This window comes from Meriones unguiculatus, chromosome 10 (assembly GCF_030254825.1).
Source record: "Meriones unguiculatus strain TT.TT164.6M chromosome 10, Bangor_MerUng_6.1, whole genome shotgun sequence".
Lineage (NCBI taxonomy): Eukaryota > Metazoa > Chordata > Mammalia > Rodentia > Muridae > Meriones > Meriones unguiculatus.
Window position 1 is genome coordinate 26,722,042 of NC_083358.1, and position 144,179 is coordinate 26,866,220.

Consider the following 144,179-nt stretch of genomic DNA (forward strand, 5'->3'; position numbering starts at 1 on the left):
AAGATATAAGAAACATACAGAATACCAAATAGATTAGACAAGAAAAAAATATTTTCATCACATAATAATTAAGACACTAAACATACAGAGCAAACAAAAAAAAAAAAAACAAAGAATATTAAAAGCTGCAAGAGAAATGGGCCAATTAACATATAAAGTCAAATCTATTAGAATTGCATCTGACTTCTGAATAAAGACTCTAAAAACCAGAACCACCTGCACAGATATCCTGCAGACTCTAAAAGACCAGAGATGGCAATGTACATTATTATATCCACCAAAATTTCAATCACCATAGAGAAAACAAGAAAGTCTATAAGAGTCAAATTTTCAAAATATCTATCCATAAATCCAAGCCTATTGAAGACACTAGAAAACAAACTCCAAACAGAAGAAGATACCTATACTCATGAACACACAAGAAATAATATCTCACAAGCAAAACCAAAAATAGGGATACACAAATACCCACACACAGAACCACAACCACCAAAATCAACAATAACAATAAACAACAATTAACAAACATTCTCATGAATATCTGTTAATATCAATGGACTCAACTGCCCGATAAGATGACACAGAATAACAGAATGGAGCAATGAAAAAAACAGTCCTCCTCATACAAGAAACATACATCAATATCAAAGATAGATATTACCTCAGAATAAATCTTTTTTTTTTCTAAAATGAAACTAATGAACAAATCAGCATAACCATTCTAATATCTAACAAAAGAAACTTCAAACTAAAATTAATCAAAAGAGACAGGGATACAGATTGTAGTAGGTTTATCCTATATTATATGTCTATATGAGTGCGTATATACAGTGTGTGTCTTTCTGATTCTGGGATACCTCACTCAGGATGATCCTTTCCAGTTCCCACCATTTACCTGCAAAGTCCATGATTTCCTTGTTTTTCATTGCTGAGAAATATTCCATTGTGTAGACGTACCACAATTTCTGCATCCATTCTTCAGTTGAGGGGCATCTGGGTTGTTTCCAGCTTCTGGCTATTACAAATAAAGCTGCTACAAACATGGTTGAGCAAATGACCTTATCTGTACACCTAAAGAAACTAATCTAGAGGGAGGTCTCTGGCTAAAATGCTCAATCCCCACTCCGAAAGGCAAAGAGGATGGATATCAGAAGAAGAAGAAAACAGGAAACAAGTTAGGAACCTCTCACAGAGGGACTCTGAAAGGCTCTACCTTGCAGACTGTCAAAGCAGATGTTGAGACTTATGGCCAAACTTTGGGCACAATGTAGGTAATCTTATGAAAGAAGTGGGAAATAGTAAGATCTGGAGAGGACATAAGTTCCACAACGAGAGAAACAGAACCAAAAAATTTGAACACAGTTGTCTTTCCTGAGACTCATACTCCAACCAAGTACCATGCATGGAGATAACCTAGAAACCCAGCACATATGTAGCCCATGGCAGTTGAGTGTCCAAGTGGATTCCATAGTATTGGGAACAGGGACTGCTTCTGACATGAACTGATTGGCCTGTTCTTTGATCACCTCCCCCTGAGGTGGGAGCAGTCTTACAGAGGAAGACAATGAATCTACTCCTGGTGAGACCTAACAGACTAAGATCAGAAGGAAGAAAAAGAAACCCTCCCCTACCAGTGGACTTGGGAAGGGGCATGCATGGAGAAGCGGGAGGAAGGGAGGGATTGGGAGAGGAGGAGGGAGGGAACTAGAGGGGGTACACAAAGTAAATAAAGTGTAATTAAAAATAAAGTAAATTAAATTTAAAAAAAAAGGGACAGGGAAAGCCACTTTATACTCATCAAAAGAAAGTTCACCAAGATAACTCTCAATGACCCCAAAACCAGGGCACTTTTGTTTATAATATAATAGAAATGGTTCTCACAGGTCCATAAAGAGTGGTACTATTAGTAGGTGTGGAGTAAATGTGGCTTTATTGGAAGAGTTGTGTCACTAGGAAGGGGAAGGTCTGAGTTCTAAGATGCTCAAGACAAGCCAAAGGCACAGTTCCTTCCAGATCCCTATAGATCCAGATGTAGAACTCTCTGCTCCTTCTCTAGCACCATGTCATCCTGTACACCATGATTTGGACTGTACCTTTGAACTATAAGCCAGCTTCAATTAAATGTTTTTTACAAGAGTTGTAATATCATGGTAATAGTGTCTCTTCCCAATAATAAAACCCTAAGACATATCACTAAAGCTTAAATCACACATTGACCTTCACACATTGATAGTGGTTGGCTTCTGTACCCCACTCTCACTATTGTACAGGCCATCAGCAAAAAAATTAACAGAGAAATAGTAGAGCTAAGAGATGTTATAAACCAAATGGACCTAACAGATATCCACAGAATATTTTACCCAAACACAAAAGAATATACCTTTACCTCAGAAACCTCATGGAAGTTTCTCCAAATTTTAGGACATAGTCTAACTCAAAGCAAGTCTCAGCAGAAACAAAAACATTGAAATAACCTCTTAAATCCTATCTGAATACCACAGAATAAAGCTGGATTTCAACAACAGAAACAACTGAAAGCTTACAAATTCATGTAAATTGAACAACTCTCTATTGAACGACAACTGGGTCAAGACAGACACAAAGAAAGAATTCAAATATTTCCTAGAATTTAATTTAAATGATTACACAGCATACCCAAATTTAATGAAACACAAAGACAGTGGTGCTAAGAAGAAAGTATAAAGCACTACATGCCTCCATTGGAAAAAAAATAATTGAAGAGATTCCTACCAACAGCTTAACAGCACACTTGGAAATTATGTATTAAAAATATAAAGAAAAAGCAAGCATACCTTAGAGGAACAGACAGCAGAAAATAATCAAACTGAGGGCTGAAATCAATAAAATAGGAACAAAAACAACAACACAAAGAATCAGTGAAAGAAAAGATTTAGTTCTTTGAGGAAATATACAGATAAACCTTGATCCAAAGTAAGAAAAAACATAATAGAGTGAACATGTCCTTATTAACAGAATCAGAAACCAACAAGGGACATAGCAACAGACAATAACATCTAAAGAATCACTTGGTAATCCTTTAGAAACACGTACTCAACAAAATTTAAGAAATCTAAAAAGAGTTCTTCCTCTTGATTAGTTTCTTTTTTTTTCTTTATTAATTACACTTTACTCACTTTGTATCCCCCCTTTGGTTCCCTCTCTCCTCCTGTCCCAATCCCTCCCTTCCTCCATCTTCTGCATGCATGCCCCTCCCCAAGTCCACTGATAGGGGAGGACTTCTTTTCCTTCCTTCTGATCCTAGTCAATTGGGTCTCATCAAGAGTGGCTGCCTTGTCCTCTTCTGTGGCCTGGTAATGCTGCTTCCCCCTCAGGGGGAGGTAATTAAAGAGCAGGCCAATCAGTTCATGTCAGAAACAGTCCCTGTTCCTATCACAATGGAACCCACTTGGATACTGAACTGCCATGGGCTACACCTGTGCAGGGGTCTTAGGTTATCTCCATGCATAGTCCTTGGTTGGAATAGCAGTCTCAGGAAAGACCCCTGTGCTCAAATTTTTTGGTTCTGTTGCTCTCCTTGTGGAGTTCCTGTCCTCTCCAGATCTTACTGTTTCCCACTTCTTTCCTAAGATTCCCTGAATTCTGCCCAAAGGTTGCCCATACGTTTCAGCATCTACATTGATAGTCTGCAGGGCAGAGCTTTGCTCAGTCCCCATTCAGAAAGGCAAAGAGGATGGACATCAGAAGAAGGAGAAAACAGGGAACAAGTTAGGAGCCTGTCACAGAGGGCCTCTGAAAGGCTCTTCCCTGCAGACTATCAAAGCAGATGCTGAGACTTATGGCTAACCTTTGGGAAGAGTAAAAGCAATCTTATGAAAGAAGTGGGAAATAGTAAGATCTAGAGAGGATGGGAACTCCACAAGGAGAGCAACAAAACCAAAAAATCTGAGCACAGGGGTTTTTTCCTGAGACTGATACTACAATCAACTACCATGGATGGAGATAACCCAGAACCCTGGCACAGATGAAGCCAATGGCAGTTCAGTGTCCAAGTGGGTTCCATAGTAATGGGAATAGGGACTGTCTCTGACATAAGCTGATTGGCTTGCTCTTTGATCACCTCCCCCTGAGGGGCAGTAGCCTTACCAGGCCACAGAAGAGGACAAGGCAGCCACTCTTGATGAGACCTAATAGACTAGGATCAGAAGGAAGGAAAAGAAGACCTCACCCAGCAGTGGGCTTGGGGAGGCTTATGCATGGAGAAAGGGGAAGAAGGAAGGGATTGGGAGGGGAGGCAGGATGGAGCAGGGGGGAGGGTACAAAGTGAATAAAGTGTAATTAATAAAATTTTTAAAAAATTGCTAAAACAAAACAAAACAAAAATACTCTGTCTTATCTGCTCTAAATATCAAGCACAGTAAGTTGCATATGAGAGTAGAAGGGTTAATGACTAAAATAGTAATTCCTGTATTCCAAACCAAATTTCTGTGACCCCTGTATTTTCTTTATCTCTATTATATAAAGATGATGTTTACACCACTTTTTGCTTTTTTAGTTCCAGGTTTATTTTATTTTTGAAATAAATATTCTAGGCTTAAAAAATCAAAAAACAAAAAATTTAAAAAGAAATAATATTTTTCTCAATAGATACCACTTACCAAAGTTACATGAAGATCAAATAAATAATATGAATGGAGCTATAACTTCTAAGAATAAAAAACAAACAAACAAGCAAACAAAAACAGCCAATAAAGCTGTCCCAACCCAAAACAGTCTAGGTCTAGGCAGTTTTAGCGCTGAATTCTGAAAGACTTGAAGATTAGAAGAGCTAATGTCAATACTCCTTATATATCCCACAAAACATAAACAGAAGAGACACTGAAATATTTGTTTTATGAGGTCTCAATTATCTGGATACCCACACCACACAGATTCAACAAAGAAAGAGAATTGCAAACCAATTTTTCCCATGAGCATGAATTCAAAAATACTCGATAAAATGCTCACAAGCTAAATCCAAGAACTCATCAAAAAGATCATGCACCATGATCAAGTAGGTTCTTCCCATAGATGCAGGGATGGTTCAGTATATGAAAATCTGTCGATGTAATCCACCATATAAACAAAGTGAAAGAAAACAAAACATGATCATTTCATTTTACACTGAAAAACCCTTTGACAAAAATCCAAAACTCCTTTTTATAAATATTTTGTAGTAATTAGAGACACAGGGTACATATATAAATATAACTGGAGCAGTTTACGACAAGCCTGTAACCAATTAAATGGAGAGAAACTCAGAACAATTCCACTAAAATGGGGAACAAAACAAGGCTGTCCACTCCCTATATATCTATTCAATGTAGTTATTTCAAATTCTCACTAGAGAAGTAAGAAAACTAAAGGAAATCAAGTGTATACAATTTGGAAAGGAAGAAGTCAAACTATCATAATATGCAGATGATAACATAGGATACATAGGTGACCCCAAAAATTCTGCTAGGGAACTCCTATAGCTGATAAACATCTAGGAGCTACTCTCTAAAAAAACCTAGTAAGCCTCTAATTCCTCCATTCTTTGGGCAGAGTGCAGGGAATCTTATGAAAGAAGTGGGAAATAATAAGACCTGGAGAAGACAGGAGCTCCACAAGGATAGCAACAGAATCAAAAAATTCTGGGCACAAGGGTCTTTTCTGAGACTGATACTTGAATCAAGGACCATGCATGGTGATAACCTTGATTCTGCACAGATGTACCCCATGACAATTCAGTGTCCAAGTGGCTTCCATAGCAATGGGAACAGGGACTGTCTCTGACAAGAACTGATTGGTCTGCTCTTTGATCAGCTCCCCCTGAGGGGGGTACAGCCTTACCAGACCATAGAGGAAGACAATGAAGCCACTCCTGATGAGACCTGATAGACTAGGATCAGAGGGAAGGAGAGGAAGATCTCTCCTATCAGTGGACTTGGGGAGGGGCATGCTTGGAGAAGGGAAAGGAGGGTCGGACTGGGAGGGGAGGAAAGAGGGATTTATGGGGGGATACAAAGTGAATATAAAGTGTAATTAATAAAAAATTTAAAAACCTTATTAAATGATTCCTAATGATATTCTGCTATATCCATAGATAGGTTCCTAAATCAATTGTCATCAGAGAGGCTTCATCTACCAATTGAGGGAAGCAGATGCAGAGACTCACAGCCGGATATTATGAAGAGGTCAGGGAGCTCCAAAGAAAGGGGAAGGAAGAATTGCAGGAACCAAAGCGGCCAAGGACACCCAGAGAACATGGTCCACAGACTCAATTAAGTAGGGCTTGTAAGTGTTCACAGAGACTGAAGGGTCTATCACAGTCTTCATGGGTCAGAGCTAAGTCCGAGGCATGTATGTTATGTTTGTGTGGCTTGGTGTTCTTTTGAAACTCCTGATGGTGGGAGTGTGGTGTCTCTGACTGTTTTGCCTGCACGTTGGGACCTTTTCCTCCTACTGGGTTGCTTTGTCCAGCCTTGGTTGAGGGTTTGTGCCTAAGCTTATTCTAAGTTGTTATTCTGTTCTGAGTTGATAACCGTGAGATGCCTGCTCCATTCTGAAGGGAAACAAGTGGGGTAGTTAATCTGGGGAAGAGGAGAGAAGGGCTGGGAGGAATGGGAGAAGGGGGAAGAAGGGGTAACTTCAGTCAGAATGTAATATAAGAAAGAATAACAATGATAATAAATTTAAAAAGTAAAGATGAAATCATAACTATTTGCCCTTTATCTGGAATGAAATCTCAGTACTAGCCATCCAAAATCTTACTGTGCTTTCGTGTTGCCTACTTCAAATAGAAAAAAGATAGATATTCCAATTGTTTATACTCCCATATTTCAGGTTTTCTGAAGTCACAAACTAATAGATAAAAAACTCAAAGCCTCAGGGATATTTATATCTCTACTTAGTGTCCTAAGAATCATTGATATACTGTCATTGAAGACATGTGTTAACAAGCTGACAAAGAATTTACAAACTTACAGACATCACAAACATTTTTATTGACCTGTGGAATAGAAACACAACTATTTCTAAAATAACGTTTTTCTGTGGATACCTTTGTATTTTATTGTATGTGATGTATATTGTGATTATGTGTGTGCAAATATTCAGATATGCATATGCAAGAGTTACAGAGGGCATTTTGTATCTTCTTCTACCAATCACTACTTCCCTTTTTCTTTGAGATGGTCTCTCACTAGACCCAAGCTGACTATTTTAGACAGTGTGTCTGGTCATTGAAGCTACCAAGATTTATTTACCTGTACATTCTTCTCAACACTGGGGTTATAGAGACATAAAGACACACCAGTTTTTACATGGATATTGGAGATCCAAACTCAGGTCCTCACACTTGCAGGACCAATGTTCTTACTTGCTGAGTCCTGTCCTCATGCTCTCCTTATTTGAGTATGGCATAAATAATATCTTACACACACATATTGTAAACCCTACGGTTAATAACTCAATATGGCTTTTTATCCAATGTCTAGTTTTATGTAATCAAGGATTGCAGTATGAATTCATTCTCCTTCAATCTGCCTTCTAAGTTTCTTATCTATGTGTTAATACAAACAGATCAACACAAGAGAAGAAGTAGGGCACCACAAAATTGGGACATACTCCAGAACGTGTCTATGCCAATGGTAGGTCAGTACTCTTTCAAGGATATTCTGTAATCCAGAAAATAAATATCTTCTCCTCTCCATAGATAATATTGAGGGAAAGAGCAAAACAATTACACCTAGGCAACAGCTTCATTATTGAGAGTCTTATGTTCCACACACACACATGCACACATAAGTGCGCATAAATATGCATGTACACATTCACATTTGTATAGATGTACAGACCCTTATTTGTGCACACATTTACAAATGCACACACACACACACACAGAGAGAAAAGGAGTTCTGTCTTTCATTGCAGTTTGGGCACCTCAGTGTCTCAGTGATTATATGTGACCATGTCTGGCTCTTTGTTCATTTCTTACCGAGACTATACAAACAATAACTCAGTGGCTTGGAACTGAATAATAAGTAGAGTGTCAATAATGCCATTATAATCTTTGACTATTAGCTTCTAAATAGTTAAGTTTGAGATCTAAAACAAATTGGATGTTTATAAGTTTAATAAAATAATGTAGTATAATTTATGTTATTTTTATCCAGTAATTTAGGGGTTCTAATCTAGTGAGTTTCCGGGAACCTAATCTACTTATGAAAATTACATCAAAGTAGTCAGCTTTTCTTGTAGACACAATAATGTTGTTTCTATCTCCGAACAACATTACCACATAAAGAACTTATAAAGTAAGCTTCTTCAAAAATGTATTACTCTTAAACCAATAACATTCTGTCTGGAGAGATTTTCTACATGCCTAAGCATATACTTTTCATCTCTTTATTATAATCCATAAGGTTTTCACAGAGAATCGAAAGGATGCTGGGAATGCTCTGGTTCTACCTCTGTCCTTGATCTCACCAGAATTTAGTTATTCTCCAGTAATCCTGTTCACCTTGTGTTCACTATTTCTGATACTTCTGCCACGATGTCCTCTGTGTTTTGTAAGTGTGCTGTTTATTTTATATATGAAAATCAAATTCTTAACATATAGCTCCTTCATAGGTTTTTACAAATATCTAAAATTAACCTAACTCTCTATCTATAAAATACAGTGTATTGTGGCAATATTCATACATAACACGATGAAAAACAAATCCCTTATTATTTAGGCTTCCTTGATATTTTAGGTACTGCCTCTCTATAGCGCCTTATGATTTTTCTTTTTTTTTTTTTTTTTTAAAGGTTCTGTCTTGAGCAGGTTTCTTTTTTTTTTTTTTTCAATGCAGTTTATTCAGGAACCTTGAACAATCATCTGACCCTGGGGAAAGCCAGCCCACAGCTTAAATAGCCTCTGGGTAGCCAGCCCCAGAATGCCACGTGGGCAATGCAGATAGGTCCACATACATGGAAGCAAGCCAGATCCTCAGCCTTAGCCAAATGTGGAGTTGTTCGTGACAGAGAGCACTCACCATCGGGAAGGTGGAAGGCGGAAACCAGCTCCATCTTTAAGGCACAGCATTCTGAAGCTCTCTACAGTTCCCCCTTTTTGTTTTAGATGCATCAGGCAAGAGTAGAGGTCTGATCTCTGATATTAGAAATAGATTGGGACTTTGTACTGATGTTCATTTAGGTGTCATCCACCCAAAGAGCATCAGACCCGTCTGATACCTTTTTCTCAGAGGCGGGACCTGGGGCATCAACCCGCATGCAACCAGACATGCTCTTCTCTGGGTCCAAAGCAGCTGACCCTGAGTGCAGTGCTTAGCCTCGCATCCTGAGCGTAACATTTAAGCTTTTTATGGTAGCCAACCATGCTGGGGGAGACTGTCCTGCTTCAATGGCTGTAAAGGCCTGAATGGTCATGGCTGCATTATGCTGTTGTGAGACTCTAATCTTGCATATATACCACAGGCAAACCAAGGAGACCAACACCAGAAAGCCTGCTAACGCTCCCATGTTCGCCCATTCCTTCAGATGATTCATGGCTGCAGCAATCCATGATGATAATCCTGTGGCTCGTCCTGCATCCACTCTGGTAGAATTTACCGTGACAATGGCCACTCTCAGCTGCTCCATCGTAGTATCAAATTCTCCAGTCCAATTACCTAAAATATAGCTAGACAATTGTTTAGAAAATTTAAGCTAATGTACATTAGAGATTTTTCTTGCATCAAACTATACTGCTTAACATGTATTTTGGATACATATTTATTCTCTACCTACTTAAGACTACATATTGGATATTGTCCATACCACATAATATTTCGTGAATCAGTACTACTTCTCTCAAACATTTATGTTATTGGCTTATATATTTGCTTTGTATCAGGCATTTTCCTTTGTTTGAATACAGAAATTAATGTACATAACTATGTAGATGTAATGGCAAGGAAGGTGGCAGACAGGGGAACATTCATCTTCCTGAATGAATGCAGTGGATTTCATTTTGAGTTGCTAAGGTATATTTATCTCAACAAAAATGCTTATAACATATGCATAATTATTCTCATTTCTATTCTTAATGGTTCAACCTTATAAAAAAAACATGTCATTTATGTTAGAATGTGAGACAAATTTTATTTTACTCACTAGAGTTGAAGAAAAAAAAAGTGAGATCAGAATTTAAAGAACCTGGAACACTTCAACATTAAAATTGGAGAAAAACCAGAAAGCCACCTCTCTAACATCATACTGCAGAGAACTCACATGCATGACATCAGCTTTGCCCTTTTAAAAATTTCTTGCTGACCTTTAGAGAAGCTGAGCTTCTGTAGCCCAGCAGTAATAAAAAGAAAGTGTTTCTAAACCTGTTACCAGTTAAGAACAAAGGGAAACTTAGCTAACATGTCCTTGGCTTGCTTAACAACTGTTAATTTTAAGCTCATGAACAGGGATGGCATTTTAAAAACTACTTATTCAAATGCATGTTTGTATTCACTTTAGATGTCTCAATCTGCTATTTAGTTGTTATAGTTTGATCAATTCACCATTTTCTTGCCTGTAATCTGAGCATAGTCTTGGAGAACCACGCAGCACAGGATCAATGCTAGGTTGGAATAGAGAAGGAAATAGAGAAGTTAACAAGCCCACACCCTGCCAGATGGTACAGCTAAAAGGGCGGCACAAGCTGGATAATCAAGGGGAAGGAGTTTGGCTGCTGCTGACACCATTTTTATCTGTTGCTCCTTTATTTAGGAATGGGATGTGAGGACTCATACTTGCAGAAGCCTTCTTTTCTTCATGCTTCTGAGGTTCTCAGGTTCAATGCACCATGGCTTATGCCTTTTTAAGCTCTTGGCTGTGTGATGTCTCTTTGAATTTCATGGAAACTTTTCATAGCACATTCCCTTTCCATGGCATGCACAATTTTCAAGAACTAACCAAAATTCTTACCTTTCAAAACAGAAATCTACTAACAACACTTAAGAGAACAATGAAAAGCCAATAATATAAACATAAGAGGTGTATTACAAGATGGCAGGGACACTGTATTCCAGAGAAGAAGAAATAAACACACAAAAAAACAAAACAAAATAAAAACAAAAAATGACAGTGTAGGTGGGAGCAAAGCACTAAAGAATTTAAATTGTTAAATTAAATGGAAGTCATCAGCACAAAAGAGTTACTAATAATTTGTCTGACTTTTTAATATGATATAAACCATCTGGTCACTGGGGTCTTTTCTGAGACTGATACTCCAATCAAGGACCATTCATGGAGATAACCTAGGACTGCTGCACAGAGGTAACCTGTGTCAGCTCAGTCTCCAAGAGGGTACCCTAGTAAGGGGAACAAAAACTGTCTCTGACATGAATTCAGTGGCTGGCTCTTTGATCAGCTCCCCCTGATGGAGGAGCAGCCTTACTCGGCCCCAGAAGAAGACAATGCAGCCAGTCCTGATGAGACCTGATAGGCTAGGGTCAGATAGAAGGGGAGGAGGACCTCCCCTATCAGTGGACTTGGAGAGGAGAATAGGAGGAGATGAGGGAGGGAGGGTGAGATTGGGAAGGGATGAGGGAAGGGGCTACAGCTAGGATACAAAGTGAATAAACTGTAACTAATATAAAAAATAAAAATTTAAATTAAAAAGAGAAGCATTTTAAAGATTTCTTATAAATTACAGCACGTTATGTTTTTTTTAATAGATTACCAGAAATTAAGCAATAATGAAAAATGTTTTTATTTATTTATTATAGAGGCTAGAAGTCAGGAAAAGGTACCAATACTGACTGATATTTACTAAGGACTGTATGCTGTTTGAACATCAGGTGGAAAGCAGAGGGGCAGGCAAGTATGTGCACAAGAGAGAACCCAGGATGTGTGTCTTTACTGTGTAATGAGCTTTCTACCAAACCCCAGGAACTGTAGCTTCAATTGTGAATCAATCTGTATGTTACAAACCCTTTGGTGTTTGAATGACCTTTCCATAGAAGTCTCCACCAGAAAGCCATCAGAAAACACAAATGTTTGTACTGTGATCAATAACAGTAGAAAAATTACACTTATTTTGTGGAAAAATAATAATTTTATGAATGGGTATCACCACAGCAGGAGGAACTGTATTAAAGGGTAACAGCAACAGAAAGGTTGAGCAAGACATTGAAATAGTCTTGAGATCTGTATGTCCATGATCCTTCCATTTCTAAGTGAACTCCACTTCTCAGCACTAGCATATTAGGGAATGAGTCCTACCATGATACATACATCATTTTCAAACTGTAACATCTTCTATTAGATGTTACTACGAGAATACAGATTTGGAGTATACTAAGAAAATAAGAGTGAGACAATTACAAATAATAAGATTGTGTTAGAGCTCATTATGTAACTTTGACAAAGGAAATGATATAACCAGCTTAAGGTTTCTTTTGACCTTCTTCTTTAGAGGTTTCCAGCGCATAAAGAGTTTTATTAAATTGAAACTTGCAATGAGGAAATATTTTATGGTGGTAATGTAAGGTGGACATCAGCGTTATCTCATGGCCGAGAAGCAAAGTCAAGACATGACGAAACTCTACTTCTAAAAGGTTCTTCAGATGAACACTTCCAAGAACCCAAAGATTTTTTTTTTTGTCGGGTCTCACTTCTTAAAAGCTCCAGTGCCATGAATATGTTTTTGCAAGTTTCCTTGTTGGATGGCAGAGCATCCTTTGGGTATATACCCAGGAGAAGTATAGCTGGGTTTTCAGGTAAAGCTATTTCCAATTTTCTGAGAAAGCACTAAGTTCATTTCCAAAGTGGTTGTACAAGTTTACACTCCCACCAGCAAAGGAGGAATGTCTCCCATTCTCTACACTCTCACCAACATGTGCTGTCATTTGAGATTTTGTTCTGATCCATTATGACTCCTGTGAGATGGAATCTCAGAGTCTTTTTGATTTGCATTTCCCTGATGACTAAAGAAGCTGAGTATTTCTTTAAGTGCTGCTAAGGCATTCGATATACCTCTTTTGAGAAATCTCTATTTAGTTCTATGCCCCATTTTTTAATTGTGTTATTTTTTCATTGTTCTTTGCTTTCTTGAGTTCATTTTATATTTTTGGATATTAGCACTTTGTCGGATGTATGATTGAAGCTCTATTAGTAATAACTAGAATTTGCAAACAGCCTAGATATCACTCAATCAAAGAATGGATAAAGGAACTCTGGTAATTTACAGAGTGGAGTACTATTCAGCTATTAAAAAACAAAACAAAACAAAACAAAAATTATGAAATTTGCAGGCAAATAGGTGGAACTAGAAAAGATCATTCTGAATGAGGTAACCCAGACCCAGAAAAACACACATGGTTTGTATTCACTTATAAGTGGATTTTAACGATATAGTACAGGATAAACATACCATGAAGCCCAGACTCAAAGATAAGTAACAAGGAGGATCCAAGGGAGGATGCATAAATCTCACTTGGAAGGAGGATAGAATAGAGAGAGGTAATGGCTGAATTGAGAGAACATGGTAAGAAATGGGATATAGAGCATTGAGGAGAGCAAGGGCGAGAGAACAGAATGCCTGTAAAGAAAAGAGAGGGTGAAAACATCTCTGTGACAACCTGGAGATCTATGTCAGGGAAGGTTCTTGGGAGGTTGTGAGGGGGAGTCAAACAGAGACTCTTAGTAGCAGAGCCTATAGAGACTGAAGAGGACACCCTCTAACTGAACTAATCTTTCAGTAAAGGCAGGGAACACTAACCCACCCACAAAAGCATCTACCTCAACTTTACCTTGCCTACGAGTTGTGCATCAATAAAGATAGATCAATTATACAAGAAATTGAGGGGATGTCCAACAGATGCCTGGCCCAACCAAAGACCTACCCTGCTGGAGAGTTCAAACCCTTATACTATGAAAAATACTCTGTTAAGTCTCAAGACTTAACCTGTCAGAGCTGATCCTCTAAAAGACTCTAACCAGTAGTGCATCAAAACAGATGCTGAGACTCACAGTCAAACATTGGTCTGGTGGATATGTAAGGAGTCTTGGGGAACAGTGAAAGGAAAGAGAAAAGGACCTGGATGTAACAGGAGCTCAACAAGAAAATCAACAGAGCCAGCTAACCAGTACCCAGAGTCGTTTTGCTGAGAATGAGGCATCTACCAAGGACCTAGGCCACCTACAAATATTTTGCAGATGGGCAGCTTAGACTTAAAGTAGGTCCTCTAGTAAGGGAAGTGGGGACTGCATTGGACATGGACCCACTGGCTAGCTTTTTGATCACTTCCCCCTGGTGGGACTGCCTTGACAGGCCACAGGGGAAAAGGACATGTGCAGTCCTGATACAACTTGATGAGCTGGGATGGATGGGAAAGGAAACACCCCTTTTCTTTTTTTTTTTTTTTCTTTTTATTTTTTTTCAATGCAGTTTATTCAGGAACCTTGAACAATCCTCGGACCCTGGGGAAAGCCAGCCCACAGCTTAAATAGCCTCTGGGTAGCCAACCCAGGCGTGCCACGGGGGCAATGCAGATAGGTCCACATACATGGAAGCAAGCCAGATCCTCAGCCTTAGCCAAATGTGGAGTTGTTCGTGGCAGAGAGCACTCACCATCGGGAAGGTGGAAGGCGGAAACCAGCTCCATCTTTAAGGCATAGCATTCCGCAGCTCTCTACAGTTCCCCCTTTTTGTTTTAGACGCATCAGGCAAGAGTAGAGGTCTGATCTCTGATATTAGAAATAAATTGGGACTTTGTACCGATGTTCATTTAGGTGTCATCCACCCAAAGAGCATCAGACCCGTCTGATACCTTTTTCTCAGAGGCGGCACCTGGGGCATCAACCCGCATGCAATCAGACATGCTCTTCTCTGGGTCCAAAGCGGCTGACCCTGAGTGCAGTGCTTAGCCTCGCATCCTGAGCGTATCATTTTAGCTTTTTATGGTATCCAACCATGCTTGGGGAGAATGTCCTGCTTCAATGGCTGTAAAGGCCTGAATGATCATGGCTGCATCACACTGTTGTGAGACTATAATCTTGCATATATACCACAGGCAAACCAAGGAGACCAACACCAGAAGGCCTGCTAACGCTTCCATGCCTGCCCATTCCTTCAGATGATTCATGGCTGTAGCAATCCATGTTGATAATCCTGTGGCTAGTCCTGCGTCCACTCCGGTAGAATTTACTGTGACAATGGCCACTCTCAGCTGCTCCATCGTAGTATTGAATTCTCCAGTCCAATTACCTAAAATATAGCTCGACAATTGTTTAGACAGATTTGCAGCATAGGAAAAATTCTCATGTTGTATGCTAGTGACACAAAGTCCAGCATACTTTCATTGACAGCCAGGTTGAGCGATTTGCCATAGGGTATCAATTTGCTCCTGCACGAGGTCAATCCTCTGATTGAACACCATCAAGCTTCCTTTTAGTTGAGCATTAATTCCTTTATGTACAACTAAGGCATGAGCTACATTGGCTAAATGATTATTCAGGGTCTGAGCAGTCTGCCCAGTATGACTCATGGCTAATGCCCTGGTGGTAGCTCCAACAGCCGCCAATGAGATGGTCGTAACAATGGTGGCTGTAGTTCCAAGATCCCTTTTCTGTCTGAAGAGAGTCATAGCGTGAGGGGCATCAATGGGCACAGGCACCCAGTGAGGCATGCGAGTAACCAGGGCATACCTAAATTTACTAGCATTCCAGCATTGGGCAAAAAAGCAAGTATCATTACCACAACTACTTGGCTCTATCTGGCTAATAATGAATAAAAATGGGGGATATAGACAAACAGGTGTGGGCTTATAGGAAATATTATGAGAAGCCTTAACCCCTCGTTGGAACATCCTGCGTCAGTTCTAGAACTAGCAGTGGTGGTGTCCGAGGTCTGAGTAGGTTCAGGAGACCATTGTCCCCAGGGGCGAGACATGAAACACCCCTTTTCTCAGGAAAAGAAGAAGAAGATGGAGGAGAAAAGAGGGATTATAGGACTGGGAGCTGAGGAGGAATGGGACTAGAACAAGGATGTAAAGTGAATGAAATAAATAAATGAGAAAAAGAAAAAAGAAAAGCTCCAGTGCCTCACAGTATTTACTGAGAAGACAAACTATTTAATATCCAGGCCTTTGGTGGATGCTAAGGATCCAAATTGTAGGAAAGCACACTAAAGCACAAACCATCATTCAAAATGAAGGGTTAAACTACAATGCATTTCTTTTGCCTTTTTTCCTTTTGAATCATGAAAACACTTTTATTATGGTTTGAGGGAAAAATAACATGAGGAGCAGACTGGAAATCACAGTAGCTGCTGAGGAAGTAAATTGAGAAGAGCCATAGAGAAGGGCAAAGCCATATACTTCATTGTGGGAGTCCACCCGTAGCTGTACTGTGGAAACTGAGGTGGGGGAGGGGAAGGTATTTTGTTTGTTTGCTTGTTTTGCTGTTTTTTAATGAGAAAAGCCAATGTTTAGGAAAGCATGCTTAGGCTTTTTGACCAATATCTGAAAAAAAAAAAAGAGAAATAAAGAGACAGGGGTTATGCTTTTATACTGAAGACCTCAGAAAAGGTTAAAAGGTCCCACAGTGCTGCCTAATGAAAACACTGCCTGGGGAGGAGCTTTTAGAGAGGACAAGCGCATTCATTATTTGTTAAAAGGATATTTAGTCATTCCATTTCTTTAGAATATTTTCAAGAGAATCGTGCTTCTTCAGGGTTCTAATCCTTTGGACAGATCAGAATGTTAAATTTTCATCCAGAGTTAAAACAGAATGTATGGTGTATTTTTTATTATATAAAAATCCCATACATGCATATAATGGTCATATCCACCCATCATTTTTTTCCCATCCAAGACTCTCTAGGAATTCCCCTTTAAGTTGGGAATCTCCTTCCCAACTTCACACCAACATATTAATTTCTTGACATATTTAAGCTCCAAGTCCATTGCTGACCATATACATAGGTGGATGTCATCCACTGAGCAACTCAGAATCTATCAGCAATCACTTTCTGGAAGAAAGGTAATTTTCCCTACCTTTGTACAAGCCAAAATATCAATATCTCTTGGTCTTTCATACAGGACTCAAGAGCCCCTCTTCCTTCCTTGATTGAACTTTGCTCAGTTTTATTGTTTGTTTGTTTTGTTGTTTGTTTGTTGTTGTTATTGTTTTGGGCAGGTATCCACAGCAGCTGTGAGCTCTTGTGTGAAATAGCTAGTAGGAAATGATTTCAGAAAGTTTCTCACCATATTCAAGGCCTTACAATCTTTCTGCTCCCTCTTCCATGGTGTTATGTAAGCCTGAATTCAGGAGATTATGCAGACGTCTAATGTACAGATGAGAATTCAGTGACATATTCTCAGGACTTTCAATAGTGATAGCCACTGCAACACGTTCCTTTCTGGCTAAGGTTAAGTGTATAACAAAGCCTTGGATATAAATACTTTACGGTAGTTGAAAAAATAATCTTAGATAAAAACAGCACCAGTAGGGTTTTCCCTAAAGCTTATGACTGACCTACTCATTGTTTTTAGTTTGTTTTCCATGTTTTCAGTACGGGACATAAATTTTCTTCTAAGGAGTACGCCTCAGTTTCAATGAATGGATTGACTGATTACTGCCACAAAGAATCTTGCCACTACTATGCCAGGGGATACCTCTTGCTTGCTATAACATAGAGACCAGTAATGAATAAGATCACTGATGTTGTTTCCTCTTAGACTTACATAGTCTCATCCAGTACTGTGAAAGCTAGGTTGTTTGGAGAAGAATTCTGCTAAATTCCAGATCAATTCATCTATTTCCTGTAACCAAAATTTAGGGTCTATTTATAAGTACTGCTTACCATCTAATTTTGGTGGGCAACTAGAGCAATGTAAATAGCACATATGATTTTACATGTCTCTGGGGCCTCCATGATCGATAACTTCTATGGGATCAACACATTCTCTGCATGACTGTCTTAGCAATCCATGTATCCTGGATTCAGCATTGATTTACTAATGTTGAGTACTTCTCTTCCAACTTCTTTTAAAAAATGTTTATAATGAGCATATAAACCAATAGGATTGTATAAGGTTTTTTCATATGGTTTAGTTCGGATAACCTTCCAACTATACTTCCTTCCTCCCTTGTCCCTGTCACCAGCCCTGACTGACATTTTAGCTCTCTGGATTCCGTTCTGATCTATTGTACCCACCTTTGTTCTATTATGAAATCTTATTATTTATTTTACTGGGATTGCAAGATAGTAGTTTCTCAACTACTATCTAACTCTACAGAGTTTTTTATGCATAGTTCACTTCAGTTACACCTTCCCTTGACCCCTCACTTCCCTAGTACCACCATTCCATTACCTTCTTGGATTCTTGTCAGAGCATTTTCACTCTATACTTTTGTTTCTTCTTTCAGTGGTGAGTTCTACTTAAAATAGATACAAGAGCAACAGTAGAAATATTTATTAAACTGTAAATTGATTAACAAGTTATTCAATGAAAAGAAAAAAAGGAATGAAGTTTGAGTGATATAAAACCATCTCTATTTGTGCATTATTAGATGCACTACTATATAAATGCTAAATTTCATTATTCAGAAGATCATTGTGATTCACTTATCACTTAGGAGCACAGACCTAATTACCAAAGGTGGAGTAAATTCAGGTCTTTTTCAGATTTCAAAAAAGCAGAGACCGAAGTACCTTTTTTAGAATGAGAAAAAGAAGAAAAACACAGGACATGACTTATTTTTAAACATTTTATTACTAAATATTTTACTCCAAAGAAGGATACTTTTATTTTTAAGTATTCATGATGCACATACTAAAAAATACAGAGACAATTCTAACTGAATGACACATATAGAATGACATCTCAGTAACACCTATTAGTGATGATACTAGATATATGTTCTAGCTGATTCACATAGACAAGGAAAAAAATACTGTTACTCAATCTTAGGAAGAAAGAAAAGGCTAAGGACATAATAGCATTAAGCAATGATCATAAAGTAGAGCTGATCTGAAATACAGTTTCTTCTAGGAGTTATCTGAATGGTTACTAACTTTTGTTTACACCAGATAAGTAAGATAAAATAGTGCTTATTCATTCTATACCTACTTCAGAAAACCATAGATACCAGCTCCATACTAGCCTAAGATGAAGCATACAAATTTTATGAGCTTTTGGTCTCTTAAATATGATATCAAGTGTCTGGTAGTATAACTTGTTAAAAAAAAGTTCAAGGGAAATAAAATGAAGAATAACAGTTGTAGAGATTTTCATTGTAGCAAAATAGATTTACTGTCCATTTGGAAAATTACAAATAATTAAAAATAATGTGAATAAAACTTACCTGAACATTAATGAGCTAATATTTTTCTAGCTGTGTGTTTGAACACTGGGTTTGTAATTTTATCCCTCAGTGCTTCTGAGTATTCATTCACATTTATTGATTGCTGGCAACAGTCACAATTAACAATGACAACAAAAATATTCTGGAATCCAAAATACTAAGTGCTTCTGGAAAAAAGGGAGACTTATAAAGGCATGTCTTTTCTCTCTTTATCATAAAAATATTCATTTTCAACATTTTTAGTAATCTGAATAGACAAATAATTCTGGGTTGGCTACCCAGAGGCTATTTAAGCTGTGGGCTGGCTTTCCCCCGGGTCCGAGGATTGTTCAATGTTCCTGAATAAACTGCATTGAAAAAAAAAAAGATGGAATCATGATGCACTTTCTCTTGACTATAAACATGTTTGATATCTAGGTTATAAAAAGTAACATACCCTTATTGTTGTTGTAACAAAAGTGTTAGACAACTAATACTGGACATGGTGTTATCCTTAGATATTAACATGCAAAGATCTGCATAGGTTGAGTATAACCTACTTTTGTAAATTCAGGATGTATATTCTAAGTGACACGATTTATCTGCCCATGCATGGATGGCTGCATGTATCAGTTCAGATGTTTGCCAAATGCTTTCCAGGTTTCTGCCCCATGTTTGACCTGGTTATATGCCCAAAGGATATAGAGATGGCAAGCACTGTCTACATCTTCTCCATAAGGTAACAGAACACAAGAGCACAGTTTCAATGCAATGTGACAGCTTGGGTAAGTAAAAAGGAGGAAGGCCCCACCTTGGGACTAGAATAAGACCTCAGTTGAGGGTGTAACACAGATTCCCTGTAAGCCAGCTTCTGCTAACCTAGTTCTTTTTAATAGTACAGGACAGAAAGAAGGCTGAAATGATCCTAAGCATCCTTGCTCAGAGTCCAACTCCACCCATGTGTTTCTGGATGCTACCATGAGAGGTGACACTAACATGAGGAACTATAGATTTACTATATAATTATTAACATGATATGAGAGAAAGGTTTGAGAGTAAAAGGTGAAAAATGGGCAATATCAAACCATGATTTTGCTCCAGTGCACCCTGTACAAATAAGCAGCTTCCATAATTGGTATCAAAACACATTTGTTATCATGATAGAACAACATATCATACTCTGCAACAAAGTTTAAGTTGTATATATATATATATTCTGAGTTATGGAAGAGGAAAATGGAATAATGAGATCATTTTTCTTTTTAGCTTTGGCAAATTTTTAATTTGAATAGGAGAATAAATAAGATGTTAATTCAAAATATGAGAACATATGAAACAGATTTTGCCTCAGCTTGTCCTCAATTTAGCATATTATATCTTCTTAAATTTAGCTTATTACCTACTGACTCTTATGTTAATTTTGTAGCAAGGATGAGAATTAGGAATATGTCACTTAAATATACTTAAGTCAAAGGAAACCTGTGTTCTTTGTTTCAACAGCTGTTCAGCTGTTAAAGAATAAAATTTTATGTAAGGAGGATTACATGCTTAGATTGCAGAAGAAAATACCACTTCAGAGGTCTGTTGTATTTTTAACTTAAACAAATCTCAACACATCTTCAAATATTTATGACATGAGGCCAGTATTTTTATTCTCCTAAGACAAAGAGAAAAGACATTGATCTTTTACAGATCTTTTCCTTACTGAGTATTTTTTTTCTTAACAATACTGTCTTTACATTGGCTTAATAGCTGAACAAATGGTGCTTTCAATCTTCTGTAATTTGGTCTAAGTATCTGTCATTTCCTAGGATTAGTGCCAGATGGACCCTGGAAACATCAGTAGGAATTCTCTTCTGTAAGAGGCAGTACAAATCCATACTTGGTCACAGGTGAAAGAAACATGATGGATGAGAGAGGCACCTGCTCAGCAAGAGTCTGTACTTTCTGGTGAGCATACACCATCAAAGTTGTCCTCTCGAATCAACTGCAACAAGACAGGGGCCAAATGCTGGTCTGTGTCACCACTTGAGTGACTTCAGCATGGCATGACTGAGGACTGAGTTTGCCCAGTGCTCTCCCAAAATAGATCCTTCACAATGGGACTCGTTATGAATACACATTTTAAAGATAAATAAAAGGTTCTAAAGGTAAAGAATTGGGATAGCCACCCTTGAAAAAGTAGGACAAATTTAATCCAAATCCCTCTGAAGTTGAACCAGTGCAGCCACTACTGAATTTAGGAGATGGAAATATTTTATAATTTTAGGGATTTACCTTTCACAAGAATTTCATGAGCAACACAAGCAGATGGTCACTGAAGCTACCTAAGTCCCTTTGGTGCACTTGCATCTGGAAGCTTCTGAGACACATTTCCCTCTTTCCAGCCATTAGACTTTTAATGTCATCACCTTCATTTTAGCATCAGTGCTTGGACTGCAGTTCAGCAATACAGACAGCCATCTCTTTCCAGTGCCTGAAGAATAAATCAAGGAATATATCATAATTGAACGTGTGAGTCTCCAGCCCATTTTGTTTCTGTAGACTGTGAGCAATAGTGAATAACATAGGTATGCAGCATCTAAATTCTATGGCATAATGTGTTTGTATACCATGGGTTATAGTAATTTTCCTGCTTGATTTTTGCCACTGTAAAAAGCCCAGCCCTAAGGTCAGTATCTATTCCAAGGATCAACTTAACAGAGAAGGCCTATCTTATTTTCCAATCAAAACTGTCCTCACCGTGTGTCTCTTTCTCATTCTGGGATATCTCACTCAGAATGATCTTTTCTTGTCCTCACCATTTGCCTCCAAATTTCACGATTTCCTTGTTTTTAATTGCTGAATAGTATTCCATTATGTAAAAGTACCGTAATTTCTGTATCCATTTCTCCGTTGATGGACACCTGGGTTTTTTCCAGGTTCTGGCTATTACAAATAAAGCTGCTACAAACATGGTTGAGCAAATGTTCTTGTTGTGTACTTGAGCGTCTTTTGGATATATGCCTAGGAGTGGTATAGCTGGATCTTGAGGAAGCACTATTCCTAATTGTCTGAGAAAGCGCCAGATTGATTTCCAAAGTGGTTGTACCAGTTTACATTCCCACCAGTAATGGAGGAGAGTTGATAAACATACTGAAATCTATACACTTAAAGAAGCTAAACAAGAAAGAAAACCTGGAGTAAGATGATCAATCCTCACTTAGAAAGACAAATAGGATGGACATATTGGATGTAGGAGAAAACAAGTAACAGGACAGGAGCCTACCACAGAGAGCCTCTGAAAGACTCTACCTAGCAGTGTACCAAAGCAGATACTAAGACTCATAACCAAACCTTTGGCAGAGAGCAGGGAATCATATGAAAGAAGGGGGAGTTAGTATGACCGGAGAGGACAGGAGCTCCACAAGGACCAAATATATCTGGGCACAGGGTCTTTTATGGGACCATGTATGGATATAACTTAGAACCCCTGCTCGGATGTAGCCCATGGTAAGCTCACTATCCAAGATGGTACCCTATTAAGGGGAACAGGGACTATTTCTGACATGAACTCAATGGCAGGCTCTTTGACTTCCCCCCTTCTGCTCCCTAAGGAAGGAGCTCCTCCTACAACGGAGGAGCAGCCTTGCTAGGCCACAGAGGAGGACTTTGCAAGCAGCCCTAAAGATACCTGATAAACCAGGGTCAGATGAAAGGGGAGGAGGTGCTCCTCTATCAGTGGACTTGGAAAGGGGCAAGTAGGAGATGAAGGAGGGAGGGTGGGATTGGGAGGGAATGTGGGAGGGGGATACAGCTTGGATACAAATTTAATAAATTGTAACTAATATTAAAAAAATAAAAAGGAAAAAAAGGAAATATTTAATTGGGGCTGGCTTTTCCTTCATTATCATCATGGTGGAAAGCATGGCAGTGTGCAGGCTGACATGATGCTGGAGAAGGAACCGTGAGTACTACATCTTGATCCAAAGGCTTCACACCTGATTGTGTGCCACACTGGGTGGCAATTGGGCATAGGAGATCCCAACTCTGGCCTCACAATGACACGCTTCCTCCAGCAAGGCCACAACTACTCAAACAAGTCCAAACCTTCTGATAGTGCCTGTCCCTATAGGCCAAGCATTCATAAAATAAGCAGGAAGACATATTAAGACAGCAGAGAGGCTACCTCAGCTTTTTATTTTAAAATTCAATAAAATCCTCAGTAGCCAGTTTTTATGGATGAGTTGCTGATTCCTTTTGCTACCTGGAAATATTTTTTTCTTTTCCTTTTCCTTCTTAACTTCCTTCCTTCCTTCCTTCCTTCCTTCCTTCCTTCCTTCCTTCCTTCCTTCCTTCCTTCCAACTTCTTTCTTTTTTCCTTCTGTTCTTTTTTTTTTTCACAATTGGTATATTGTGGACTGAAACCAGTATCTCACACATGCAAGCCATGAGCTCTACACTGAACTATACTTTCAACCCTGCTTGTACTATGTTTTGAGAAGTCTATGTTACTTAAAATGACCACAGACTTGTAAGCCTCCTGTCTCAGCTGTGCAACTTAGGTCATGTCTGAGCCACTAGGCTTGTTTACAATACATGTTTTACTTTATGAGCCCACACAACTTCATAACAATTATGAAAAAGATACCTTTGTGCTGAATGATTTACATTCTATAAAGTGACACTTACGTGAAAACCAGTCTATCTTTGTTATCATAGACATAAAATTCAGACATATAGAATTTGAGGAAATGTATAAACTAGATTTATTGATCTATCAACACAATCTCAAAATCTATAAACTTTATAAGAATTGGTTAAAACTAACCACACAAAATCTGTCCAAGAAGAAGGAAGAAAGGAAAGGGAAAAGGAAAATTTCACAGGTAGCAAAAGGAACCAGCAACTCATCCATGACAGCTGGCTACTGATGATATTATTGACTTGTAAAATAAAGCAGTAAGTAATGGCAAATAAACATTGTATGATGATTACATATATGACATCTGCTTTGGCTATGGCAATGAGATGTTAGGGCAGTCATCGGTCTGGATGTGTCAATGAATGTGTTTTCATCTGTGGTTAACAGTTAAGAGAGACTAAAATAATGGTGTTATCCTACATACTCGGGTTAGTCGTCATCAAGTACTTGGAAGTTCTTAAAAAACTGATGTATCCAAAGGAAGAAACTCTCCTACTCCAGAATCCACCATGCTTCAAGAATCAGTGTTAATTTTTCAATAAATTTCTAATTTTCCAACTTTCTTAGCCAGAAAAAAAAAAGTCATAATGATTAGAGCCAATTCCTTGAAGTTGTTTTCTCTCATATATACATCATATATAATTTTGTATGTGTGTGGGATGGGTATCTATAAGTAGATAAAATATATACTTTTGGTTTTCTTTTTTAGATTACCCTTCTAAAGGACAATTTCTCAAAAAAATTGTAGAAATGGAAAATACAAATTATTGTTTTGATGTATAACTCTATTGTGCAACATTCAGTTTATTCCACTGTGATTATTATAGCTTAAAAAATGGTGACAGTTTATGAGTGTGCATATTTATAGGCGTATGCACATGTGTGTATGTATGTTTTAATTTTAGAATGTTGCTTATTTCAAAATTATTCAAACATTCTCTCATTTCAAAAGCAACAAACAATCAAAAATAACTAAATAAAAATCCAGTTCCTTCATGATGCACTGTCAGAGGCCATCAGCAATCAATCTATTTTTCAGATAATCTGCTTAAGGATTAGAAGGATTAGTCAGTCCTTCTTATTAATCAGCCCTTCAGCTTTAAGTCACTTAAATTTAAAATGTAGTTCGGGTAAAATCAGGTCTATCGGACTAGATACAGGTTATCTTTTGTATCGTTTTTAAAAATAAGCAAGAAAAGCATTTTCAAAAATGAAGCTAGATTGTGATTTGTGTCTATAACTGTTATTACTTGTGATTGCATTTTTAAGATTTGAAATTGCTATTTGCCACAAATGTTAATATAAATTTGATCTGATTTTTAAAGGTTGATCATATTTTAACATTCTATGACTTTTTGGGTTGTGACTTATCTTGCTGCAATAAATTATTTCTAAGGAAAGGTTACTGTATTTTTTACACGTTCTCCTTTTCCTACAGTCACGATAAAAGTTTATTATTCCCTTTCCAAAGAACACACCAAGCAGTGGTTTTCCTTTCAGGAAAAGGCAATGTGGAGTCTATCACTCACAGTCCGTTCCAAATGGCCTGCTTTCAAATTCTTGATGCTAACTTGACATTTCCAAATGGAAATAAAGAGATGTTTCTGAGTTCTTCTCTGATAATATAGGATATATAATATAATGACAGTTAGTGGCCTGTACATCAAATCTCTGGCCTTCATACTGCACAGGACACAAGCTAGCACATCTGCACTCGACACACTGAAGTAGTGTCCCAAGACAAGGGCCTGGAGAAAGAAAGTATTTGTCACTTTATTATCTGTCTCTCCTGTGATAATGAAGCAGAACAAATCACAGAAGACTGTGAATGCGCTAAGGGAAGCACTGTAATTATTTTCCCTTTGGAAAGAGGTCTCTTCTGCACCAGAAATATAGATGTTGCTACTGAAAGTGTCAATCACACAGCAAAACAGACAATAACTGATTGCATAATAATCATCTTGTTAATAATTTGGGAGATTAAGCAACCTTCCTGATTAAAGCATTGACTTTGATGTATGAACTCTCAAAAAAAAATGTGCTGTTAAATAAAAGCAAGCTATGAAGCATAATGATAATATTTCCTAAGTCACAACCTTTTCCATTGTGTGGAAAAGTGAATAAATCATTCATAGTTGTTGAAGGTTGAAATGAGAGACAGTCCTAGGAGCCGAGATGTCACTACTATGTAGCTTTACTGAATGACTTTCTCCAGAAAATATGTAGAACAGAATGCCAAAGGAAGGGCAAGAAATCTCCTCTGCACAATGAGCTCCATACTCCAAAGAGAACATCCTCTTTCTTTATCAAGAACACATTCATGGGTGACAAAGACAAAAGCTGCAGGGATGCTGGGATTATTTCTCCCAACTTTCTCAGTATATTTATTTATTGGAGTTAAATCAACTCTCCACAGATGAAAGGACCAAGTTGATGCTAAACACACTAAGAAGAGTTCAGAGTGGTCTCAAAACCTAAGGGTCTGACTAGGCTAAAACAGTCAAGAGGAGAAAGTTAGTGCAGAGAAAACTTTACCAGTTCTGTTTTGCTCAGCAAACTTCATTCACCTCACTTAACTTTTCAGAAAAAAAAAAAATTACACTATCTTTATTATGTAAATAAAACTGATCAATCTTTGAGACTTGAAGTATTCTGCTTCTAATTACAAAATACATCTAAAATTCAAACCCGTGCCTATTTTAATTAACATCTCTGAAACTTCATATATGTAATGAGAACTTTCTCTTTAATTACCCATTAATCATACGATACAAATAGAAGGATGATACTCCCCCCTCCTAACAGTGGATGTGGCCATGTATCTATAATTGTATCAACAAAAAGTACAACATGCCTTGACCTGCAGCTGCGTGCAGAACAAAGCATATGATTCCTAATACTTGATTTTTGTCTTTCTCTTTTTGTGCCACAGAGAACAAGAAGGCATTCTCAAGGGATTACATCATGGCATAGCATGGATGAATTACTGTAAGTTCACCACAAACTGAGGCTAGCTGTATACATAGATGAGAAAAATAAATTTAATTGAGTTAAAACAGAGTTGCTTGATATTGTCACTACAGTAGCAACTAACCAATGCTGGTAAAATTAATACTTATATTTATTAAAAATTTGAATGTTCACAACATAGACTAGTTCATTAAATTAAATACAGAAGGAAACACATCATGCATCAGTAGTTTTTAATGCTTCTTATTAAATTCTTCTTAAATGCCTGAATTTTAAAATCTTATTTGAGGAGAAGAGGGTGTGTGGATTCATTGACTAGGGGGTAAAAAGTTTTCTCATGTGCCACGGAGCAGCTAGGAGTTGATTGTAAATGTCTATCTATCTATCTATCTATCTATCTATCTATCTATCTATCTATCCAAGTTTTAGTTTTCTTTTCTTTTTTTTCCTTTTTTTAATTTTTCATCAATTACACTTTATTCATTCTGCATCCCCCCATAATCCCAGTTTTCAGTGCCAAATCTAATACAGGTGTTTCATATCTCAGTGGACACCTTTGACAGGCCTCTCAACTGCACTTTACGGTATTGATGCTGCCCTTCTTTTGACGTCATTGATACTATTTCTCTTTACTTTTTCATCTTTCTGTACCTCCTTCATAGAATGGGCTTCCTTTGTCCATTACATAAATATTCATGGTTATAACTGTTCTCAGGTAATTTCTTTCCTACTTCAAACATCTCCAAGTAGATGATCTCATCCACTTCCATAGTTCTAATTATCATTTTAATGCTAATGATGCTCTAATTTATAGACAAGCAAGAACTCATTCTGAAATTCAAAACTTTGTGTCTATACCACAGATGTCTCAAGAATAGCAAGTCAATGCACATCTTTCATATTTAAAATGCATCGTCTTTTTTTTCCTTTTCATAAGTTGCATGGTTCTCCGTATTCCAGATAAATCTCAGTATCATTTAACTAGTCACTTAATCCAGAAACTTGAGTATCAACTCATTCTACTTCTTTATTACAACACAACCAAGAAACATAAATATGTGAATTATAAACAGACATTTCTTTCACCTGCTAGCAATCCAGATTATATTGTGTTCAAATTTCTTTTTGTTGCTGATTTCAAATGACTTTATATAGACAGTAACTAAACATTTTCCTGCCCTAATCACTCACATCTTTCACTGAGTCACATAGATTGCAGTGTGCTATCACTATTACACATTTGAAAGAAATTTTCCTGAAGTGTAAAATGTATATAATAAAGTATGTGTGCTTGAAAATACAGAGGTTATTAGGTCTTCAGAGACAGAGTCCTTGCATTAAGCATCTCAGGCTGACATAGGAAAGTACCAAGGATGGTGTTATTAGCACAGAAATTTATTTTCCCGTATGTCTGGAGGCTAGTTGTTCAAGGAAGAGATTCTGACTGGATCAATAAGGGTTCTACAGTGGTTATGTAGATCACTAAATTTTTATATCTTTGTTCTCACATATCAGGGTAAGGGGAGAGAGAGAGAGATGGATAGAAGTTGACAGATAGATCGATCGATCGATCGATAGATAGATAGATAGATAGATAGATAGATAGATAGATAGATAGATAGATAGTTTTCATGTGTTCTGTATTGCTTCTTACCTAAACACTCGTCTTATAGGATCAAGGGTCCAATCTTGTGATACTACTCAAACTTTCTGGTACTGTATTAGATACGATACTTCCAATTGCAGCCGCTTTCTTTTTAGGGAGCCAAAAACAGTGAATAGCATGAAGAATGAATTGCGTGTTTCCTGGATGTTCACGGATGCACTCTGAATCATAGAAGTAATCCAGCAACCTTCTTCTCCACAGATGTGCTGTTTATACTCACACCGCTTTTCTTCATCCACAGTTCCACAGACCTGACCTATAAGCATTTATCTTTTGGGGTTTTTTTGTTGTTTGTTTTATTGTTTTCTCTCTTTGCAGCAAGTTCCTGAAATTTATCCAATTTTCTTGTGTGACATTAGTTCTTTATTTTTAAAATGTATTTTGATATATTCTTGAGAATTATAAAGTGAAGAATACAGTGTCTTTTGATTAAATACATGCTCAAATTTCCACTTTAGCTTTTACCAGTTCTCTCATATGACATGTCTCCTTTGCAACTAAGTTCTTTCATGTTGCTGTCTGGGTTTTCTGGTATTTCTTTTTTTGTTGTTTTGTTTTAATTTAATGAGTCCAATTAATATTTCAGTACTTGCAAATGTGGAGAACTGTGCAAGGAAAGATGAGCAGCCTACCAAGGGCCACGTTTAAGGCAGAGAATTGTAGGTATTCAGAGAATAAGACAATCTTGTCCTCTTTTATTTCTTGCTGAGTTGTGTTTTGAAAAATGATATATTATTATTTGTTTATTCAGGCACCTTTTGCAAGAGGTTTGGGCTGTGTATAATTATACACACAGCATCTATAAACACATATATGCGAGCCTTCGATTATGCATTTGTTTTGGTTTACTTAGGAAACACATCTGGGAATGAAATTATATGTTTGCTTATTGTCTGGTTGTTTTAATATTTTATTACTAAGAATCAGTTGAAAGTCTAAGGTATTTTCAGAACTCCCTTCCTTTTAAAGATTCCTTTAAGATTCCTGAAAAGCTTATCAAGATACAGTTTTGGGCTTTCTTTGCCAGGAAACTCTACCTTCCATTTATGCATGGCCTTTGTTTGACATGGCCATTATTATGCCTTAACCAGTAAGATAATTTGAGATAAAATTATAAGGAAAATTCCCCACTACAGGAGAATTGGTGTTTCAAGCCCTCTGCCCATATTGTTTTAAAGCATGAGTTGATGTCTGATAATTCTCTCTGTTTTTACCTGAGTTGGTGATTGGTGTCTGATAGTTATGGATGATCTTTGTCCTCATATGAACAAGCTAACCCTCATCTTTTGCGACACCCTATATAGACTTTGGAAATTTTCTGTAATGCTAGACTCTCTTAGCCAATAGAGACTCCTATGGAATCTCACAGTATCAACACACCAAATGTCTAAAAAGGCGTTTTCTCCTTATGCAAAGCAACTTGTGGAGTCCCACATGGTTGGTAAAACAAGCACTGACACATATATGCACACATGTAGCTTATATTTATATACATATATGTATATATATATATATATATATTATATATGTATATATATATAACTTCTGAGGCTACATACATGAAGCATACCTATTTGTATATACATATATACATATATATGTATATACATATATTTATTATTTTTTCTGCCATACTATCTTTTTTTAATTTTTTTTTATTTTCTACCATATAATCTTACCACATTCATCTGTTGTGTTTTCCTTGCTACTGTAGCAGATCGCTCTCTAGGGGGCAGGACAGGACAATCTCCACTGTTGTCTTTGTCCTCTGATTGTCACCTAACTTCTGTATTGAGCATCTCATTTTCTGATACTTAATATATCATGTGCCAGATGGAATCAGTGTCTCAAACATCTCAGGTGGGATAGAACTCTTTACATACACACACGCACACACACACACACACACACACACACACACACACGAGTTGATTCTTTTCACCACATATCTTTTCATTTCTTTTCCTATTCCTTCTGGAATTACCTCCTAAATAAAAAACAGAAACATGATTTTGGCTCCTGGAGAAAACAAACAAACAAAAAACAAAAACAAAACAAAGCAAAAAACCTTACAAATAAAAATGAAAATCTGAAATTCACACAGATTATAATAGATTAAGATTTTACAATATATGTATTTTAAACACACAGTGGGATCTTTTTTTAATTTATTTTTTATTATTAGTTACATTTTATTAACTCTGTATCCAGGTTGTATCCCTCTCCCTCATTCCCTCCCAATCCCTCCCTCCCTCATCTCATCTCCTCCCTGCCCCTTTCCAAGTCTACTGATTGGGGGGGACCTCCTCCCCTTTCATCTGACCCTGTTTTATCAGGTATCTTCAGGCTCCAAAGTCCTCCACTGTGGCCTAGCAGGAATGCTCCTCCCTTGGGGGGTGGGGAGGTCAAAGAGCCTGCCATTGAGTTCCTGTCTGAAATAGTCCCTCTTCCCCTTACTAGGGAAAACCAATTGGTTACTGTGTTACCACAGGCTACATCCAAGCAGAGGTTCTCGGTTGTGTCCATACATGGTCCTTGGTTGAATATCAGTCTCAGAAAAGACCTCTATGCCCAGATATATTTGTTCCTTGTGGAGCTCCTATCCTTTCCACATCCTACTAACTTCCCCTTCTTTCATATAATTCCCTGCACTCTAGTGAAGGTTTAGTTATGAGTCTTAGTATCTGCTTTGATACACTGCTAGGAAGAGTCTTTCAGAGGCCCTCTGCAATAGGCTCCTGTCATTACTTGTTTTCTCCTACTTCCAATGCACATCCCATTTATCTTTCTAAGTGATGATTAATCATCTTACCCTGAGTTCTGAGTGAGGTATCCCAGAAGGAGAAAGATACACATAGTATATACTCACTCAGACAGTGGGATCTTTAGTCTTAAGAACAGAAATGGGAAAAAAAGAAGGTATTAACATGGATTTCTCCTGTTCACCAAACCATTCTCTTACCAAATGGGTCTTCACTTGTCAAATAATCCATGCTTTGAGTTCACTTAATTTGATTCAGTTTAGTTATATTTCCTACTAATCTATTCCTGTTAAATGAAGTGTCAAAGGACAACTTATGGGTGTTACTTTTCATTTCTCTCCTACTGTGTATTTCCTAGAGATGGAAACCAGGTCTTCATGGTTGGCAACAAGCACCTATAAGCACTGAGATACCTTACTTTTTTGAGACAAAAAAATTCACCCAAAGCAGAAAGGTTTTGCTATATAGAGAATCTGTTTCTAACTTATTTCCAACCTCTTTCTTTTTTCAATCACTTTGTAAAAATATAAATAATAATTTAGAACTATAAGATTTAGGACACTCTTACATAACCATAATAATAGAAATATATAATTGTAACTTATTCATAAAATTTGTGTATGACTGAATCAATAATACACATAACAGATAAACATTTTTTAAATCCTTGTTCCCACTGATTGTATGTGACACTTTGATGTGATAATGATGGTCTTTTTGAGACTAATGTTTTTGTTTTTTCACTTCTTCCTAATTTGTTTGGTTGCAAATGAATGCTTAGATAAAAATCAGATACTAGATTTACTGGCCTCTCTGAGAGCATAGACAACTTGAGTGTCATAGAAAAGAATCTGTTTCAAATATTTTGATGTGTAGATACAGAACCCCTTTCAGCAGTAATATGTTCACAAGGTTTTGGGATAGGCAGGGATAAAGATAGGGCAGAGAATGGAGGAATTTCCAACCAATGCCTGGTCCACTCAAAGAGGGTGCAGCCTCTGACACTGTGAACATTACTCAGCTAATCCTGCAGACAGGAATCTGTCAGAGTTGTCCTCTGAGAGGTTCTACCCAGAAATGCCTCAGAACAAATGTGTCAACTCACAGCCAAACAAAGGGCAATGCTTAGAGAGTCTGGTGGAAAAGTGGGAGGAAAAAGAAAAGGACCTGGAGATGACAGGCGCTCCACAAGAAGATTAACAGAGCCAACTAACCAAGGCCCAGAGGGGCTTGTTTAGGCTCAAGCACCAACCAAGGACCACACAAGGCAGGAACCTAGAACTCCCTACAAAATGTAGCCGACAAGGTGCATTCAGGGCAGATTAAACCAGTAGGCAGCTCAGTCTCAGTGTGTACCCTAGTAAGGGAGTCAGGGGCTATCTCTGACATGAACTCAGTGGCCAGCTTTTTTTTTATCACCGCCCCCTGGGGGGCACAGTCATGCCAGGGCACAGAGGAAGACAATGCAACCAGTCCTGATGAAACCTGATAGGCTAAGGTCAGATAGTAGGAAGGAGGTCCTTTCCAGTCAGTGGACTAGGAGAGGAGCATAGGGGAAAAGAAGGAGGGAGGTTAGACTGGGAGGAGAAGAGGGAGGTGGCTACAGCTGGGATACAAAGTGAATAAACTGTAATAAATAATAAATAAAAAGAAAAAAAGAAGTAAATAAAATAAAATAACATTGTAGCCAATGTGCAGTTTAGGCTTCATGTAGGTTCTCACCTAAGGAAAGCAAGCTGGGACTACAACTGACATGGACTTTCCTGCCAGCTTTTTGATCAGTTCCCCTTGGCAGGACTGCCTTGCTAGTCCACTGGGGAAGAAGGCATGCTCTGTCTGGATGAGACTTGAGACTTGAGGAGCTGGGGTGGACAGGAAAGGAAGCTCCCCTTTTCTGAGGAATAGGGGAAGTGGGGGAGGGAGAGAGGCACTAGGAGACCAGGTGGGGTGAGGCTACAACTGGAACATAAAATGAAAAAAAAAAAATTAAAACAAACAAACAAATAAATAAAATGTGTAGAAATTTTATTTGCTTCTACACAGAAGCAAAATAAAATAAAATAAAGAAGCTTTCATTTCAGGCCAAATATACTTCAAGAATAAATAACACTATCAATTTCTCCCAGTTGGTTTACTTCCAGTGGCCCTAGGTGACAACATGTGAAAAGTGAGCTTATCTACAAGGTACCAAATTAGTTTTTTTTTTTTTTTTTTTTTTTTACAAAAACCAGAATGTTCATTTAATTTTATTGAGTCAGGATTGTTTGTTCTTAAGAATCCATAATGTGATTCCAAAATGGCCAAAGCTTATAACCCATGGCAAAGTCAAGATGATGGCTCTCAGCTAGTAGGTGATTTTAAATTGTTAGGTCTTTTTAAATACCTCATATTTTCAATGCTTTTAGAGTATGGCTTTAAAAAAGAGAGCCTTGTTTGTTTTCCTTTCAAGGTCAAGTTGTAGGTGTTTTATGACAAACATTTTTTAAATGAAATTTTGTAATGTGTTAAATAAAGATGAGTAGATGGAGAGGTGGGGAAGAATTGGGAACAGTTAGGGAAAGAGAAACTGATCAGAATATATTGTATGAAAACTATTTTTTAAAAAGTAATTTATATATAGAAGGAATTTTTACTTGATTATGAGATATCTTCAAAAAATTATTGAATTTTGGTTTGCAAATACAAACATAGTTTTAGTTTACAATGCCTGACTAGTATTCTCCTAACTGCTTTATGTTTACAAACTCTACCTCCTCCTAATAAAGTGGCAACCTAAGTGAACAATGTAACTATTAGCACACAGAGTGAAAAACTTATTTTAATGTGAGGTCTATAGAGCCTATACAAAACATTTGATCCCAGGAAAATTTGCACAAGAGCCATCTCTATGTGTCAATTTATCTCTTTGAAGTGTAACATTATTTCATTAGAAGGCAAAAAAGGCAAAGGGAAGGTGGAAGTTGGTTCCCAAAGGAAGGGAGCATCTTGTGCTACTACCAGAACAGTATCAAACGTAAGTGGGCTTGTTTCCGAACTACCTTCTCTTCTGCATTGTGTTAATATCACCTAGGTGAATGTAATGAGTGCTTTAAAGGAACAATCTGGTAAAACAAGTTTGTTATTTACACTAAACCAGCTTTCCTCTCATCAGAGATAACACTATTGCTAGAAATCTTGCAGTTCCCTTATTGTATACGAAATAAAAAAATAAAGCAAAAATAGCATTCCCAAAGGCCTACTTTATGCCATCAGAAAACTGACTAAATCCTGGTTCCTTGGACCTACAGATAAATCTTAGTCCCACATTCTTAATTTCTTGGTTTCTCTCCCTCTACCCTACCAAGAACGATTTATATCAAGAGCAGGCACAATACACGTTTTGATTTAATACTTATGTATTCATAGTATGTTGATGTCTATAAGATCCTGCTATTTACAACTTGAATACAAAATTCAAATTTCCATTACTAATATTTCAACAGTGCATGATAATCTTACCCAGTCTTTCCTTCACTATAATCATAGTGAGCAATACTGTCTCTCATCTAAACACCCATTGTGCATTGTTTAGGAAATCATGATCCATATCTTCAGTGTATACAGGCATTGATATCTATGAAATAGTTTTCAAATTTTATAGTTTATAAAACACAATTATTTTGATATATGTCATAATGTACAGGTATGTAGGAGAAAATGTGAGTAACAGTGCTGAAGATCAGTGTGTCATAAACAAATACAAGCATGTAGGTAGTGCATATAGTCAGCTTTCTATAACTAAGCACTTGCCATTGATTACGTTGAAATATTGTTTTTGGTTGATATATTACATTATTAAAATAAATGTATTATATTATTAGTAGACAGTGAAGTCCAGTTCAGTATGTGTATGGTTGCACAAAAAACAAATATGTGTGTAAACTTACACAAATTCAAGTATTTATATGAATATTGTCATTCTACAACACTGCATAGAATACCTTCATATGTTATGTGAAATGCATAACATATATTCTCTAAAATTGTCTATCTAATAATTATGTAAAAATATTATTCAAATGTACACTTGTTCACATGCAAGATTTGGTACATAAATGTTGCAACAGCTAAGAAGAAAAGCACTGTACAAAGACTGAACACTAGGTTAGTAAAGTTGACATAAAATCGGTGATTGACAATGAGATCATACTAGAAAAGGATGAAAACAGTGATCCTTTATCTCACACACATTGTTTACTTAGTAGATACTTATTCTTTGTTCTCATGTATGCTTCTGTTCCACAGTGGAATCCTATTTTCGCATTTTCTAACTCATATCTGTTCCTTGTTTGGTGTCATCACCTAAGGATTTGGCACCACTTGGTCTTCGTCATAGACTAGTCTTCCATATGTCAATCTCATGATTATTCATGGTAATTAGATGCTTAATGAAAACGGGAAACCATTTACAAATACCCATTGTGTATTCTGGAGTAGTAGCCACTTTGCTCATATCATTTTAGGAAGTAAAGTATATGTGTAGTTCTGCATTTGATTTTGGCATGAATGTCAAGAAGGAATGTACACAGTTCTATGAAACAAATATTTTAATACCTGTACTGGATTTGGTAAGTAGCTTAACATGTTTTCCCATAAAGATATCCACATTCTAGTGTACTGAGCCTTTAGATGGCTTTCGCTTGACATGAAAAACAAACAAACAAACAAACAAAAAAAAAACCCCGACAGTTTAGGTCAGAATTAGGTCAGAATAATATTATGGATTAGGATATGGGAAGATTATGCTGAATGGAACCCTTATTTACATGGTGATTGAGAGAGTCAAATCACATGGGTTCTGACATGTGGAAAACTTTTAGCAACATGTCAAGGGATAGGGTTAAAAAAGCAAAAGAATGGTCCAACTCATGCAATGTCACTAACATGAAGAACAGCAACATAAAGGCCAGAATTTAAAGGCATTTCCCACACATTTCTATTTTACTACGTATTCACTTTGTATCTCAGTTATGTACCCCTCCCTCATCTCTTATGTGCCCTATTCTAGGTTGTTTCCAGATTCTGGCTGTTAAAGCTGCTCAGAACATAGTTGAGCAAATATTCCTGTTGTATGATTTTGCATCTTTCTGATATATTCCCAGGAGTGGTATAACTGGGTCTTGAGGTAGAGCTACTCCCAATTTTCTGAGAAAATACCAGATTAATTTCCAAAGGGGTCGTACAAGTTTACATTCCCAACAGCAATGGAATACTTTCCCCTTTCTCCACATCCTCTCCAGCATGTGTTGTCGCTTGAGTTTTTAATCTTATCATTCTGATGGATATAAGGCGAAATCTCAGAGTTATTTGATTTGCGTTTCTATGATGACAAAGGACATTGAGCATTTCCTTAATGTTTCTCTGCCATTCAATAATCTGTTGAGAATCCTCTGTTTAGCTTTGTACCCCATTTTTAAATTGGATTGTTTGGTGTGTTGGGGTTTAATTCCTTGAGTACTTTATATATTCTGTATTTTAGCCTTCTGCAGATGAAGGGCTGAAAAAGATCTTTTTCTCTTCTGTCATTTTGTTCTATTGAATGTGTCCTTTGCTTTACAGAAACTTTTCAGTTTCATGAGGTCACATTTATTGACTGTTGATCTTAGAGCCTGTGCTGCTGGTGTTCTGTTCAGGAAGTTGTCTGCTGTACTAACGAGTTCAAGGTTCTTCCCTGGTATTTTCTCTAACAGATTTAGTGTGTCTAGTTTTATGCTGAGGTCTTTAATCCACTTGGAATTTGCTTTTGTTCAGGATGATAAATATGGATCTATTTGCATTTTTCTTTTATGTAGACATCCAGTTAGATCATCACTATTTGTTGAAAATGCTGTCATTGTTTTTTCTTTTCTTTTATTATTGATTGGAATCTTTGTCAAAGATCAGGTGTCCAATGCTATGTGGGTTTATTTCTGGATCTTCCATTCGATTCCACTGATCCACCATTCTGTTTCTATGCCAGTACCATGCATTTTTTATTACTGTTGTTCGCTAGTACAGTTTGAGATCAGGGATGGAGATACTTCCAGAAGATCTTTTATTATACAGGATTATTTTAGCTATTCTGTTTTTTTTTTTCCATATGAAGTTGAGAATTGTTCTTTCAAGGTCTGTAAAGAATTGTATTGGCATTTTAATGGGAAATGTTTGAATCTGTAGATGGCTTTTGGCAGGATGGCCATTTTTACTATGTTAATGCTATAGACACATGAGCATGGGTTTTAGGAGTTTCTGGTGCAGCCATGATACCCTGTTTTTTGTTGATTGTGTTCTTATGCTGTCCTTTAGCCATCTGGTGGTTTGTTTGTTTGTTTGTTTGCTTGTTTGTTTTTGAGCCTTGGCTTTTTGTCCCTAGCTCTTGGACTGTAGACTAGGTCTGAGTGTCTCTGGAGTCTGTAGTAGTCTTCAGGGAGACAAGAGAGGTCCAGGGTGCACAAAATGGGTGATATGGATGCAACTAAAGAAGTTAGGATTATGTGCATGTGCATATGCATGTTGAAAGGCATAGTGCAAAGGCAGATGGTGGTGAGGGTGTGGTACACTCAGGTGTCTTTATTGGCTTGGTTAGGTGGCAATAGTGCATTGCCTCAAAAGGGATTGATTTGTGGCTTACCGGTCTGCCTGACACTATGCTCCTTGATACTCAGATCTGACATCCCTGTGCTTCTATTGTTGGTCTGGTCTCCACACGAGGTGAGCAGCAGACCCTTGGCTTGGATGCTGGGGTGTCCCAGAAATCTTGATGTTGTCCTCAGAGGAACAGGAGGGATCAATTGTCTGGCTGCTAGAGTGGAGGGTTCCTGGACCTGGGGCTCTGAACACACCAGAGTATATGGAAAGTGCATGGGATCCACTGTTCCTGACTCCCAGACCAGAGAGATAGCCACATGGGCTCCGATTTATGGAATGTCTCCTCTAGTCCTTGAAGCACCAAATTTGATGCTCTGGATCCAGCTGCCTGTCTACTCACCATTTCAGATTTTCTATCCCTCAGATACAGTGCACACTGGTCAATGACATCTTGGAACTTTAGAATCTTAATGTCCAGGGCAACACTGAAGATTGGGCCTAGTGAATGGGATTAGGATTAGGAGTGAAGAACTCTGAGGACATGTGCATATTAAAACATTACAGATGCTTGAGAGTATGATTAGTCGCCATGGGCTGGGGGGGGGGTTAGTACTTAGTAGTAGTTAGGAGCAAGTTTGTTTCCCAACATCCATGTCAGGATGCTCACATTCAATGCTTCTCTCCTTCAAAGGCTCATGAATTCACATGAACATACCCAGTAAAGTATGCATACACATGCATAATTTAAAATAATAAAAACAAATCATTTTTTTTACTTTTTTACCTTTTTTATTTTTTATTATTTACACTTTATTATTTATTATAAAGTGTATTTTATTAAATACACTTTATTTGTATCTCCCCATAAGCCCCTCCCTCCTCCCTTCCTGATCCTACCCTCCCTCCCCTTTCTGCATGCATGCCCCTCCCCAAGTCCACTGATAGGGGAGGTTCTCCACTCCTTTCTGATCTTAGTCTATCGGTTCTCATCAAAAGTGGCTGCTTTGTCCTCTTCCGTGGCCTGGTAAGGCTCCTCTCCCCTTAGGGGGAGGTGATCAAAGATCAGGCCAATCAGATTATGGCAGAGGCAGTCCCTCTTCCCATTCTCAATAGAGGAATATCGAATGGCAGAGAAGCACTTAAAGAAATGCTCAACCTCATTAGCCATTAGGGAAATGCAAGTCAAAACAACCCTGAGATTTCAGCTAACACCCAAGAGAATGGCCAAGATCAAAAACTCAAGTGATAACACATGCTGGAGAGGTTGTGGAGAAAGGGAAACCCTTCTCCACTGCTGGTGGGAATGTAAACTTGTACAACCACTCTGGAAATCAATCCAGTGCTTTCTCAGACAACTAGGAATAGTGCTTCCTCAAGATCTAGCCATATCACTCCTAGGCATATATACAAAAGAGGCTAAAGTACACAAAAAGGACATTTGCTCAACCATGTTTGTAGCAGCTTTATTTGTAATAGCCAGAAGCTGGAAATAACCCAGATGCCCCTCAACTGAAGAATGGATGCAGAAATTGTGGTACATCTATACAATGGAATATTACTCAGCAATGAAAAATAAGGAAATCATGAAATTTGCAGGTAAATGGTGGGACCTGGAAAGGATCATCCTGAGTGAGTTGTCCCAGAAGCAAAAAGACACACATGGTATATAATCACTCATACAGACATACAACATAGGACAAACCCACTAAAATCTGCATCTAAAGAAACTAAGCAAGAGAGAGGACCCGAACTAAAACGCTCAATCCCCATCCTGAAAGGTAAAGAGGATGAACATCAGAAGAAGAAGAAAACAGGAAACAACCTAGGAACCTGCTACAGAGGGCCTCTGAAAGCCAGAAGAAGAAAATAGTAAACAAACAAGAACCTACCACAGAGGGCCTCTGAAAGCCTCTGCCTTGCAGACTGTCAAAGCAGATGTTGGACCTGATGGCCAACTGTTGGGCAGAGTGAATGGAATTGTAGGTAAGAAGTGGGAAATAGCAAGAGCTGGAGAGGACAGGAACTCCACAAGGAGAGCAACAGAACAAGAAAATTTTAACACTGGGAACGTCCCAGAGACTCATACTCCAACCAAGGACTATTCATGGAGATAACCTAGAACCCCTGCACAGATGTAGCCCATGGCAGTTCGGTGTCCAAGTGGGTTAAAACAAATCATTTTTAAATTAGTTTTTCCCCCTCCCCTTTTTCCATACATGCGTGGAAAACAGATCTCTTCCAATATGGCTTTAAAATTTGGGATATTGCAGAGTCTAGAACCATGAGCTACTATACTACCAATAATTATAAGTAACACTATAACAGACATGCCCCAATACAGCAGTAAATAGGAAAGAAGGAATACCGGTTTTCTCTACAAACAGCCATGAAAGAGATTTTCCCATGACCCTCTAACATTAAAAGAGTTAAAGAAAAAAATAATAGAGCCTAGTTAGCACTTTGATTTTAGCCTAATGAGACTTGTATCTAACTTCTGACCTAAATAACTATGGTGTAATAAATGTATCTTGTTTTAAGCCATTAAGCCTGCAATAATTTGTTATGGCAGCAATGGAAAACTCATCTGCTAGGAATGAGATGAGGGTCACAGAAGGACACATACATCTCAGACAAAGACTTATGAGCATCTTCCTTCTCCCCATAATAGCTCTATCACACTAAACGGTGTTAGAAGGTTGTATTTTCTTTATAAGATTCTCCCTCATGGATCAAGGACAAATGTTATAGTGGTAGATATCATAATTTCTGTAGCTTACATAGAAATACTGTTACAGAGTAACAATATAATAGCATAGCATCTGATTTTACAGGAGGTAACTGTAAGAAACATTGTTTTAAAAAGCATGTCTCTCACTCTGTGTGTGTATGTGGGGGGGGGTGTTCTCTTTAAAATTACAGTTAGTTGAATCATTTGTCTGTGAGCCAGCAATGGTGACACATGACCTATAATCCCAGCACTTGGGAAGCTGAGGCACTGAATTTTCAAGGTCAGGTAAATTCTGAGAGATGCAAAAAACTCATAGCATCAATACATGAAATTGTCAAATAATATAAAAAATTAAATATTAAGTAAAGATGCTTTGGAGCATTAAGGTTGCTATGTCAGACATATTAAGCCCTTACTGACAAATGTCATATTGATATTTATTGATAGAACACACAGAATCAGTCAAATAAATATGACCACGTAACAGTCATTTTGTATTTTAGTTTTTTTCTACACACTTTTCCCGTTTCCAGAAACAAAGAGCATTGCTTTGCGTCTCAGCATCTGCTTTGGCCAGTGTGCAGGGAATCTTATGAAAGAAGGGAGAGATAGAAAGACCTGAAAGGGTCTGGAGCTCCATAAGGAGAACAACAAAAAACAACAAAACTAAAAAATCTGGGCCTAGGGTTCTGTAGACTAATACACCAACCGAGGACCATTCATGGAGATAACCTAGAGCCCCTGCACAGAGGTAGCCCGTGGTAGCTCAGTCTCCAAGTGGGTTCCCTAGTAAGGAAAACAGGGGCTGTCTCTCACATGAACTCAGCAGCTGGCTCCTTGATCACCTCCCCCTGTAGGGGGAGCAGCCTTACTAGGCCACAGAGGAAGACTCTGTAAGACAGTCCTGATGAGACCTGATAAGCTAGGGTCAGAAGGAAGGAGAGGAGATCCTCCACTGTCAGTGGACTGGGAAAGGGGCATAGGGAGAGATGAGGGAGGGCCTGAAGGTGGGATTGGGAGGGAATGAAGGTGCTACAGTTGGGATGCAAAGTGAATAAATTGTAATAAATAAATATATACATATATTTAAAAAGAGCATCACTTTTTATAAATTATTTTTATTTATTATAGTTTATTCACTTTGTATCCCTCTGTACGTCCCTCCTCCCCTCCGAAACCCACTCTCTCTCTTCCCCACCCATGTCACTCTCGCAGTCCACTGTAAAGGGAGGTCCTCCTCCCCTTCCCTCTTATCCTTGTCTATCAGGTCTCATTAGGAGTGGTTGCATTGTAGGAATCTTATGAAAGAAGTAGGATAGAGTAAGACTGGAGAGGACAGGAGCTCCACAAGGACAGCAACAGATCCAAAAGGTCTGGGCACAGGGGTCTTTTCTGAGACTGACACTCCAGCCAAGAACCACTCATGGATATGGCCTGGAACCCCTGCATGGAGGTAGGCTATGGAAGTTCAGTGTCCAAGTGGCCTCCATAGTAATGGGGACAAGGACTGTCTCTGACATGAACTGAATGGCCTGCTCTTTGATCACCTCCCACTGAGGGGGAAGCAATTTTACCAGGCCATAGAAGAGCATAACTTTTAAAGCAACAAAGTTAAACCAGATGCAATCTGGTAAGTTAATCTACTTCCATAAGCTTTCTGTATATTAGAGGTTTAGTTCTGTTTTAAATGTCTTTGTTTTGCTATTCCTCTGTTAGTATAAGCAATCTTTTCCATTCTTTTAATGTTGCCGGTTTTCATATAATTCTAGTGCAAACATTGCAACAAAATAATATTATATAATATAAAATTATTGTGTTCTTAATGTGAAGCAATACCTAATGTGCTATTGAAAATTCATTTCATAAACTGTTTGTCCTGTGAGTCCTTGCATTCTGTCCATCACCATATGCACATTCTTATTTGACTTCCACAATAAATCAACACAGAGGATATTGCAGATCACTTTGGTTTCAGTGGTAACTCTCTGTAGTAGTATCAATTTTCCCATATGCTGTACTTGAATGGATTCAGAAATTTCTTATAAGGACCAAGGAAATGTAGGTGAAAATAAGTAAGGCCAATAACATAGCACCATTGAGTTGCTGGAAGCTTACTTCTCATTTACCAATTCTAAACTCTGCATACCTGCTATGTAATACATACATGATTACACATACATGTAGATACCATATCTAGGTAGATTGTTTTGTATCTGTGGTCTCATTGAGGGCTTAAATTCAATGTTGCAACTGACATCAGGAATTAAGAATGAGGAACTCCAAAGGGCATTAGGGGGTTGTCAGACTAATGGTACATTATCAAAAGATCATAATCTGAGTTCTGACTTCTCAGAGCACATCAAAGAATTCTTGGATGGAAGGACCACTTACCCTTTAGGCTTTTGTACACTTTTGGTCAAAGATTTGACCATGGAGTGTTAATTGATGCTTACTCTTCCAATGCAGAACTATGTGTAAGAACAGGCACTCTTACAAGTCCTGTACAATGGCTTCATCACTATGGCAGAAAAAGAGAGGAATGTGCTTCAGGATGGCAAGCTGCTCTAAATGCCTACCTGAAAAGCAGGTAACAGCTTCAGTAACTGACATGAAAGATGAAATGGGTTCCATGGCAGACTCGTATGGGGTTCTGTGTACCTATTCTGTGTATACAGAGGTTCTATTTACATGAGTCTGCCATGGAACCCATTTGATTCTTCAGCCCCAGCTCACCTACATCACAAATACTTAGTTCATAATATTTAACAAATAGCTCTAATTTAGGCATTGCTTTCCTCTTTAAAGTCACAAGCTAGGACTTCATCATTTGCATTGATCTCAATATTCTTATTTTCTAAGCCTCCATAGAACATCCTACTAAGGTCTGGGCACTCAGCAGCTTCTCCAGCCCAATATTCCAAATTCCCTCCACAGTTCTTCATAAAACATCATATCAAACTTGTCACAGTAATACCCTATAAACCTCGTACCAATATCTGTCTTGGTTAGAGGTTCTATTGTTGTGATAAAACACCACGATCAAAATCGTCTTGGGAAGGATAGGGATTATTTCATTTGGCATTTCTAAGTAACAGTTCATCACTGTGAGAATCTGGGCAGGGACTCAAGTGGAATAGTGCCATGGAGGCAGGAGTGAAGCAGAGGTCATGGTGGAGGGTCATTTACTGGCTTGTTCTTATGCCATACTTGGTTTCCTTTCTTATATACCCTTGGACCATCTTCCCAGAGGTTGCACTACACATGTCGCACATCAAGCACTAATTAGGGAAGTGATTCATGGGCATCCTACAGGCCAATCTTATGGAGTTATTTTAACAATCGTGGACCCCTCTTCTCGGATCACTCATGTTGACAAAAATTAAAAACCAAAAAAGCAGGCATAGCGATCATATAAACTGTACTTACTGACTCACAGAGATCTTTTCCTTCTTAACCAGTTAACTTGAACATAGTCACTGTGGTCACCAGTAAAGATCGTTGTATCTACAGGATCTTCCTACAACTCCTGCAGTTAAGACTCTATTTACGCACACGCAGCAGAGTGACAGTACGTCAGAAAGTGGTTCATGTCACAGGTTATCTGCAGAGAGAATCTATGTGAAGTAAATTTTGTGCAAGAATTTAAAGACCCATACAACAGGAAGTGATTTCTGAGTTTTGCCAAGCTATAGTGTTTTATTCTGTTTCAGCCTGGTGCGTGCTCTTACAGCATCTAATTACAACTACAAAACTTTCTAGCTCTTGAAAACAGCTGATTTCATGATACAGAATTTACTTTGAGAATTTTCCAAACAGACATCTTGTGCAAGTAATTTATTTTGACTCTTAAGCCCATAGTATTTCCCCTACTCAAAGCTACTGCTTAATGGACTTACTTCTGCAAGAGATAGGTAACTACATGATTCACTCCAAATGGGCTTGCATTTACTGGAAAGGCTTTTTTCCAGGAATACATCACTAAAGAATGGGGAGACCTTGTCAAGTTGTTCAATAGAGTCAGCTTAGTGGGGCAGGCTCAGCTCCTCTTAAGGCGGATTTTGCTTCCACTTCGTGGAGTGAGAATTCACAATTGCAACATTCACTTACAAAGGATCAATAAGCTCCATTCTAAAAACTCGTCTATCATCAGCAGGTAGGGGAATCTCCCTGCAGTTTCCGACTTTCTTGGCTGCTGTTAGGCAGCGCCTACTGCTTCAGGGAATAGTGTAAGCCCCTGTCGGAAGTGAGTGGAATTCAGCATGAAGTCATTCTCCTCGCAAGAGCACTTCTTTGGAAACTTATCTCCAAAGTCACTCAAGGTTTACTGAGCTCCTCATAGGATGCTGCTGATATCATACCTGGCAGAGAGATACAGACTTGTGAATTGGAGGAAGGAACTGCTGTCATCTTAATTTATTTAGCTCAGTAAAATATTTCAGTAAAAACTTCTGGGCAGGGCAGTTTTATCATAACTGCTTCACTTTTTAGTTACTCAAGAAATGTTTTGGTTACTGTCTGGTGGTAATTTTAACTGACTCTTTTCTGGGTTTAGGTCATACATCTAGGATTAAAATTAATAAAATAAAGAGAGTGCCTGCTGTATTTGCAAGGATATAATATTCCAGATGATTGAAATATGTAAAAGTAAATATAAAACACATTATGTTTTCATATTAGAATCATTTCATTACTTTATGTATCACTTACTATAGAGACACTTTTACCCCAAGCCAATAGTAAGAAAGAGGAGGTGATGTTCACAGTGCAGTTTAATTTTTTTAATTAATTCTTTATTTTTATATTAATTACAGTTTATTTTCTTTGTATCCCAGCTGTAGCCCCTTACCCCTCATTCCCACCAAATTCCACCCTCCCTCTCTCATCTCCCCCTTGCCCCTCTCTAAATCCACTGATAGGGGAGGTCTTCCTCCTCTTCCATCTGAACATTGCTTATCAGGGCTCATTAGGACTGGCTGCAATATCCTCCTTTGTGTCCTAGCTAGGCTGCTTCTACCACAGGGGTTGGGGAGGTCAAAGAGCCAGCCACTGAGTTCATGTCAGAAATAGTCCCTGTTCCCCTTACTAGGGTACCCACTTGAGTTTAAATTTTAAGATCAAAAGATGCTTAAAACCCTTTCTCATTACCTGTTTCTTCAGAATTACTCAGTTGACTTCTTTATTTGTTTATTTTTTATTAGTTACATTTTATTAACTCTGTATCCCAGCTGTATCCCTCTACCTCATTCCCTCACAAACCCTCTCTCTCTCCCTTCCTCCGTCCCTCCCTCCATCATCTCCTCCCTGCCCCTTTCCAAGTCTACTGATTGGGGATAACCTCCTCCCCTTTCATCTGACCCTGTTTTATCAGATATCTTCAGGACTGGCTGCAAAGTCCTCTTCTGTGGCCTAGCAGGACTGCTCCTCCCTTGTGGGGTGGGGAAGTCAAAGAGCCTGCCATTAAGTTCCTGTCAGAAGTAGTCCCTGTTCTCCTTACTATGGGAAACCAATTGGTTACTGAGCTACCACAGGCTTCATCCAAGCAGAGGTTCTAAGTTATATCCATACATGGTCCTTGGTGGAGTATCAGTCTCAGAAAAGACCCCTGTGCCCAGATATATTTGTTCCTTGTGGAGGTCCTATCCTTTCCACATCATACACAACTCCCCTTTCTTTCATATAATTCCCTGCACTCTGCCGAAAGTTTGGTTATGAGTCTTAGTATCTGCTTTGATGCACTGCTAGGTAGAGTCTTTCAGAGGCCCTCTGTGGTAGACTCCTGTCCTGTTACTTGTTTTCTCCCATGTCCAATGCACCTCCCATTTGTCTTTCTAAGTGAGGATTGATCATTTTACCCTGGGTGCTCTTTCTTCTTTATCTTCTTTAGGTGTATACATTTCATTATGTTTATCATATCTTATAGGACTATATGAGTGAATATATACCATGTGTGTCTTTCTCCTCGGTTGACTTCTAGTTTTCCCCTTTACCACTAATATTGGTGTTCAATGACACTTCTGTACCTATTATTGTCTTAGCCCCAATGTCTGGAATATAAGCTCAATGTATGGATACTTTCATTTATGGTTTCAATCTTCATGCTGCTTTAAGCAGTTTTGGAAGTATGAGTTCCAGGGCTGATACCCACACTCCTAGAGGATAAACAATAGTACACACTGACTTTTCCTGTGAAATTCATTCTAAGGACTCTCCAGCCCTATCCTAATGTATTTGGATACAAGCTAATGTATTTCAGCGAATCAGCCCTAAGCTAACCCATTAAATATAGTGATCACCATGAGAAAAGACACCCACTAGAACCAAGATGCCTATTGGCCATGGTACTGAAGGTGGAGAATGCAAGAAAGATGAAACTGTAGCCTGTGCTTAGGGATGTAGATCATTTAATTGCATGCTTGCCTAGCGTGTAGGAATCCCTAGGTTCCCATTCCCAGTACCACATAAAAGGGAAGATGGATATGGGCATGTAAAGTCCCAGCACTTAGAGGGCTAAGCAGTGGCTATAATCTAGAGTTCAGTGTCATCCTTGTGGCATAAGACGTCTGAGTCTAGTCTAGGTCACATGACATGCTTTCAAAAAGAGGGGACCACAGAGAGAGAAGGAGAGAGAGGATAGAGGAAACAGAGAGAAGAAAAGTGGAAAGGTAAAAGGGAAAGAGAAAGAAAGGACAGAAGAAGAAAGAAATCTATAACCTGGATCCAATGAAGCATGTTGACAGACAAGTAAGAGAGCTACACAGAAATTTCACAATTAGGGGAAACTCTAATTTTAATACATTTAAAAATATATTTTCATAAAAATATGAAATGAAATCAGATTCTGAATTGTGAAATTATATGAAAATCATTTGACTAAGCAAAAATTCAGTGGATACAAACTGGATGTCATGAGAACCAACCAACATATTATTTACAAAATATGTATCAGGGGGCGTATTCATTTTAGGCTTAACAATGGTTGTTAGGCCCAGTTTGTGAGACCCCCCACCCCAAAGACCACCAAGAATTGACTCTGCTGCAAATATATGAGGGTTTATTGCATACAGGCTCGAGCCACAGGTCACAAAATCTTCCTGCAGAAGCAGGAAAGGAATGTTCCCCATGGTCTATGGGAACAAGGATTTTAAAGAGAAAAAAAAATGCAAGCAAGGAGTTACATGCCTTCTCATTACATGATTTCGTAAACAAGGAATTGACTTTTGAAATGATTGCTTTACTTTAGGCTCCAAGACCATAAGTGTTTCAGGCCTGGTTTTCTGGGCCATTTTCCTAGCAGCTGTATCTATAGTGCGCAGGAAGTTAGTTTCTTTCCTCAGATAGCTGGATGTGCCTCCACCTGGCTGGCCTTCACTCAGACCTTTACTCCAAACCCCAAACTAATACTCCAAAAAAACAATTTTCATTTCTTTAGTTTATCATGGTTAGCCAGAACCTTTGAATAAAGAGAAAAAAGAAAGAAGGTTTGATGAGAAAGAGAGAGAGAGAGAGAGAGAGTGAAACAGAATATTGAAGTGCAGAGAGGAGGAATAAGAAAAACTACACTAGATGTTAATGACTAAGTATTTTGAAAATAGGAACAAAATGTAAACCGCTCACAGTCAAATTCACTTATATAAGGAGCATTTATTGCAGTTTGTTTGACATTATGCCATGCACCTTAGGCTCAGCGGTGGACCATATAGGAACCTATGTATTTGTCTCATGATTTTTGGTTCTTTCCCCTTTTGTAGTATGATGGGATTCCAGGGTCAATTTATCTTTACAATTAATACATTTTCATTCTGCTAGGAAATTCACTCCCTGAGATACAGCTAATACAATTGAAAATTAAATGTGACTTTATTTGTGTCACCCGTTAGCCACTACACAGACATGACCTTGCCACTGTTAATCTTGATTATCAGCTGGTTGGACCTAATCAACAAAGAGGAAAGCCTCTGGGTGGATGTAAGGAGCATTTCCTAGAATGGTTAATTTTGGGTGATGTCAGAGAGAAACATTTGCACAAAACAAAGAAATCAGTATTTCTCATGGAAAAGCATCAGGGCTTCCTTACCTTCCTTCAATGCTTGTTAGTGAGTGCTTTCATTCTGTTGCTGTTTCCACTGCCTGCATCCTTCCATGACAATAGATTCCAGGTGATTAGGCTACCTATTGTAGACTGGAAATCCATAGCTCTTCAGGAACCTTTCTTGCCTTAAACACCAGATTAGGCAAACGTAGTCATCTACTTGCTTTGACCAAGCACCTACAGGTTCTCTGCTTCCCTAGCAGAGAGATATCTATTGTTGAACTAGTCACACAGCACACATTTCTGAAGCAATGTTAAAAATGCCCTTTTATAACAAATATTTTTCTCTTTGTTATGTTCCCTAGAAAACTCCAATTAACACAAACTTCTAGTGTGTTCTTTTTTTATGTACTTTTTACTTTAACTTTTTAATTTTTTCAATATTAATTACAGTTTATTAGCTTTGTATCCCAGCTGTAGCCCCTCCCTCATTCCTTCCCAATCTCACCCTCCCTTCCTCATCTCCTCCATGCCCCTCTCTAAGTACCCTGATAGGGCAGGTGCTCCGCCTTCAATCTGACCCTAACAATCAGGTCTCATCAGGACTGTCTGTAATGCCCAACTCTGTGGCCTAGCAAGGCTGCTCCGCCCTCTGGAGGGGATGTTCAAAGAACCAGCCAGTGAGTTCATGTCAGAGAACAGTCCCTGTTCCCCTTACTAGGGTCCCACTTGGATACTGAGCTGCCATGGGCTACTTCTGAGCAGGGGTTCTAGGTTATATACATGCATGGTCCTTGGTTGGAGAATCAGTCTCAGAAAAGACCCCTGTGCCCAAATATAATTGGTCCTTGTGGAGCTCCTGTCCTTTTCAGGTCTTACTTCCCCTTCTTTTATATGATTCCCTGTACTCTGCTGAAAGTTTGGTTATGAGTCTCAGCATCTGCTTTGATACACTGCTAGGTAGAGTCTTTCAGAGGCCCTCTATAGTAGGCTCCTGTCCTGTTACTTGTTTTCTCCTACTTCCAATGTCCATCCCATTTGTCTTTCTAAGTGAGGATTGATCATTTTACCCCAGGTCCTCTTTCTTCTTTAGCTTCTTTAGTTCTAGTGTGTTCTCTAGTGAAATAGCACACTGTTAATTGGTATAGTATTTCCACCCTTAACCACAACATAAACACAACTGGCTATTTCCAGTTGTCTCTCTTATCACAAACCTGCCAATTTCACCCTTCAGTGCCTCAATTTCTACTTTGAAGATTGCTGTCTTGTGTAATAGAAGAAAAAGAAGGAATAAGAAAAATATTACCCAACTATTTTGGTCAACCAGAAATTGTTAGCTAAGTTTCTGATATCAGTCAAGGAATATGATGCAAAAGAACTTATTGAAATATGCATAACATAGCTAAAGAAACAAAGTTTGATAACTTAAAAGAGATTTATCTGATATGAAGGACAAATCCAAGTTATCAGGGAACCAAAGTAATCTGTCACTGAGAAATCAGGTAATCCTAGAGAGGGGCAAGGAAAAGGCAAAAATCTAAATGGGTAGAATGTGAAAAAAAAATAAAGAAGATAGCTATTTGAGGTAGAAGTCAGTGTCAGGTAGGAGAAAGACCAAATTAAGTAAATAACCAGCCATGTTCAAAATATTTGTATGTGGCAGTTGTTTATGTGATTTTAGTTTATTTCCACCTACTCCATATTTTTGTTCTGGATAGGGCATAAAACAGACAGAAAGAGGCATGCTTATCATATTACTCCTTTTTTACCACTAGAATGAAATAACTCAGCCAGGTCAGTTTTTAATGAAAATCAGATTAATGTTGTTTAAGAAGAGTCCTAGAAGTCCAAGATCCAGTGAACACTATGCATGATGGTCTCATTGTCTGGCTACCACTTAGCAAGCTAGAGACAAAGAGTTCAAGTGTGTATGTATTCATGTGGTCTTTCAGTCTGTACCCATGAAGCAGCCATTAGTGGGATCTTTTGGAATGATGGTATGTCATTCTAATGAACTTAGAAAGTACTCCTAGTACCTCCGAATGAGAATTAAACCAGCACAGACAGAAAGCTTTGAACTGCTGCACTGAAAACTACCTAGTGCAAAGAGATAACATGGATAAAAGATATATATGTTACCTTTGTGAATAGCCTATCTGCAATCATTTTGATGAATCAGTTTGTAATTATAGGATAAAATTTTTCCTTATATTTTTTTAGCTTTGATTAGTAATTTGAGTTTTATCTGAATGCAACCCTAAGAAGACCATATCTAGTAGGAATTTTAGAAATAAAAATTCATTTTTTCCACTCATCTCTCAACTGTGTCAATTTCCTTTTTTTATTTTTATTTTTTTTTTTGTTTTTTGAGTCAGTTTCTGTGCATAGCCTTGGCTCTCCTGGACTTGCTTTGTAGACCAGGATGGCCTCTAACCCACAGCAACCTTCCTGCCTCTGCATCCCTGAGTGCTGGGATTAAAGACATGTGCCACCAGCCTGGCTTCTGTCTATTTTTTTTTCTCTTCATACTTTCCATTCTCTTCTGCCTTCATTTCCATTTTCTTCCCCCTCTTCTGCTTTTTCTTACTCTCTGTATCTGTCAATCTTAGTTTTTCTTAGTCTCTCAGCTTTTTAAAATTTGTTTTTACCCAAAATGTCACAACAGTAAGTCAAATAGGGTATACGACATAATTTATAAAATGATTATTTTTATGTTACATTTGAATATTAATAATTCAATACATTCGTGATGAACACAAAACTTCATTTAACTCACTTTCTTTAGTGGAAAACGTATTTGTCAGTAGGATTATACAAACAAAACACTTAAGTGAATTTGAGAACTAATCTGTATTTGTCTGCCTATGAGATCATCATAATACCGTTGACTGTCATTGTTGTTATTATATTTTTACTTTATATTTTCATGCAGTAGACAGACAAATGTAAAGTCCGCATCTGTGTGACACACTGGAAGTTGTATTTCTGAGACTCACGTTTCAATGCTATTATAAATTTGAATGCATGAATAGCACATGTATTATACTGAATTTAAAAATTTTATCTTTTGGGAAGTCATTTTTGGTGATTAAAATATATGAATATATAAATAGATATAAAAGTATATATCTATAAATAGATATGAATATATTGTTATATCTATCTATATTCATGCATAAATTTATATCTATAAAAACATTGATACATAAATAGAATGATAGATAGATGATAGATTTCCTTTTAAATCATCAGTGAAATAACTGTTGGTCAAGAAAATAGGATACGAACAAAAATTATATCGTAATAGGAAGCCAATATTTATTTTTTTCACCTTTAACTTGTTTGAGTAGTATTTTGTAACACCAAATGCTAAGAATTCTCACCTTATAGATGTATCATTTTATGAAAAAAAACTGTAGAACCCTTGGATAGATAATTCACATTTTTTCTGTGAAATAACTATATCAACACTCTTCTCACAAGAGGATATTACTATCTTCTGTGTGATTATGAGGTAGAAATGACTGTCCAGTATTCTGTGTATGTCTACTGTGTATGTGGTTGGTTTTGAGCATATGTATAAGTATACTTCTCAAAATCCACTGTGAAGTTTTAACTTATTACACAACATATGTTGACATGAATGTATGTTATGTACTACATATAATTGGAGTAATAACTAAAGATACCATTGCCTCTTGTTTTCTTTCTGGTTAGTATTTTTCTTCGTAAAAAGAAAAAGTTTCTTAAAATCCACATTTCAAGGAAACAGTGTTTAAGGACACAGTCCCAATAATCTGAGATCGTTCATAAATAAGAAAACTAAAAGCCATGAAAATAAGCAGGGAGTGCTAAGAGTTAAGTGAGCAAACAGAGCCACATCCTGTCTGTATGATGCACACTTTCCAAGATGTCTGCTGAACAGTGTTCTTTCCAGTGTTGTAAGATGTTAGGTGCTGCTTCACCTAACTTTTGTTTGGCTTCTAGATATTCTGTGTTCTTTTGCTTCTAGAAGTGTCATGTTATTGCTGCTTTCATCTGTCCACACTGTTCTCTTTTGTATACATTTTTAATTAGATTCTTATTTTTTATATTAATTACAATTTATTTATTTCTTATCCCAGCTGTGCCACCCTTCTTCATTCCCTCCCAATCCCTCCCTTCCTTTCTTATCTCATCCCTCCCTCCTTCATCTCCCCCCTGCCCCTCTCTAAGTCCACAATAGGGGAGGTCCTCCTCCACTTCCATCTGACCCTAGCTTATCAGATCTCATCAGGACTGGCTCCAATGTCCTCCTCTATGGCCTAGCAAGGCTGATCCTCAATTGTAGGAGGGAGGAGGTCAAAAAGCCAGCCACTGAGTTCATGTCAGAGACAGTCCCTGTTCTTCTTATTAGGGATCTCACTTGGATACTGAGCTGCCATGGGCTCAGATTGGGCTGAGCTGGTTGGCTAGGAAGGTGTCCCCTTCCTCCCTCACCACTTCTTTGCCCACTTGGTCAAAGAAGAGGATGACCTTCCCTGAATAGAGAAGAGCCAGTCTTCAGTCTAGAGTATAAGAGTAGCTGCGCTCCCCTGCAAGAACCTATAAAAGGAGGTCAAGGTCCATTTGTATACATTTTTAAAATGTATTTGTATTGAAATATAAAATCATTTTATCTCATTCCATTTCCTCCCTCCAAAGCCTCTTACTGTCTCTTCCTCCATCTCTCCTATTTTCCTCATGTTTGTGTGTGTGTGTGTGTGTGTGTGTGTGTGTATGTGTTTATATTTAGTTTTGATTGTGTGTGTATGATTTCAGGGCTGACCACTTGATACTGGATAGCTAATTACTGTCACATCCCGGGAAAAGACCAATTCTTCTTTTCTCAGCAGTCGTTAGTTGCTTGTAATTCTTTGTCTAGAGATGAGGTTCCATGAGGTTCCCCCACACACACCATGTTTACATGTTTAGGGTGTTGTCCTAAGGCAGGGGTTCTCCAGGCAGCCCTATTGTTGAAGTATTTGGACACTGCTTCCTTGTCATTTTTAGAAGATGTACTCTTGCAACAGATTTCTGGTCCTCTGGCTCTGTATTGTTCTCTGAGACTTAGGTACTGGGATTGTGTTGGTGGTGTATCCATTGGGCTGAGCACACCTTCTTCCTCTTTTGTAAAGAATGTGGTACTAATGAGTAAAGGCCCTGCATATGGACGTGTAATTACACTGTGGTTCCAACTTTCTTAGTTCCAATTTTATAATCATGTTACTGAGCAAACATGTACAAACATCTATTCACCCCACATAAACAAATGACAGACTAAAGTGAGGCCACCACCAAAGTCTCATTTTGGTGAACTACGGTGTCGTATTGGGAATATTTACAAGAATATGTATGAAGGGCTACTTACAGGAGCAAAAATGACTCAAAGTCAGCTTTATCACCAAAAACCCCCTCCAACCTTAGGTACAGCTCAGAAAACACAAAAACATGGAGCACAATACTCGACCTACAGGCAGCTCAAAAGGTCAGAGCCACTTAGGCAGTTCAAATAGTCTCTGTCTTTCCAGGTAGTAAGGATTGGTATCTGTTTATACCATGCAATATAGCCTATCCAACTGTCTTTCCAGAGCACTTAGATTTATTTATGCCTAGGAACGAAGATTCTTAGTCTATCTGACCAGTTTCAGAAACCCCCAGTCTTTGAGTTGTTTAGTTCCCGGGTTTAAGGTTTTAAGGACTTTCTCTTCAACATTACCTTCCCTTAAACCAGTGGTTCTCAACCTGTGAGGAGCAAACCATTTGGCAAAATTATATCTACAAAAATATTTACATCATGATTCATAACAACAGCAAAATTACAGTCATAAAGTGACAGCAAAGTAATTTTATGGTTTAGGCTCACCAAATCATGAGGAACTGTATTCAAGGGTCATGGTATTAGGAAGGGTGAAAACCACTGACTTAGATCATCTGTTTTGTTTTGTTTTGCTTTGCTTTTAATGTCCTTTACAACATCCCTCATTTAAGCAGCTTTTCTCCAAGGTGGGAGATTTTAATCACAGAGGAAACTGCTTCATAATAACAAATGCAGTGAGGAAGTCTCCACGTACTAACTGATTTTATTTCATTATGGAACATTTGGAACAAGAAACTGAAGGTAGGGAAGATTTATTTTATGGTCACATTTTAAAGTTTGTGGCTGATGATCACCAGGCTGTGTTTTTCTGGGCCAACAATGGAAAAGGAGGAGTAGCAAATGTGCCATGTTGAGATGGTGTATTTTGCTCTTGAAGGGGCCATGGAGAAGAGCAACAGGACAGAAGTAGAGGGAAGTGTTGAGGGTATGCTCTACCCAGCCTCCACATATCTCCTTCTTTCAGCTCAGCCTAAACTCACAAGAGCCAATTGACCATAAAATTGTGTGTGTGTATATCATAGTACCTTGATTTCATGGTCTTGATTCAATTGACATTGTGAGATATTCACTTCTTATGCTGAGAAAGAAATACTGTCATAGAGGGTAAAGAGAGTGACATCAACAACTCCACACATAACCCAAGAAGATATTAGTCTATAACATACATATTATAAACTGAAGATCATTAATAAATAACAAAAACATTCTGTGAGGGAGAGAGTGATGACATTATATCACCAGAAGTGTTTAGAATAGAAGTCCTTCCCTTGAACGGGGAGTGATAGAGCATCAAGTCTTATCTTTATCACTATGTGAATATGGACCCTGAAGTCTGACAGTTTTCAAATTTCTTTACTGAAAGAAAGCTTCAAGAGGTCACCTTAAATAAATCTGCACTTTCCTGTACTAAGTAGTTAGCTTATATTGTGTGAGGTTTTTATAAATAGGCTCTCAGATAAAGTTTTGTATAAATAAAATGAGTTAAATTATTAATTCCTGGAAAAATAATGGTAAAATAGTATAGTAATTTATTGACTGGAAAATAAAGAATTGAACAGATATTGAGAATACTTTTAAATATGTGAAGCCTATAAAGCAACTAGGTACTTATAAAAACAATAGAATATATAAAAATGTAAAATAACATTTATTTATAAATTATTCATACAAGTATATGAAATGCATATATTTTCTCACTGTTTTTCATCATGTTGAAACATGTGCAGAGAGCAATCTAAAAGCAGAAAGTAAAACAGACAAATTAAAATACTTGGGAACTGCTCTGCCTACGGGGTCCACCTGGGACACAGCTAGCAACAGTGAGCCACTCTGTCCCCTGAGCTCCATTGTCAGGCTGACAGCTCTGCCTGCCTTCTCTAGGCTGCTTGCTGTGCCCAGCAAAGTTCTGCTCACCTCAGCCAGCAAAGCTGAGCAGCATCCAGTTCCCTGTGCCCCACTGCCAGTCCCATGGCTCTACTTACCTCCTCTAGGAGTCCTGGACACATCAGGAACATCTATCCAACACCAGGGACAACTAGATTAAGATTACAGTCAACAAGAGTCAGGGTAATATGGCACCATCAGATCCCAGCCATCCTACTACAGCAAGCCCTAGATATCGTAACCCAGCCAAAGCACAAGAAGATGACCTTAAGTCCATTCTTAAAAAGATGAGAAAGGCTTTTTAAGAGAAAATTAATGAATCCCTTAAAAACACAGTAAAATACAATGAAAGACATGAAGGAAATGAATAAAACTGTTGTATACCAAAACATGGAAAAAGAAACAATAAAGAAACACAGAGGAAATACTGAAGATTGAAAAACCTAGGAAAAGGAACAGGAACTACTGACATGAGCAAGAGAATAGAAGATACAATTGAATAAATTTACAAATTGGTCATATCGTAGAAAACGTGAAATCTAAAATATTACATAAAACACCCAAGAAACCTGAGACACCATGAAAAGACCAAACCTGAGTACAATAAGAATAGAAGAGTCTCAGCTCCAAGGCTCAGAAAAATATTTTCAACAAAATCAGAGAAGGAAATTTTCCCAAACTAAAGATACAAATGCCTATAAACATACAAGAAGCTTAAAGACCACAAAATAGATTGGAAAATAGATTAACCCTGACAATTAATAACCAAAACATTAACAGAACAATGAAAAAATATTAAAAGCTGTAAGGGAGAAAGGTCAAGTAACATATAAAACCAGACTTATCCCAATTATACCCGACTTCTCAGCAAAGATTCTAAAAGCCAGAAGGGACTGGGTAGATATCTTTCTATAGACTGTAAGAAACCACAAATTTCAGCCCAGACTCTATACCCGTCAAAACTTTTAATCACCATAGATGGAGAAAATAAGATATTCAAGGACAAAACCAAATTTACGCAAAATCCATCCACATATCCAGCCTTACAGAAGATACACAGACACACACACCACACACATTACCCTCCCTAAATATCTTTCTCTCTCTTACTCTCTCTCTTACTCTCTCTCTCTCTCCCACCACCACCATCAAAATAAAGAATTACCATAGGATAAACCTACTAAAATCTGTACATCTAAAGAAACTAATCAAGAGAGAGGACCCTGACTAAAACGCTCAATCCCCATCCGGAAAGGCAAAGAGGAAGGACATCAGAAGAAGAAGAAAACAGGAAACAAACTAGGAACCTGCCACAGAGTGCCTCTGAAAGGCTCTGCCCTGCAGACTATCAAAGCAGACACTGAGACTTATGGCCAACTGTTGGGCAGAGTGCATGGAATCTTAGATAAGAAGTGGGAAATACTAAGATCTGGAGAGGACAGGAACCCCACAAGGAGAGCAACAGAACCAGAAAATTTGAACACAGAGGTCTTTCCAGAGACTCATATTCCAACCAAGTACCATGCATGGAGATAACCTAGAACCTCTGCACAGATGTAGCCCATGTCAGTTTAGTGTCTAAGAGGGTTACATAGTAAGGGGAAGAGGGACTGCCTCTGACATAATCTGATTGGCCTGCTCTTTGATCACCTCCCCCTGAGGGGCGAGCACCCTCACCAGGCCACAGAAAATGACAATGTAGAAGCTCCTCTTTGCTTTTTGCTTTTAGAGTTAGTACATTTTAAACCTAACGAAGAAGATACTAGGCTTCGAAATAAAGACTTACACCTTTAATCCATGAGAATTTTAAGATATTGTAGTACTTAATCACCAGTGTTTACCAGACATCATCGGGAGCTTTATATATAGGAATATAAAAATAGAGCAGCTGGCCTAGATTTGCCTTATCAATTCATCTGTCTCTGTAATGAACAGCAGCAAGGGCCGAAGCTTTATGTGTAGAACTCTATGACTAAGAGAACTATGCCATACCTCACTGATGTGTTTAAGGGAACCTCCCTGCAGTAATCAAACAGTGGATTCCATCTTTGTCATTGCTCTAAGAATATGACATCTGAAGTCTAGGATTTTGCAAAGTCCTTTACTGGAAGCCAGATTCAAGAGATCATCTATGGCAAACCTGTGCATATCTGATATTGAACACTTGTCATTCATTATTTCTCTTTGAAACAGATACCCTGTAGTTGAAGTTTTACTTTCTTTAAAAACAGTTATGTTTTAAAATTATGGGTTTTTTGTTTGTTTGTTTGAAGGGAGGTAGAGCCTTGTTTGAACCCCTCTACCTCAAATCAAATAAAGTAGATTTTAATAAATCAAAGCCTACAGTACCCAAATAATTATTTGTATAAACAAAATGTGTTATGTATTAATCCTAAGAATAGTGATGTTTAAAATGTATCATGTAATCCTTTTTTTAGTTCTAATTAAAATTTGTATCCACATAAAGTCTATTGATCTTAAACAATAATTGATACATATGACTAATAGGAGAATAAAGTGGAGAAGTGATGAGAGATACCAAAGCTAATTACCCAGACAGTGTAACATATGATCAATAGTTAATGTATGAATTTTGTAAATCACAAAGTATTATCTTATTACAATTAACTTATATGCACAGAAAAAAATATTGCGAGCAGTTCGTCAATGAGTAAAAAAATCATCACTGTGTTGCAGTAAGGTACGTAAAGTATTTTTCATTATAAGTCATTCAGTATTATGGGTTTTGTGGTTGTATTAAAATGTATAAGCAAACTTAATGTCACAAATTTTAAGTTGTTAAAACATAATCATTTAACCAACTACCATGGGCAATTCAAATGTTAAAATTTTAATTATTTCCTGTCTCTTTTCATATGAGCTCTTGTGTTTTTGTGTTGCAAAACGTGATTTTCCAATGGCAATGTGCATTTTCTCATTAACTTATCAACTAACATATTTAGTTTTGTGTGTTCCATGTAATTTCTATTTCCATATATCCCTGTGATGGTTGGTTTCAATGCCAATTTGCCACAAATTAGAATTAGCTATGTAGAGAACTTCAAATAATTATTGTCCTGATCAATTAACTTAATCATTGTGGGAAAATTCACAGCAAATGTGGGCAGGAGCATCTGATCTTGTCCCAGATGGAAAAGGACATGGCTGAAAGAAGGTTACCCACCTTTTGTGGCTTAGCATTCCCACTTGGCTGTAAAGGTGTTTATCTTGTAGCTGCTGCTCGTCCCTTTGAGGATATCAGGACCACTTTTCTGGAGTGACATCACTAACAGAGAACAGGTTGTTCTTTAGGTACTTTCCAAGTTTTCAGTGCCAGATTGGGACTGCTAGGGCACCCAATTTCCTAGACAGAGACAGTATCAGGTTGAGCTCTCAGCCTCTCCAGTATGAGACAGTTGTTACCATTTCAGTGTAATATGATTTAATATGTGTGTATATCATTCATGCTCCCAAGTTTGCTTCTCTAAAGAACCCTGACTGCTAAAATTCCTCTGCTATATATGGTAGCATGCAAGTACATAGCCAACAGCAATGGATTTTAATAGAGCCTAACCAATGGGATAAGGAATAAGATACATGTGATGGAAGAATTTTTATTTTGATTCGTGACTCTTGATTCTCTTAACTTTTACCTGCTCTACTTTATTTGCATTTGTCTGTCGGCTCCCTAATATCACTTATTTATACAGGTTTTCTCTACCCTAAGCCATGAACTGTAAATTATTACATAAATGAGCCTCCAATCTGAAAGTTCTTAGATCTTCAGTAAATAAAACTCATGATGTTAAATGATGGAAAACAAGTGTGGGCTTTAGAAAAGACTGAATCTGAAATTTAATTCAGACCATTTTAAATTGTGTCTCTTGAGTTCCCTGAGAGCTTCCTAATTCTGTCAATGGGCAGTAAATGAGCTAGTGAGTGTAAAGCAACATAATTGCATGGCCAGGAACATCACAGCTACTCAGTAACACCAAGAAAGAATGTATCATTTTATGTTGGGTAATGCATTCTTCTCAAAAGCTAATATACATAGAGAACAACTACAGATCTAATTAAAACAATGCAGTTGCTTCAAGGGACAAAGTTGGTTCTGTGAGTCCATAATTCTAGCATAAGTGCAAATATTGTCCACATCATTATTTCTTGACCTTAGGTGAGTAGTCATTTTTGTATTAGCATACTCATGTGCCTTTCTTTATTAATGTAAAAATTTAGTAGTTTACAAATTCAGTGTTTCAATTTTTATTTTATCATTACAATAATATCTTCATTTATGCTGTGATCTTCTGATGTTATTAATTCAATTTATACATTGCTCAATTTTATTAAATGGTTTATGAAATAAGGATGTTTAGTTATTGAAACAAGATAATGTTAAGTCACTATTCAGATGAAAAAGAGAAAGCTCAGGGTATATGGATAATTTCTTCAAGCCTATAGCACCAGGAGATAGAACAATCAAGGGCCACTGGATTTGTCTGACTTTCAAATATTAGAGACGGGAGAGAAGAGTGTCTAGAGTTGCATTTCTTGGAAGCATTCAGCATCCCTTCCAGAACAGATGTGATCACTCCCATGGCATTACTTGATGAAAAGTACACTTTCATAGAGAACAATGCTCTGCTGATGCCATCTATTTAGAAGATTTGTGTCTCTTCTTCTGCTGCTCTCTTTCCCATCGTGTGTGTGTGTGTGTGTGTGTGTGTGTGTGTGTGTGTGTGTCAGTGAGGCTAACTGAGAGTATCATTCATTTTTGTTTGCTTTAATTTTTCTGTTACAAATGATCTCTGGTCCAGAATTATGGCTGGAATTGATGCCGTTATCTATGTCTGTACAGGAATAAGGGAGTCTGTTTGCAGAGTATGACATGCTCTTCCTCTTTCCATGCTCTGTCAGTGGTTTGTTTGGCTATGCCAACTGGAGCTCAGCACATAGTGTTCATAGAGTATAAATAATCTCTTTTGCAGGCATTCAGCTTATGTGCCACAGAGTACTCATGCCTTAGTGGCTAACGTGAAATGAAGGGTGGGTTGTAAGTGACTTTCTTTTCTTATAGAAAAAAAAAAAAAAACGGAAGTTCTTCAAAAATGTGGTGCTGCAACATACTTTGTGATGTCATATCACTCTAAATCAAGTTCTGTTGAAATTCCATTTGATTCTTTTCAAACACATGAAGTATGCTTTTTCCAATCTCTACTGATAGAAGCAAGCAACGTGCCTCTACACAGTAGGTTGATAACTGGACAAAGAAAGTGTAGTGAAAGTTACATGAAAAGATTAAATATGAGATGATGAGATAAAACTCCCATATTTCCAATGTCTGATCCACCTTCTCAACCACTCAGCATTTTTAGACCTCAGGGTCTTATCTAACTAATAATTAACAGAGTAGAATCAGTAATATTTTAATGTGGAACTGTGCACTGTTACAATAGATCACATTGTCAATGTTCCAAAGAAATACTACAAGACAGTGATTAAAGTACCAAAAGATCAGAAAGTAATTGACTTACTATTTGTCTCTTCTTATTTGATCGTTTGTATATGTGTGTGTATACATGTGTATGTGTGCTTGTGCGTATATGTGCTTGTGTGCATATTGTACATGTACACAGGTGTGACATCTCACACTTACATATTTGCACATGTGGGTATGTGCTACTGATCAAGGGGTCAGAAGACAGTCTGCAGGAACCACTTCACTCCTCTCAGCATGATGATCCTGGAGACTGAACCCAGGTCCTAACAGTTGGGAACATGCATCTTTACATTACCTACTGAGCCATCTCACAAGGGTTTGTTTGTGAGTATATATAATGTTAATCTCCTGGGTTTTGTTTACTCAAAGTTTTATAGAAACATTTTATCCAGTACATGTAAGAATTACAGCACTGTCAGTAACTGAGGCTGGTGTGTCCACCTCTCAAGTTACCTGCACTTTCTCTCTTTCTGTAATACAGCTTTCTTAAGACACGTTGTAAAAACTCACATGTGGTTTAGTTTGTTTTTTAATTTAATCTCTTTATTTCTTTTGGGTGGCGTAAAAATCTCTGTCTCTCTGTCTCTGTCTCTGTCTCTGTGTGTGTGTGTGTGTGTGTTTGTGTGTGTGTGTGTGTGTGCATATGTGTGTGTGTCTGTTTAGGACAAAAAATAAGAATAAAAACCAATGGTAGGCATCTGTTCTTTTAGCATGTGAGTTGTAGAGTATCAAGTAATCGGGTTCAGCAATAAGAACCTGTTAGGGCATCTTTCAGCCTGTGTTTCTCTATTCCCCATGAAAAAGAACATGATTTTCTTATGAAGGAGAAAATTGTAGAAATGTTAGTGTTGGAAGACATTTAGTCGCCCTAATGAAGTCATTGACTTCTCCTATGCATGTCTCTACATTGCAACCAATTGGTTGTCACATTTTATTTATCTTTAATAACTTTAAAATCTTTTGTACCATTGCATATCAGGGACATTCTAATAGTCAGCCCAACTGATACATGTATGCACATGCTGGCTAGCTATGGATCTTTGAGTTCTACCTAAGGTGTCATAACATGGTACCCTTTTTAAAGACTTTGAGGACAACTTTTGGCCTACAAACTCTATTCTGTATGTTCTCCCCACCTGAAAACATCTGAAGAAATTCCAAAGAGCTAGTCAGCTGTCCTCCATGCAAAGAGGCCTTCTAAGTGGACTCATACAAGCCTACTCTGCTGTGGGTGTCATTTTTAAGGTCTTGTACTCATTAAAATTACCTATTGAATCACTCTTGCTCCGTGTTGACTAGTGAGGGATTGTTCAAAAGACCTCTTCGGAAGCCATGGCCTTGTTTCTGATACTAGCATGCATCCTCAGTAAAAGAAATGCAAACCTTTAAGAAAGTCATTCTCCCATGGATATCCAGCTCCTTGCACAGTGCTGTACAACTCATAAATCCCAATAAATGCTGGCTAAATTGATGAAATTGGCAACTCACTCACTTTATTCTAATTAAATTTTTTCTTTATAGTTGGAAAGTGGCTTTTCATTGAGCACATTTCAGATAAGAAAACATTAGACAAAGAAAATGTAGCTACAAAATGAACCCAGATCTTGCTTGGTTTGATGAGGACATTTTATTATCTACAGTTTGCTAGCAATTAGATGCAAAAAAAAAATCTGAGTTTTATAAACACAAGGGGATTAAAGTAGGGCAAGCTCACCAAATACACGTGAGGCTTTACAGTTACGTAATGCTATTCTGATGAATTGCTTTGGTGATAGTTTCGTTTTTGTGTATGAAGTTTTTAGGGTATATCCTTCCCTCAGAGAAATTTAGTGGGAATGGTATTTGAGTACTTAATAAAAGATCCTGTGGACATATTAATAAATTCTCATTTATCCAGAGTGGATAACCCACTTCAATCATTTTGCCTAAAGATCTTCATGTCAGCCTAGTTCCTGAATATTGGAAGCTCAAATATGTTTAGTCACAGCTGTGTATGAAATATTATGTAATTAAATTTTACATTACATCAGGCCAACTGCATAATAAAATGTCATCTGGTTAATTTTGGTTTCCAAATGTGTTTTATAGCTAACTCCAAGAAAATACTACATGTGATTCATACCACAAATTGTTATGTAGGCATGTACCAGCATATTTATGGTATTATGAAGAATGCCAAATGACATACTAAATTCAAATATGGACATGCTAATTTCCCTTGTGTTGACAATATGAAGTTCTAAGTATTATTCTTTAATGAAAACACATCCAGCTTGCTAAAGTCATGAAATAAGCTTCTTCAAAATTTGCTTGTTTTCTTCTATTTTGCCTAATATTGAGCTCATTGGTTTCTCAAATGTCAATAGACAATGGGAAGAAATTAAAGATTTTAATACATTTATTTAAGCAATAGCCAAAGTTCATTTTTTAATTCTAGTAGGGACATTTGCAAACATTCTGGAAAAAATTCTACATACCAGAGTTTAAGTACCTTTGGTAGTCTTTAATGGCAAAGCCATTAGAAAATTGGTCCAAGAACACAAACAGCATAGGTAAAAGAACATACCGTAGTGTGAATGATATTTTAAAGAAAATATTAACACAGAAAAGGTGTAATTGTTACAGCTGATTCATCTCATAGTGAAAACCAGGTGCTTGTTCAACCATATGTGGCTCAGTGATAGAACATATACCTAACATGTTAAAGGCCCTAGTTTTCAACAACAGAAGGAAAGGAAATAAAAAAGAAAGTCGAATGCTTTTCATTTATTATTTCATTGGAATTTTAAAATGATCTGGAAGAGAATAATGGTTTAATCATGTTTTTATTAGTTTCTAGGCATTGAGTTATTTGTTTTATAATTATTTTCTAATTTTACCTTCACCAATATCATTGTGGTTGCTATTTTTACATTGTTGTGTTATTGTTTTCTTTTTTATTTATTGCTTGTTTCTGCCATTAAAAATGAATTCACAACATGATGTCACAACATTATGACATAGGTTTGTAGCTAATAGGTGTGTATAAAGATAATGTATAAATACAAATTAAATGAACAAAATCTCAAGATATCTGAATTAAATATATGTTATTTAGGTGAAAGCTATTGTCTCATTTATTTATTTAACAAACATTAACATTACTTTCTTGACTTCTCCTATGCATGTCTCTACATTGCAACAGAATATACAGAAAGCAGTAGCCCTGAGGGCAATAACAGACAATTCTGTGGGAGATTCTTGCATATTCTTTAGTTCTCCAGCGTAAAGGGAGAACAATGAGTGGGTGTGAAATATAATATTCATGTCTCTCCAGTGGCTCAAATTCGTCCAGTATGGTGGTTCAATTGTCCAAACTACTTAATTTCAGATAAATCATAACTTTTAAATCATAACACATGGGATAAAATGTCTATTATATACATTGATAAACCTAAGGTGTGGTCTATAAATTGTAAGATTTCCATATTAATGAAAACAGGGACATCTAACCTTGTCTTAAAATAGTAGTCCTAGAAAGGATACCAATAATACAATCACAAGTGACCAATGTGAATTTCAAATAACCTAAAACGATGCAACCTGAGATGCAAGCTGTAAATGTAAACACACATACACACAGAGAGAACAGGGTCAAAGACTCAGACTCACAGAACAGTTCTACTAACAGCTATATTAATGTTTTCATTTTCTATAAAACAACCAGTGTCCTTCTTTTTAAGCTTAGAACTTGATAATTTTGCAATATTCCTTTAACCATTATACTTACTCGCTACCAAGTATTGTGTGGGTTTTGATATTTTTGTTGTTTACCTAGTAAGCATTGTTAAAGCAAATAATAATAATAATAATAATAATAATAATAATAATGTTCCTAGCATAATTTTAGTCCTCATGGTTGCCAAAAGAAAAGATATACATCTGTTTTCTAAAGATAGCACATCTTAGTTTTTTGAAGTGTGTTAAGACAATTTAAAAAAGTAAACATTGAAGGTGGAAATGTTAGTGCACACCTACATTCCTATCACTGGGGAGGCTGGAGTTCAGACTTAATGCTTCAAATGCCAGGCCTCACATCAATTTAGAGGTTATTCAAATAGAACTGAAGGAATATTCCAGAGAAACATGCTTTCAGTGTTCAAGTTTGGGCTTTGAGAAACACAAATTCATCCATAAGCAAAAAGATATCTTTAATAGTCCAATTAAAGCCATTGAATTGGTATATGGTAGTCATTTACATTACATTGTTATTTTTAATGAAGTCATTACCTACTGAGCATCACCATGCAAATTGTTTGATAATCTGAAACAGTAATTGTCTTATATTTTTATTTGAACAGTTTTTTTTTTTTTAAATCAAGCAACTGTAAAAATAGGATAATTTGAAATTTTCACTAGTAGATGAGAAGGCACATGAAGTATCTCCTGACTATATGGCCTCATTTGTGATGCCCAATGAATATGGATTAACAATTAACCACAGAGACACTCCAAGCTGAGACAAATTACAGGAATAAATTTGCAAAGGACAGTGTGGTGTGCAGTCAGTATTGATCAGCTTGCAGAAAAGTACCTGGAAGATATTTTTAAATTGATATGGAGAGAGAATTCTTAAACTAATACTTTGTCCAATTATACAATGAACCATCATTAGACCTTTTGGGAAATTGCTAAGGAAGCAATTAGTTCTAGGACAGTTTCCAGAAGAGTCATATTTATTTGGAAGTTTGAAGTAAATAAAATCCATATTCACAATCTCACTGGTTAAACATTTTATTTATTGTTCAATAACCACCCTTTTCTGCATGGATTTAAATTTAATAGATGAGGATGGGGCTGTAGAGAGTGCTCAGTGGGTAAGAGCCCTGGATGCTCTTTTAGAAGATCTGGCTGCAAGTCCCAGGGCCCACATGGTCCCTCACAACTTCCTATAACTCTAGTTCCCGGGGATCTGGGGATCCGACATGCTCACACAGACGTATATGCAAGCAACATACCAATGCACATAAAATAAAAATAAGCATCAAAAATTTTTTTTAAAAATTTAGTAGATGAGAAAATTTACATGTATACCAATTTCAAAGTCAAGAATAGGAGACATTTTTTTGCTGTCGTTCTCCAATTTCCTCCTAGATTGTGGGTGTCCAGGAACTTTTCCGTATCATGTGCCAACTGGAGAAATAAATTTGGAGTGAATCAGAATGCCTGAGAGCCAAAAAGACCACTGTTTGTTGACAGAAAATGACGTGCCTTATCCTAGCTCATAAAGATAGCAAACTCACTCCTCCATTATCTTTTATATTGCGATACTCAGTTCTTCGAAGGATTATATGACATCTGCTCACATTTTTCTATGGACATTTTCACTGTGAATTAAAATGCTAATGTCTTCCAGGAGTCTACCAAATTTTGCTAGCATTATCATTATTATCCAGTAATAATGTCTTACTATTTGGATATTCCCTAGCTTACACGTGGTGACTCATAAGCTGACTAACATAAAAAGCTTGTATTATTTTTATTGGTATTATAGTAACACATTGTTTAGAATCTAATTAGAATCATATTTAAACAAATTTACTGGACCATGACACTGATGACTTTAAGTAATAATTTCAATATTTAGACATAAATTAATAATCAAATCATTTATCAAATCAAGATTTTGTATAACTCAGGAATTTTCCAGCTAAACTTTAACATAATTATCATTCCTTCTCAATATCTGTATATTTATACTTTGAATTTTAAAGTAACATTAAAATTTGTTTTCTGAATCATTGAAAGTACTCTTTCTCCATCATCAAATTTCAAACCTACAAGAATCTCCCTCTTGTCTTACACATCTTACACTGATTTCACTGTATTGCTCTATTCTTGGGTCTTTCAAAATAAACTTATTGCAATGGTTTTGTTTACCAATCTTCATCAAAGTTGTATTCTGTTTAGTAACACTACACAGATTACTTATTGTTAGTGGATTACAGATCATTGGATATACTATGCTCCAGCATTCTTTATTCTTAGGCAACTGCATTAGGAGGTCAGGAATGATCATTGTTTTACTAATTATCATGTATCAATTAATTCCAACAGTATTTAGCATATATTAAACTTTAACAAACACTTCTTGATTTAATGAGTAAGGAACCAATAAATCATTGTCTCATGTATTTAGCAAATACACTGTTCGAAAGATATCTGAGGCCTAGTATGGATCCAGTTCAAGACATGCACAATTACACGTCAGTGACAGAAGCATGAAAATGAGAATGCATCATCTATCTATCAGCTGTATTTTCTCCCTTACCCAGAGAAAGAGATAGATTATAAAATGTGTATGATTTAGGAATTATAAATTATCATTTATTACTCTTCTCTCTAGTCTTGTTTGTAAAGTGTTCAGAGTGCTCAGAAAGAAAGAAAGCACTCATTGTATTTGTTTTTTATAATTTCTTCCTATGGATGTATGTTACATATTCTGTGCTCAGACAAATTTATATTAATTATTGCTAAAATAAAGCTGCCATCCCTAAATGATGCCAAAGTTATATCATCCTCCGTTGCTGACAGTTTTTTTTTTTTTTTTTTTATTCCCTGTGTGTATCATCCTTCCAGAAAATCAGACGCGTGCAATATTTGGGTAAAACTGCTCAGTGCAATGAAAATAGCTGCAAGGGTTTTTCTGAGAATCCGTAAGGAAAAAAAAAGAACAAAACCCACATGAGAAACATGTTTTACAAATCATGAAGGGCCTTTTGGCTGAATACGGGGAGCCCTTCATTTAAACAGGAGTGAAGAAGGAAAACTGTGAGCACCATAGTGCCATGATGTCTAATGACTTGCACTATTGGTGCAAGAATACTAGATTTGAAGAAATCTCAGAAAGAATTATTTCCAAAAATGTGTCTTCTAAAATCCTGAGAATGATAAACGACTCAAGGTTTTTGCATGAAAATACAGACATGGGGCCTACATTTTATAAGTATTTACTGAATGAATGTATCCACATGACCACTTTAACCAAAGCAGTATAGTATTCGCCAACCAAACATACATTCGTCCTCTCAACTACTCTTTGTATATACTAATTTGAACATTCTATTGGAAAGCAAGTTGGAGCAATGAATTTGACACTCCACTATCTCTTATTAGTAATTCCTTATTTCATATTTGTATGTAACTTACATTTGATAATAATTCATATTATAAAATACCATGTCTTAAAAATGTGATCAATGCAAACCACTCCACCCAGGGAAACAGATAGGCTCACTGCAGATTTTCACCTCTTTCTTTGCTCCACCAGTCTGAAACCCCATTCTGGAACAGTCTGCTGCATCCATACTGGATTCCTCCCTTGGTCCCTCTCAATGGAGCACATAGATCTTCTTCTACAACCTTTCTGCACTCCAGACACCAACTCAAGCAGACATTCCATTGGAACTTGCAAGCTATGTTGGCCAAGGAAACAGATCTTCACATAAATCTTCACCTAACCCTCCTCTCCAAATCCAGTCCCCCAGGCTTATTCCAACTCTGTATCAGACCACCTGCTGCAGCCTTATTTCCTCTTTGCCCCCCCTCCCCATCTCTAGCTGATCACACAGATCTTCTCCTCTAAACTTCCTGCCTGGCATTAATCTCTCTATCCCCATCTCTAACTCCAGCAGGTATTTTAAAGGAACTATCCAAGCCTGTCAGATAAGCAAGTAAGCTAAAGATGTATGTAGGGAAGCTTCAGATCTCCACCCCCCCCCTCCACTGCTTTAGAGTTCATCCTTTAGTCCCACCTCCAGCTTTTTAGTAGACTCTCTGCTGTGGCCTCTCTTCAGTTGCTGCTACCATTCTTAGAAGACTAAGAAGATCCTGGTGAAACAGCCTGCTCTCCTCCTTCCTGTGGACCTCAGGAGCCCCACCCATCAAGCCTAGGCATGCCCATTCCTAAGTGTCAGTTCTCAACACTTAGAAATACTTTTACCTGAAGCCCCAATGAGCACACCAGTCAACACACACTCTGCTACTAACCAAAGAAGCCAACAGAGACCAAAGAATAAAATAGTCTTCCAACAAAGACAAGGCCTATAATTACAACCATCCAAAACCCAGATGACTAAATACCAGCATAAAAATCCAATCAATAACATCTAGAAAAATATGTCTCAGGAACACTTTCACTAGGCTCTGAGCGTTGCAACAGTTAAAACACAAGACAGACACATTAAATAACATACATGAGTCTGATGAATGGCCTTAAAGAGGAAACTAAGAAATCCCTTAAAGAAATAAAACAAAATACAAAAAAAAAAAGAAAAAAAACTCACAAAGGAATGAAATGAAAAAAGTAATTTAAGACCTGAAATTAGAAATAAAATCAATAAACAAAACTCAAACCAAGCAAAATTTGAAAATGAAAAATTTAGGAAGTGGAATAGGAACCTCAGAATCAAGCCCCATGGAGAGAATACAAAAGATGAAAGAGAAAATGTCAAGCATTGAAGGTACAATAGAGGAAATGAATCTGTCAATCAAGAAAAAAAATAAGATAAATCTAAAAAAAAAGAAGATAAATCTGAAAAAAAAATCTTCTTTACACAACACACCCAGAAATTTTAGAATATTATGAAAAGATAATTTAAGAATAATAGGAATAGAGGAAGAAGTTGAAACCTAGGTCATAAGCCTAGAAAGTATTTTCAATGAAATCATATGAGAATATTTTATTTACCTAACCAAGGAGATGACTATCAAGGTACAAGAAGCACAGAGAACACCAAAGAGACTAGACCAGAAAGGAAACTTCCTTGGTACAAGATAATAAAAACAGAAACAAAAAAAAAATATTGAAAGCTGTAAGGGAAAAAGACTGAGTAACATATAAAAACAGACCTATTATAATTACCTGACTTCACAATGGAAACTCTACAAGCCAGAAGAGCCTGCACAGAGACTCTACAGACTCTAGGAGACCACAGATACCTGGCCAGGTTACTATCAACTTCCAATAAAAAGATTGGGGGAAAATAAGGCATTCTATGTTAAAATCAAAATTAAGCAATATCTACCTAAAATTATAATCCTATAGAAGGTGATAAAAAGAAAATTCAACTTGAAAAGCTTCCCAAACCCATGAAACACAAGAAATAAATATTCCCAGAACAGCAAATCAAAAGAGGGGAAACACACACAAGTGCACTCTCAAAAGCGCGTGCACACCCACCCACCCACCCACCCACCCCCCCACACACACACACGCACCCACTTTCACCCCCCCCACACACACTTCACCCCCAATCATAACAGCAAATTATCAGGAATTGTCAAACACTGCTCTTTTATATCTCAACATCAATGCTGTCAGTTCTGAAATAAACAGAAACAGACTAACAGGATGGATGGGAAAACAGGATCTATATTTTTACTGCATCCAAGAATCACAACTTAACATCAGGGATAAATGTCAACTTGTGGCATAAGAATGGGAAAGGGTATTCTACATAAATGGACCCGAAAGAATACTGGTGTAGCCATTTTGATATTTGACACGATACATTTCAAACCATTCCTTATCAGTAGAGCTAGAGGGCAATAAATATTCATAAAAGGGGAAAAAACTGCCTATGAGGATGTTGCCTTTCTTAGCATCTAGGCCTGCCCTGAACAGGAGGACCTCCAACTTTGTAAAAGAAATACTACGATAGCTGAAATCACGTATTGACCCTCACATACTGATATTGAGAGATGCCAATACCCCACTCTTACAAATAGCAGGGCATTCTGAGAAGACCCAAACTGAGAATTGTAGGTGCTAACTGAAGTTGTAAGCCAAATGACGTAAAAGATATTGACAGAACATTTATCCAATCAACAACAACAACAAAATATATAACTTTTGATCAGCACCTTATAAAAAATTCTCCAAAATTGACTACATAGTTAGTCATAAAACAAGTCTCAACTGATTTAAACCACTGTACAATAAAACCAAAAATGGCATAAAGCTTGCAAACCCAGGGAAACTGAAAAACTCAATACTGAATGAAATATGGGTCAAGTCAGAATTATGGTTGAAACTAAAGACTTTCCAGAATGCAATTAAAATTTATGTACATCATGCCTAAACATAAAGGGTGCAATGAAGACAGTTCTAAGGGGCAAGTTCACAGCTTTAAGAGCATACATTTAAAAATTGAAGATATCTAATACTTGTAACTTAACTGCACACCTGAGAGCTCAAGAAAAAAAAAGATGAGTTCACACTGAAAAGGAGCAGACAACAGGAAGTAATAAAACTCAGGAACAAACTAAAATAGAAGCAACAGCAAAAACAGTACAAAAAAGTCAATTAATCAAATACTTGGTTCTTTGAAAAATCAGTAATGTTAACAAACCTTTATCCACACTACCTAAAATGGGTGGAGAGATTATCAAGATTACAAAGCTAAAAAATAAAAAGAATGATATAACAATGTATACCAAGAAAATGCAAAGAATCAAAAAGGCATAGTTTAAAAACATGTACCCCAATAAACTGGAAAATATGAAAGGAATGAATAATCATTTATAAAACTCTTTAATCCAGTCCTAATGCCCTGGAAGTGAAGGGCTTTGTTTATATCAACATATAAATTTACTTTGCAAAAAACTCTTTGACTAAGGGAACTTTACATATGGTTATGAGTGAGTGTTATGATTAAATAAAACACTAGATATATTACTGAAAAAAAAAAACAGTAACTAGATATCCCCCAAAGACAATAACAAAAAAGCTGTAAGCCATATGATTTTACTGGAGAATTCTATGAGACTTTCAAAAAAGAGCTAATGCCAATACTCCTCAAATTATTTGACAAGATAGAAACACATTGTACATTGTCCAGTTTTTTTTTTTTTTATGAGCCACCATTACCCTGATACATAAAGTACATATCAATACTTTCATCAAAGTTGCTGCATATAAAATTAACTCAAAAAAGCCAGTTGCCATCCTACATACAATTGATAAACAAACTGAGGGAAAAAAATCAGGTAAACAACACACCTTTTACACTTCAAATACTTTAAAGTATCTTGGAGTAACTCTAACCAAGCAAGTAAAGACTTGTAGTCAGTTTTCTCTGGGTATTGGCTGATAACCAAGCTTCAGTCCCTGAAACCAAAGAATTCTGGACTAAGGGGTGCAGATAGACACTAGTAGGAAATAGCAAAGATGGTTATGAACTAATGGGGATAGCTAGAAAAGGAGGATCAAGAGGACATTGAAGAGGAAATGGAAGAGAGATACCTAAAATTAAGGACCATTTGAAAGGTAATATGGTAGCCTAATATAGTAGAAGCTTCCTAAAATATATACACATAGGAAGGTGGTAAAATAATAGCACCAGGTATTTGTAGAGACAAAGCGTCACCTGACCATCTTTTCTCAAGAAATGAAACTTCCAGTAGTGACACTGTGTTACATTTTATTGAGTTGTTGGTCAAAGCGGTATGATGAAATCCAAAATCAATTTAATCTGTTGCACAAACTAAAGTTTGCTCTCCATAAACTGATGGTAAGGGCCATTGCAGGGAATTTTATGAAAAAGAGAGAGAGAGATAGATAGATAGGTAGAGAGAGAGAGAGAGAGAGAGAGAGAGAGAGAGAGAGAGAGAGAGAGAGAGAGACCTGGAGAGGAAAGGAGCTCCACCAGAAGAAGAGTAACAGAACCAACAAATCTGGACACAGGGGTCTTTTCTGAGACTGATACTCAAACCAAGGACCATCCATGGATATAACCTAGAACCCCTGCACAGATGTAGCCCACGGCAGCTCAGTGTCCAAGTGGGTTCCCTAGTAATGGGAACAGGGACTGTCTCTGACATGAACTGATTGACCTGCTCTTCATCACCTCCCCCTGGTGGGGGAACAGCCTTACCAGGCCACAGAGGAAGACAATGCAGCCATTCCTGATGAGATCTGATAAACTAGGATCAGAAGGAAGGAGAGGAAGACCTCCCCTATCAGTGGACTGGGGGAGGAATATGGGTTGGACACGGAAGAGGTTAAGGTGGGATTGGGAAGGGAGGAGCGAGGGAGGTACAGGGGGAATACAAAGTGAATAAACTGTAATTAATAAAAAAAATAATTAAATAAAAAATAAAAAATACAGGAATCTTTAAACTATGCAAAATAGAAAAAAAAGAAACAAACAAACAAAAGAAAATAGAAAAAGAATAGAATGAAGTGTTACAATATTTTCTTCCTGGGTTTTCAAAAATTGGAGACTGCCAATTACATGCATGGTATTAATGAGGGTTGTTGAATTTTTCCTTGTTTCCTTCCAATGATTTATACTATTGATGAAGTTGTATTGTTCAATTAACAGATGTCTACAGGTGCTATCATTTTGGTAGTTCTCTTTCTTTATGTGACTTCTGCCAAGGATACAGTTTTTCAGTCTTCAACCTGGACAGATTCTTTTACTCTCCCAAGATGGCCTAGCTCATATCCTTGCAGTAGGTTATGTCCTAGATAGGAGCATCTCAGAAGTTCATTGTTTCTATGGGAAGCAAACACAAAACGCTTGATTATTAATCACCCTATTTATGGGGAAAAGTTAGAGAAGTAATCCACAGGTCTTTAAATTTAGAGTCTCTGGGCTCTGTAGTGGTGAGTAGAAAATAGGTAGGTCCATAGGTTGACTTATGCATTGCCCTCAAGATCATGACTATTAAACCAAGTTCCTACATTGTGCTACTGAGTTTTTATTTTCAGTTATTGAGATCTGTCTTGAGCCAAAGACCACTGAGGATGGAATTATCACTCCATACACATTTCCGCCCCTGAGCTAACCCTTATTCTGTATATAACCTTATGTTTCTATGTTGTCTGGTCTCCCCACTCACCACACTTGCCTTACTGGCCAGGCTGTCTCCTTGGGACCTAGACACACTAACTGAGGCTCCCAGACTTGTGGTTTTCCTGTTCTTATGTCCCAAAAGTAGCTCAGTATTTTGTTTTATTTTGTCTTATTCTCTTCTGTGCTCTAATATGTGAGGTGACATGTAAATACAGAAGGGAAAAGTCAATTTGGGTGTCTTTCCCTATTTTTCTCCACTTATTTTCTTTCTTTTTTGAAACAAAGTTTGTTGTTATTGTTTTGTTTTGTTTTGTTTTTTACTGAATCTGGGTTTTGCAATTTCAGACTAGCCTATTACCCACTGGGAACTGCTAGTTTCTGTACTCTCAATGCTTAGTTTACTGGGATAATCCACAATGCTTGCTTTTCTGTAGGCTCTGTCTATCTGAATTCAGGCGTTCATGTGTACATAAAAATCAAAAAAAAGTGGGGAACAGCCTAGAACTCATTGGCACAGGAGACAACTTCCTGAACAGAACACCAACAGCACAGGCTCTAAGAGCAACAATCAATAAATGGGACCTCATGAAACTGAAAAGTTTCTGTAAAGCAAAAGATACCGTCATCAAAACAAAACAACTGCCTACAGATTGGGAAAGAATCTTCACTAATCCTTTATCTGACAGAGGACTAATATCCAGTATATACAAAGAACTAAAGAAGCTGAAAAGCAGCAATCCAAGTAATCCAATTAAAAAATGGGGAACAGAGCTAAACAGAGAATTCTCGACAGAGGAATATCAAATGGCAGAAAAACACTTAAAGAAATGCTCAATGTCATTAGCCATCAGGGAAATGCAAATCAAAACGACCCTGAGATATCACCTTACACCCATCAGAATGGCCAAGATGAAAAACTCAAGCGATAACACATGCTGGAGAGGTTGTGGAGAAAGGGGAACCCTCTTCCACTGCTGGTGGGAATGTAAACTGGTACAACCACTCTGGAAAGCTATCTGGCGCATTCTAAGACAAATAGGAATAGTGCTTCCTCCAGACCCAGCTATACCACTGCTAAGTATATACCCAAAGTTTGTTCAAGTACACAAAAAGGACACTTGCTCAACCATGTTTATAGCAGCTCTATTTGTAATAGCCAGAACCTGGAAACAACCCAGATGTCCATCAATGGTGGAATGGGTACAGAAATTGTGGTATTTTTATACAATGGAATACTACTCAGCAATCAAAAAGGAGGAAATCATGAAATTTGCAGGCAAATGGTGGGATCTAGAAAAGATCATTCTGAGTGAAATATCCCAGAAGGAGAAAGACAAACATGGGATATACTCACTTATATAGACCTATAAGATATGATAAACATAATGAAATCTATACACCTAAAAAAGATAATCAATTGAGTGGACATGGGGTAAGATGATCAATCCTCATTTAGAAAGACAGATGGGATGTGCATTGAACATATGACAGGAGTCTACTGAGCGCATCTGAAAGACTCTAACTAGCAGTGTTTTCAAAGCAAAGACTCATGACCAAACCTTTGGCAGAGTACAGGGAATCATAAGAAAGAAGGGGAGTTAGTCTGATGGGGAAAGGATAGGAGCTCCACAAGGACCAAATATATCTGGGCACAGGGTCTTTTCTGAGACTGACATTCAACCAAGGACCATGTATGGATATAACCTAGAACCTCCACTCAGATGTAGCCTGTGGTAGCTCAGTAACCAATTGGTTTCCCAAAGTGAGGGGAACAGGGACTATTTCTAACAGGAACTCAATGACTGGCTCTTTGGTCTCCCCACCCCAAAGGGAGGAGCAGTCCTGTTAGGCTACAGAGGAGGGCTTTGCAGCCAGTCCTGAAGATACCTGATAAAACAGGATCAGATGAATGGGGAGGAGGTCCCCCCTATCAGTGGACTTGGAAAGGGGCATGGTGGAGATGAGGGAGGGAGGGAGGGACTGGGAGGGAATGAGGGATCGGGACACGGCTGGGATACAGAGTTAATAAAATGTAACTGATAAAAAAAATAAAAAAAATCACCTTACCTACTAGCCATCTCCTCAAATCCAGGCATAGATTTTTCTTTCTAGAGGATACTCAGGAACTATCCTCCAAGCAGCAAAGAGTGACAAAACAGAATTTTTCTAGATGTTCCATGAAAAAAAGTTACTGTTTAAAAAAAATGTGCAACTAGATTTGAAGTTTATGAAGATTGTCAACTTATCCTGAAGATGGGAGGAGCTGTACTGCCCACTTACTTGGTTTTGGAAGCAAAGTGGACTTAGTTTCCTTTCCTCATCCTAGGAAGGTGGATAGTAGAAGCTGTGTTCTCTGTAAAGAGGTAATTCTTATCAGTATCTCAAATATCTTTTTCTTTATAAATTTCAAGCATCTCCATCCGGAAAGGCAAAGAGGATGGACATCAGAAGAAGAAGAAAACAGGAAACAACCTAGGAACCTACCACAGAGGGCCTCTGAAAGCCTCTGCCCTGCAGACTATCAAAGCAGATGCTGAGCCGGATGGGCAACTGTTGGGCAGGTGAACAGAATTTTAGGTAAGAACTGGGAAATAGTAAGAGCTGGAGAGGACAGGGTCTCCACAAGGAGAGCAACAGAACAAGAAAATTTGAACACAGGGAACTTCCCAGAGACTCATACTCCAACCAAGGACTATTCATGGAGATAACCCAGAACCCCTGCACAGATGTAGCCCAGGGCAGTTCAGAGTCCAATTGCGTTACATAGTAATGTGAAGAGGGACTGCCTCTGACATAATCTGATTGGCCTGCTCTTTGATCACCTCCCTCTGGGGGGGAGCAGCCTTACCAGGCCATAGTAGAGGACAATACAGCCACTTTTGATGTGAACTGACAGACTAAGATCAGAAAGGAGAGGAGAACCTCCCCTATTAGTGGACTTGGGGAGTGGCATGCAAGCAGAGGGAGGAGGGAGGGTGGGATTGGGAGGGGAGGAGGGAGGGGCTTATGGGGGGATGCAGAATGAATAAAGTGTAATTGATGAAAAATTTAAAAAAAAGGCAAAAAAAAAATTAAAAAAAATTGAAAAAAAAATTTTCAAGCATCTCTTCCTTTCGTTTGTGGGTTTCTGAATCTTGTCTTTTTAAAAGAGTCTATTTTTGCTTATTCTGATTCTATCATATTATCTGTAAGTTCTCTAGATATGAATAATGAATCAGAATTACTATAAAATAACGATTGAGAAATATAAGAATTCATTTTCTTGGTGTTATAGGAACAAAAAAATAATAATCAAGATAGAAAATTCAGAGTAATCACTGACTTATTTATTAGCAGCATACCAGAAAATGCAGAACATAAAAAGCTTTAAAAGTTTAAAATAATCAACAGACAGAGAAGATCAAACTGACTGTATGCCTCCTGTAATATTCAGGACATGTTACACGCTGTCTTCCTCAGCACTTAAATTCCCATACACAGTTACTGTCAACTCTTGTCATTTCTTCTACAATCAATCCCCCAAGCACCACTAAACTGATAAAGATGTTAATCTCTTTTGTACCCCGTTGGTTGATAAATTGATTGAATCAAAAGAGACAAGGCCATAAAAACAAAGCCTGGTTTTCACTCTTGGCTCCAGAAGCAAATCTAAAGATAATACAACTCACAAATATTTTGAGGGTTTTAACTGTGTCAAAACCCATCCTAGCTTACATTAAATCAAATGTGATGACATCTAATATCTGTTTAATATCATATTTTGTGATTCATGACAATATTCATATTTGCTTTCTATTTTTTTGTTGTTGTTGTTATTTCATCCTCCTATAAATTAAGACCCACCATGCAGGAAAGCCATTAAAGGCTAGGCTCACATTCTTTAAAGACAAAAATTAATACCCACCAAAAATCAAACAATTTTAAAGACTTTGAAATTTAACAGAAAAAAAAGATTTAATGCAAATAGTCATTTGTAGCAACAATATAAATCTATATTGAATTCATTCCTAGTGCATTTATTGACTAGAAATATTTTCAGTTCCATGCCAGGCAATATTCACATTTGATATTAAACTCTAAAGGTTAAGTAAAGTCCTGACAACTGTGACTTTCATACATGAAAAAAAAAGGAATAATAGTTCTAAGCTCAACACGTGCTAGCAAAGGTTGTTCAAAATATCCCATTACCCTGAGATGCAGATGTTTAAAATGAAGTAGCCTTTCTCATTTATGAAGCTATATTGACTATGTTTAAATATGTCTGATTCATTTTAACTTCTTTTATTTCCTAAAATCACACACACACAAGCATATGCATGCGAGCACGCATATTTATTTTTTTCCTGTTTCTCCCTCCAAACCCTCGCAGGTACCTTTTCTTGTTGTCTTTCCAGTTCATGGCCTCAGTTCACATTGATTACTGTTACACACGCATACACATATACACACACTTTATATATTTATAATATATTATATGATGATATATATGATATGTGATATTTGATATATATGTATATGTACTCCTAAATACATCCAAAAAAAAACATTTCAAGTCAACCTTTTCTGCCCTGGGAAAGGCAGGCTGAGGCCATGATGGAATGTGTGATGGAGAGATGAGAAAGATGGTAGAGAAGAGCTGTCCATGCGATGTGGGTAGAGACCTGTTGGCTGTGACAGGTGTGAGAGAGGCCTAAGGTCTAGAGTGGAATATGTCATTGCTGAATTGTGTTGATGGTCTGGTGTGCAGCACCGTAGAGTTTATGCAGAGTACAAGTCAGCCCCTGCACATGCTGCCCAGACACGGGGACACCCTGCATCTGCTTAGCCACAGAGGCCTGAGATGAATAATGGTTCGTTTTCTGGAAACGCCTCCATGGAGGTCATCACTTGTGGTTGCTGATGACACTGGACGCCATTTTGGTGTCTGTTGTCCATACTGTTGTCCCAGACTCTGATGAAGACTGAGATCCAAGTGGACAGATGTGGTCTGTGCTGCTGAGTGAAGCCTCAGTTATGTTCTTTACTGTCTATGGGGCCATGTTGATATGAATGGCCTATGTTGAGACCCATGCATAATGTGTGCTGCTGTTGAGGGCCATGAGTGGATCAGTTGTTCCAATACAGAGTGGAGACCATGTATTGATATCAGTGGCCAGGTTTACCACTAAAGGTGATGTGGATGTCCGTGATCTGTGCTGCCTCAAGAAACCATGTGGAAGCCGGTGAGCCAATCTCTTATGACTGTAAAGAGCAAAGAAGCTACTTTGGCAGTGATATCGAAAACTGCAGATGCACAGTTAAGAAACATGAAATGAAATGCTTGAATGACAATCCCTATCCCCTATGCCACCAAAGTAACTGCCTAAAGAGGAAGCCATCAAAGAACTATTAGAAAGTGTAGTAAAATTTTAGGTAAGAACTGGGAAATAGTAAGAGCTGGAGAGGACAGGGTCTCCACAAGGAGAGCAACAGAACAAGAAAATTTGAACACAGGGAACTTCCCAGAGACTCATACTCCAACCAAGGACTATTCACGGAGATAACCCAGAACCCCTGCACAGATGTAGCCCAGGGCAGTTCAGAGTCCAATTGGGTTACATAGTAATGGGAAGAGGGACTGCCTCTGACATAATCTGATTGGCCTGCTCTTTGATCACCTCCCCCTGCGGGGAAGCAGCCTTACCAGGCCATAGTAGAGGACAATGCAGCCACTTTTGATGTGAACTGATAGACTAAGTTCAGAAAGGAGAGGAGAACCTCCCCTATCAGTGGACTTGGGAAGTGGCATGCAAGCAGAGGGAGGAGGGAAGGTGGGATTGGGAGGGGAGGAGGGAGGGGCTTATGGGGTGATGCAGAATGAATAAAGTGTAATTGATGAAAAATTAAAAAAAAAAAAAAAAAAGAAAGTGTAGTAAGAAGCCGAAGTATAGCTCTTCACAATTGAAGGCTTCTGGTGCAGATACAGAACAAGAAGGATTCAGTTTTATTAAAGGGGCAAGTCACTGAGAGTTTCGCAAGCCCAAGTGAAGTGGAAGTTTCTGGTTTCTTTGAAGACTCAGTTGATTACTGTGATGTTTTGCTAGATGCAGTCTTATGAGAGGGCAAGCGATGTGAGCTGTCTTGTGCAAGGGGTGTGATGTTAGTTAGCTGAAAACATCCGTGGGTGGATTCTGAGAATAAGATAAATAATGACCCATGGACAGTGAGAGAACACCTTTTGGATTGACATCTCTGCACTGTTCATCATTTTTCGACACTTCACTTCCCAGAGAAGTGTTCCAGAGAACTTCCCCAGGCAATCCAAATGAATGTTGTGGCTTTCGTTGAATTGTCCAGATTTTCTGAACTGTGGTGATTCCTGTAGCTTTTTGGTGTTGGCATTTAGATTGGACTACTGGTATCTGGACAACAAAGAGTGGGCTCACTCCAAGGAACTACATCTAAAACGGTTTATAACCTATTTTGTAATAATCTTTCTCCCCTATCTCTGGCCAGTGGATTGAAAAGGAGGTAGAAGCATTTCAGAACCCTAAATAAGTAGGTTTATTGAAAAATTGGGCTTGCTATTTTGTTTTGTTTTGTTTTGTTTTGTTTTGTTTGAGGGAGGATTACAGGGGACATGAAAGGACTGAGAAGTGTGTGTTATCAGGGTGCACGATATGAAATCAATAAAAATGTTATATTGAAAGAACTTTCAAATGAATGAGTGAAAGGGAAAATTAGTGAATGAAATGAAAATAAAGAATGGAGAATCAAAGCTGTGTAAATACAGCCATTATCCATAATTTTTATTTCTACATCATTTTCACTCAAGGGTTTTAATATTTTTTCCCCGGAAAAATCTTTATTCTCTAAATAGATTTGAATTCTGTGCTATGATTTCACTTTTTACATGCTTTAAAAAATCAACTTTATAAGATGCTTCTTGAAATTCTATTCAAGCAAGTGGGAGTCTCTTAATATACACAATGTTGTAAAAGTTACTGATTCTCTAAAGTGACTAATAATGTGCATTAAGGTCAGCTTTTAAAATGTATATTAACCCTAATGCTAACCAAAGCACCATCATCCATGCTAAACCTAACCAAGCTTAGTACCCAAAATGCCATCATCCTAAATCATCTAGTTTTCATTATTTTATAATATCTAGTTGATTAAAAAAAATACAAGTTCTCCAGACTCACTTGAAGTTTCTGCTAAGTAACTCAAGAGGAACAAATTAAACTGTTGGACATGATCACAATCTGCTCAGAGTTGATTATGCAAAACTGGTGCCGTATGGCGTTGCTCACGTCTTCAGGCAAAGTGCTTTGCTTTGGTAATCAGACTCAAAAGGTGCTGAGACTCCAGAAAGGGAACTCAAAGTTCCCTTTCTGAAAGTTGCTTTTAAGTTCAGCTCAAATTCTGTCAAGATGGGGCAGAGACTTTTTGGAGCATACAAAATGTGAAAAGACAGTCAACAGTCTTCAATAAATACTCATGTTACAAAGCTGTCATTGAAATGGCTGACAAGCATTTGACAATTACTTTTTCTGCAGATGGTCAGGAATAATATACATACAATATATTATCTATTTTAAGATGTTTATAGCTATGGTTTATTTATCACTGTGGGTAAATTATTGTGGATATCTAAAAATGGCAAAGTGGACAAAACTTTATATATTGAATATTTTTGCAAAATCATATAAATAAAGATCAGTGTGAAAAATAAATTATTTTTAATAATTTTTATTATTTTAAGTTTTATGGTCTTGTTTGGAAGATGTCTGAGTTATACCATGCTTGTTAATGGGATTGACTGTTAAGATATTTTAGAGTTGAAAAACTTATCCTGTCTTTTGAAAATATTGGCTGGAGTATTTATTTAAAATAATGTGTTAACAAATACAGTCTGTGGACTATATATAGTTTTAATCAGAGGTTTTGCACGGTCTATGATAGCAATACTTTGTTCCGTGAATATGTTTCTAAGCAAGGACAAGAAACTATTAACTGTGATGATCAGAAACTGGTACTATGACATATCACTGACAGCTGAAATATATTTCAAACAAAAATATTCCATTTAAACTCATCAAAACAGAAATAATAATTTTATTCATCACTAAAGAAGATGAAGTCTTTTAAATACAACTTCTCTCCAAATATAGAGTCGTGAGTTATCAATATTTACTAGCGATATATTTTTTTAGTTAAGCAGCAATTATTCTTAAACCAGCTGTATACCCAAATCACCACACATACACAGGTTCCAAGACCTCTCCTGCGGATTATCTCTCCTCCCTTCTCTTCCTCTCCTGAAACAGGATGTCACATCCTATCCTTTCCATTGCAGAGCATTGGGGCTGGTTGCTTAACTGACAATATAGGGAACAAATAGTGGCATGTTTACACAAACTTGAGACAGGTGATGCTTAGAAAAAGCATCACAATGCAATGTCCTGATTGAAACCAGATAGTGGGGTAGAGAAATCAGCTTTTGAATGGACAAGGGTAAGTTGTATACATTCCAAAAGAACATTATACCAAAATATTAGGAAAGGAAGGAAGGTGAGTCAGGCACTGGGGGACTGACAGGAAGATTTAGAAGCAGAGTACATGCAGGCCTAACTTACGTGGCCTCTTCATGCTTGTCAGTTCTTGTAGTGCTATGAGTTTACTGTCAGTACCAGTGGTAGTGATAGAACACTGTATTTGCATCACCACAGGAGCACTCAAAAGTATTCTAGCTCAGCCTCACTGACACTGTCTCAGCAGAAGATTTAGAATGCCTCTTGATGATCAAAGGATTGAAGATAAGATGTTTGCTTTCTAAAGGCAAGGGTAAGAAAGGGTCAAATATAACTTCCAGCTGGTCCCAGTGAATGAATAAGAAAGTGTAGTTTTCCATTAATGTTGGAGCATTATTTTCCTAATTCTATAGTTATAAGATAAAAACTGTCATATAAAATTTATATACAATAACATACGTATCCATACGTACATATATAATTTGCTATATGCATGTCAGTGTTTCAGAGTTAGAGGCTACCACAAAGCCCTAATATAGGGAAATGGAGCTAAACATACAAACACAAACTAAAACCAAAACCACCTAGAGATTTTGTTGTAGTGTAGTTCCAGGTTTCAGCTATCTTTAGATGTCTAATATCCTCTACTTTACAGGGCCTGTGTCTACTTAATGGTGGTGTTACTTATATCCCAAGTTAGATATAAGAGGAAAAGCCTTAAAAAGGGATTTACTCCATGTTGATAGGTATGGAGTTAAGTTTAAATTTTTAGATATTGTTGCCTAAAATTAATTCTGAAATTATAATGTCAAAAATGATTGGGATTTTTATTGTATTTGTTCATTTCCCCAAATATTGCCTGAGATGAATTGCTGATGAGAGGTGGAAAATTTAGGCACATTTTTCTCAGACAACCAATGCGGTAGTTCTTGGATAAAGACCCTGTGTGTCTGATGCTCCATCCCATTTTTTTTTAGCTGATGTAGTAATGTTCAATTTGACCTGCAGTATAGATTATGCTCATAAACATAAGTCTACAAGGAAACTAATGTTTAGTGGCAGAAAAAATTAAGAGGAATTTCTTGGATGGAAGTTTTCCTACTTTCATCTCAACTACAGAATGAGAAATATCTATTCTGTTTGCACAGCTTCTAAACTGCTTCACAAGAGAATTCATGATTATTGCTTTGTTTACCATATGATACCAGTAGAACTATTAGACTGCAGAAGATGTCTACAGCCAAATTGATTACTGCTCATAATATTCGCCTAGGTACACATTAAGAACACCATCTACAGTGGTAACTCCTTCCTATTCATTTTAAACCCATGCAAGTAAAATTTTACATGAAAACCTCTTACTCTTGTGCTTGATATATATGAGGCCTTTAATTGCTAGCTCCTTTTCCTGATAAATAGATTCTGCAGAGAAAGTAGGGAGAGAGTAAACAGTTCTCTTCCTAATTGAATTAAGCTTATCCTGTCAAAATCTGTTGAACTAGGATAAATCAAGATTTCAAATATATGCGTTAATTTATATGACCTCTGACTTTTAAGCAGAATCTGTGAGCTCTTAGGCAGGAACTGAAATCTAGGCCTCCAAACCTTTGCTCCCTAGTTAGTCAATTCCTACATCTTATTGATAATAAAAGTGTCTTTGTTTGCTTACTTTGCATTATATACAGACAAGCACAACTCTTGTCCTTTGCAAATATTTCTGGTCTCCTTTAGTATTTAAGAAAAAGAAATTAAGAGAAAGTGTGTTTTCAGGTGAAAGAGCTGTTTATCTATGCTTTCTGCATATGTTTCTGTTAAGATCAGAGGACGGATATCAGAAGAAGGAGAAAACAGGGAACAGGACAGTAGTCTGTCACAGAGGGCCTCTGAAAGGCTCTACCCTGCAAGATATCAAAGCATATGCTGAGACTTATGGCCAACCATTGGGCAGAGTGCAGGGAATTTTATAAAAAAGTGGAAATAGTAAGACCTGGAGAGGACAGGAGCTCCACAAGGAGAGCAACAGAACCAACAAATCAGGACACAGGGGTCTTTTCTGAGACTGATACTCCCACCAAAGACCATTCATGGATATAACTTAGAACCCCTACACAGCTGTAGCCCATGGTAGGTTAGTGTCCAAGTGGGTTTCATAGTAATGGGGACAGGGACTGTCTCTGACATGAACTGATTGACCTGCTCTTTGATCACCTCCCCCTAGGGGGGGAGCAGCCTTACCAGGACAAGAGGAAAACAATGAAGACACTCCTGATAAGATGTGATAGATTATGATCAGAAGGAAGTGAAGGAAGACCTCCCCTATTAGTGGGACTGGGGGAGGTATATGGGTGGACAAGGGGGAAGGAAGGTGGGATTGAGAGGGAGAAGGGAGGGAGCTACAGAGGGGATAAAAAGTGAATAAACTGTAATTAATAAAATAAAAAATTACAAAATATAAATTAAAAAAATCAAATTTAGGAGTTTATTTTTAGTTTAATTTAATTTTTTATTATTAGTTACATTTTATTAACTCTGTATCCCAGCTGTATGCTGCCCCATTATTCCCTCCCAATCTCACCCTCACTCCTTCATCTCCTCCCTGCCCCTTTCCAAGTCCACTGATTGAGGAGGACCTTCTCCACTTTCATCTGACCCTATTTTATCAGATATCTTCAGGACTCCCTGCAAAGTCCTTCTCTGTGGCCTAGCAGGACTGCTCCTCTTTTGGGGGCTGGGGAGGTCAAAGAGACTGCCATTAAGTTCCTGTCAGAAGTAGTCCCTGTTCTCCTTACTATGGGAAATCAATTGGTTACTGAGCTACCACAGGCTTCATCCAAGCAGAGGTTCTAGGTTATATCCATACATGGTCCTTGGTGGAGTGTCAGTCTCAGAAAAGACCCCTGTGCCCAAATATATTTGGCCCTTTTGGAGCTCCTATCCTTTCCATGTCATACTAACTCCCCTTCTTTCTTATGATTCCCTGCACTCTGCCGAATGGTTATGAGTCTTAGTATCTGTTTTGAAACGCTGTTAGGCAGAGTCTTTCAGATGCCTTCTGCCTTAGACTCCTGTCCTACAACCAATGCACATCCCATTTGTCTTTGTACGTAAGGCTTGATCATCTTACCCCGTGTTCACATTCTTGTTTATCTTCTTTAAGTTTATAGATTTCATTATGTTTGTCATATCTTGTAGGTCTATATAAGCGAGTATATACCATGTTTGTCTTTCTCCTTCTAGGATACTTCACTCAGAATGATCTTTTCTAGATCCCACCATTTGCCTGCAAATTTCATGATTTCCTCCTTTTTGATTGCTGAGTAGTATTCCATTGTGTAAAAATACCACAATTTCTGTATCCATTCCTTCATTGAGGGACATCTGTGTTGTTTCCAGGTTCTGGCTATTAAAAACAAAGCTGCTACAAACATGGTTGAGCAAATGTCCTTTTTGTGTACTTGAGCAAATTTTGGGTATATACCTAGCAGTGGTATAGCTGGGTCTTGAGGTAGCACTATTCCTAATTGTCTGAGAAAGGGCCAGATTGATTTCCAAAGTGGTTGTACCAGTTTACATTCCCACCAGCAGTGGAGGAGGGTTCCCCTTCTACACAACCTCTCCAGCATGTGTTGTCACTTGAGTTTTTCATCTTGGCCATTCTGATGGGTATAAGGCGAAATCTCAGGGTCGTTTTGATTTGCATTTCCCTGATGGCTAATGAGGTTGAGCATTTCTTTAAGTGTTTCTCTGCCATTCCATATTCCTCTATCGAGAATTCTCTTTTTAGCTCTGTTCCCCATTTTTTAATTGGATTACTTGGTTTGCTGCTTTTCAGCTTCTTTAGTTCTTTATATATACTGGATATTAGCCCTCTGTCTGATAAAGGGTTGGTGAAGATACTTTCCCAATCTTTAGGCATTCATTTTGTTTGATGATGGTGTCCTTTGCTTTACAGAAGCTTTTCAGTTTCATGAGGTCCCATTTATTGATTATTGCTCTTAGAGCCTGTTCTGTTGCGATTCTGTTCAGGAAGTTGTCTCTTGTGCCAATGAGTTCCAGGCTCTTCCCCACTTTTTCTTCTAACCAATTTAATGTGTCTGGTTTTATATTGAGGTCTTTGATCCACTTGGACTTCAATTTTGTGCAGGGTGATAAATATGGATCTATTTTCATTTTTCTCCATGTAGACATCCAGTTGGACCAGCAACATTTGTTGAAGATGCTGTCTTTTTTTCATTGAATGGTTTTGGTTTTTTTGTCAAAAATCAAGTATTCATAGGTGAGTGGGTTTATTTCTGGGTCTTCTATTTGGTTCTATTGATCCTCCTTTCTGTTTCTTTTTTTCATTTTTTAATTTTTTTCTTTATTAATTACACTTTACTCACTTTGTATCCACCCCCTTGGTTCCCTCACTCCTCCCTTCCCAATCCCTCCCTTCCTCCACTCTATGCATGCATGCCCCTCCCCAAGTCCACTGATATGGGAGGGCTTTTTTTCCTTCCTTCTGATCCTAGTCAATTAGGTCTCATCAGGATTGGTTGCCTTGTCCTCTTCTGTGGCCTGGTAATGCTGCTTCCCCCTCAGAGTGAGGTAATTAAAGAGCAGGTCAATCAGTTCATGTCAGAGACAGTCCCTGTTCCTATCACAATGGAACCCACATGGATACTGAACTGCCATGGCTGCATCTGTGCAGGGGTCTTAGGTTATCTCCATGCATAGTCCTTGGTTGGAATAGCAATCTCAGGAAAGACCTCTGTGCTCAGATTTTTGGTTCTGTTGCTCTCTTTATGGAGTTCCTGTCCTCTAAAGATCTTATTGTTTCCCACTTCTGTCCTAAGATTCCCTACACTGTGCCCAAAGGTTGCCCATAAGTCTCAGCGTCTGTTTTGATAGTCTGCAGGGCAGAGCCTTTCAGAGGCCCTCTGTGGCAGGCTCCTAACTTGTTCCCTGTTTTCTCCTTCTTCTGAAGTCCATCCTCTTTGTCTTTCTGGATGGGGATTGAGCATTTTAGCCAGAGTCCTCCCTCTTGATTACTTTTTTTAGGTGTACAGATTTTAATAGGTTTATCCTATATTATATGTCTATATGAGTGAGTATATGCCGTGTGCATCCCTCTGCTGCTGGAATAGCTCACTCAGGATGATCTTTTCCAGATATCACCATTTACCTGCAAATTTCATGATTTCCTTTTTATTGCTGAGTAATATTCCATTGTGTAGATATACCACAATTTGTGCATCCATTCCTCCACTGAGGGGCATTTAGGCTGTTTCCAGCTTCTGGCTATTACAAATAAGGCTGCTACAAACATGGTTGAGCAAATGTCCTTATTGTGTACTTGAGAATCTTTTGAATATATTCCTAGAAGTGGCATAGCTGGATCTTGAGGAAGCGCTATTCCTAGTTGTCTGAGAAAGCGCCAAATTGCTATCCAGAGTGGGTGTAAAAGTTTACATTCTAACCAGCAGTGGAGGAGGGTTTCCCTTTCTCCACAACCTTTCCAGCATGTGTTGTCTCTTGAGTTTTTGATCTTAGCCATTCTGATGGGTATAAGGTGAAATCTCAGGGTTGTTTTGATTTGCATTTCCCTAATGGCTAGTGAGGTTAAGCATTTCTTTAAGTGTTTCTCTGCCATTCGGTATTCCTCTCCAGAGAATTCTCTGTTTATCTCTGTTCCCCATTTTTTAAGTTGATTACTTGGTTTGCTGCTTTTCAGGTTCTTTAGTTCTTCATATATACTTGATATTAGCCCTGTGTCAGATATAGGGTTGGTGAAGATCTTTCCCCAATCTGTAGACTGTCATTTTGTTCTGAGGACAGTATCCTTTGCTTTACAGAAGCTTTTCAGTTTCATGAGGTCCCATTTATTAATTGTTGCTCTAAGAGCTTGTGCTGTTGGTGTTCTGTTCAGGAAGTTGTCTCCTGTGCCAATGAGTTCAAGCGTATTCCCCACTTTTTCTTCTAAGCAGTTTAGTGTGTCTAGTTTTATGTTGAGGTCTTTGATCCACTTGGACTTTAGTTTTGTGCAGGGTGATAAGTATGGATCTATTTGCATTTTTCTACATGTAGACATCCAGTTAGACCAGCACCATTTGTTGAAGATGCTGTCTTTTTTTCAATTGAATGAATTTGGCATCCTTGTAAAAAATCAGGTGTCCATAAGTGTGTGGATTTATGTCAGGGTCTTCTATTCGATTCCATTGATCCACCAGTCTGTTTCTAGGCCAGTACCATGCAGTTTTTAGTATTGTTGCTCTATAGTTCATCTTGAGATCCAGGATAGAGATACCTCCTGAAGATCTCATACTGTAGAGATTTTTTTTAGCAATTCTGGGTTTCTTGTTGTTCCATATGAAGGTGAGAATTTTTCTTTCAAGGTCTGTAAAGATTTGTGTTGGTAATTTGATGGAATTGCATTGAATCTAGAGATTGCTTTTGGTAAGATGGCCATTTTTACTATGTTAATCCTGTCAAGTCATGAGCATGGGAGTTCTTTCCATCTTCTGATATCTTCTTCCAATTTTTTCTTCAGAGATTTGAAAATTTTTTATACAAGTCTTTGACTTGCTTGGTTAGGTTCACACCAATGTACTTTATGTTCTTTGCAGCTATTGTGAAGGGTTTTGTTTCCCTAATTTCTTTCTTGGCCCTTTTGTCCTTTGTATACAGGAAGGCTACTGATTTTTTTTTTAGTTAATTTTATATCCAGCCACTTTGCTGAAGGTGTTAATCAGCTGTAGGAGATCCCTGGTAGAGTTTTTGGAGTCACTCAGGTATACTATAATATCATCTGCAAATAGTGATACTTTGACTTCTTCCTTTTCAATTTGTATCCCCTTGATCTCCTTCAATTGTCTTATTGCTCTAGCTAGGACTTCAAGAACAATGTTGAAGAAATATCTAGAGAGTGAGCAGCCTTGCCTTGTCCCTGATTTCAGTGGGAATGACTTAAGTTTCTCTCCATTGAGTTTGATGTTGGCTATAGGCTTGCTGTATATTGCCTTTACTATGTTCAGGTATTTGCCTTGTATCCCTGATCTCTCCAATACTTTAAATATGAATGGATGTTGGATTTTGTCAAGTGCCTTTTCAACATCTAAGGAGATGATCATGTGTTTTTCTCCTACAGTTTGTTTATGCGGTGGATAAAATTGATGGATTTCTGTATATTGAACCACCCCTGCATGCCTGGGATGAAGCATACTTGGTCGTAGTGGATGATGTCTTTGATGTGTTCTTGGATTTGGTTTGCAAATATTTTGTTGAGTATTTTTGCATCAATGTTCATAGGGAGATTGGCCTGCAATTCTCTTTCTTTGCTGGGTCTTTGTGAGGTTTAGGTACCAAGGTGACTGTGGCTTCATAGAATGAGTTTGGTAGTGTTCCTTCTGTTTCTATGTTTTTTTTTTTTTCAATGCAGTTTATTCAGGAACATTGAACAATCCTCGGACCCCGGGGAAAGCCAGCCCACAGCTTAAATAGCCTCTGGGTAGCCAACCCAGGCATGCCACGGGGGCAATGCAGATAGGTCCACATACATGGAAGCAAGCCAGATCCTCGGCCTTAGCCAAATGTGGAGTTGTTCGTGACAGAGAGCACTCACCATCGGGAAGGTGGAAGGCGGAAACCGGCTCCATCTTTAAGGCATAGCATTCCGCAGCTCTCTACAGTTCCCCCTTTTTGTTTTAGACGCATCAGGCAAGAGTAGAGGTCTGATCTCTGATATTAGAAATAAATTGGGACTTTGTACAGATGTTCATTTAGGTGTCATCCACCCAAAGAGCATCAGACCGTCCGATACCTTTTTCTCAGAGGCGGGACCTGGGGCATCAACCCGCATGCAATCAGACATGCTCTTCTCTGGGTCCAAAGCGGCTGACCCTGAGTGCAGTGCTTAGCCTCGCATCCTGAGCGTATCATTTTAGCTTTTTATGGTATCCAACCATGCTTGGGGAGAATGTCCTGCTTCAATGGCTGTAAAGGCCTGAATGATCATGGCTGTATCACACTGTTGTGAGACTCTAATCTTGCATATATACCACAGGCAAACCAAGGAGACCAACTATCTTATGGAATAATTTGAAGAGTATTGGTGTTAGCTCTTCTTTGAAGGTCTGGTAGAATTCTGCATTGAAACCATCTGGTCTTGGGCTTTTTTTTTGCATGGTAAACTTTTGATGACAGCTTCTATTTCCTTGTGGGCTATAGGACTATTTAATTGGTTTACCTGGTCTTGATTCAGCTTTGGCATGTAAAATCGGTCAAGAAAATTGTCCATTTCATTTAAATTTTCAAATTTTGTGGCATATAAACTTTGGAAGTAAGACCTAATTATTGTTTGGATTTCTTCAGTGTCTGTGGTTATGTCCCCCTTTTCGTTTCTGATTTTGTTGATTTGGATAGTTTCTTTCTGCCTTTTAGTTAGTTTGGCTAAGGGTTTGTCTATCTTGTTGATTTTCTCAAAGAACCAGCTCTTGGTTTCATTGATTCTCTAAATTGTTTTATTTGTTTCTAATTTATTGATTTCAACCCTGAATTTGATTATTTCCAGGCATCTACTCCTCTTTGGTGTGTCTGCTTCTTTTTTTTCTAGGGCTCTTAAGTGAACCATTAAGTTGCTTGCATGAGATATTTCGAATTTCTTTTTGAAGGCACTTAGTGCTATGAACTTTCCTTTTAGCACTGCTCTCATTGTGTCCCATAAGTTTGGGTATGTTGTGCCTCCATTTTCATTGAAGTCTAGGAAGTCTTTAATTTCTTTCTTTATTTCTTCTCTGTCCCAGCTGTCATTTAGAAGGAAGTTGTTCAGTTTCCATATGTGTGTAGGCCTTTTGCTATTTTTGTCATTGAGGTCTGGCTTTAGTCCATGGTGATCTTATAGGATACAAGGGATTATTTCAATCTTCTTGTATCTGTTTAGGCTTGCTTTGTGACCAACTATATGGTCTATTTTGGAGAAGGTTCCATGAGGTGCTGAGAATAAGGTAAATTCTTTTGAGTTTGGGTGAAAGGTTCTGCAGATGTCTGTGAGATCCATTTGATTCATGACCTCTGTCAGGGTTATTGTTTCTTTGTTTAATTTCTGTTTTGTTGACCTGTCCTTTGTTGAGAGTGGGGTGTTGAAGTCTCCCATTTTTAATGTGTGTGGGTCTATGTGTGGTTTAAGTTTTATTAAAGTTTTTTTACAAATGTGGGTTCCCTTGCATTTGGAGCATAGATGTTCAGGATTGTGATATCTTCCTGGTGGATTTTTCCCTTGATGAGTATGAAGTGTCCTTCTCTTTCTCTTTTGATTGATTTTGGTTGAAAATCTACTTTATTAGATATTAGGGTGGCTATTCCTGCTTGCTTCTTGGGTCCATATGCTTGGAAACTGTCTTCCAGCCCTTTACTCTCAGGTAATGTCTATCTTTGTGATTTAAGTGTGTTTCTTGTATGTAACAGATTGTTGGGTTTTGTTTACGCATCCATTCTGTTATTCTGTGTCTTTTTTTTTGGAGAATTGAGTCCATTGATGTTGAGGGAGATTAATGACCAGTGGCTGTTAAATCCTTTGATAATGATGTTGGCCATGATAGTGTGTTTGTTTGTTTGGCTACTTTTGTTTTGCTGTAGTGAGGTTATTTATTTCCTATGATTTCTTGAAAGTAATTAGTTTTCTTGGGTTGTATTTTTCCTTCTAGTATCTTCTGTAACGCTGGATTTGTATGTAGGTATTGTTGAAATTTGTGTCTGCTGTTACATACCCTTTTTCATTTCTGATTTTGCTGATTTGGGTAATTTCTCTCTGCCTTTTAGTTCGTTTGTCTAAGGGTTTGTCTATCTTGTTAATTTTCTCAAAGAACCAGCTCTTGGTTTCATTGATTCTTTGAATACTTTTATTTGTTTCTAATTGATTGATTTGAGCCCGGAGTTTGATTATTTCTAGCTGTATGCTCCTCTTGGGTGTCTCTTCCAAAATAAAGGAGTATATATTCTGTTCTGTCATTGAAATTTTAAAACTTCCAAAATTATATCTTGAACATATTATCTTTGTTATCGCTGCATTGTGCAATTACACAAATACAGTTAGTCTTTACTCATTTCCTGTTAGTTTACAGATAAGAGCCATATGGTTGGTGTTGGTGTTGGAGATGGTGCTGCTGATGGTACTGTTGGTATGTGTGTGTGTATGTGTGTGTGTGTGAGTGTCTTATACACTTATGCTTTCTATTGCAGTTTTTGCTCATTTATGTCATATTAGAAAATAAGTATGGCTTGTGAAAAACATCATTCCTACCATGCCAAAGGGAAATCAGTCCTCTCTAAATGATTTACAAGATTAATGACATCTACTTACATGATTATATTATAAAGCATTCCCAGCTTTATAAGCAAAGTAAAAGTATTATATAATATTCAGTTTGTAAATGTATTTCTCTTTCTCTAACAGTAGAAATGAAAGAGAATCAAGTTTGTATTATGCCCTGGAGTTATTTGCCTATCCTGTCATGGAACATTTAATTTAAAGGTCTGTACAACACAAAGAGACTTCGGTGTCAGTTCTGTTCGACTTCTGATTTGTCTCTACTAATCTTGACAACAAAAACAAGATTTCAGTCTGATAAAAATAAAATGTATGTCATTTATATTGCTACTTGCTGGAAACCATGAAAATAAAGAAGAATCAATTATGGTCACTGATCTCCAACTAAGCCATGTCTTTCTTTTGTGCCAAGGGTTAAAAACATAGTTATGTGTGCAACAATATAATACATCCTTTAATATTGCAGCAGGCAAGGTATTACTCATCCTTTCGTATTTCTCAGTGATTCCCTTAGGACCTAATTTAAAGCAAGGTCTAGCAAAATGTTCTTAGAATTAATATTGCAAAATGCATGGGAGTGCTTCGCAATCCAGACAGCAACATATGATAATAAAAGTATACCTTTGTCTGAAGATTTATGTGTGATAGCATGCCTGTCATCTGTCAACTGCTTAATCTTCCTATTTATTCATACAAATGCGTATATCTGTAGACACACATGAACAAATGCTTATCTATTCATCAACGTTGGAAAAAATATTTAACTTGGATCTGCCATCTCAACTGAGGCAGTATTTTAAGGTCATTCTAGACTACAAGAGTCATTTCCAAAGGCAAATTAAATAAATTAGAGAGACTATATCTCAAAAAGTTTTGAAAAATCTACAAAGCAATATCACTTTGGTTATTTTTTTTAGCTTCATTTCACTTCAACTGATGATCCAGCAAGGCTTTTTTTTTTTCATCCTTCACTTCTGTGCTCTATAGTCTAACCACCAAAACTTCTCCCGTGCTTAGTATTTCTACTGCTGTGTCAAAGGAAGTTTGATTATTTTACAGGTACCAAGTGAAATTTCAAATAATCTTACTATAGTTTAGTGAGTCTTGCTATTGGTCTGACACACAGAGAGCTTACACTTTCAAAAATTAGAAACTTCTAACAAACTTATCTAACAATTTGCCATGATATTAATCAATGAAGCATTAAAGGCACAGTCTAACCACTTTTTAGATCTCTATAAAATCAATTTTTAAATTTGAATTCAAGAAGTAAAAAAAAAGTCACCTTCAAACAGAAATGAGGCATTGTAAACTCCTGAAACCATGTTGGGTTGTTGGTCAAGATAAGAGTCTTGATCCTGGCAATGACTCAGTTGTAAACATCTATAAAACCCATGCTTTCTAATCAAAGAATAATTAACACATCACTAGCTAATTTGGTATATGAATCTTAAATTCATATATCAGAAAAAGATGCCTAACCTTGAGGAACTTTGGCTTATGTTTCTTTAAAATCCCAATTCCAAATGTCTTCATTGACCAAACATTGAAAATAGTTTTGTCTCCTTCATTTTATGGACATTTAATTTAAGTACGTGATGGATCTAAAAATCAATTGAAGAAAAGGATAATTCAGGATGTTTTATGATTGTAAATTGACAAAAATAACTGTTAAATTGTTGAATTAGCACATTGTTTTCATTGAAATATATGATATAAAATAATACAATTAAATGTTCAGCCCTCATTGATTATTGTACAATGTGAAGATATGGAATTACACAGCAGTGTTTTCCAATCTGCATGCTCATACAGTCAGGCCTGGGCTTCTGTTTGTAGGAAATTTCTTTCCTCTGCAATGGCTTGACGAAAATCATCCTTGTGATTAATGGTCATTGCAGTGTGGGCACTCACAATACCATATTGAAAAGCCAGAATATACTTTCTTAGAGTATACATTAACAATAAATGGCTGCTGTGTCATGAGTTAACATGGAATTCATTCCAAAATATAATTCAGAAAAGTTATTCTGGTGTGTTAGTACACTCTTAAAGACAATGCATATTTCTGATAAGTTGCTATCTCATTCATGAGATCATTAGGGGAAACAATAAACTAATTTAAAGTAACTCAGTGTTTAGGATTCCTCTTACAGTAGAGATGGAGATGGCAGGAGAGAGTACCAGGTATAATTAACCCAAAACTCAGACAACATGAAGTAAGGAAACTTCTAGGGGTATGAGAAACCAAGTATTAAATATCAGATCTGATCACATATGCTACTAGATACCTGACTAAGTTACAATGAGAAGGAAATGAATTTTTGACTTAGTCTAAATTAATGGAAGACTCATTTATTAAAAGAGCACAGGGGTTTCTAAGCTATGGTAGGTTGCAACAAGACCATCTAGAAACCAAGCCCTTCTCATTTCTCTGCCTCATTATATAAGGAGTGGAAATTTCTTCATAGAAATGATTCTCCTGTCACAATAACATGATGATGTACGACATGACTGCTCTATCCCTTCTCTTAAAGAAGAAAAATATAACCTTCTCAAGAAGAACCAAAGGGAGAAATGCAAAGGGCAGCCGCACAGAGTGCTTCTAGAAGGAGTTAAAGTGTATATTCACATAGAACTTCTTCCTTGTTCTTTTAAAAATATATAATTTTTATTAGTTAAAACACTGACGAAGGAATGGTATCTAAAGAGAGTATAAAGGGAAGGTTGATGAGAGGGGCAGGGGAGGAAGTAATTTAATTTGATCTCTGGAAGATTCGGCTATATACTAAGAGTAGCAAATTAACCTGCCAAGTAGGTTGAGTATTACCCTTCTTTCTAAGTTGAGCTGAACTGAGAAAAACACAAATCAGAGCCAAATCAAGAAATCGAGTGGAGAAGGGTAGCCAGAGCATCTTAGAAAATCACCTACACACTGAAATCTTATCCATTTTAGATTACATAACAACATGATTTACAGATATGAAGACATTATTGTTAAAACACTCACTCAACGATAGCAAATAGCATAAAACAGATTTCTCTTAACACACACACTCATGACAGAAACTAGATTTCCTTTATCCTTTTTTAACTTTTATTTTATATTAATTACAGTTTATTTACTTTGCAACCCAGCTATAACCCCCGCCTTCTTTCCCTCCCAAATCCACCTTCCTTCCCTCATCACCTCACATTTCCCTCCCCAAGTCCACTGATAGGGGAGGTCCTCCTCCCCTTCCATCTGACCCTAGTCTATCTGGACTCATCAGGACTGGCAGCATAGTTTTCCTCTGTGCCCTGGTAAAGCTGCTCCCACATCAGGAGAAGGTGATCAAAGATACAGCCATTGAGTTCATGTCAGAGACTGTCCCTGTTACTTTTTCAAGGGAAGTCACTTGGATACTGAGTTGTCATTGGCTACATCTGTGCATGGTCCTTGGTTGGAATATCAGTCTCAGAAAAGACCCCTGGGCACAGATTTCTTGGTCCTGTTGTTCTACTTATAGAGCTCCTGTTCCCTCCAGATCTTTCTATCTCTTCCTTCTTTCCTAAGATTCCCTGCATTCTGCCCAAAGTTTGGTAATGAGCCTCAGCATCTGCTTTGAAACTCTGCTGGGTAGACTTTCAGTGGACTACTACTCAGCAATTAAAAACAAAGAAATCCTATATTATATGTCTAGTATCCACTTATAAGTGAAAACATACTATGTATGTCTTTTTGTTTATGGGATACCTACTGAGGATGATCTTTTCTAGATGCCACCATTTGCCTGCAGATTTCATGATTTTCTTGTTTTTAATTGCCGAGTAATAGTCCATTGTGTAAATGTACCACAATTTCTGTATCCATTCCTCTGTTGAGGGACATCTGTGTTGTTTCCAGGTTCTGGCTATTAAGAATAAAGCTGATACAAACATGGTTGAACAAATGTTCTTGTTGTGTACTTGAGCATATTTTGCATATATGCCTAGGAGTGGAATAGCTGGATCTCAAGGAAGTACTATTCCTAATTGTCTGAGACAGTGCCAGATTGATTTCTAAAGTGGTTGTGTAAGTTTACATTCCTACCAGCAATGGAGGAGGGTTTCCATTTTTCTATATCCTCTCTAGCATTTATTATCACCTAAAGAAGGTAAGCTAGGAGGAGGACCCTGGATAAGATGATCAATCCTCACTCAGAAAGGTAAATGGGACAGATAGTGGAAGGAGAAAAGAGGAAACAGGACAGGAGCCTACCACAGAGGGCTTCTGAAAGACTCTACCTAGCATTGTATCAAAGCAAATACTGAGATTCAGAAACAAACTTTGGGCAGAGTGCAGGGAATCTTAGGAAAGAAGGAAGAGATAGAAAGACCTAGAGAGAATAGGAGCTACACAAGGATATCAACAGAACCAAAATATTCGGGCACAGGGGTCTTTTCTGAGACTGATACTCCAACCAAGGACCATTAATGGATGTAAGCTATAGCCCCTGCCTAGATGTAGCCCATGGCATCTCAGTATCCAAGTGGGTTCCCTAGTAAGGGGAACAAGGACTGTCTCTATCATTAAATCAGTGGCTGGCTCATTGACTACTTCCCCCTGATGGGGGAGCATCCTTGCCAGGGCACAGAGGAAGACAATGCAGCCAGTTCTGATGAGACAGGATAACAAGGTCAGATGGAAGGAGAGGAGGACCTCCCCTATCAGTGGACTTGGAGATGGGCATATGAGGAGATGAGGGACAGAGGATGGGATTAGGAGGGGAGGAGGGAGGAGGCTACAACTGGGATACAAAGTGAATAAACTATAATTAATATAAAAAATAAAAATTTAATCAAAATTGCTACAGGGGGAAAAAGAAATCATGAAATTTTCAGGCAAATGGTGGTAACTAGGAAAGATCATCCTGAGTGAGATATCCCAGAAGTAGAAAGACACACATGGTATATACTCACTTATAAGTGGATATTAGACATACAGTACATGATAAACCTACTAAAATCTATACACCTAATGAAGCTAAACAAGAAAGAGGACCCTGGGTAAAATGATCAATCCTCACTTAGAAAGACAAATGGGATGGACATCAGAAGAGGGGGAAAACAGAGAACAGGACCACAGAGGGCCACTGAAAATAAACTTGATTTCTTTTACTGGGGGATAGTGAAATGAGGTCTAACATGTGTCAAAGTACAAGTAGATATCACAGGGTGAAAGCTGCTGAATCTGTTACTATTTCTGCTGAATAAAGAATGTATCCTTCAAGCTGGACAGCACTTAGAGCAAGACTCTGCTTTACTGTATTACAAAGTGTATTGTAAATCAAGCCAGCATCAACAATTACAGTAAGAAAGGAACATTTTCCTGAATGAATAGTCAAAGCAAAACATTTTCCGACATTAACTAACAAAGAACAACATCCACAGAATTAGGCTGATTGAATATTGCTTAGAGGGGCATTAAAAATAACGATAGAGAGAAAATTCTAATCATAATAAGAACAGTTAACATAACACTAAAAGCAAATTAGGGGACACAAAAAAGATAACAATACATGGATAAAGACAGGAGCACACTTCAGCCTTTTAAAGATATTGTCCAATAGTGAAGAAGATTGAAAACCTAATGTTATTATAATTATGTGACTATGGTGATAATGAACACTGTCATGTTCTTTCTTTAAACTGTGAGTTAGGATAGCCTCTAAGAGTTCTGTTGTCAAAATACTGGCAATTAAGGCTCACTCCACATAGCACAAGCCCTTACAGCACAGAGCATGTAAGAATACGAGACAAAATAGAGGGCCCAAAAGAGTAACTTAAGAACATAGTATCTTCTGTGGCCTGGTAAGATTCCATGCCCACCACCCAACAGTTGGGGATAAGTCTCAGCTTCTTCTTTGATAGTCTGCAGAGCAGAGGCTTTCAGAGGCCCTCTGTGGCAGGTTTCTAGCTTGTTTCCTGTTTTCTTCTTCTTCTGATGTCCATCCTCTTTGCCTTTCGGGATGGGGCTTGAGCATTTTATTCAGAGTCCTCTCTCTTGATTACAATGCAGCCACTCCTGATGTGATCTGATAGACTAAGATCAGAAGGAAGGAGAGGAGGACCTCCCCTATCAGTGGACTTGGGGAGGGGCATGTGTGAAGAAGGGGGAGAAAAGGTGGGATCCAGAGGGGAGAAGGGAGGGGCTTATAGGGGGATACAGAGTGAATAAAGTGTAATTAATAAAAAATTAAAAATTAAAAAAAAGAAAATAATATCTACTGTCCACATTAACCATCAAAGAGAATTATTTATGAGTGGCTCTGTCATAGGTATAAAATTGTTATGCATATTTTAAAGTATGAAATATATTAAGTGTTGTGAAATACTAGAATTTGAAACTAAAGGAATAAATGTGTTCTTATGACTTATAATAATTTTTTTAAACCCACATGAGTAGATGTCATTTTAATTGTTTTAGTCTGTAATGATGGTTTACACTTGATCAGCTCTGTAACTTGAAGAAAAAGAAAACTTTGAACATTATGATTCTAGACCCATTTTATACCTGACTAGACTAATTTATTAAGGAAAATCCATTTGGTCACTCAAGAGAATCAGGGCATGTCTGAAAATGATTCAAAATGCATTTTGCTTCAGAGTTTATACCTGTCAAATGGGATATTCTTTGCAGTCAACTCGTTGTTGCTCTAAATTTAAATTCTTTCCACAGGGGAACAAAAGTATAGTAATTTTGAAAATTATATTTTAAGTGAAGCTATTTATTTAAATCTCACACTGTATTACTTTGTTTTGAAACAAAAAGAATTCATATGTTGTACAATGCAGTACATTTCTGTGAAAGATTATACAGTGAGTATAACAACACGTTTTTATGGAACATGAGCAAATGCACTGAAGTCAGAGAAGCTATAGTAGAAAATACATAAGGCACTATAGAAACCCCAAGGTCACCCTCATGTCATATACTATGAACTGGAGTGACCCTTACTTCACTGCTAAGTGAAACCTATACCAAATCTCCAAGCCTCCACATTGGAGTTTGTACAGTTTATTACAGACAACATGCACTATAAAATATTTATGTTTAAAATATTTGTGTTTACTTATAAGAAGTCCCTGGGAGTATTGAAATGAGAAACATGCTTATTGTAAATGTTAGTATCCTTTCAAGAAACAGGCATTGTTGATTAAACTTGAAGCATCCACACTGGCTAATGTGTTTGAACATAAGGTTTGTTTTTTAACCTTTTGGAGGTGGAGCTTTACTCGAGAAAACATGTCACTAGGGGCTAGTTTTGAGTTTTAATAGTCTCACTCACTTCCCATTCTTTATCAGCATCCTGAGTGCCAAAGCAATTTAATAGTCTGTGCAAGCTTTACCCACCATACTTTATCATCTCTGCAATTGTAAATTAACATACATCTTTTCTCCCTTAAGTTGCTTTTGTCAGGAAACTTTATGTGAGCAACAGAAAAATAACTAAGTTTGAACACAGGAAATAAAATCGTTTGAGTGGGTCTTATGAAAACGCCATTTTGCAAAGTACATAAAGGTCTAAATTAAAATCTGTCTGCAGCAAGCTACTTTATTCCACACTCAAAGGGGCAACTAAATAGAAGAGAACAAAGGGCTCTGAAAAGGAACAACCCTATTCTGAGTACACTATTGAGGAGAGCTTTCATTTTACTCATAAATATTGGTGCTAGCTGATTCCTTTGAGAGGAAATAACTTTATTCCTGTCTTCCCTACTGTTCCCTCATAAAATCCCATTGGCTAAAGTCTACTAAAAAAGAAAAGATAGCTCTAGGACCTTATCTGTTTTACACCCTTGGAGTTACTGAGCATGCTGTCTCAGTCCCCGTAAGTTCATGTGCATTGATCTTGTTGATTTAGAGGGCTTTGTTTTCTTGGTGACAACCAACCACTCTGGCTCCTGCACTCATTCTGCTCCCTCTTCCATAGGATTCAGAGTACTTAGAAGGGAAGTATGTAGGGTGATAAATATGGATCTATTTTCATTTTTCTGCATGTAGACATCCAGTTGGTCCAGCACCATTTGTTGAAGATGCTGTCTTTTTTCCATTGAATAGATTTGGCTTCTTTGTCAAATATCGAGTATTCATAGGTGTGTGGGCTTATTTCTGGGTCTTCTATGCGGTTCCATTGATCCTCCTTTCTGTTTCTGTGCCAATACCATGCAGTTTTTATTACTGTTGCCCTGTAGTACAGCTTGAGATCAGGGATGGAGATACCTCCAGATGATCTGTTGTTGTACAGGATCGTTTTGGAGATTCTGGGCTTTTTGTTTCTCCATATGAAGCTGAGAATCTTTTTTTCAAGGTCTGTAAAGAATTGAGTTGGTATTTTGATGGTAATTGCATTGAATCTGTAGATTGGCAGGATGGCCATTTTCACAATGTTAATCCTACCAATCCATGAGCATGGGAGATCTTTCCATCTTCTGATATCTTCTTTGATTTCTTTCTTCAGAGACTTGAAGTTTTTCTCAAACAGGTCTTTCACTTGCTTGGTTAGAGTCACACCAAGGTACTTTATGTTATTAGTGGCTAAGATCATTCTGAGTGAAGTATCCCAGAAGGAGAAAGACAAACATGGTATATACTAGCTTATATAGACCTACAATATATGATAAACATAATGAAATCTACACACCTAAAGAAGATAATCAAGAAAACAGACACTGGCAAAGATGATCAATCCTCATTTAGAAAGACAAATGGGATGTGCATTGAATGTATGACAGGAGTCTACTGCAAAAGGCATCTGAAAGACTCTACCTAGCAGTGTTTCAAAGCAGACACTAAGACTCAAAACCAAACCCTCGGCAGAGCGTAGGGAATCATATGAAATAAGGGGAGTTAGTATGATATGGAAAGGATAGAGGCTCTACAAGGACCAAATATATCTGGGCACAGGGTCTTTTCTGAGACTGACATTCAACCAAGGACCATGTATGGATATAACCTAGAACCTCTGCTCAGATGTGGCCCGTGGTAGCTCAGTAACCAATTGGTTTCCCATAGTAAGGGGAACAAGGACTATTTCTAACAGGATCTCAAGGGCAGGCTCTTTGGCCTCCCCCCCCCCACCCCCAGGGGAGGAGCAGTCCTGTTAGGCCACAGAGGAGGACTTTGCAGCCAACCCTGAAGATACCTGATAAAACAGGGTCAAATGAAAGGGGAGGAGGTCCTCCTCTATCAGTGGACTTGGAAAGGGGCAGGGAGGAGACCAGGGAGGGAGTGTGGGTTTGCGGAGGGAATGAGGGAGTGGGATACAGCTGGGACACAGAGTTAACAAAATGTAACTAATAACAATAAAATTTAAAAAAGGGGAAGTATGTGGTAGAAATTTGTGACTTAGGGTTGAGTGTTCCAAAGACTCTCATTCCTGTATAATGTCTACCTGTGGGCCTCAGTATTTCTTTCCATCTGCTTCAGAAGGAACTTTCTTCAATGACTGAGAAAGGCACTGACTTAGTGAGTACAGAATGTCATTAGAACTAATTTTGTTTCTACTTTATTGTTTAAGAACAGTAGTATTTGGTTATACCCAAGTTCTTTAGGATTTCTAATCTCAGTTTCTAGGTCACCCAAGCAATGTTGGGTATAGTATCATCTTATGGCGTGGGTCTTAGTTCACATCAGATATTGGGTGTTTACTCTCACAGACTTTTTTTGTCTATTGCACTACCATATCTTGCAGGCACTGTATATGAAAGGATTTGCAGTGTGGTTGGTATTTATATTTTTCTTTTGATTTTGTGCACAGCACCTTCCTATACCAAAGACATAGGATATCAGGACGGAGGCTCTAAATGGGCTCCAGCTTTATAGCTCCATGAGTTGTGTAGGTGTTGCCTTGGCAATAGGGTCTCTAAGAAGGTTAGTAAGGAGCAACCATAGTCTTAGCAACATCCTGGGTTGTTTAGGAGTTCTTTTGGGACCCATTTGGCAAAGAACTCAATTACGTGTAACACAGTCCCAGTACTGAAAGCTTCATTTGGTGACAAGAGATTGCTAGTTTTTTCACTCCATTATTTGGCAAATTCATTTAGATGGATTTTATATATGTAAATATTTTAGGAAGCTTTTACTATATTAGGTTTCTACTCTATGCCTCAAATGTGCCTTAATTTTATCTCTCTCTCCCTCTATTCCTTCCCTAGCCTCTTTCTTCCCTCTATCTCTCCCACTTGATTCCAGTCTCTCACCCCATCCATAACTATCTATTATATTTCCCTTTCCTAGAGATCTGTAACTGTTCCCTCCTAGGCCCTTACTTGCTTATTATGCACTTAACAATTAATATCCATACAAGGTAGTCAATATAAACCATACTTGTCCATATGGGTCTGGGATACTTTACTCAGGATAATGTTCTTTTATATTTCCGTGAGAACCTCATGATTTCTTTCTTTCTTTCTTTCTTTCTTTCTTTCTTTCTTTCTTTCTTTCTTTCTTTCTTTCTTTCTGAATGACTAAGTAATACTTTTTATTATGTACATGTACCATATTTTCTATGTCCATTCTTTGGTTCAGGCACATCTAAGTTGTTTCTAGTTTTTAGGTATTTTGAATAGAGCAGTAATGAATATGCTTAAACAAGTATCTCTGTAGGATGAAGCAACCTCTGGATATATGCTCAAGAGTGGACCTATTTCCAGCTACTTGAGGGAGCAACACAGTGCCTTACCATCAGCAATGAATGAGGGTTTCATTTACTCTACATTCCTGCCAGCATGAGCTCTTACATGTTTTACTAATCTTGATGTTTCTATCAGGTGTGCAATGAAATTTCAAAGTAATTTTGGTTTGCATTTACTGATGACTAAGGATGCTGAACATCCTGCAAGTGTGTCTCATCAATCAATTTTTAAAATTTATTTATTTTTTATCAATTACAATTTATTCTCTTTGTATACCAGCTGTAGCCCCCTCCTTTATTCCCTCCCAACCTCACTTTCCCTCCCTAATCTCCTTCCATGCCCCTCTCCAAGTCTACTGATAGGTGAGGTCCTCCTTCCCTTCCATCTGACCCTAGCCTATCACGTCTCATAAGGACTGGCTGCATTGTCTTCCTCTGTGGCCTGGCAAGACTGTTCCCCCATTCATGGAGGAGGGGGTAGTGATCAAAGATCCAGCCACTGAGTCAATGTAAGAGACAGCCCCTGTTCCCCTTACTAGGGAACCTACTATGACACTGAGCTGCCATGAGCTACATCTGTGCAGAAATTATGGGTTATCTCCATGTATGGTCCTTAGTTGGAGTATCAGTCTCAGAAAAGACCCCTGTGCCCAGATTTGTTGGTTATGTTGCTCTTCTTGTGGAGCTCCTAACACCTCCAGGTCTTTCTATCTCCCTCTTTTTTTCATAGGATTCCCTACACTCTGCCCAAAGTTTGCCTATGAGTCTCAGCATCTGCTTCAATACCCTGCTGGGTAGAGTCTTTCTGAGAATTCCCTGTTTAGATATGGACCTGTCTTTAATTTCGTATTTGTTTGTTTGTTTGTTTGTTTGTTTTTGACATCTAATTTTTGAGGTCTTTATATATTTTGGATTTTAACATTTTATTGTGTGTAAAGATGGTAAAAATATTTCCAGTTTGTAAGCTGCTGCTTTTTCTGAATGACTACATCCTTTACCTTGCAAAAGCTATTCAGTTTCATGAGGTCTCAATTATCAGTAGATTTTAGTGCCTGTGCTAATAGTGTTTTGTTCAGAAAGTCTGTTATTCTTCACTTTTTTTCTCAGACTCAATGTAACTATCTTGTGTTATGTTGAGTTCTGTGACTCATTAGGAGTTAAGTTTTGTGTAAAGAGACAAGTATGGATTTATTTTGATTCTTCTACATGTATTGATCCACTTTGACTAGCACCATAGATTTTAAAAGGGTAATAGACATGTGCTCCGTTACTAATTCAGAAGCAATCTTCAATTGATAATCACATGCAAATAGAACTTTTGTTTCTTCCAAGGGAGTCTTGTTAGAAAAGCAAAATACTTTGGAGAACAGGCTGCAGGCTCAGAACTATATACACAATCAAAAAGGAACTCAAAGACATCTTGGAAGTTCCTTGTCTTATATTTTGTTTGGGTTTTTCTTTTTTTAGCTGTTTTTTTATTTTATTTCTTCTGTTATATTAATTACAGTTTATTCACTTTATATACCAGCTGTAGGTCCTCCTTCATGTCGTCTCAATCTCTCCCTTGCTCTCTAATCTACTCTGATGCCCCTTTCCAAGTCCACTGATAGGAGAGGACCTCTGCCCTTCCATCTGACCTTAGCCTACCAGGTCTCATTAAACTGTCTGCATTGTCTTCCTCTGTGGCCTGTTTTCTTATATTTTTAATTTGTATTTTATTTTTGTTACTTTAAATATTGTTCTTCTCTCTTCTTCTATGCAGATTCATTGTATATAGATTATGATTTCCAGCTTAGCATTTATTTTTATTTTTATTATTAGTTACACTTTATTAACCTGTATCCCAACTGTATCCTGCTCCCTCATTTCCTCCCAATCCCACCCTACCTCCCTCATCATTTCCCTGCCCCTTTTCAAGTCCACTGATTGGGGAAGACCTCCTCCTCTTTCATCTTACTCTGTTTTATCAGGTATCTTCAGGACTGGCTACAAAGTCCTCCTCTATGGCCTAACAGGGCTACTCCTCTCTTGGGGGTTGGGAGATCAAAGAGCCTGTCATTGAATTCATGTCAAAAATAGTCCCCATTCCCCTTACTAGGAAAACACACTTGGTTACTGAGCTACCAAGGTCTATATCTGAGCAGAGGTTCTAGGCTATATCCATACATGGTCCTTTATTGGAGAAACAGTCTCAGAAAAGACCCCTGTGCCCAGACATATTTGGTCCTTGTAGAGTTCCTATCCTCTCCACATCATACTAACTCCCCCTTCTTTCATATGATTCCCTGAACTCTGCTGACGGTTTGGTTATGAGTCATAGCATCTGCTTTGATATACTGCTAGGTAGAGTCTTTCAGAGGCCCTCTGTGGTAGACTCCTGTCCTGTTACTTGTTTTCTTCTACATCAGCTTAGCATTTTTTTTTATGGAATTCCTGAGAATGCAAGCAAGTGGGTCTCTGTTTCTTATGCCTTATTATGATTCCTTTTCTTTGTTCTTTCCAATTGTAGTGTGTTAATTTTTGTTTTACCTCATTTTTATATTATCTCTTAGAAGCCTGTTTACTTTCTAATGAGGAACAGAAAGGGGATGGATTCAAATGGAAGATGACAGGAGGAAGAGACTGGATGAATGGAGGGAGAGAAAACTCTAATAAGAATATATTATATGAGAAAATAATCTTCAATACAGGGAAAAACTAAAATAAAATACAAATGACATCCACTGATGAAATTAACACCTGTCAATCTCTCTAGCAGTGGGCAGAGTGGGATGAAGCAGATAGCAGTTTTGTGAACAGCAGAACCTGCAACAAGAAGAGAACTTGCTTAGAGAAGTTGTTTATTTTGTTTATTATTTTTATTATTTATTATTTTTATTTTAATTACATTTTATTCACTTTGTATCCCAGCTGTAGCTTCGTCCCTCATTCCCTCCCAATCCCAACCTCCCCCCTTCATCTCCTCCCATGCCCCTCTCCAAGTCCACTGATTGGGAGGTCCTCCACCCTTTCCATTTGACCTTAGCCTATCACTTCTCATCAGGACTGGCTGTAATGTCTTCTTCAGTGGCCTGGCAAGACTGCTCCCCCGTAGGGGGAAGTGATCAAAGAGTCAGCCACTGAGTTCATGACAGAGGCAGACCCTATTCCTCTTACTAGGGTACCCACTTGGATACTGAGCTGCCATAGGCTACATCTGAGCAGAGTTTCTATGTTATATCCATAGAAACTTTGGTTGGAGTATCAGTTTCAGAAAAGACCTCTGTGGCCAGATTTTTTGTTCTGTTGCTCTTCTTGTGGAGCCCCTGTCTCCTCCAGGTCTTACTACCTCCTCCTTCTTTCATAAGATTCCCTGCACTCTGCCCAAATTTGGTTATGAGCCTCAGCATCTGCTTTGATACATTATCAAAGAGATGGTTGTTTATTTTTTAAAGCAGTTATTAGTCTATATCAAAACATCTCATTGATGCATAAAATTACTATGTACTTTTTTACAAAACATCTTTGCATGACAATTAATCCCTTGGTTATTTGTTTATCTTAGGAAAAAAAGAGATTGCGTCTCCCTATATTATATTATTCATACCCAAATTTATGAGTTCCAAATACTGAAAAACTGGTGAGTGCATAGATAAGAACTCCCTGGAATTATCTTTAGAGTTAACATCTTTTTCTGTTCTTGTGCATATGAACTTAATCATGTAACATATCACACATTCACACATACACATACACACAGACAGAGAGACAGACGTATATTCACATATATATGTGTAGTTGAGATGATGACTTCAAATTTGGTGAACTTAATAATGTTTGTTTATGTTGTAGATAATTCAGCATATTTGACTACTCAAGACCAGAAGCTTTAGACTCAGCTCAAGTTTTGCTTCCTTCTGTCTACATGCTCATAGTAAGATATTCAAGCTCTTTAAACCTCAATTACTTCAACTATAATTATATTGGTAACCTTAATGGATTCAGAGAAGAGGAGAAGATTTGACACAATATAATAATTGGGCATAGTTCAGTTTAAGAGATTGTACCTCTGTGGACTGGTAAGGCTGCTCCCCCCTCAGGTGGAGAAGAGGGTGGGAGGGTGGGATTGGGAGGGGAATATATATTATAAATAAATCAATTTCCATACTATCCAATCATTGAGTTACATGGGGAACAAAGTTCTGCTGGGCTATGGTTCAAGGTGGCCTCATAAATTCCAGTCTTTTCTAGATCAAAGCAGAAAGCCTTATATACAAAGAGGTAAGTAACCTATTCTCCTAGGAAAAAAAGAGTTAAACCTTTTGCTTAAAAGCCAGACAACTTATTGTTCCCATTGGCTTGATTTGGACACAATTCATTGTGATAAAAGAAGAAAATTAGTTCTGACACTACATGAAGTTAGAAACTAGACTTCTGCAGTATGATTTTAACCTAAGCTTCTCTTTTTATAACTATATTGCCTAGAGCAAGTTGCTTAAAATTTTCTCCCAATTTCCATACAGAAATGGTAAAAAAGTAATACTTATTTCATTGATTATCATATTTCTACATTGGCTAGCAGGCCTGTGTATCAAAATCACAAAAAAGCACTTAAGTTTGCTATCAAGCTAAAACATAATTTATTCAAGTTAAATGGAAGACAGATATGAAAATGCATTCCAATTACTATTGTTTTTAAATCTCTGTCTCTGTCTCTGTCTCTGTCTCTGTCTCTGTCTCTCTCTCTGTGTGCATGTAGGCACATGGGAGCCACAGTTCATATGTGGAAGTGAATATAATCTCAGATGTTGGTCCTCATTTACCACTAGAAGTCAACTGTCTGTTTTCTCTTTTACCATAGAACCCCTGGGATTCCAACAACATCATTTCCCATTACACAGTCACAGGGATTTGAACTCAACTCCTTTAAAAAAAGATTTAATAATTTATTATGTATACAAAGTTCTGTAGGAATGTACACCTGCCGCCAGAAGAGGGTGCCAGATGGCACTATAGAGGGTTGTGGGCCAACATATGGGTGCTGGGAATTGAACTCAGGACCTCTGGAAGAGCAGCCAGTGCTCTCAACTCTTGAGCTATCTCTCCAGCCCCTGACCTCAATTCTATTTTTATATAATATTTATTTTTATATTAATCACAGGTTATTTACTTTGTATCCCAGCCGTAGCCCCCTCCCTCATTCCTGCCCAATCCCATCCTCCCTCCGTCATCTCCTCCCTGCCCCTTTCTAAGTCCATTGGTAAGGGAGGTCCTCCTCCTCTTCTAGCTGACCCTAGTTTTTCAGGTCTCATAAGGACTGGCTGCAATGTCCTCCTCTGTGGCCTGACAAGCTCCATCGGGGCAGGGGGCGGGGAGGTCAAAGAGCCAGCCACTGATGAACTCAACTCTTAACCTTTGTGCTTTTATACATGGAGCCATCTTCCTGGCACAAGTTATTAGTTTTTAACACAATAGATATTCAGCCATATCAAAGTACTATCATAGCAATAATTAAATGCAGACTTCCTTTTCTAAATGTATACATATGTTCTTTTTGCTTTTTAAAATTTTTCTTCAGAATTTATTCATTATATATCTCAATTGAAAACCCTCCCCTCAACTCCCCCAGTCCTACCTTCCCTCCCTTTTCCTTTAATCCCCTTCCCTAGTGTACCAAAAGAGAGATTTCTCCACTATTGCCATCTGCCCATGGGTTGTTAAGTCTCATCAGGACTGCTTGGATCCTCTTCCTCCATGGCCTGGAAAGGCCACATCATCATGGGAGAATGATCAGAGAACGGCCAACTGAGTTCATGATAGAGGCAGCCTGATCCCCTCACTCAGAGATCCACATGGAGACTGAGCTGCCAATTGGCCACATCTGAGCAGGATCTCTAGGTCCTCTATGCATGGTCCTCCATTAGTGCATCAGTCTCTGCAGGTCCCCCTGGGCTCAGACCTTTTAGTTTTGTTGGTCTCCATGTGGTGCTCCTATCCCTTTCATGTCCCTCTAATCTCACCCCTCTCTTTTTCCATAAGACTCCCTGCACTCTGCCCAAAGTTTGGCCCTGAGTGTCAGCATCTGCTTTGATCCCCTGTTGGGTGAACCCTTTGAGAGGACCCTCTATAGTAGACTCCCATACATTTTTGAAAGTGACATTTTATAAATGAGTCAGTACTCTAAAGCAATAAGAACATAAGGAGTATACATGGATGAAAAGTCCTATAGACATTCCACCTTGCTTTTTGGAACACTGGTCTCATGCCCCTCTCTGTATTTGTATTGTTTTCTATTACTTTCAAAACAATTTTCTATTTTACTTCACATCAGATTTTTCATGCAAATAGTTGAATCCTAGCTAAATGGGTTATTTTTTTGAGCCTTTGAAAGAAATATTTCAAATTAAATGTTGTCAATACACTTGAGATTTCAATAGTAAATATTGACTGGTTGCATCTTGAAAGTTAAGTCAACTGAATATCAGCAAACATTTGCATGGCTAACCTAAAATTTTCCATGACTTAATATTGATTTTTCTTCCCAGGAGCTCATTAATGAGCTTCATGAAGAACAGCATGACATTTGTGAAGAAGGATATATGACAAGGCTAACCATCAGAGAAATAATTGCTTGACAAATGGGCTTTCTGCTCTGTATTTTATCACTCTAAATAGTCATTTACCAAACTATACTTTTGTCCTAGAATGTTAATAAAAACATTGAGCAATGCTATATCTATTTCCAGGATGGAGCAATGACTCGTTACATTATTTTGAAGAGAATAAGGATAAGGGTACTAGCCCCTCATCTCCTGGTTCTCTCTTCTTCCTCAGCATAGGTTCTAATCACATGATGCTGACATTGTCTGTTTACTTTTTTTTTTTTTTTTTTTTTTTTTTTTTGCAATTGCAAGAGAGCTTTATTACAAGAGTGATTGGAACTTGGGACCCAAGTCTCACTGGCTCAGCAGTAGAGAAGTGGGACCCTGAGCTCTGGGTGAACAGGATTTTTTAAAATTTTTATTAATTACACTTTATTCATTTTGTATCCCCCCATGAGCTCCTCCCTCCTCCCCTCCTGAGCCGAGCCCACCTTCCCAACCCCTTCTTCACGCATGCCCCTCCCCAAGTCCACTGATAGGGGAGGTCCTCCTCTCCTTCCTTCTGATCTTAGTCTATCAGATCTCATCAGAAGTGGCTGCATTGTCATCTTTTGTGGCCTGGTAAGGCTGATCCCCCCTCAGGGGGAGGTGATCAAAGAACAGGCCAATCAGATTATGTCAGAGGTAGTCCCTCTTTCCATTATTATGGAACCCACTTGGACACTAAATTGCAATGGGCTACATCTGTGCAGGGGTTCTAGGTTATCTCCATGCCTGGTACTTGGTTGGAGTATGAGTCTCTGGGAAGACCCCTGTGTTCAAATTCCTGGTTCTGTTGCTCTCCTTGTGGAGTTCCTGTCCTCTCCAGATCTTACTATTTCCCACTTCTTATCTAAGATTCCATGCACACTGCCCAACAGTTGGCCCTAAGTCTCAGCATCTGCTTTGATAGTCTGCAGGGCAGAGCCTTTCAGAGGCCCTCTGTGGGGGATTTCTAGCTTGTTTCCCATTTTCTTCTTTTTCTGGTGTCCATCCTCTTTGCCTTTCCGGATAGGGATTGAGCATTTTGGTTAGGGTCCTCTTTCTTGATTAGTTTCTTTAGATGTACAGATTTTTGTAGGTTTATCCTATATTACATGTCTATATGAGTGAGTATATACCATGTGTGTCTTTCTGCTGGATATAAAGCTATGAAGGAACAAGAAAAGCATGTGCCTTCCACTAACTTGATCCTTAATAACCAACACAATTAGAAAAACTAAAATGAATTCTCAATGTTAATAGTGTGTTTATTAATTGACAGAAAATTTCATTAAAATCTTTGGACAGTGACACGTTTACAGCATTTTCTGGAGGAGCTCTTCTAAGTCAGACAGTTCAGCCAATTGGTCATTCTCTGTAATCAGTACATAATCAAGACCAACACATTGTAGCATCATATCACAATGTTTATAGTTTTACTGTATACTAAGCCAAACTCACTGTATTTGAGAGCAGGGTAAATTGGGCCCAATTTTATTCTCTGTTAAATTTTGTGTGATTGGCATGTGAACATGAAGAATGTATCTTTATGAGCTGAACCATCCAAACCTCTTCAGGTTTCATGCCTCTGATTTGTGATTTAAATCTGCTCCTCATTCAACAACATTTTATTTGACATTTGTAAAATATTTTAGCATACAGTAGGGTAATTGCCTGGCTTGTCCTTGCCTTGTTTTGTTCTAATTAAAACAAGAGGCTGAGGCTGTTAAGCTTTATTATATAATTCATTATCTTGAGTAAAGCAAAAAAAGAGAACTCAATTGAAACAGAAAGTGTCTTATTTTTAGTGAGAAAACTTAAATCATTAGAATCTCAAAGTAGCTTTTTATTGAATGGAAATTCTCTATTCCTGAAAACAAGTTATATAGTTCTATGATTTAAAATAACATGTTATTATATAGTTAAACATAAACACATATTCACATATACCCTATATATTATATATATATATGTATATATATATATATTAACGTACAGTGTTTCTAGTGATTTGAATATGAAAAGACTGTTTTAGAGAATGACCAAATATGTTCAGACAGCTTACCTAGAAGTGTAATCTTGATTTATCTCAATTTTGTCTTTTGGTACACTTATTGTGACCAAAATATCACACTGGGAAATGCAATTTAGTTCTTTTTTTTTCCAGAAGACATTAAAGGAGGTGTTTCAACTTAAAATTTTCAAGAATTATCTAGGTCACATTCACAGCTTTTAAATTGCCTGGTATAAGCCTTCCTTTTCTTCCCAGATGACAGGGTCCATGTAAGTATGGAGGAAGATGGAAAAGGAAGCATGGCTTCCTGGGCTTATTCTCACATTTTCTTCAGTCCCAGGGGTGTTTTTTCAACTTTTCAGATTCACAAACTTAATTTCACTGGTTTACAGTGTGAGAGGATCTCTCCATGCTGAATCGATTCACACTGTTCTGACTCACAAGAGGCTTCTAGGGAAGCTACAAGGCAGAGGCATTAATTTATATTCTTAAAAGTACCTAATGGATGAAACAATAATGCCTGATCACCAGAAATATCTGCCCTCAGAAGTAAAAGTCATAGGAATCTATAGCTGTATTCTTCCTCCACTAAACACAACATAAAGTACATCTGTGCATTTCGACTTCACAGGAGACCTTCCATTCAGAACCAACATTTTGTAATCAGCCTTTTCCCAGAATTCTCCATTAAATAGTTTATTTGTGAGCTCACCTGATTAAATAAAACCTCAGTGAGAGTATCAATCATTTGTTCTGTAGAAAAGATCATATTTAGTGAGGTAACCCAGAAGCAGAAAGACACACATGCTGTATACTCACTTATAAGTGGATATTAGCCATATAATGTAGGATAAACATACTAAAATCTATAGTCCTAAAGAAGCTAAACAACGAGGACCCTAGAGAAAAGGCTTAATCCTCATTCAGAAGGGCAAAAAGGAGAGACATCAGAAGTAGGAGAAGACAGAGAACAAGAAAAGAGCCTTCCGCAGAGGACCTCTGACAGACTCTACCCTGAATGAGACACTGAGACTCATAGCCAAACTTTGGGAAGAGTGCCAGAATCCTTATGGAAGAAGAAGGAGATAGAAAGACCTGGAGTGGACAGGAGCTTCACAAGGAGACCAACAGAGCCCAAAAATCTGGGCCCAAGGGGCCCTGTAGAGACTGATGAATCAACCAAGGGCCAAGCATGGAGAGGACCTAGACCCCCTGCTCAGATGTAACCCAATGGCAACCCAATCTCTGTATGGGGCTTCCCTACTAAGGGGAGTAAGGGCACAGACTTGGTTGTCTGCTCTTTGATCACTTTTGCCTGGAGATATGTCCTTACTATAAGAGGTTTCAGAGAGCCCTGAAGAGACCTGATAGGCAAGGGTCAGAGAATATGGGAGGAAGACCTCTTCTACCAGTGGACAAGGGAAGGGACATAGAAGAGGGGAGAAGGAGGGAGGGTGGGACCAGGAGATGATGGAGGAGGCTACAGCCTGGATACAAAGTAAATAAATTATAATTAATAATAATAATAACAATAATAAAAGAGAATATCAATCTTTGTTCCATCTAATATCACTGTTACCTTAGTCTTCAAAACTAGTTCTTAGACCAGAATACACAAATACTTAAAGTTAGCTATCTTGTGTGGATCATAAAGAGCTTTGTAACCATAAATATGACCCCATATCATGCTTAAATCAATAGAAGCCTTATCAATTTTATGATAAATCATATAGCTACAACATAGCAAAATTATATTTGGGGATATACTATAGACAATGATATATATATATATTTTTTTTTCAATTATCAAATTGAAATTCAAGATTCAAAATATTTCTTTGTTGCCACTATTCTTATCTTAGTGAATAGAGGTTCCATTTGTAAATCATTGAAGTTGTTATATAACAAAAGTCTTAAATTTCTAGATTGAACTCCAAAAGTGAGCAATTATTTTGAATCAATTGTTATCACTTTGGCTCTCTTTTTACTCACATGGGCACCAGTTTTTCCTTGGACCTATTCACCAATGTTTTCAGGGGTCCGAAGAATAACCACTTCATAGGAACGTTAAAAGGTCACAGATGAATAATGATTTCTATGTGTGTTAAGAAAAATATGTAGCTCTCTGTATCTAGTATCAGATTAGACTCTACACACACACACACACTCATTTATGTTTGTGTGCACACACACATTGCAAACAATGAGCAATATGTAGAATATGTTTGTAAAAGTTTAAAGGAAGACACAAAGATTATTGTAGGGAAATTACTGCTCATCTGTAAGCCCAGGACAGACGTTCGATCAAAGAGGTCGAGCCCCGGGAAAGCGAATGGACTGTGAATACGCTAAGTCCAGCACACAATGCATAAATAGATGTTTGTTTTGTCATTGGTTGTTGTTGTTTTGTTTTTAAATGAAGATTTAGTAAAGTTGTAGTAATTATTTTCTTAACTGGTTTGATTTGAGACCATCCCTACTGCCACTAATTTTACCAATGTGAAAGAATTAACATTTCTAGAAAAGCTATCAGTGTCTACACTCTAAAACTTCTTATGTAGCCCGATTAAAAACATATTCACAGGAATTTTTTTTTTCAATGCAGTTTATTCAGGAACCTTGAACTATCCTCGGACCCTGGGGAAAGCCAGCCCACAGCTTAAATAGCCTCTGGGTAGCCAGCCCCAATTTGATGTGACTGCCAGTGGGGAAAGTCTAAGTATAACCATAAGGAAGGGCTCAGTGAATCAACTGGAGAGAGACTGCAGTTCACGCTCATAAGAATTCAGTGCAAAGGGCTGCAGTATTCTACAAGGAACTGGGTTTCCGGAGCATTCCTCAACTCAGAGCTGTTCCACTAGGAACAGCAGCTTTGTTAGTGTTCTATTGCTGCTTCAAGGTGTCTAAGATTGTTTGCACAACTGCCTACCATTTCTGTAAGACACAAATTTCTTGCATAGTTTTAACTTAGGCATTCTTGATTCATGTATTTGTGGGTTTTTTTTGTTTTTTTTTTTTTTTTTTTGGTGGGGGTTTGGTGAAAATATATAGCCAGATAAAACACCTGTAGTTCATGTTAACCCCTTGCATTAAAATAAATAAATAAATAAACGAACTTGAAACAAATGACATTCATAGAATTTTAAGGCAAGTAAGATGTATTTCTGTAATACCAAAATAAGAGAATTATGTGAGGAAATATCTTTGTAATATGTCCCCCATATGTTACCAGTCACCAAAAAAAAAAAAAAAAAAAAAAAAAAAAAAAAAAAAAAGTTAAATTAGGCCTTGCCATCTGGCATACTCAAGAGTAAAGTTACCCCTAAATGTAACCATATTAGGTCCAAAGAGAATCTTTGGGTTTTGGTTCAAAACAGCATTATCAGTATTAAAATGTATATTTATTTACTAAGCCAGTTATCATCAACTACTGGTTGCAAGTCATTGTCTCTATCTGTAGAAATATGAAGATCAAAGCAGAATTAAAGTTTATATCATAGAACTTCAAGAAAATAAATTAAGAGAAAATAGCAAACGCTTATATAACAATAGTGAGTGGCAAAATAAAACCTCATAATTGAAATACTGAAGAATATTGAGTTATCTGTATGCAAAACATTATGATAATGTCATTAAATTTGAAGATGAAGTGTTCTGATTCGTTAGGGATGGATATGAGCATACTACAAAGTGAGAAAGTTTGATACCACATACTTAACATACCAGTTATAAACTTAAGGTTGAAAAATCAGGGTACTTTGGGTTTAGAATTTTCTGAGAATTCCATTGATACAGTGAAGGTTGCTATCTTTTAAATATGGTGTTTGTCACACCTGATCTGTGTGAATGTGCTTGCTAATTTTTACACAGACGGCCACCTCTTACACTGAACTTTGGAACAACACAAATATTCATGTTAATCTAACTACCTCTTCAAATATGTTCCCTACAAGGACATTCTGAGGTCCTGGAATTTAGTCCTCGGGTGTGAGAATGTGGAAGGAACAACATTTGTTCTACAGCAGTCAAATTTTGGCCCACTGTCTTTCCTCACCTACTGAATGTGTGTTTTATACAACGTATAACTGCCTTAATAGTAGAGTCACATATTTTCAGCTCTTAAATTCTTTGTAGTAGCCATACCAAAAAGCTGCTTCAAACCCATTATATTCCTTCTTATTTATAATCAAAGAACAAAATTATGCTGTTTGTAAATAATATATAGAACTGGAGGTCATCATGTTAAGCAAAAATACATCACAGCCAAAGATGTATAGAGCACATTTCTTCTCAAATACAGAATTTAGGAAAAAGTACATGAGGGAGGGGCAGTACATACCCTGGTGGAGGAGCAGCCTTGCCAGGTCACAGAGGAGGACATTGCAGCCAGTCCTAATGAGACCTGATAAACTAGGGTCAGTTGGAAGGGGAGAAGGACCTCCCCTATCAATGGACTTGGAGAGGGGCATGGGAGGGAAGGAGGGTGGGATTGGGAGAGAATAAGGAAGGGCTACAGCTGGGATACATAGCGAATAAAATGTAATTAATGTAAAAAATAAAAATTTAATTTAAAAAGGAGACACTCAGGAGGAAAAGGGCCAATTACAGAGACTTGTAGAACATAACAATGGTATATGCTATTCTGCACAGTTCATGTATGTCACAAAGTCAATGCATTTCACATTGCTTTCTTACAGTTTTTTTTAAATTTTGTATTTAACTTTTATTAATTGCACTTTATTCATTTTGTATCCCCCCCATAAACCCCTCCCTCCTCCCCTTCCAGTCCCACCCCCCCCTCTCTGCATGCATGCCCCTCCCCAAGTCCACTGATAGGGAAGGTCCTCCTCTCCTTCTTGCTGATCTTAGTCTATCAGCTCTCACCAGGAGTGGCTGCACTGTCAGTAACTTACATTGTATCCAGACACCCAAACAGTGCTACGTCATAGAAAAATGCATCAGCACATTTTGCCAAGAGACTTTCTGTTGCTGCTGGTAGAGAACAAATGAGAACTTTTTTTTTTTTTGACGTTGAGAAGTCACTCTGCCACTAAGCTACCATTCTAAAAATGAAGAAAAGTGAGACCTAAAACATGAACTGCAACCAAATCAGTGCCTTGTAATCAACCAGGATGGAGACTGGTTCTAAATCGGTTTTCAATCTATAGACAAATTCATTCATTTCTGGACCTTGTTATTTCCAAGAATATTAACTCATGAAAAACACATCAGATTGCATGTGTTAAAATATTTCATTTGATAATATTACTCAATATGGATACGTTTACATGTTCAAGAGCTTGGAAGAAAAATAAAAGTGTCTATTTTAATGAATTAACACCTAGACAGGAACAAAAAAGATCCTCAGTGTTGGATCAATATAATCAAAATGCAATGTATTATGTTCCCAATGACTAAATATAAAATGTTGTGTTAATTAATATGAAATATTATAAATATGTACATGGATAAACTAGTCTAAAACTCACATTATATGATATGCACATATATAATATGTAATAGCTATTATGTTGTGTTGGCATGAATGAACATGCGCTATATAAACTCATATTTTAAATATGTCATTTCTCTCATTTAAATGTTTCTGAGGAATTTTATTTTAAACTGATCCTTCTATTCCCCAAGTGTCTTTTGATTTATCATATGGAGGGGCCTAGAATCCTTAAAATAATTGAAAACATCTCTACTAAATGTAGTTCAGTCCACTGTAATCTGAAGACTAGGGAAAAAAATCAAGAAAAGTGTAACCCCTCCATCTAATGGAAAATTAAATAAATGAGAAGGTTATCCAAAGGGAAAATGCACACCTGAACTTTTGAATTTCCACACTGGCAGGTTCTATGAGAACGAGAGCTTCCATCTGGCTGAGGAGGAAGAAATGTGTGACCTCCAGACGAGTAGGAGAGGATTGCTTTAAAGATGAGAAATGAAAATGTCACCAAAATTTTGAGAAAATACTGCTTCCCAGGAGCAGATTAATGAAGCAGAAGCCGAGCTCCAACTGTCAGCAGCTGAATTATTAACAGGAGAAGCAGAACCTGGGGACAGGTGCAGGCTTGTCCAAGAATCGATGGCTCTTACACCACATCTCCAAGTGAATCACAAGACGCCTCATCTGACGTTTATCCGAACGTTTTCATGCCTCATTTGCTCAAGACTTTAACATTTTTAATAGTTCATATTTGTTACATAAATCTGTATCCATTTCCTTCCACAGAGGCATAGTCGTAAATTTTAAGTGGGTAAAAATGGGAAAAGAAAGCAGATTGATATTACCACGGGGTACTCACCTTAGATCTGTTTCCAGTTAAACATCACATGTTAAGAACTTCTTTGAACATTTTCTTACCAAGTGAGGTAGAATAGTCAATTAAAATCTGTACCTTTGGTTGATGTCACAAAGTTTAAAACCCTACTTTGTGAAAATACATCATGTGCAACACTTGCACCCTTATATAAAATTAAAATCTCCAACTCTAATTTCTCAGTTGGAAATAATTCCTGATTCTAGTGTATTTTCAGCATTAGATAAAATAGAATATTCAGAATGAAGCTGTTTTTTCTTCCTTATTCTAAAACCTCAGATTTTGCTATATTCTTATTTTTCTTCTCCAAGCCATTCAAAACAAGATACACTGGTATTGTATAACCACAGAAAAGTATTTGTTGAAAAGGAAGTCAAATAGATAGAAGTCTGTTGACACCCTTAACTGTGAAGTGGAAATATCTTTTATCTCGGAACATAAAATTAGGAAATTCAGAATAATGTGGTATTTATTTTCCTTTAATAAGCATTTGAAATGTTTCTAAATTGCATGCAAAAAGAATTAAAATTATTGTCTTTATTGTACCAAAAATGTTGACCCGATTTAAGGATTTAAAAAAAGGGAGGTAGGATAGGATTGAGAGGAGATGAGGGAGGGGGCCACATCTGGGATACAAAGTGAATAAATTGTGATAAATAATAAATGAAAATAAAAATAAATTTAATGTATAGAAGCTTTTTAAGGTAGCAAGACAACCTGTAACTATTAATAATCACCCTACCTTGAGGGACTGTTTCTGACACGAACTCAGTGGCTGGTTCTTTGATCACCTCCCCCTAAGCAGAGGGGCAGCCTTACCAGGCCACATTGGAGGACAATGCAGCCGGTCCTGATGAGACTTGATAGGCTAAGATCAGATGGAAGAGGAGGAGGAGGATCTCTCCTATCAGTGGACTTGACTTGAAGAGGGGCTTGGAAGGAGATGAGGGAGAGAGGGTGGGATTGGGAGGGAATGAAGGAGGTAGCTACAGATAGGATGCAAAGTTAATAAACTCTAACTAATATAAAAAAATTTTAAAAAGGGACAAAATGGCAGCGCCAGGAGAACACTTCATCTGAGGAGCAGGACAACATTTTCTATACAGCGACTGAACTCTGGGACCTAAAACAACAGCAAGCATGTTTCCCAGGTGAGAGGAAACCCCACGTCGTGGGAAACAGTCGGGTCCACTCTCCGGCCACCCAGCCAGAACCCAGAAGAGATCCCGGATCGCGCAGGCACTAGGTAGCCAGACCAGAGACACAGGCCTGCATGTTCTGATCACCTTCCCAGGCTGATAGGTGAGCACAAAAAAAAAAAAAAAAAAAAAAATAGAGACTGGGAATCCCAGTCATGAGAAAAACCCACAAGGAAGGAAAGCAGGGAAACTGGCCACGGGTCACCCAGTCTTTACCTTGAAAAAGTTTCACAAACCTGCAGGTAGGAGCCGTCATCACTGAACTGAGCTTAAGCCTTGAGACTGGAGAGTGGCTGCACACCCAGCTCTCTGGCACAGAGGGAGCTGTGCACCCCAGTGCAACAGAGACTGGGAATCCCTGTCAGGAGAGGCCCCCACAGGGAAGGGAGGAAACGGTGCTGACTTGGGTCACCTAGGCTTTGCCTGGTGAAAATCTCGCAGACCAGTGGTACTAGCCGCCATCACTAAACTGGGCTCAGGCCACCAGAAGTGAGAGTGGCTGTGCCCAGCTCTCTGGCACAGATGGAGCTATGCGCCCCAGTGCAACAGAGATTGGGAGTCCCTGTCGGGAGAGGGCCCCACAGGGAAGGAAGGAAACAGTGCTGACTAGGGCCACCCAGGGCTTTGCCTGGGGAAGGTCTCATAGACCAGCATGTACAAACAGCCATAACCGAACTGAGCCCAAGCCAGGAGCACAGAGAGTGGTTGGGTGCCCAGCTCTCCAGCACAGACAGAACTGTGCGCCCCAGGACACCAGAGACTTGGAGTGACTATCAGGAGAAATCCTAACAGGGAACAAAACAAAGGGGACAAAATTAGGCCACCCAATACATCATCAGAAAAGGTCCCCCAGACTGGCCCAACCCAGGGACCTGCTGTGCATCTTAAAGCCTGCTGTTACCAGGAAAACAGTACTCACCTGCCACAGATTACTGCTTGGGTACTGGGGCATAGAGCCCCAACCTCAGACCTACAAAAACCCAGGATCCCCAAGATCAACCCCTAGATACTGCTCCAAGGGTCAACCAGTTATCCCTATTAAACTGACCAAACCAAGGGACACACAGGTTACAGCAGCAACTCACTAAATTACAGCAAGAAACCCAGAAGCAGAAGAGCTGTCTCTGGACTTCTCCCAGTGAGAGGAGAGCCCTCTCAAGTAACAAGGACCACAGTTACCACTCAGGTCTGCCTGAGGTGAGCTGTGGCAACTCCTGAAAAACACCAGCCATACAGTGACTATCCCCAAAAAGCTGAGGAAGCTTCCTTCAGGAAAAACCATCTTCCTGCCCAGGGGATTCTCTCCACCACAGGATTCGAGGAACCACCAGAAACTAACTCCAAATACCTACAGTACCGACTGGGTAGAGGCCAGCGTAAAAGCTCAACCAATAAAAGAGAGAGCAATATAGCATCTCCAGAAACCAGTTATCCAGGGGCAAGTAGCCCTGGACACCCCAGCATAAATGAAATTCAAGGAGATGACCTAACATCTATGTTCATGAAGAGGATAACAGAGGAACAAATAAAATGCGTAAAGACCTAGAGGAAGATAAACTCAAAGAGGTTATGGCCATCTGTAAAGAAATAGAGGAAGATAAAAACACACAGATTATGGTCATCCATAAAGAAATGGAAGATAAAGAAAAACAGATTATGGCCATCCATGAAGAAATACAGGAAGTTGCAGCCAAACAGATTGTGGCCTTTAGAGAGGAAATATTTAAAACACTGAAAGAAATAAAAGAAACAGAGGATTGTTCAAACAAACAGCTGAAGGACTTGAAGGAAAAACAGGAAAATACAGTCAGACAGGTGAAGGAAATAAAAAAAAAAATGGCTCAAGACCTGAAGATAGAATTGGAAAAATTAAAGAAAACACAAATGGAGGAAATTGTGGAGAGAAAGAACTTAATGGAAGAAAACAGGAACTATAGAGGTAAGCATAACTAATACACTACAAGAGATGGAAGAAACAGTCTCAGGTGTGGAAGATACAATGGAAGAAATTGATGTGTCTGTCAAAGAAAATGTTAAATCTAAAAAATTCCTGACACGGACCGGCCAAGAAATCCAAGATAACATAAAAAGACAAAACCTAAAAATAATAGGAATAGAGGAAAAAGCAGATTCCTTCCTCCAAGGCCCAAAAATATCTTCAACAAAATCATTGAATAAAACTTCCCAACTTAAAGGACAGGTCAATAAGAATACAAGAGGCCTACAGAACACCCAATAAATTAGACCAGAAAAGAAAATCCTCCCACCACATAATAATCAAAACAGTAAGTATACAGAACAAAGAAAAAAATACTAAAAGCTGAAAGAGAAAAAGGCCAAGTAACATATAATGGGAAAAACCATTAGAATCACACATGACTTTTTTTAAATTTTATTTTATTAATTACATTTTATTCATTTTATATCCCCCCATAAGCCCCTCCCTCCTCCCCTGCCGATCCCACCCTCCCTCCCCTTTCTGCATGCAAACCACTCCCCATTCCACTGATAGTGGAGGTTCTCCCCTCCTTTCTGAACTTAGTCTATCAGTTCACATCAAAAGTGGTTGCAATGTCCTCTACTGTGGCCTGGTAAGGCTGCTCCCTCCTCAGGGGGAGATGATTAAAGAGCAGGCCAATCAGATTATGTCAGAGGTAGTCCCTCTTCCCATTACTATATAACCCATTTGGACACTGAACTGCTGTGGGCTACATCTGTGCAGGGGTTCTAGGTTATCTCCATGAATAGTCCTTGGTTGGAGTATGAGTCTCTGGGAATTTTCCTGTGTCCAAATTTTCTTGTTCTGTTGCTCTCCATGTGGAGTTCCTGTCCTCTCCAGCTCTTACTATTTCCCACTTCTTACATAAAATTCCATTCACTCTGCCCAACAATTGAACATCAGGCTCAGCATCTGCTTTGATAGTCTGTAGGGCAGAGGCTTTCAGAGGCCCTCTATGGTAGGTTCCTAGGTTGTTTCCTGTTTTCTTCTTCTGGCTTTCAGGAGCCCTCTGCAGAAAGTTCCTAGGTTGCACACCTGACTTTTCAACAGAGACTATGAAAACCAGAAGGGCCTGGACTGATATCATGCAGACACTAAGAGAACACAGATGTAAGCCGGGCTACTATACCCAGAAAAACTCTCAATTCTCATAGATGGAGAAAACAAGATATTCAATGACAAAATCGAATTTCAATAATACCTACACACAAATACAGCATTACAGAAGACACTAGAAGGGAAAATACAACCCAAGAAAACTAGCTATTTTCAAGAAAACACAGGAAATAATTAACCACACTACAGTAAAACAATAAGCAACCAAGCACACAACCTTATAACCACAGCCAACATCAAAATCAAAGGATCTAACAGCTACTGCTTATTAATCTCTCTCAACATCAATGGACTCATTTCTCCAATAAAAAAGACACAGACTAACAGAATGCATGCGTAAACAAGGTCCAGCAATCTATAGTATACAAGAAACACACCTAAGACACAAAGATAGACATTAGCTGAGGATAAAGGGTTGGAAGACAGCTATCTTTATGATTGTATGGAGGGTTGGAAATGGACCAAAGAAGCAAGCAGAGTAGTCATTCTAATATCTGATAAAATAGACTTTCAACCAAAATTAATCAAAAGAGATGGGGAAGGACACTTCATACTCATCAAGGGAAAATTCCACCAGGAAGACATCACAATCTTGAACATCTATGCCCCAAATACAAGGGCACACACATTTGTAAAAGAAACATTGATAAAACTTAAGCCACACATAGGTATCCACACATTAATAGCGGGAGACTTCAACACCCCACTCTCAACAAAAGAGAGGTCATGGAAACAGAAGTTAAACAAAGAAACAATGTCTCTAATGGAGGTCATGGATCAAATGGACATAAGAGACATTTACAAAACCTTACACCCAAACACAAAAGAATTTCCCTTCTTCTCAGCACCACAGGGAACCTTCTCCAAAACAGACCACATAGTTTGTCACAAAGTGAGCCTCAACAGATGCAAGAAGATTGAAATAATCCCTTGTATCTTATCTGATCACCATGGAATAAAGCTGGACCTCAACAATAACAGAAATAGCAAAAAGTCTATACCTAGCTGGAAACTGAACAACTTGCTACTAAATGACAGCTGGGTCAGGGAAAAATAAATAAAAAAATTAAAGTCTTCCTAGAATTCAATGAAAATGAAGGCACAACATGTCCAAACATGTGGGACACAAAGAAAGCACTGCTAAGAGGAAAGTTAAGAGTAATAAATGCCTCCAAGAAGAAATTCAAGACGGCTCATTCAAGCAACTTAAAGGGTCAATTGAAAATCCTAGAAAAAGAAGAAGCAGACACACCAAAAAGGAGTAGATAGCTAGAAGTAAACTCCAGGCTGAAATCAATCAATTAGATACAAATAAAACTATTTAAAGAATCAATGAAAACAAGAGCTGGTTATCTGAAAAAAATCAACAAGATAGACTAACCCTTACCCAAGCTAACTAAAAGGCATAGAGACACCATCCAAATCAACAAAATCAGAAATGAAAAGGGGGACATAACTACAGACACTGAGAAAATCCAAACAATCATTAGAACTTACTTCAAAATCTATATGCCACAAAATTTAAAAATCTAAATGAAAAGGACAATTTTCTTGATCAATTCCACTTATCAAAACTGAATCAAGATGATGTAAATCAATTAAATAGTTCTATATCCCACAAGGAAATAGAAGCTGTCATCGAAAGTCTCCCATCCAAAAAAAAGCCCAGGACCAGATGGTTTCAGTGCAGAATTCTACCAGACCTTCAAAGAAGAACTAACCCCAGTTCTCCTCAAACTATTCCACAAAATAAAAAGAGAAGGAACACTACCAAACAAATTCTATGAAGCCACAGTCACCTTGGTACCTAAACCGCACAAAGACCCAACAAAGAAAGAGAATTTCAGGCCAATCTCCCTTATGAACATTGATGCAAAAATACTCAACAAAATACTCGCAAACTGAATACAAGAACACATCAAAGATATCATCCACAATGACCAAGTAGGCTTCATCCCAGGTATGCAGGGGTGGTTCAATATACCGATACCCATCAATGTCATCTACCATATTAACAAACTGAAAGAAAAAAACCACATGATAATCTCCCTAGATGCTGAAAAAGCCTTTGACAAAATCCAACATCCATTCATGTTTAAAGTATTGGAGATATCAGGGATACAAGGCACATATCTAAACATAGTAAAGGCAATATACAGCAAGCCTATAGCCAACATCAAACTGAACGAAGATAAAATTAAATCAATCCCACTGAAATCCGGGACAAGGCAAGGCTGCCCACTCTCTAGATATCTCTTCAACATAGTTCTGGAAGTCCTTGCTAGAGCAATAAGACAGTTGAAGGAGATTAAGGGGATACAAATTGGAAAGGAAGAAGTCAAAGTATCACTGTTTACAGATGGTAGGATAGTATACCTGAATGACCCCCAAAATTCTACTAGGGAACTCCTACAGCTGATAAACACCTTCAGGAAAGTGACTGGATACAAAATTAACTCAAAGAAAATCAGTAGCCTTCCTGTATACAAAAGACAAAAGGGCTGAAAAAGAAATTAGGGAAACAACATCCTTCACAATAGCTACAAATGACATAAAGTACCTTGGTGTGATCCTAACCAAGCAAGTCAAAGACTTGTATGAAAAAAAATTTTCAAGTCTCTGAAGAAAGAATTAGAAGAAGGTAACAGAAGATGGAAAGATCTCCTATGCTCATGGCTTGGCAGGATTAACATAGTAAAAATTGCCATCTTACTAAAAGCAATCTACAGATTCAATGCAATTCTCATCAAATTACCAACACAGTTCCTTACAGACCTGGAAAGAAAAATTCTCAACTTCATATGGAATGACAAGAATCCCAGAATTGCTAAAACAATCCTCTACAATAAAAGATCTTCTGGAGGTATCTCCATCCCTGATCTTAAGCTGTACTGTAGAGCAACAGTAATAAAAACCCCATGGTACTGGGATAAAAACAGAATGGTGGATCAATGGAATTGAACAGAAGACCCAAAAATAAACTCACACACTTATGGACACCTGATCTTTGACAAACATGCCAAAACCATACAATGGAAAAAAGATAGCATCTTCAACAAATGGTGCTGGTCTAATTCGATTTTTACATGTAGAAAAATGCAAATAGATCCATACTTATCACCCTGCACAAAACTAAAGTCTAATTGGATCAAAGTCCTCAACATAAAATGAGACACATTAAATTGGTTAGAAGAAAAAGTGGGGAATACCCTAGAACTCATTGGTACAGGAGACAACTTCCTGAACAGAACACCAACAGCACAGGCTCTAAGAACAACAATCAATAAATTGGACCTCATGAAACTTAAAAGCTTCTGTAAAACAAAGGACACCATCATCAAAACAAAACGAATGCCTACAGATTGGGAAAGAATCTTCATCAATACTCTATCTGACAGAGGGCTAATAGCCACTATATATAAAGAACTAAAGAAGCTGAAAAGCAACAAACCTAGAAATCCAATTAAAAATGGGGAACAGAGCTAAACAGAGAATTCTCTGTATTGGAATATAGAATGGAAGAGAAACACTCAAAGAAATGCTCAACCTCATTAGCCATCAGGGAAATGCAAATCAAAACAACCCTTAGATTTCACCTTACACCCATCAGAATGGCCAAAATGAAAAACTCTTGTGACAACACATGTTGGAGAGGCTGTGGAGAAAGGGGAACCTTCCTCCACTGCTGGTGGGAATGTAAACTTGTACAACCACTCTGAAAATCAATCTGGTGCTTTATTAGACAACTAGGAATAGTGCTTCCTCAAGATCCAGCCATACAACTCCTAGGCATATATCCAAAAGAGGCTCAAGTACACAATAAGGACATTTGCTCAACCATGTTTGTAGCAGCTTTATTTGTAATAGCCAGTAGCTGGAAACAGCCCAGATGCCCCTCAACTGAAGAATGGATGCAGAAATTATGGTACATCTACACAATGGAGTATTACTCAGCAATGAAAAATAAGGAAATCATGAAATTTGCAGGTAAATGGTGGGACCTGGAATGTATCATTCTGAGTGAGCTCTCCCAGAAGCAGAAAGACACACACAGTATATACTCATATAGACATATAACATTGGATAAATCTACCAAAATCTGTACATTTAAAGAAACTAAGCAAGAGAGAGGACCCTGTCTAAAACACTCAATCCCCACCTCGAAATTCAAAGAGGATGGGCATCAGAAGAAGAAGAAAACAGTAAATAACCTAGAAACTCGCCACGGAGGGCCTCTGAAAGGCTCTGCCCTGCAGATTATCAAAGCATATGCTGAAACTTATGGCCAACTGTTGGGCAATGTGCAAGGAATCTTAAAGTGGGAAATAGTAAGATCTGGAGGCGACAGGAACTCCACAAGGAGAGCAACAGAACCAGAAGTTTGACACAGGAGTCTTCCCAGTGACTCATACTCCAACCAAGTACCATGCATGGAGATAACCTAGAACCCCTGCACAGATGTAGCCCATTGCAGTTTAATGTCTAAGTAGTTTACATAGTAATGGGAAGAGGAACTGCCTCTGACATAATCTGATTGGTCTGCTCTTTGATCACCTTCCCCTGAGGGGGGAGCAGCCTTCCCAGGCCACAGAAGATGACAATGCAGCCACTCCTGATGAGATTTGATAGACTAAGATCAGAAGGAAGGAGAGGAGGACCTCCCCTATCAGTGAACTTGGGGAGGGTCATTCGTGAAAAAGGAGGTGGGAGGGTGAGTTCGGGAGGGAAGAAGGGAGGGGCTTATGCGGGATACATAGTGAATTAAGTGTAATTAATAAAAAATTAGTGAGACAAAATAAAGAAAATAGATAACAGCAATCTTATATGAATTAATGAATGAATGAAAAGTAATATTAAAAACTAATAAAGAAGGGCTGAGGAAAAAAAATTAAAGAGAGAGAGAGAATTTTCACAGATGAAATGAAACGTATTTTTTTTTCTCTCCTGTGACCAACCAAACAGGTATTTATAACCAAAGGAAATACAAGGCTACACACTCTGTTATCGCTTGAGTGCATCTCCCAAAATTAAATGCTCTGGAACCCATTCTTTAATGATTTTCGGTTGAAGAGTACCACCTAGAAGGAGGTGACTGTGCCATAAAAATGAAGACATAATGTATGAGTTAAGGCCTTCCTCTCATGAGTTATAGAATTTTGTCCTGAATAATTGTTTTGGTTGTCAGGAAATCAGGTTTGTACAATTCTGGGTGTCTTCATGAATGATGCGCTATTGCATGGGCCACTTGATCATTCTCTTACTGTGATGAGCTAAACACCATAAGAGTCTCAAGAGACTCACAAGAATACATTAATTTCTTTTGAGGTTGCCCAGACTCAAACATTGTGTTATAGTAACAGAAAACAAGCCTTGAGCACCTATAACTTCAATCCTACAAGCAACTCTTCCAACCCTTTCAGCATATCTTCTGAAGTTCATATTTTAAGAACACTGAACCCTAAAAGATCTTTCATGGTTCCATCTCCTTCTGAAGATCTGATTTCCAGGAAATAACACCTGAACAAATGCCAAGGTGAAAACTATGCCAAAAAGATAGAAATAAACAACAGAAGCCAAACATGATTTTACTTTAGAGAGACACAGAGAAACTGAGTGCATAAAGATTCCATTTTCTCAAACAGAGCGGTGATGTCCTCTTTCCATGGAGCACAGTACATGGCTTGTTAGCACTGCAGACGGTGTGCTTTACAGCTCTGCTTTTGCTGGACTCTGTTGCACATATATATGCGCAGCAAGTCACTTATATCTTCTCATACTCATGCTGCTGAATAACTGAGTGCCTGCCTGGTACATAATATCTAGCCTAACATGTAGAAAGCAATTAAACGACAACATTAATTAGTCAGCTAAATTATGAAGATCTTTACTAGTAGTAGTTACATTGCTTTCAGATGCAAGGCTCAACATTTTACTTTCTAAATAATGCATTTAATTTCTTTTCCTTTATAGTACAGAATTTTTCTGACCGTCTGTATTCATAGGAGTAAAGACTGAAAAGGAGATTATATGATTTTAGAGTAGTGGTCTCCCCTCCCTTTCACACACAAATATCACACAGTAAAAAGTCTAGACTTGTCACAGAATTAATTAAAAATGTGTGCATTTTCATTTGCCAATCTATACTTTATTATTTTTTTTTATCTTTTACTTTTATATTTGTGTGTGTGTTTATAAATGTTCAAGTGTAAGTGTGCCTGATAAGGGCTGAAGATATTGGATCCATTGGAGCAGAAGTTGCAGGCGGTGGTGAAGATCCTTACATGGGTACTGGAAACAAAACTCCATCCTCTATAAGAGTAACTAACACTCTCAACTATTGAGCATTCTCTGCAGTTCCCAGAAGCATCTTGAACGTCTCTACCTTATTCCATCCCCAAAATGGATCTCTGTGGGATTTGCTTTATTTCCTACTTATAATACTGGCTGCATAAAAAAAATACTAATAAGTAGTCAAGAATATGGTAAACAGGATTCTTTATTCGTGTACTAAAATCCTGATTGTAAGCTTCTTTTTGGTCACTCTGCTTCTTAATAAACAGGGTGGTTCATGCTGGGTCTTCTGTCCGCCCACCTCATTTATGTTCCTTTATCCACCCTATCCGATTGTATCATTTTAGGTATTATAACCCTTGACTATTACTAGCCCTAGGGTATTTTGCTTCTGCTTGCTGGTTTCCCTATACTGTGTATGTGGATATCCTGATAAATAGTGACTTCATTAAACTTTGTGCAAATTACTAAGCTTGAATGCTCCATCTAACTCTTCCCTGCTACTACATTAACGAACCCCAGAGATTTTTGCCTGGGGATTAAAAATGTGATTATATTTGCAAAATTCTATTTTCATCTATACTTTTTTTTCATAATCAGTTTTCTTCCTGATACGCAGTATGGAAATAAATGATCTGAGCTGCATTCAATGTGGAATTCTTATAAGCTTTATACACAAAGAAAATCCTCAGTTGTAGATAAATGTCTGAAATGAGCAAATGGATGGATAACATATTGTTTTGAAATGGAGAAACTCATAACAAAAGTTTACCTAAGAAAGAAATGATTGCATTTAAATAGTTTCTGTACTGATTATTTTTATTGGAAGAAAATAGATGTTCATATTTTGGCTTTAAGGGGATAAGTGTTAATCATTATTAAAAATACACAGAAAATTATAAAATAAAAAGACCAATTTATCTGGTCCATGTTGTCATTCTCCCATAAATTATTTTACATATAATTATTATAAGCAAACAATTTAAAATAAATAGAACAGTAAGAGAAGATTTTGAACAAAATAAAAAACTATTGATGAAATATGTCCTTACTGCAGATGGGAAAATACCAAGATATATATCATGGATATTTTTTAATATATAACAAGGATGATTTTATGCAATATAGAGGTTGGGTTATTTTTTGTTTATATATTGTGTATATATTTTTGTTTACTTTTTGTTACATGGGTTGGGTTACTTTTGGTTTAAAATATTTAAATTTCCAAATCATTCCTAAATAAGCATAAAATACATCAATGTAAAACACATTTACTTTAGATAACACATTGTTTATCTAAAGTGAAAAAAATGTATAAAAGTTTTTCATACTTTTTTTGTGTATGTGTGTGTGCATGTATGATTCTAGTATATTAATATGTGTGTTAGCACACCCATGCACAAATATAAGTGGCAAGAAAGAGACTTTGGGTATCTTGATCTCTTGTTCTCTGCCTATTGTGTGGAAACAAGGTCTCCTTGAACTGGAAGCTCACCATTTTCATCAGCCTAGTTGAATGCCAAGCTCTTTGCATCTGTCTTTCTCCACCTCTCAAGGCTGAGATTGCCTCTTTGTATACATATTTCAAACCCATTACTGAGCCTTCTCCCCCTCCCGTATGTTTTATTTTATATATAATATATATATATAATATACACATACATACATACATACATATATATACATACACATATATATACATGCATATATATACATATATATGTATGTATTCCTGGCATGAACTTCTTCCAAACATATATCTAAACTACTTTGGCTATTCAATTTTGAAGAATAAAGTGAACTTTCTAAAATTAACTATATTTTATAATAAAGACCCAAATCACCAGCAATGCTTTTTATGAGAAGACTTCAAGAAGGACTGCCGAATTCCTCTAAATTATAGTTAATTAATACATGAATCTTTCTATTCTTTCTTAGAATCAAACTTTTATTTTCAATTAGAAATCATGCCAGATCAATATACATTTTTATATACAAAGGGTATCGTACGGTAACAAAGCAAGAGGTTTTAGAACAAAATCATCTTAATTAACTGGGATTTAACTCATAGTCGTTTTTTGTCTTTGTGACATATTTTCATTTCAATAGTCAGGAAAACAAGTACCATGTCTGCTATTAATGTGACTACCATTTAATAAAGACCACTTTCAACTTTATGAGAGTGGGAAATACATCAAATTTGCCGAAAACATCAGAGTTTATCGCAGGGTAACTTCTATGACCCATTCCCTCCACCTTGTGAGAGTGTGTTTGCTTACGTGTGTGTGTGAGTAAGAGAGAGAAAGTACACTTGTGACTGTGCTTCCACACATAAAAGTCAGAAGTCCATGCTTTTTGAATTCTGTCTCTGTCAATCAATCCCAGTACAGACAAATGTACTAACACACCTAGCTTTTGGGATGTAAGATGGAGAACTGAACTAAAGACTCATGCTGGCATAGAAAGCATTTTACCCACCAAGTCATCTTCCTAGTCCCTTCAACTGTCTTTTTTAACCTTGTTCTTATACTACTAATTATATTTTTGAGGCATGAAATAAATTTAAGGTAGTTTTAATAATCTTTAACCTCTCAAAATGTGTTAGCCATATACCTTTGCTTATTGTTTTTTTACTGTTGTCTGTTGTTTCTCTAGTGGTCTAATTGACTCTGACACTATAGAAAGCATAATTGCTCAGAATGATGTTGTCTAAGGCTGTAGGTTGTAATTCCCTCCTAACAAATTGACTTCAATGCTAGCAGCACCAACAATCTCCCAATTTGTAAATATTAATGCTATCACAATTCTTATTAGTCTATACACCAAAATATTTGCCTGGATTTTGCCCTCAGGCACTGTGTGATCTGAGTTGACAAGTTGTCCACCTAAGTCACAGATGTGTTTGTACTGCACATCAAATAGTTTTCATGAAAAGAGAATATATAACTCGTAGAGTGTCCATAGGTTATGAGAGTGTGTGGTTCACTAGTTGGAAAGGGAACAAGAAGGTTATAGGCTATAGTTCAATGGCCATTCATCCTGGGGAAGCTGGAAACTTTTCAATGTATTTGTAAGTGATTAGCCATAATAGAAACTGAATGTAAAAATTATGTTGTTGTAACAGCTAAAATATTTGGATTTGGATAAGAGGAAACATAAAATTATTTCATCTAAAATACATGTTAGAGATGATATAAATAAGATCAATCGCATTGAATGCCTACCACAAAGACTGTATATTCATAATACAGTCGATGAAGTAGAAAATAAAGCAAGTTAGATATAAATGATTATTCCAGCTTTGGATTGGAAAACCATTTATAGATATATTCATTTATTCTGAATGATCAATTACTACAGTAAACTGGAGATATTTATTAGTCATTAACTTAATTTGGAGGGGTAAAGATTTCTCATTCTGGCAACAAGAAAAACTTGGTCTCTAACTTTTTAAAGTTTCATATACAGTTTGCTAGTAATATCTACAGTTTTTCTTCGTTTTTTTTTTTTTGTTGTTGTTGTTTTGGTTTTTGAGACAGGGTTTCTTTGCATAGCCTTGGTATCCTGGACTTGTGTTGTAGAACAGGCTGGCCTCAGACTCAGAGATGTGACTGCTTCTGCCTCCCTGAGCTTCCTGAGTGCTGGGTTTACAGGAGTGTGCCACCACACCTGGTGTCTTCGTGAATGTAACGTCATGCATGTATCCCTGATCCTCATATACACCGTCCAACCCTGCAACCTCCCCTTCAAAAGGAAATAAAATATCGTTTTAGAAGCTAGAGTGTGCCACATTATACCCTTTTCTCTGTGTTTCTTTGCTTGTAAATATTCATTGTCCTTAGTCATTGGTCTGTTTCGAGGCCATTATTCTCTGCTACACTATAAACACTGGAACTTCACTGGGACTCCTCTTGGATATGCAGTGGTTCCCCTGTGTCATGAAGATCCTGAAGTTTTTGAATTTCTAGGACTAGCCTCTCATGGCCCAGCAGTTCGTAGATGGATTAGATGTGGTGGTGGGCCAACTCAAAGCTCTGGATCTGGGCTTGAGAGTTATCTGAGCTGGTCAGCCCATCAGTTCCCCTGTTACCATATCACCAGGGTGAGCTCTCCAGCACTGGCCTGGTTAGCTCATCCATTTCAGCAACCAACAAGGGGCAGAGCCAGCTCTCCTGCTCTGTTGCTGCGCTCAGGGCTGGCTCATCCATACCCACAGTATCAGGGTCATATCTACAGTGCTACCCAGGTGATATGAAGGGCTTACTTTTCTGAGTGTTGTACCCGGAGAGGGTAGGACATCTTTTTTTTTTTTTATGACAGTTTGGAAAGAATGGTCTAAGAGTCAGTCCTTACAAGTTACTTGATTTTTGAAGTCAATAAAATTCTATGTAGGAAACTACTTTGAAGAGAACCAAGGCATATTTATTAAGCAAAACCTCTCACTTCTTTGCTGACAAGAAGCAGAATGGTATCCCCATATACACATGGGGATCATGAAGAGCCTTAGCCTACCCAGCCAAGCATCAAGAAACAAACAAGCTCCTGGCTGAAGAGAAATTTCATAACGTTAAATCATAAAATGAAATCAATTGATGTATCAAAGAAATAATATCATGTTCCTTGGGTCTCCTCCAGGTTTAAAGCTGAAGAAACAGCAAGAACAGAAGCAAAAGAGATTGGGATTTAGAGGCATTGCAAATCACAGTCATTACACAAAAACTCTAATATGCCCCTCCTTGATTCCTAAGCAGACACATAGCTATGTGGAGTGACAGAAATCTTTCACAGCCAAGTATCTAATTATACACTTCTAAAATCCTCTCTTTCCCATCTTTGTGCTTACCTAAGACTGTATCTTTATTCAGCAAGAGAACCTGTATCATCTAGGGCAATGTCTAACTCTCAAGGGAGGTTTCTGTTAGTTCTTTTACATAACAACATTTTGAATAGTTATTTTTTAATTGTTCCAGTACACTGTTTGAAGTACAACTCTATAGGCAGTCTAATTAAATTGCATGTCCTTCCTTGTTTGTCATAGCACAGAGCACAGTTAACTCACTCTAATACTGTCATGCCTTTTTCTTATTTAATATTTAGACAATTAATGTAAAATGGCTAGTAAGGAAGCACTCTTATGTTTTCTGGTTTGCTCATTACTCATTTCTCTACTAGAAGAAGATTAGAACACGTCTTTGTCTGCTTTTCATGGATCAGTGGTAGTCCCAAATTATCCATGCAAATAAGACTAACAAGACAATTGAGAAAATCAAGAGTTTTAACTAAAGATACTGTGAGTTAGGTTATGTGAATGAAGGTGATATATTTTATATTAAAATAAAAAGTTGTGATATACATTACCTATGTGCTACACTTTGTACACTTTGTCAAAATTATATAACCTAACTATCTATTTAGAGCTTTCTTTCTCTCTCTCTTTCTTTTGTATTTTGTATTTTGGTCTTTTGTATTTCCTGAGGATTTGTGTAGAGGTGTTAACATGACTGGGAAAGTAATCCAGAGAGATAGACTATCTAACCCATCCTGGAGATTAATGGGGCAACTGATGTTATATCAGTCTGTATTTACATTTAGAAAATTTAATAAAATAAGAGTGGCTAAAATAGTGAAGGAGATTGTTGGCACCGAGATTGAAATGACTTTCTCCAATCTCATTCCTGCCATCTCTTAGCAACACACTAGACCATTTCAGAGAAATGATGAAGACATGTTAAAACCAATAGACAAATACATTTGGAAATTATGGGGAAGAACACATTAATTGAAAGGAAAATCAGGAGTCCTGTGTTTCTTTAGCTGTGAAATTACCTGAGATACCCAGTCAGGTAGTATTCAGCTAGATTAAGACCTATGAATGAAATTTTAGATCCTCACTACTTATTATTGACGTTTTGGCAGAAGGCTAAAAGCACAGATGTATATCATCTTGCAAAAGAGAATTGAGATTTACTAGTCTAGTGTGGAAAGGGAAAAGGAAATTGAGGACTAAGAGGAGAAATTTCTGCCAGGCCTTCCAGGCCAAAGAAATAAGCCCCAGATGGAGTCCTGTGGACTTCTGCAATCTCCTTGGCTCAACTGAATTCCTGACATTTGCCTACATCTGCCAGTCGCACAAGGCAGATTCTCTTGCCTTCCATCCTCCTACTTCTACCTCCACCGTCATCCCAGCATTTCAAAATATAGTTCATTTCAGTGTCTCATTACTTATTGGCAGCAAGCCTTGGAGCCTCTCTTCCTACCATTCCGGCCCACTTCCTGATGCATGGACAGTTACATTCTGCCTGGAACAGGTGTTATTGTTTAAAAATACTAAACAAACTCATTTAGCTACTACAAAAAGCAGAGATGTAGAGGCTTTATATGATTTTCAGAGCAAATGGCATTAAGAAATTTGATCTCGCACCTGCCTACTCTTCAAATTTGCATAAATGTTCATTGCTTACAAATGAAGCACTCTATTTGGTTCTATTTCACTCAAGAGAGGGGCCCTGTCCATCTGTAGAGCATATTCCCAAAGAGTTATAAGTCTTTCTTTTGCTCAGGCACAGGAAAGAATAAAGAAGATGCCCAAATTTCTTACTAACATTCACAAAGTACACAATAGATCCAGAGAAGAAGCTCATCCAAGGATGGACACACACAGACACACACACACACACACACACACACACACACACACAATTTCATATAACTGTAAATCTAGGATTCCGAATTTGAGAAAATATGGCATTTTCCTCTCTGAATGTGACGTGACTTGTTTAGATTAATATAATCAACAGTTGTATTCTTCCTACAAAGTTAATAAATTTATTTTCTTTGTTGTTGAATGAACATTCATTTACATACAGGCTATACTTTTATTATCTAGTTTCCTTTTGGCCAAAATCTAGGCTGATTCCATTACTGGGTTGTTATGAACAGCCCTGAAACAACATGTGTATGCAAGTTCGTACATAGTGTGTTTTTTAAACTACTTTGGGTGCATGCCAAATCTGGGTCACTTAATAGCTCTGTCTTTATATTTCTTTTTCTTATCTTTTTTTGTTTGCTTTTGTTTTTGAACTTTCATATTAACTTTTACACTCTCTGGTCTAATTTGTTTCTCCACCAGCAGCAATGTATATGTTCTTTTTTTTATTCTTCACATCTTTACCAACATTGTTATTTGTTTCTTTATATAAACCTAATCCATATTAAGTGGGATGATGGAATCTCCATGTAGACTGTGTGTGCATGTGTGTGTGTTTATGTGTGTGTGTGTGAATTTTGTTTTAAACTATAAGAAGTTCCTCAACTGAAGAATAAACACAGAAAGTGTGGTACATTTACACACTGTAATACTACTAAGATGTTAAAAAAAAAAGAAAAAAGAAAAAAAAATCATGAAATTTGCAGCTAAGAGGATGGAATTAGAAAAGATCATCCTAAGCTAGGTAACCCAGACCCAGAAAGATGCACATAGTATATACTCACTTATAATAGGGTATTAGACCTATAGCACAAGATAATCCTACTATAATCCACAGACTCAAAGAAGCTAAAAAACAAGGAGGGCACAAGGAAGGATTCCAGAATGTCACTCAGAAGGGGAAAGAGAATAGACAGCAGAAGTGGATGAAGAGAGGGAACTGGGTAGGAGCTGGAATGGGGATGGAAACAGGGTGGGAATCAGATGTGAGGAGAATAGGGGTGGGATTTGAGAAGGCTAGGAACAAGAAGAAAAACTGAGGGAGGCATATCCCTTTTTTCAAGCTGAGGCCTGCAACAGGGTAGGCTCCTGGAAGGACATGTGTGTGACTCTAACTGAGACTCATAACATAGGCTGGACATGAAGACTGAAGTGACCACCTCCTAGCCATGCAGGAATATTAGAAGGAGGGGAACAACAACCCATTGAAAAAAAAAAACAGTGATTCAAAATTATCCTTCCTAAAAGAATTCCAGGGATAAAGAGAAAACAAAGATTTAGGGAAAGTCCAACCAAAAATTGGCCTGAAACCCACACTACTGTAGAGAGCCAGCTCCTGATACTAGTAATGAATCTCTGCTATGCTTGCAGACAGGAGCCTAACTTGACTCTCCTCTGGGAGTCTCCAGCCAGCAGCAGATCAAGACTGATGCTGGGGCTTGCAGTCAAGCATGGAGCAGAGCTCTGGGGTTTTTGTGGAAGTGTTGGGGGAAAGACGGAAGGACCTGGAGGGTATGGGAATCTCACAGGAAGACCAACAGAGATAACTAACCCAGTCCCATGGTGCCTTTCAGAGACTTAGACATCAACTAAGGAGCATGCATGATCTGGACCTAGGGCCCCTGCAGAGATATGAGTGGTTTGTCTTCATATGTTGGTAGCATGGGTGCTGTTTCTAGCATGGACTCTATTGTCTGCATTTGGATCACTTCCACCTGCCAGGGCTACCTTGCCTGGCCTCAGGGTATGAAGATAATGAAGATATGATATGACTGGATATGCTGGGGAAGGTTGATACAGGAAGAAAAAGGAAAAAGAGAAAAGGAGGGAAAAGGAGAGGGAAAGCAGGAATGAGGGAGAAGGAAGAGAGGAGGGAGGGGAAACTCTAGGGATATAAAGTAAATAAAAAAGAAAGTAAAAACAAATTTAAAAACTACAAGATAGATTTTTATCTGTATCAGTTTTCCATGATATTTTTGTTCATTAACAGTCAAAATTCTTTTTTATACTATAATAAAAACGTTATCGTTCATAACCTGGCTTATATTTATACATCAAATCCCACAAAGAAAATATTTTTTCAGTATAGTAAAGCAATGTATATTCTGTAAGGAATCACATTTTTACATTCATCACTGATGTCTGTATAATTTCTGAAAAAAATCACAAAATGAGTTTTTATTAACAATGAATTATTGTGAAGGTGATATAATCAACACTTCACAGAATGTAAAAATCAAAGAGGAAGGACATCAGAAGAAGAAGAAAACAGGAAACAAGCTAGAAACCTGCCACAGAGGGCTTGTGAAAGGCTCTGCCCTGCAGACTATCAAAGCAGATGCTGAGACTTATGGCCAACTGTTGGGCAATGTGCATGGAATCTTTTGTAAGAAGTTGGAAATAGTAACATATGGAGACGACAGGAACTCCACAAGGAGAGCAACAGAACCAGAAAATTTAAACACAGGGGTCTTCCCAGAGACTCATACTCCAACCAAGTACCATGCATGGAGATAACCTAGAACCCCTGCACAGATGTAGCCCATGGCAGTTTAGTGTCCAAGTGGGTTCCATAGTAATGGGAAGAGGGACTGCCTCTGACATAATGTGACTGGCCTGCTCTTTGATCACCTTCCCCTGATGGGGGAGCAGCCTTCCCAGGCCACAGAAGATGACAATGCAGCCACTCCTGATGAGATTTGATAGACTAAGATCAGAAGGAAGGAGAGGAGGATCTCCTCTATCAGTGGACTTGGGGAGAGGCATGCATGAAAAAGGGGGTGGGAAGGAGGGATCGGGAGGGGAAGAGGGTGGGGCTTATGGGGAGATACAAAGTGAATAAAGTGTAATTAATAAAAAAAAATAGCTTGTTCCAGTATGACAGTAGAAGGCAGATAAGGAAAGAGCAAAACAGACACATCAAAAGGTGATGGGCCCAGGTATAACTAGACAAGTAAGGCGTTTATAGAAAATCAATCCCAACAAACCAGACTAGGCAAATATTTCATAGTATCTTTGACTTATCTTCTTCCTTTGTACCACAGTAGCAGAAATTTTGGCCACAGTTTTACAGAACACTCTACCATTAACAGCTCTTAAAATATAGTAAGTTTTGCCAACAATGAGGATCGACCCTATCAGTAGACTGGGGGAGGGGCATGGGAGGAGAAGAGGGAGGAAGGGTGAGGTTGGGAGGGGACATGGGAGGGGGCTACAGCTGGGATACAAAATGAATAAATTGTAATTAATTAGAAAATGAATATTTTTGTATTTTTCTATTAATTACTTTTTATTTGCTTTGTATCCCAGCTGTAGGCACTTCCATCATAGAATTTGGTTTTATGGTATATACAAAGTCACAAGCACTTACAGATATGTCTTACAATATTTGCCTTGCTTTGTATGTTTCCTCATATCTATTTATGTGGGGTGTTCAAGAAAAGAGATGTGCATGCACCATTCAAATATTTTACTCCTAATTGTTTTGTGATTGTTTTCTTGATGTAACTCATTTAAATACATTTTGAAAATTTTTCCTGTGCCTAATGAAGACATGTTGTAAGAGTTGACAAATGAAGAAATAGTGAATAGATATGGTATGACCTAATGAATTGAAGAACTCATTTATTTATTCCCACTGAATGAGCACCATAAAGATTCTAATCTCATTTCATTCTGAATATTCATATTTCTTTGATTATAGGTTTTCTTTTCTTTCCTAAAAAAGCAAAATGAAGGCTTTAATTATAATAGATGTTGGGGTGGCACCACTTGTTCTGAATCATTTGAGGTAATTTAATAATTTACATTTCTTTCATGTATGTTCAAAAAGTATATTCTGCAATAGTCAATAGTTGCTGAAGTCACTCACATCAAACCTTGCCTTTTCATTCCCTCTTCTGTGAAATGAAATATCTGAATCAGAATTACCATATCTTAGGGACTCAGGCTATGTAATTATGGCAATTTTCAAGGCAGCTCCGATAGACAGATAAAATACATTTGAAAATCAGCATTTTAAACTGATCACTACATTCAATCTCATTAGGTAATGTTACCTGGCTCTCAGACATCAATTAATTCAATGGCTAGAAGATTAAATTCTCTGTATTCTTCCCTTCAGTCTGCACTCGAATTAAGTGAAGAAGAAGAAAAAAAAAAGAAAAAAAAGAAAGACACAGCAGGTATGAAAAAAAACAGCATAATGGTTATTAAATGTGATTTCATATATCAATGAGAATATTATTAAACCAGAGTTGAAGTTGTAAGACCTCAAAGTGAAATAACTCTGCAGATTGTTCTTTTCAAGGAACCACTGGGCTTCTTGTGTGACAGGAACAGAACCTACAGCAGGCTAGAAAAAATGATTTCAGCAATTATTATATGAGCCTCTTACTTTTATTTTATTCTCTGCTTTTAAACTTTATGTTGGCTCAACAGTGATATTGCTCAGTCTCAAATTTTATCTCATCCTTGGCTCGCAATATTCAGCATGATCTCTGAACATCCTCAGCAGGAATGGAGATCATAGAAGACACAGACAGCTCTGTAGCATATAAAGTGCAGCTAAATTAGGGTGTGTGATGAATTGTATCCATTAAATGTTCTTTGATATATGATCTTGTCAACTTGCCGCTCTGTAACTCTTGAATGTAACTCTATTCTGTGGAGTCAAGAAACCTAGTTCTCAGGTGTATTGACCCAGGTGAGATTAAATTTTCCAATGCCAAAGGAAATCAGTAATTTCACAATATAATCCTTAAAAAAAATATCAAAACAATCCCTCTTTTACTTGTGGTAATCCATGCCTAAGAAACTGTTAACTGACAAAATTCTATGCCTGGCCAGTTTTTAGGTCTCTGGGAGAACCTAACTACTCTTTTTCAAAGTAGACATAATAATAAACTCGCCAAAAGTACCACAAGACACACAGAAGCAAAGAATAGAATTTACCTAATCTTTACCACAAGATTTTGATAAAATAAAATGCAAATTTTTTCACAAATAATGCTTATGATAAAAACCAATAAGCCATTAGTACACAGATTTGAAATAAACTAAAATAAATCTTCTGCCAACTAACAGTTTTGGCCAGTGGCTTAATTTCTGTATTCCCCATGAAACGGTATGAATTTTGTCACTTAATACTTGCATAATTTAAATTTACTGTTTCGTTTTATGTTTCTTTCTTTCTCTTTTACTAGCTCCTTTGTAAGAAAACAAAAAACAGACTTGAGCTAGTTCTAAACTAACCTTCCAATTTAGCTGCATGAACCTAGGGTAGCACTGACATGTAAGGGGAAATAAACATATTTCATGATAAAAGAAAATTTATACAAGTTCTGTTTACTAATTCAGCTCTACAGAAGAAACTGGAAAGCAATCTCCAACCAAAGTAGGTTAACCACACCTAAATGTAGTAACACATAATCCCCCCCACAAAAATGATAAATTGAATTTATTGAATATATAAGAAAATAAAAAAAGTTATCAGGATATCTATAAAAATATTTCATTTAAAAACAAATATAAAATGGGAAAGGAAGAAGTCAAAATATCACTATTTGCAGATACTATGATAGTATAACTGAGTGACCCCAAAAATTCTACCAGGGATCTCCTACAGCTGATAAATACTTTCAGCAAAGTGGCTGGATACAAAGTTAACTCAAAAAAAAAAAAAAAATCAGTAGCCCTTCAGTATACAAAAGACAAAAGGGCTGAGAAAGAAATTAGGGAAACAACACCCTTCACAATAGCCACAAATGACATAAAGTACCTTGGTGTGACCCTAACAAAGCAAGTCAAAGACTTGTATGAAAAAAATTTCAAGTCTCTGAAGAAAGTATTAAAAGAAGAAATCAGAAGATGGAAAGATCTTCCATGCTCATGGATTGGTAGGATTAACATAATAATAAATGGCCATTTTACCAAAAGCAATCTACAGATTCAATGTAATTCCCATCATTTACCAACACAATTCCTTACAGACCTGGAAAGAAAAATTCTCAACTTCATATGGAATAACAAGAAACCCAGAATTGCTACAACAATACTCTACAATAAAAGATCTTCTGGAGGTATCTCCATCCCTGATTTCAAACTGTACTATAGAGCAACAGTAATGGAAACTACATGGTACTGGCATAAAATCACAACGGTGGATCAATGGAATTGAATAGAAGACCCAGAAATAAACCCACACACTTATGGACACCTGATTCTTGGCAAAGAGGCCAAAACCATATAATCGAAAAAAAGATAGCATCTTCAACAAATGATGCTGGTCTAACTGGATGTCTACATGTAGAAAATGCAAATAGATCCATATTTATCACCCTGCACAAAAATAAAGCTCAAGTGGATCAAAGATCTCAACATAATACCAAACACAGTAAACCTGTTAGAAAAAAAAAAGTGGGGAATACCCTTGAATTCATAGACACAGGAGACAACTTCCTGAGCAGAACACCAACAGTACAGGCTCTAAGAACAACAATCAATAAGTGAGACCTCATGACAGTGAAAAGCTTCTGTAAAGCAAAGGACACTATCATCAAAATCAAATGACTGCCTACAGATTGGGAAAGGATCTTCACCAACCCTATATCTGACAGAGGGTATATCCAGTATATATCAGAAACTGTCCCTGTTCCCATTACTAGTGTACCCACTTGGATACTGAGCTACCAAGGATTACATCTGAGCAGACACTCTAGGTTGCATCCATACATGGTCCTTGTTTGGAGAAACAGTCTCATAAAAGACTCCTGTGACCAGATATATTTGGTCCTTGTGGAATTCCTGTCCTCTCCCAGTCATATTAACTCCCCCCACCCCCACCCCCACCTGTTTTTTTGCTAATTCCCTGCACTCTGAGAAGGCTAGGCCACAGAGGAGGACTTTGCAGCCAGTCCTGAAGACACCTGATAAACCAGCATCAGATGAAAGGGGAGGAGGTTCTCCCCTATCAGTGGACTTAGAAAGGGGCAGGGAGGAGGTGAGAGTGGGAGGGTGGGATTGAGAGGGAAAGAGGGAGCAGGATACAGCAGGGACACAAAGTTAACAAACTGTAACTAATACTAAAAAAATGAAAAGAAAAAATATCCAGTATATATAAAAAAACTCAAGAAGTTAAACAGCAACAAATCAAGTAATCCAATTAGAAAATTGGGTACAGAGCTAAAGAGAATTCTCAGTAGAGGAATATCAAATGACAGAGAAACACTTTTTAAAAAAATGTTCAACGTCCCTAGTCATCAAGGAAATGCAAATCAAAACGTCCCTGAGATTTCACCTTACACCAACCAGAATGGCTAAGATGAATAACTCAAGTGACAAAACATGCTGGAGAGGATGTGGAGAAAGGGGAACACTCCTCCACTGCAAGTGGGAATGTGAACTTATACAACCATGTGGAAATCAATCTGGTACTTTCTCAGACAATTAGGAATAGTGATTTCTCAAGAACCAGCTATACCACTCCTAGGCATATATCCAAAAGACGCTCAAGTATACAACAAGGACATCTGCTCAACCATGTTTGTACCAGCTTTATTTGGAATAGCCAGAAACTGAAAACAGCCCAGATGTCCCTCAATGGAGGAATGGATACAGAAATTGTGGTACATCTACACAATGGAATATTACTCAGCGATAAAAAAAAAGCAAGGAAATCATGAAGTTTACAGGTAAATGGTGTGGGCTAGAAAAGATCATCCTGAGTGAGCTATCCCAGAAGCAGAAAGACACACAGGTATATACTCACTCATAAGTGGATACTGACATACAATATAGGAAAAATATACTAAAATCTATACACCTAAGGAAGCTAATCAGGAAGGAGGACTCTGGCTAAGATGCTCAATCCCCATTCAGAAAGGACATCGGAGGAGGGAGAAAACAGGGAACAGGACAGCAGCCTACATCAGAGGGCCTCTGAAAGGCTCTGCCCTGCAGGGTGTGGAAGTAGATGTTGAGACTCATAGCCAAACTTTGGGCAGGGTACAGGGAATATTATGAAAGAAGTGGAAGATAGTAAGACCTGGAGAGGA